Raw genomic sequence first — 114,760 nt, 5'->3', positions numbered from 1 at the left:
AGAGGACAGCACCTCGTCATGCTAGGGTGCCTGACTTCTTCCATCTGTGTCTTGAGAGCGCAGACAGACCTAAGACTGTCCCTTCATCCTCAGCTCCTCTGGGTGGAGAAGGGTAGGGCCCTTCCACCTGTGGGGGCAGCTCCAGCCTCCTCCTCGGTTGTCATAGTGATGGGGTAGTCTTCTTGTACCCTAAAACCTCCGCCCCGGTGCCATGTGACCTGGCTCTGGCTCTGACGGAGGAGAGAGGAGTGAGTGTGGGATCTGGGAGGTTGCTGCCCGTCACTGTAAAAACGCAGACAGAAAAGGAGCATCGAGTGATTTTAAGATGTAAACGTTGCTGGAGACGCGAGGCCACATGGGCTGCTGGGGCCTTGGTGTGGCTGCAGCTGTGTACACAGTGCCACAGACCTGTGCTACTAACACACCTGTGAGTTGGTATTTCTTAAACCTCATTTATAAAAGCTTCTAAAAAAAAAAAGCAGCTCGGTCTCTTCATTTCTCTCCTTCCTGTGTCGTGTCAGGCATGGCCCTAGGTTTGAAGTGCTGGACGGAGGTGAGGGTATTCGCTTAGGGGCAGCACTGTGACTGACTCCGTGCATGCGTGTCAACACACACGGGACCTGGGGGGTCATGATGACATCCACCCTCTCATCCAACCACCCCGTCACGTGCAGGACACGCAAACAGCAACCCTGTGCTTTTACTTCTGTAGAACTGGGATTAAGACGTGAACCAACCAAATTTCTTTCTGGTCATTCTTGGACAAAACACGCACATACAAGGGTTTTAAGGTTACCTGATGGCGCCAACAGAGGAACCTAAGGCCACTCTCCTGCGGGAACAGCCCTTAGCGGACTACGTGCATGTCATCAGCGCTGCTGTTGCTCCAGGTAAGGAACACAGAGGGTTTTCTTAAGCAGAGACTTGTAGTCTATGCTAAGATGTCTGCTGTGAGGAAAAAGACAGAGGCAGGGGCAGAGGACCTGGACGTTAAAGACAGATTGAGTCCTTTTTCCCTAACGGGGAAGATTTGGGTTCTTAAACACTTTATGTCAATTAAGTACCAATTAAAGCCCTGCGCTAAAAATACTCGAAGGCTGTACTCATACTTTTATTCATTTGAAAAAGCTTTAAAAGTCTGCAATTTATAAATAAGAATAGAAAAAATATTACAATCAAGATTTTGACATCAGATACGGGAAACTATGTACTTAGTATAAGGAACTGAAACCAGCTACCAAAAGCTTGACTATAGAAGAGAAAGTTCAGGACTGTGTTCTTTAAGGACCAGAACAGCGCTTATGAGAAGGGACTGGATATCTTCAAAGTTTTTTTAAATCACAAATCTCTCGGTTTATTGCACACAATTAGCACATGACACAGGTTGGCAGAAGTCGGGAAAAGAGGGTCACAAACCACGGTGGGGAGAAGCCAGGGAAGGAGGCCTTTCTGCAAGAGCAGGACCTCCAGTCCAGCAAGGGTCCCTGGAGAAGCAGAGTGGGAAGCCGCCCTCTGGCAGCCTCCTTCCATCTGGAGTAAAGTTACAGTATTAAATGCTTAAGGCATTTCTCTAGTATTTTACACTTTTTAACCAGGCATTTCATAAGGAGAAACTGAAAAGGTTGACCAACCACACAGGTGAAAAGCTGGGCGGCGCTGGACTCACAGGCGAGCCCTTTGCTCACAGTGGAAGCGTCTGGGGCCAGGGGCACAGTGGTCAGTTGGCTGTTTTCAGGGGGGCCTTGCGGCGTGACCTCCTGGGGGCTGCACTGTCCTTTCCTCTGGCGGGAGATGTCACGTTCCACTGCGGGGGCTGCGGGGGCCTGGGGGGAATAGGCGTGTCACCTGGGGTGGGACAGCCCCCCGCCTCCCAACGGGAACACCTCTGGGCGGGGGCCGGGGAACTTACGGCATGTCGGGCAGTGACAGACAAAGAACGTTGTCCCCGTGGCCCGGGGCCTCCGACACCCCCAGACTTCCTGGGGTGCCGGCACGGCTCGTGGACCTGGCCGGGGGGGAGTGGCCTCTGACGGGAAAGGGTGTCCGGGGTGAGCTGATGTAGCTGAGTCCCGCTCCAAACGTGACATTCTGGATGGTCCCTGGGTGGAGGGGAGAGTCAGTGGAGGGTTAGCGAAGGCCTTCAGGGAGAGAAACTGAGCAAGGTCAGATGCGGGTCTTGCTATGGGTCCACCCAGGCCCACGCGGTGCCCAAGCCCGGCCTCCATCATCGGGCCACCCTGCAGGACCAGACCGCTGGCCTGACCGCCCTCCGAGCACCGGCGCGCACAGCCTTGGCTTCTCAACAGCCACTTGTTGTGCCTGAGGCCCCACCCGCAGCTCAGATCCCCCTGCTCTTCCTGTCACTGCTCCAGAGTCCCCTGAAGATGCTGCCCTGCTCCCTCCCTCCCTCTGGTCACTGCAGCCCTGCTGCTACCCCGGATGTCCCCTCGCCTGCCACCTCCCCTCCCACCTTGGTCACACTTGGGCTCTGCATCCCACCAGTTGTGTGAGCTACTCTGGGAACCTCGAGTTTCTTAATCTCTAAAGGGGAAACACATGCACCTCCCTGAGAAGAACTGCCAGGTTTGAATGAGATCACTTGTGTTAAGTCCTTAACACAGTACTCGGTACAAGGTAAGTGCTGAAAACACTGAACCACGACTGTCGTTTACTACCTGGGTCCCCCCATCCCCAGAGGCAAATCTGCCCAGATCCGCGTGTGCACCCCAGTGGCTCCATGCTCAGGGGGCCCGGCCCCCACTGCCCCTGAGACGCCCCCACCCCGTACCCGGTAGGCACACTGTCACCGCACGCGCCAGGACGGCCAGGCTCTGGGCATCCCCTGCGCCGTGGCTGGCTAGCGTCAGTGCATCCCTGGTGCCGTGGGCCCAGGACCCTCTCGCGCCCCCTTAACAGGCAGCAGCAGGGTATGTTTCCACCGCTGCTGTCCAGACCCTGGGCCCCTGGGGGCTCTGAGCCCCCTCCCCGCATATCCTGGCACGTCCAGGCAGCAGCACCTTCGCCACTGACTTACAGCCTAAGAGGGACTTGCTACCCGCCGCCTCCCCCCATTTTCAGTTAAAATCTGGCTCTGAAAATCCCTCATTTCCACTCAGCAGGAATGCCATGTCCACACCGAGTGCAGCCGAGACCACTTCCCCATGGTCACCCCACCTGAGAAGTGGTGACAGAACCGGTACATAAACCAGAGAAGGCAGAACATGGGCTTCTTAAGTTATCTGGTAATTCTCAGAGGAGGGAGAGCTAGGAGGCAACCTTCCAGCATTTCTTTCTGGTTCAGTGTGAGGAGAGAGCCCCAGGAATTTTACATTCAAGAGACTCGAGAAGTAGTCTCACTTCCAGTGCAAATCCGAGTGGCAGCAGCCGGGCCTCCTGTGAGGGGCACGTGCGGCCAGGACAGAGCAGGGACCGGGGGACAAGCAGAGGACGGGAAATGCACTCCCTCCCACAGCATCTGGCACCAAACCGCCAGGACAGGAGCACAGAGCATACACCGCACTCTTCTGCTTGAAAAAGGGTGACTTTTTACATATATAACATTAGACCCCAATTACCCCTGCTCTTCATGACAAAAGCTGTCACGATTCAGGCATCATCTGGGGAGGGGTGGGGTAGGAGTTCTGTTCATCCATTAATCTCCCTTCACAGGACAACGGATGAAAATCATCTCTAACCCGTTAAGTATTCTAAGAGCTCACAGGTAACAGAACCACCAGGCAAGGCGCAAGAACACAGCAGGTGCCCAGTAAGTGCCCGCTGATGGAGCACGACTGCACGATGGCCCAATGCCCTGAGGCCTTGACACCACGGGGAACGGCGTGTTCCGCTCCTCCTGTAATAACGCCTAGGACCAGTGCCGAGAAAGCAGTGGGGCCGGAGAGAAGCACCCAAGTCCTTGCCCAGCTCGGCCACCACCTGACCTCTCGTCCCGCCGGCTCGCAGCCCTCGCCGTCCAGGCCCGGACAGCACCCCCAGACGTGGTGGAGAGCAAACAGTTACAAACCAAAGCCAGACGGACGGTGAAGGACTTGCAAGTGTGGTGCCAGGGGCACCTCATCCACTCTGAGGGTCAAACGGGGCTTCTTCTGGAAGTGAAGGGGTGATGGCTGGGGGAGGGGCCCCAGGATGCGGACGCCAGGAGAGCGGGGCTCCTGCACCCTTGGGAGGACTGCCCACACTGGGGTGCAGAGCCAGGGGCAGGTGGCGGGAGATGGGCAGAGGCCCATGGGCCACGCCAGGCGGGGCCTTGCAAACATACTACAGACTCTGGACAGGCAGAGTTTCTTCATACTGCAGTAATTTTCTCAATGGTTTTTATGGGTTTTGAGATAATAGGCTATATATAAAACGAGTGATAGGAATAAACACACTTCTAACTCACCTCTATTTTCAAACAGAAGGAAAGCACGGGACATTAGAAAAACCTCCCAGTGGGAGAGAGAGGACACAGGCTCTCCTCACGGCCGGCAGGGGAGGCCTCAGCCCACTCAGGCAGCCCGCAGTGTCGCGCGGTGCCGCGAGCGCTGACGCCTGGTCCCTGAAGCGGGTGGCCTGAGGTGCTGGCCACCTGAGGTGTTGGCCACCTGAGGAGTCACCAGGTGTAAAAGCACCTGGAAGAGGGCGGCGGTCAGCTGTGCCCAGTCTGACCTGATGCCCCACGACGTGGCTGAAGCAGCTCTGCTGCGACCCCCGCACACGCGGTACCTGCCACAGAGTCAGAACAGCTCGTCCCCGCGAACCACTTACGGTCAGGAGTGCTGATCGCCCGTTTAGTTATGAGGTCAAGAGCTCCGCTGGACTCCTGCTCCAAGCCCTGCGAGGACACTGGGATGAAATGGGAGAGCGTTACCTCTCCGAAAACCCAAACAGCCCCAGAGACAAAACATTCCAATGAGAAAAAACACTTGCAAACTACACAACACACTTATTGTCCCAAATAAAGTATTCTTTTAAAGAGGTAATTCAGAAAGATACAAATAAATGACAAACACGAGAAACAATGGCCTTTTCTCACTGGGATTCAAACAACTGGAAATGAAAATGAAAGTTTTGGGTCTATAAAGCTCAGCAGAGGGCTTCCCTGGTGGCGCAGTGGTTGAGAGTCCGCCTGCCGATGCAGGGGACACGGGTTTGTGCCCCGGTCCGGGAAGATCCCACATGCTGTGGAGCGGCTGGGCCCGTGAGCCATGGCCGCTGAGCCTGCGTGTCCGGAGCCTGTGCTCCGCAACGGGAGAGGCCACAGCAGTGAGAGGCCCGCGTACCGCAAAAAAAAAAAAAAAAAAAAAAAAAGCTCAGCAGAGGAAGTGGAAAATTATGAAACCAGTGTTTCTCTGTAGGACCTGGGCTCTCATGGGCCACGGCAGGGATGTCACTGAGGGGAACTGGAGTCGACAGTTTGACCATCAAAAGGTTAAGACGTTCAGGGGGGTTAATCCTAAAGATCACACACATACAAGACTGTATGTTCCAGGATGTTCTTTGTGATGTGATTTGTTTCAAAACGTTGAGAAAACCTACATTTCCAGGAATGGGCAGGTGAGCAACACGTCATGGCTGCCAAGGCACTGCAGAAGGGTGACGGGAAGCCCTCCCTCTGTTGCTGTGGTCGTGGGATTGTGTGCACGACAGTTACAAAGCCACGCAACCTCCACCACAACTGCATACACAAAACCACACACACACCTCACCGCTACGGCTGGGTCTCCACATCACCCCATTCTCCAGATCTTCCATCATAAACAGGATTGTTTTACTCCCTGTGACCCCAAGTCCCCAAAGTCCCTTGTTTAAAGACAACAAACAGAAATGCTTTGATGGGGAAGGAGAAGGGGGCCCGGGTCTCCGAGAGCCCTGGAGCCGCCCGGTGGACTCACCGCGCTCAGTGGGCTCGCCTGGGCCCTCGGGACACATGGTGAAGGGTGGCAGCCCCACGCTCCGGCCGCTCGACTCCACGGCCTTCTTGACGGAATTCAGGATGGCGATGGTGCTCGGCGACATGGGCCTGTTGTCGCAAAGACACCAGTGAAGCACAGAGGCGAGACGCGCCCTCATCCTCCCTCAGACCCAATCTGCGCCAACATGCGAACAATGCTCAGGGTGACCTGGGAGGTGCCTCTGGGGACGTGGTGACTTGGCCCTGCACACCTGGCTTTGGGCACCAGCCTCTTCAGTGGCCCAGTGTCCAGGGACAGAGGTGCAGGCGTGTGGGCAGCATGGGGCCTGGATGTGGACACCTGGCTGGTGGCGGTGCCCACGGTGCCATTTTCTCGGCCGGCAGGAGCTGGCATTTCCAAACTTGGAACAACCTGTCGCCGAAGAGAAATTAAGACTATGTATCTTCCAACACTTAACGTCAAGAAATGTTTACACCCTCTGAGCAGTTCCGTCTCAGACCCCCGCCCCCGGCAGCTGCCTAGCACGGCACTCACAGGGCTTTCAGGGATTCTGGGAGAGAAGCTCACCCCAAGGGGGCTGTGGGGGAGACCAGGTTCTCTGCCATCAAAGAGCAAGGACTCTCAGCAGGGTCCTCGCTCTCCAGGAACTTGCACGCTCCCCACACCGGGACTCAGGACTTTCCAGATGGGCGGGGGCGACAGAGAGAAGGCCCTTGGCGATGCTGTCCACGGGACACGGGAACACTGAGACACCCTCAGGCCTCCAGCCACCCCAGGACCTCGCTCAGACGACCGCGCTCACAAGTGCATGCTCGGACACGCTGGGGAGGCGGGTGGCAGGGAGCAGATCGAGAGGGGCCGCCCACTCACCTGCCCGGCCTGCGCCCCCTGGGCGCTCGCAGCTGCCCTGTCTGCATCGGCCTGCCTTGCCAGCTCCTGTTCCTGGGCCAGCTGCTCCTGGTACCGTTTCATGTCGTACTCGAGCTCTGAGGCCAGCTGCTTGTCAACCGCGAAGAAATCCTTGATTTCATCTCGGTAATCCTGCATCACCTCCTAAAACAGACCCAAGGCATCCATGAGCATTCTCTTGAATAAGTGAATGAGCTCTCCCACATGACATCATCAATAACAGGAACATGCCGAGACCAGGCGGTTCCCACTACATCGACCGACGAGTGAACCTGACGGTATCTCCCCAGGAAGTGCCGGCTGCACTGTACTGACCACACGAGCAGGGGCCTGAGCCCCTGGACGCTTCCCACATATCTGCCAGGTAACCCGGAATCCCACATTCTTAGCCTAAAGCAGCCCGTCACAGGGCACAGAACTGCCCTGACAGCTGGATGGGGGTGGAGGTGTATCTGGGCAGCCTGGCTCGGCTCTGGGTCACCACCAGTTCAAAGGGTCTTGTGGTGCCACGAGGCAACCCCTCAGGAATCCCAGCCAGAGGTTGGGGAGCGGGCAACACCCAGTGTCCTGGCTGGAGCCGGTCACGGGGGGCTGTCCACACTGGCTTTCTCAGGGGATGTAGCTGCGGCTCGGAGCCATCTGTACATCCTGACAGAGGCTATGAGCAAATCAGGGCGAGGATGCTCTCAGGTCTAAGGACAGATGCCAGGACCCAGCCTCTCTGCCTTAAGGAAGAAACCATTTTCCCTAACATGTTGGAGGGAGAAAAGATCTACTGTGGTCCCACATTAGGGGATGAGACCCGCCCAGTCCTCCAGCCGCCCCAGGGCTCCCAGGTGGAGGAGAGGACTGTGGGAGCTGCTCCGATGGGGTCCACACGAAGCCGTGCCACCCTCCTCGGTTAAAGCCGTGTGGCCATGCTCGGTGTGTGCTCAGAAACGGGAACTTCCTTTCCTCACGTGTTTAAGGAGTCTACCTAGGACCTAAGCTCTTTTTATTCCTCTGAGGTTTAGCAGGGCAAAAAAAACATGAGTGACCTGAAGTCCTCATTTTCTCCACAGTCAGCCTGTCTTTCCCACCTTCACTTCTGTAGGATAAAGAGATATTTGAAAAATCATTATTAAATCTAATTTTTTCAGCGCCCTTTTTGGAAAAAAATGCTTAGCATTTTTTGAGGAAGAAAATAGCCTAGTGTAAACAAAAAGGAAAAAAATGCTGCATTTCTAATTGAAAGATTCTGCAGAGAAGCCTGAGGCCTCATTTATGTCCGCTCTGCATGTATGCGTGCCCCACTGCGTAGACCAGGATCAGGACGCCCCGAAGCCACTGCTCTGGGCAGCATCTCCTGACTGGGAACCCAGAGAGTGAACTAAGACGAGGGCTCTGCTTGTAGCCGCAGCTGAGAAGCTTCAAAACTGAATGTAATTGTCAGTAAGGACACAAGACTCAACTGCCCGCAAAAGGCAGGACCAGCTTCTGAGGAACCTGCGGAGTCAATCTGTCTTCCCCCCAGTCAGAGGCCGGCCTGGGGCACAGCTCCGAGCGCGGATGCACCCACGGTAAGGACTGCAAGACACCCTGGGTAACCAACAGGGGCGTGGCACCAACCACAAATCCCAAGGCCAACTTTACCCTGAGATACTGCATGAGTTCCCGCAGAGCTGGGATCTTATTCTTCTCTAGTACAGACTTCAGGGAGATGATAATTGGAATAATATTTTCTATGAAATTCCTCTTCTGAACCTGTGGTAACACAAACAAAGACTGTTTGAGATGCACAAAGTTCTGAAAGACAAAGACTTTCCCTCAGCCTAGTTCTGCCTGCGTGGCCAATCTCATACACGACCTAAGTTTACTTTTTATTTTTGATATGATTCTGGGGATTGGAGAGGAATGCCACCTCAGCCGGGGAGACTGTAAAACCATTACCTCAAAACGCTCAGAGGGCTTTGTAAAGCAGGATGCAGACAAGTACTATTCTTATTTCTAAACAAGAAAAAGAAACTAGAATTACAGTTAACCCTTGAACAACCCCAGTCTGTAAGTTATAGAGATTTTCAACTACGTGGGAAGAGCGGGGTGTCGGTGCCCCAGCCCCTACACTGCTCAAGGGACAACTGAATGAAGAACTTGACACAAGCTCCAAACCTCCCCACAACCCACCACGGACCCCTGGCTCCTCGCCGGGCCCCTCCTTTCAACATCCTCCCTGGGACTGGGGACATCGCGTGCCTGCAGGTGGGAGGGCGATGCGGGGAGGGGCCGGGCCTGGAGACGGTTTGCGTGTCCCCCTCTGTAACTCTGCACACATTTAGAACATGCTGGGTATTTTACACAGTGCCTTCGCAGTCTTCACCAAGAACAATCACTAACCACAAAGGTCTGCACTAAATCTCTTAGAATTAAAAATAACTCATTACAGTAGCCCACATATGCAAGACTGTCATTCTGAATCTGAAAATTATTCTTTTCCTCATTTAAAGTCACTAGTATATGTTCCTTACTTGTAATCCACTCATTTCTAAAAAGTTTTATCAGAGTTCTTGAAACAGGAGGGCAAAGACTAAAGGAATAAATAATTTAATAAAGATGAGTCTGAGCAGAGGCTAAGAATAGGGACAGCCTTAAAAAATGGCTTAAATGCATTCACTCCACAAATATCATCCAACACTTTCTCTCTACCAGACACAAGGCTAACCTCCAGGGCTACAGAAATGAAGCCAAGAACTCTTGCCTTCAAGTTACTTCTAGGCCAGGCTGTGCGTTACAATGTGTGGCCAGGTGACGAGTGGCAGGTGTTAAGGGACTTTGAAAGAGGGATGCCTAAGAGGGAAGAAGCAGGGCGGGATGTGTATCAGGGAAAACCCTGGGGATGTGTAGGGATTGGGTGGCAGCAGGGGAGGACGGGGTGGGACAGGGCACCTTGGGCAGAAACGGCAGCACACAAAGGCACAGGGCAGGAGAGCACATCTCCACAGAGGCCAAGAGTCAGCGGACTGGAGGGATGGGAGTAGGCGTGGAAGGAAGGGCGTGCTGTGCATACAGGAGTTCTGTGTGCCTTGAAGAAGAATTGGGATTTTATCCAGAAGGTGACAGGAAGCCACCAACCCACTTATTAAAGATATCATTGATGAGGTGTAACTTACATACCACAACATTTGCCCGTGTTATGTGAACAGATGAACGAGTTTTGGCACAAGTATATGCTGAGTAACCAACACTGCATCTAGATAATCACCCACGATCCATGGCCCCAAAAGTGCCCTGCTCCCCCTCTCTGCCTCAGTCTATTTTAAGCAGGAGAATAAAAAGATCAAATCTGCACTTAAGAAAGATTACCCTGGCAGCAAGGCGGTGCACAGCCCAGAACAAAAAGAAACGAGATGGAAATGGTACAGGTTAAATAAATGCGGAGCTAGTGGGAACGTGAGACAGACAGATTTGTGGGATGAATGGACAGGACCTGGGGACACACTGGATGTGACCAAAGTCCACTCCTTTGGGCTCAGAAGGCTTCAGGGCTCAGGTGGCGATGCAGGCTCGGTACCAGAACCTGGGCCTGGTGAGCACCACAGCTGTTGTTCGAATCCCAATCCTCACAGGCACCGGCCAAGCAGCGCTCTGTGCCTAGCCTGCCAGACTCAGGCTCCCTTTAGGGTAACTTGGCAGATAAAGGTGGCCTTCTCCACAACAGAGCCCCCGGGAACCACGATGAGAGAGACACGTAGGAGGGAGAGATGACCAATTCTGCCTGAGATGCCCGCAGCACAGCCAGGCCACAGGCTCACAGGTCCAGGCTTGCGGGAGCCGCTGGAGCCACAGGCACAGGTGGAGAACAGCACCCCCCAGGTGAGCATTGAAGCCAATGGGAAGAATGAGGCGGGGCCTTGGCAGACACCCGGAACTCGGGGCGGGGGTCGCACAGGCCCCTTCAGGGAGTAGCACACTCACCTGGGAGATGAGCTTCTTCTGCGCCTCCTGCATGACCACATTGGCCAGGGCCAGGTCCTCCTCCTCCACGAGCTGGTCCTTGTCCGGTTTAGCCCTCATCGCCAGCAGCTTGATCTCCTTTGAGCTGAGCACCTCGAACGCGTCCGAAAGCAGCTCGCTGGCTTCCATGTCCAGGGGCAGGACGCCGTCGGCAAAGCACGCTGGAGGAAGCAGAGATGGGCTTCTGAGAGACGCTGCCGGGGGCAGGGCAAGGGGGGATGCACAGCCAGTGGTCCGTCGGCCTGCACGGCACAGCTGACGGCCAAGGACATAAGGGGCCCTGGCTGCAGGGGAGCTGGGTCCTTCACACATGTCTCACCCCCCACGCCGGCTGGTCCTACCCAAGATGCTCAGGCAGATTTTGGAAGTGATGTTGAACCGCTGCTCGTCTGTGAAGTGCTCCAGAAGGAACTTGTAGATTTTCATCCGCTTCTCCTTGTTTGTCTTCCCCTTCAGTGAGAACAGCCGCTTCTCTCTAGGGCAGAACAGGACCCTCTGAGCACTGCCCGTGGGCGAGGCCGAGAGGAATTCACTTCCAACAGCAGCTGGAGCCACCCGCACGCCCAGGAGGTGATGCTGCCCGTCTCCCCACACTCCGCCCCAGCGGCGCTGACCTCTCCGACTGGGGGAACCTGTTGTACTTCTCATGCTTCTCGTAGCTGCTGAAGTGGAAGATGCACTCGATGAAGTGCTGGAAAAACATGGCAGGGTTCCTCTTCAGCAGGAGGTGGGCCAGGCAGAACTTCCCAGTGCTGCGGAGAAGGGGACAGGGGACCGTGTGCTACCGGGAGACAGCCTCTAAGTCACACCAAGACCCTGCAACAGAGGGGACCGTGGAGAGGGTGGGCGACAGCTGCACTCCCGTCACTCGGCTCCTTGGCCCATCCTGCCCTGTGAACCCAGGTCTCACCACCAGCTCTCCCTGCAAAGCTCACAGGCCGCTGTCACTCAGCTACACCTCACATGTGGGACTCCCCCCGACCCCACCGCCAAAACCGCTCCTTCAGGCGGACCCGCTGGCCACGACCACCGCGAGTGAACCTCACCCTCCCACCCCAATTGAACTCTGAACCTTCTCGAGCACCGGGATTAAGCACAAGAGGTTAGTTTGGGTCAGCAGGACAAGGACCTGCCACAGGCGGCAGCCGCTCGACCCAGGCTGCAGAGGGACACATAGGGCCCAGCGCCCACAACCCCAAAGCAGGCACACGCGGACAGGCGAGCGAACGCCCAGGCCTGGCCTCCGCTCGGGGGTCAACCCGAGGCAGTGGAGGCTGGCTCTGATCCGGTCACACCAGCCAGACCAATCTGTTCAAGCTCAGTGGAACTTCCACCCGACAGGAGCCCCGCCGCTCCTGGGGGGAGGAGCAGCAACAAGTAGAGTCTGAGCACTTTGCTCTTGGCCTTGGGACGCGCAGGACCCCAGGAGAGCCCCTTCCCCCGATGCTCTCCTTCAAGCTAAGGATAAACTCAGTCTGTTCACAGCACACACACCCACTACGAGTCAGAGGAGGCAGGTCAGAGAGCTCGACAGTGACGTGACCTGCTGCCAACAGCAACCCTCCAACTGTTCACCCTGACACCCTGCAACCACAGAACAGAGAAAACTCTACCTACCAAAGGGAGTTCCCTGGGGAGGAGGCCTGAGCGCCGTTAAGCGCCCTCAGTCCACTCCACACAAACCTGCTCAGCCTCTGAAAGCAGGCTGGAGGCGGAGGCCACAGGGTCAGAGGAGGGGCTTTCCTGACAGGGTCACTCTGCTAAACCAGCAGAGACCACGAATGGAGAAAACCACTAAACAAGCAAAAACATCCCCAAGAAACAACCTGGCTTCACCCCTGAGGTATCCGATGACAGTTAACCCTTCAAGGGTTTTCGCAGCTGCCAGACTTGGAAGTCATTCCTATGAATACATACAACCAGACAGAATCCAGCGATGCTTCTGCGAGAAGACGGGCTGCTTTAGGCTTCCATTTGACGTCAAATGCTCATCTACTCACTTTAGGTCAAGAACATGTACAGGTGGTGACTGATGGGCAAGCACCCTGGTGAATAACCAGCTTAAACAACTGTACAAATAAATTCCACAGTTTAGGGACTTCGCTGGTGGCACAGTGGTTAAGAATCCACCTGCCAATGCAGGGGACACGGGTTCAAGCCCTGGTGTGGGCTTGAAGCCCTGGGCAGGCTGCTGGTGAGAAACCACATCCTCCACCAGGCTCACACAAGGCTCAGCCTTTCTTCTGGACGCTCCTGCCACGCGCCTGTTTTGACCACTCGGTAAGTACTTCCTGGTTTTCTCCATTCCAAACCCCAACATCGCTGCTATGGTCTGAATCCCAGTTTGTATCCCCCCGAATTCCTATGTTGGAAACCGAGCCCCCAAGGGGGTGGTATTAGGAGAAGGGCCTTTGGGAGGTGACTGGGTCACGAGGGCAGAGCTCTCACCGACGGGGTGAGCGTCTTATAAACGAAGCCCGAGTCCCTCCTTCCCTTCTGCCCCGTGAAGACACGGTGCCGTGAGGACAGGGTGAGAGGTCTGCTCTCTGGAAGCGCCTCACCTCACACTCTCCACCTCCAAATGCAGAGGGGCAGTTCCTGCTGTTTATCGGCTGCCCAGTCTGTGGGACTTGTTCTAACAGCCCAGAAGGCCTGGGACAATCTCTCAGAGCCCTTTCAGTATCCACACAGCCTCCTGGTCCCCCAGCTTCATCGACTCAGGGACCGCCCCCCACCAGGACTGTGTGTCACAACATCGGAGCCCCCACTTCTGAGGTCGGACAACCCACCCTCACCTGCCGACCCATGAAGCTTTCTGACTCCCTCATCCCCTCACATGTCCTGCAGGGAGCCCTCTGGATCCTCAATTCCTCCTTTTTCTCCCAAACCAAGCCATCTCTGCCTTACTTCCTTCTCTATCTCCATGGCCCGTCACCGTCTTGCCCTAAACCCCTCCGGCCCCTGCCTTCTTGCATGCCCAGAGCATCTGTCCAGCTCCCCTGAAACAGCCCACCAGCCACCTGGCCATCACCCAGACTGCTGTGCTACACGGGCACCACCTAGTGGACAGACGAGGAAACAGGTCATACAATTTTGTAGCCCTCATATTGGGGGTTTACAGGACCAATTAAAAATGTTGTGCAAGAAAACCATAATTCGAAAAGATACATGCACCCCAATGTTCACTGCAGCACTAGTCACAATAGCCAAGACATGGAAGCAACCCACATGTCCATGGACAGAGCAATGGACGAAGATGTGGTACATATATACAATAGAATATTACTCAGCCATGAAAAAGAATGAAATAACGCTATTTGCAGCAACATGGATGGACCTAGAGATTGTCATACTGACTGAAGTAAGCCAGACAGAGAAAGACAAATATCATGATATCACTTACAGGTGGAACCAAAAAAAAAAAATGGTACAAATGAATTTATTTACAAAACCAAAAGAGTCACAGATGTAGAAAACAAACTTATGGTTACCAAGGGGGAAAACGAGGGGAGGGGTAAACTGGGAGATTGGGCTTGACATACACATACTACTATATATAAAATAGATAACTATTAAGGATCTGTATAGCACAGGAACTCTACTCAATACTCTCTAATGACCTATAGGGGAAAAGAATCTAAAAAAGAGTGGATATACGTATATGTATAACTGATTCGCTTTGCTGTACAGCAGAAACTAACACAACATTGTAAATCAACTATACTCCAATAAAAATTAATTTTAAAAAACGTCATGCAATTTTGTTCATGCCAGAATTGCCAGGAAATCTACCACCTGGACCAAAAATAAATTCACAGGGCTCTGCCGCTATAGTCTCTTGGGAAGAGCTGTCTTAGCAGATACATATGGAAAAATTAAGGTGTTTAAAGTAAGCAGATAGGCCTGACCTTTGGCCTAAAAATAGAGGACAGATTTAGTTTTTCAAACCTTTTCAAATCATGCTCCACATTTTTACCATGGTTCAAACAAATCCAGATCGCAGGGATAAAATGGAAAGATTTAAGGGGGAGGGAGAAAATGTTACCAGAAGTACTGGTTTTCTCACTACAGTGGAGATGTCTGCCTGTCCTAGTTTCCTTCTGACTCATGCTCTCATCACCTGTGGAACAGGCCCTGCATGTGGTCCACGGAGCGAACTAGGCTGTAACATACACGTGGAGGAGCTGACGCAAGGGGAAGACACCAACGTGCAGGTTAAACACCCACCCTCCCCTCCCGGGTGTGTCCTCCCAAAGCCCCCCAGCACTGGTGCTCCTGCCTGCTCCTGGGCCGCACGTGGCACACGGGCTGCAGGGCCGGCCTGGGGCAGAGGGGGAAGGTGAGAGGGCACGGCATAGCTGCCCCATCTCTTTCCCAGTTATACACAGAAAAAGAAAGCATAGCAGCCTTAGCTTTTTCCTCTCTGACTCTAGACGTGCTAATTAGGATGTTAACCTTCTACCAGTTTACTATGTAAAATGTTTCTCCTTGGAAAAACATACCCAAAGGAAACCGAACAGAAATCCTTCCATGGGACTAGAATAAACCACTGGTGACCATATTTAGAACCAGAGGAACCCATTAATATATGCTATTTATAGTTAATGAATCTGTAAAGACCTCTTCCCAACTGTGGTAGCTTCTGCCATGCATTCAACATTCTATTTTCCAACTGCAGACTTGCTTTAAAAAGAATTACTCATGTAATATAATCAAGGTTAGCAAATTCTGTGAGATCATTTCTAAACCCCTTGAAAATAAATCTTTAATTATAGAAGGGGAAGAATTAACAGTGGCAAGGCAGTCCCCCTGCCTTCCAATTCTTGGGAAACACCCATTTCCAAGGAGCCTTGTAAACTATATGATTTCACACAGCAATTCTGTGTTAATCCCTAGAATTTCTTCCTTACAGTTTCTGCACTTAGAAGAAAGTCTGAACTCTTACTGTACTGGCCTAGAAGTCAACAGTTACTGGCTTCTGCTCTGACAGCTGACCACAACAGAGGCTCACACTGCTCTTCACTCCTCCGTTTGGAAGAACAAAGTGTCAGCAAATGTGGTCAGTGCTGGGATTATTCGATGGTCAATCTGGACAAGGGCTTCTTTGTTTTTTGTTTTTAAACTTATGTGAAAACTAAAGCTTTGTTACACAGCTTAGCATTTTAAAAATCGGCTAATTTTCCGGCAACTGCCGAAGGTTCACTAAATCCTAAATAACACAACTCTAAACCAGTTTTAAAGAAAAAGAGATCTTTTCCAGAAACTAGGCCAATCACTCGGCTGGCTGGCGTGAGGAAAAAGACTCACCTGGCGATGTCTGGGTGCGGGTCCACCAGCGTGCTGACGAACCGGAAGAACAGGGAGCCCTTCCACTTCACGAAGTCCTCCTGCTCGAGAGAACAAAGGCTCACGCTTACAGGGGCCTCAGCACACAGCCCTCTGTCCCTGGGGCCACGGGCGCTCACATGGGAGAGTGTGGGCAGGAGAGCCCGACCGTGACTCAGTGCCCCTGCAGGCGGGGAGGTGGCTGCACCCCGCACGAGACAGTGAGGGCATGGACGCATCAGAACAGACACACAACTCACTTAAAGATCAAATAGCATTTTCCCCTCACATCAGGCTACACACGCGCTCTTGAGCTCTGTCCACGCAGACGTGTCTCTGCAGGCTCTGGGAGCATGTCTGCAAGGTCACCCGGGCAAGCGCAAGGGCCCTCGTTGTACAAACGATGAACGTCCGTCTGGGAACACCGACCGTTCACAGAATCGGAACCAGACCTACTTGTCTATACGTGCTTTTCTCTACGTGCTGTTTACTTGTGAAAACAAACTTCACCCTGCACAACGGGATCTCTGGACAAACACTCAGAAAGAATATTAGGAAGTATCAATCTGTTTAAACGTCTGTCCGGAACGTCAGAAGAGTGGTATGTGAAACTGCACGTGAGCAAATACCTGTGCCTCTACTACGGTGCAGCCCGACGCCTACACTGCTCAGACCCCCGAACAGGAGCAGCCGGCCCGGCGAGCCCTCATGCGCACCTGCAGGAGGTTAGTGAGCAAGAAGAGGGTCTGCTTGCGGATGAAGGGGTCCGAGTCCTTCAGACACACAGAGATGTTGGGGATGTACTTGTCCACCATGACCGTGTACCGGACGCAGAGGTCGCACAGGACGATGACGACGTTGTTGCGGACGGCCACATCCCCGCACACCTCCAGCTCCCGCACCAGGGCCGGGATGCTCTTCTTTGCAAGATCCTCGTGCTGCAAGCACAGCTTCCCTGCCACCGAGAAAGAAAGACACCCTGACTCTATTCTCATTCTCTGCCTCACATTTTCTCCAGCTGTATCCTGCTATGGATTTTATTTAATCAAAGTGAAAACATCACATCAACAATCACAAACAAAAACTCTAAGGCAGACAGACCCATACTAAATATTAAGAAGCACCATATACCCCCGGGTTTCACAAGGCAGACACTCTGAGATATTCCCTCACTTCCTTTTAAAGTCAACATCTGAATTTTGGAGTTATCAACTTACCTGGAAAATGACGAATAAAATGTAACCGATGATACTTTTTACTTTTGATTATACACATAATTGATAGAAGCTGAAAAGTTTAATAATGAACTTGAAATCTGAGCTAGGTGAATAGATACTCGTGTCATTTATTTCACTTCTTGTTCATAGTTAGAAGAAGGAAGGCTGTTGTTGAGTTTTGTGTTTTTTTTTCTGGCCCGGGGAACATTTTGCTCTTATTTACACTTCTGAGATTTCTGAAAAATAACCATTATTACCAAAAATTCATAACTCGCGTTGAGTATACACAATCACAAAGAAAATTCAAATTTTTTTTGCGAATACTGACAGAAGTCGGTCTTCTTAAGATAAACAACAGTGTGAGGTCATGGAAAGTATGAAATAAACTGTCTCTTTTTGTGTGTCAGTGTGTTAGTTTCTGCTTTATAACAAAGTGAATCAGCTATACGTATACATATATCCCCACATCCCCTCCCTCTTGCGTTTCCCTCCCACCCTCCCTATCCCAACTCTCTAGGTCACCGCAAAGCACCAAGCTGATCTCCCTGTGCTATGTGGCTGCTTCCCACTAGCTGTCTGTTTTACCTTTGGTAGTATATATACGTCCATGCCACTCTCTCACTTCATCCCAGCTTCCCCTTCCCCCTCCCCGTGTCCTCAAGTCCATTCTCTATGCCTGTGTCTTTATCCCTGTCCTGCTCCTAGATTCTTCAGAACCATTTCTTTTTTTTTTTTTAGATTCCATATATATGTGTTAGCATACGCTATTTGTTTTTCTCTTTCTGACTTACTTCACTCTGTATGACGGACGCTAGGTCCATCCACCTCACTACAAATAACTCAGTTTCGTTTGTTTATGGCTGAGTAATATTCCATCGTATATACGTGCCACATCTTTATCCATTCATCTGTCGATGGACACTTAAGTTGCTTCCATGTCCTGGCTATTGTAAATAGAGCTGCAATGAACATTGAGGTGCATGTGTCTTTTTTTTTTTTTTTTTTGCAGTACACAGGCCTCTCACTGTTGTGGCCTCTCCGGTTGCGGAGCACAGGCTCCGGATACGCAGGCCCAGCGGCCATGGCTCACGGGCCCAGCTGCTCCGCGGCATGTGGGATCTTCCCAGACCGGGGCACGAACCCGTGTCCCCTGCATCGGCAAGCGGACTCTCAACCACTGCACCACCAGGGAAGCCTGCATGTGTCTTTTTGAATTATGGTTTTCTCAGGGTATATGCCCAGTAGTGGGATTGCTGTGTTGTATGGTAGTTCTATTTTTAGATTTTTAAGGAACCTCCGTACTGTTCTCCATAGTGGCTGTATCAATTTACATTCCCACCAACAGTGCAAGAGGGTTCCCTTTTCTCCACACCCTCTTCAGCATTTATTGTTTGTAGATTTTTTGATGATGGCCATTCTGACCGGTGTGAGGTGATACCTCATGGTAGTTTTGATTTGTATTTCTCTCATGATTAGTGGTGTTAAGCATCCTTTCATGTGTTTGTTGGCAATCTGTATATCTTCTTTGGAGAAATGTCTACTTAGGTCTTCTGCCCATTTTTGGATTTTGTTTGTTTGATATTGAGCTGCATGAGCTGCTTGTAAAGTTTAAAGATTAATCCTTTGTCAGTTGCTTCATTTGCAAATATTTTCTCCCATTCTGAGGGTTGTCTTTTCAGCTTGTTTATGGTTTCCTTTGCTGTGCAAAAGCTTTGAAGTTTCATTAGGTCCCATTTGTTTATTTTTGTTTTTATTTCCATTTCTCTAGAAGGTGGATCAAAAAGAATCTTACTGTGATTTATGTCATAGAGTGTTCTGCCTATGCTTTCCTCTAAGATAAACCATCTCTTTATGATGTGAACTGCAAACTTATTTCTTCATTCCCAGAACTCAGTGCAGTGCCTGGCATACAGCTCTTGAAGAACAGACTTCATGGTGCTACATTATGAGTATAAAAAAATCACAGGTTTGATGGTAATAAATTAAACAGGGAGTGTCCTGCAGAGCTGGGCGCTCCTACAGTTACCTCCCGAGCTTACAAGCTTATAAATCACAAAGCACACGTGGAGAGGCTGCCCCGTGTCTCCTTACTCACCCAAGGTGATGACGGCATGTGCTCTGATCACAGAGGGCATGACAGAGCCCTGGAACTGGGAGATGGGCTGGGAGGATGCGGCCTCACTGCTGCCTGGGTCCGACATGGTCACTACAGGAGGGAAGAGAAGGCAGGAGAGGTCTTGCTGCACTGCTACAAGGCAAACCCAGCCCCGAAGCAGCAGGCGTGGAAGGCACGCCAAGGGCCTTACAATGCTCCGTGCTGGCAGAAGCAGCCAGGATGGACTGCATCAGCAGGAAGGCTCTCTTGTCCACTCTGGCTGGACAAAGCTGGGCTACGTCTCCTAAGGTAAAAATGTACTTCACCTGTAAAGAGAATTGATTTTGCAGTAAGAATAAGTCAAAAGAAAAATGAACTCTAGCTAGGTTAAGGCCATGTCAGTGGAGTACTTTTTCTGTCCCCCAAATTAAATGGCTGGTTTTTTTCCCTGCAACAACACACAGCCATTGTAAAAATCCAGTCACTGCTTCAACTAGGGTGACTGTATAGGTTTATCATCTGTATCTAGATACTCCTGCAAGTCAAAGGGGTGCTATGACAACAGAGTGTACCCCGGTGCTTCTGGGTAAGTGGGGACACAGAACAGCTGACTTACAATCCTGCCACCCACAGACACCATCCTTGTTTTTCTGTATGACTTTCTTTTCAAAGTATTTTTATAGTCACAGGGCTTCCTGTTTGCTTTTCTCACACTTGCCAGTCACAGTAGGTTGAAGTTTGTGATTCTAAATTTCAGTATCAGGCATCCTTTCATGTCAATATATACGATCAATATGTTTAATGACTACATAAATATGTTAAAAACTCTGAATGTCATCAAGGTTGACCGCACTATTACTATACATTTATGTTGACATAATCCCTTCCTGTTTGCATCAGCTCTGATGGACACCTTTGCGTCCTGGGACAGTGTTCTGCCTCCTCAGAGGGGAAGTGCGGGGTGAGAGGGCATATAGCCTGTTGCACGCTTTAAACTCACTTCCAAACTGTCCTCCTGCTTAGCTTACTAGTAAGACTCCTACCAAAACTTGTGAGAATTTGCTTCCTCAAGCCACCACTACTGTGTCTTTATTAAGGACCTTCAGCTGAACAGTTAAGTAATACTTATTTTTTTAATCGTAAAAATACAAGGGTGATGCTAAATAAACAGTAAAATGTTGAATAAAGGCTTTTTAAGAGTAAAAAAGCTAATAATAAGGATGTGTGTGTTTAAAAAGAACTGAACACACTGTATCTCAGTGGATTAGCGGCACATTTGAATTATAGTTAAAGAAGACTGAAATAAACAATATATATAGGGCAAACTTCTCCATATATTTTGACCAAAGGGTAAATTTTGGTGACATATTTAACAGGGAAAAAAAAATCTTAGCGGGGAAAACTCACTGGTCATAATAAGCGTTTTTCTTTGACTGGGTAGGGAATCCCAGACAAATTAGCGGAGCAAGACCCTCCAGAGAAACCCTGGGTCGGGACCACTCTAAACATTGCGACCTCTGACCCAAAACATCTGGGATCTCGGTGATCAGGATATTTTTATTACTGAACTGGGTCCGTATTAATGCCTTGGCACAAAGGGTCTTCTCCTCCAACAAATCTAAACACGGCCATCAATCCCCAGGTCCAAGTGCGAGGGGCCAAAGCAGGAATTGAACACAGAAGGGAAGTGCTCTACTAATTTTCAAACAGACAAGGAAAATGACCAGTTTTGGCGAAATGATGGCCTAGTCTGAAGGGCATCAAAAAGCAGCTCATTTTTGTCCTTATGGGACAGTGTCAGATGCTGGAATCAGAATCACCACGTTTTGTTGACAGTCAGCTACTTGAACCAGAAAGCGGGCCCCGCGTTCACTGGCTCAAAGGCACCTCTTCACGGCACCATTTCTAAAGCAGGGTGCATGCCACACACTCTCACTGCTCCCAGGGCAGCAGCTTCTCCAGCTCTCAAATATTCCATTTGTTTTAGACATGACCTGGGAGCTGCTCTATAGTCTGATATTCAAACAGCTTGCCAGACACATTAGACAATTAAAAAAAAAAATCAAACCAACAAGCCAAAAGAACAAAGAGGATGCTCACTTTACTCTTTTCTCACCTTATTACTTCTGAGCTCACAACACACACTGTGTTTTCCCTGTTGGATCAGGAATCTCACACGACCCAACTGGGAGAAGGATTTACCATCATTTTCCCCCAGATGATAAGTATGGGAGAGAAAAATGAATAGGTCACCAATAAAAAATTCTAAAAAAACGAGTAAGCCCCAGGCTAGGAAAATCCTTTTCTTGCTAAGAGTATTGAAAACGCACCTCACAAAGCCGTCTACAGGCCCAGCCGACACAAGCAGGAGAGGAGGACGCTAAGAGCAGCAGCTACTCACCGCCAGGTCTTCGTTCATCCTCCCGGTCCCGTCCTCCTTCAGAACTATGTCAGAGAGGCAGCGCACACAGGCAGAGAGCACGTCCCCGCACGCCTGCACCAGTAGTCCCTGCGGCAAGTCAAAGGCCATCTCTGAAGGGCACTGCGTGTCCATCAGACTGCCCGCGACACACAACTTGCTCACAATAAACTCTATGGCCTTCAAATGCATAAACCGCAAGCCATGGAAACCCCAGCCATCATGCTTTTGCATCTTTGCTCTTTTAGCAATCTCGCAATGCAAACTGGCTAAGTAGAATTCACGAAGAACACTTATGTATGTTCTTTGTAATATGCTATATTTACTACAAACATATATATTTATGTATTATCTTTCTATTGTTACATTTGCCCTATAAGAGGGAAAGACATTTATTTAGGAAGATCTACTGCCCTAATTTATAAGAGATCTGTAATAGCAGTGCTCCTCCAATAGAGAAAAACATTGCAATTCTTCTGGCTTATGTAGATGATGAATTAACTACTGTAATAAAGAGTTTATTTTAAAAACACATAGAACAAAAAAGAACAGTTTTTACCCTCCTGAAATGTATTTATTAGAGAGAAGTTTTCAGAGTCTCTTATTAGTTAAAGTGACCTCAAGGGGGTCCCACCTCCGGCCCACACATCTCACCACGCTTATGGGCCAAGTGAGGAGCTCGGTCACACCCTATAACCCGGAAGCCACTTTTCCCAGGAGGCCGTCCCTACACACCCAGGCTGAGCTGAGTGGCTCCACCCCAGGACCGCCATGTTACCCGACACTCAGTTCTGTTTCAGGAATTATTCTAAGACGTTGGGATTACAGGTTAATGTGTAGGTCTCCCACACTATGCGGCAGGTGCCTTAGGAAGGGGCAGTGTGAACCACACCCCAGGGAGTGCCCAGCAGCAATACCACAAGACGGTACTCTAAGTTTGCCAAATTGCTGGCAAACCACCATCACGATCCAGACATTTGTAGTTTGACTCGGCCTAAAATGTGTCAAAGCTATTGTCTTTATTAACGTTTTACAAAATGACTGCACTTAAGATGTTAAGAGACGGCACAACCTGGAGCTTCTGAAATGCACGTGCTCTGTCCCAGCCTGGCTGAGTCCTTTAGGCCCAGCACCCGGCTGCTAGTGAGAGGAAGACCTCAGAGTCTGGGCGAGCTGCCAGCCAGCCCGCCCTGGGCTCTCTCCATGCAGGGGCTCCTGTCACGCTTCCAGTGTGACTCCCACTAACCAGAGAGACGTGTCCAGAGGCAAGTCTGTCCAGTCTAGGCAGACCTCAGTACAGTTTTTCTTCAGTTGGGCAAAATCTGTCTCCTTGCAATTTCCACCCACTGGTCGAAATCAGTGCTCTGTGACGCCAAATAAATCCAGTTCTCTGTCCTTTGGGTCCTTCATTCATGTGTATTAAGCCAGGCAGCCGGCCTCCCCACACTTCCTTCTCCAGCTAAACACGCCAGGCCCTCAGCGCTCCCAGCCAGCCTGCTCTGTCACCCTGCTGACTGCTCTCCTTGGATACATCCATCTGGTCTCATCCACGTTCTCTGAATGGCTGTCACTGAGACAGAATGGCAGTACGTGGCCTTAGAATCGAGTGTACAGACAGCAGGACGAGCACCTGTTCCAGACACGATCTCTACTCCCACAGTCCACACCTGCACCCACTTCTTCAACGACAGCCTCAGAATGCTATGAGCTCACACCAAGCTTGCAGAGAGCAACGATGCCCAAAGACCAAGCCTCTCACACGTGCTGCTGTTGAGCTACATCTGATGGTCTATTCTTTGGGTAACTTGTTTTTCTCCGTAAAATACAGGACATTCATTTACAGATAAAAGAAGCACAAGTACGTTTCTGGTCACTTGGATGTAAAGCATCCTGAGATTCTGGGAAGTCTCAGGGCCTTAGTCCACTGCCCACCACCAAGGGAGGTGGTCTTGGCAAAGCTAACACCCTGCTCTTCTAACGCAGCAGTGAGTTCCTCTCCCTTCTGGGTCTCAGTTTCTATGTTTGATGACAACTCAGCCTTCCCCACAGACTAACAATGACACAACTTACTGTTCTAATGACTGTGGCCGGTGGTGGGCAGACATTTAGTCTTTACGGCCCTGGCTCCCCGCAATGCAGACCCTCGCCAGCCAGTGCTGGGGAGCCACACAGCCCCAGGAAGCGGGGCCCGTGGTGCAGGCCTGGCTCTGCACTAACAAGCGACATGCCGCAGACACTTGGGGGACGGCGCCCTCACATTCTGCCACAGAACCTCCATTCTTTCCTACAGCGTTTGTTCCTCATCATCTTTTGTTTTGTTTTTACCTGTTTTCTGCTATTCAAATATGCTCCCTACTTAGGTAATGTTCCTTATTTAAAAGTTTTTCACACACTTTCTTCGATCAGAGATAAATAGAAAATCAAATAAAGCAAGTATCCTCTTCACCAAAAAGTGCCAAAAGGTTTATGCCAGGAAAACACCAGACACAGAAAGAGCTGGGCATTTTTAATTAACTAAATTTCAACCTGCTTTAAGTCCTAAGCAAAAAAGTTACAGTATATTGTCTTACTACAATGGTTAACTTATCAGGAAAGGACTTTTTAAAAAGAACTTATACAAGAAAATGAAGCTTAGGAAGGTGGCAAGTAGCTCAGACGAAGCAATAATGTTTTTATTCTGGGAGATTTAAATATATTTCAGCAATTATTTAATTTTTGACTTCTAAAATCATTATTAATAACCGCCAGTCCTAAAATTTTTCATTATGATTAGCACTGTCTAGGAGTATATTTCATGATAAAAACTGAATACATGGTAGTAAGATAATTTATCATTAGAGATACTTAAATGGATAGCTTTGGGGGAGTCAAACTAACCCTCTGTGTCACACAGAACGCTGGTTTGGAGTTGTGATGATGAATCCACAGAGAATGTCAGCAGGAGGCTCTGGGAACTCTGGGGACAAGAGATACTAGGGTGACAGGATGATGACTAATCAGAAATCTTCTGGTCTGGAGGGAAGCCGTGACTAGGAGGAAACCGCTTACACATCCTTGGAGTGAGGGAGAAGGGTCTAACAGGCTATTGTGAGCACCGAGGTTACGATGATTAAGACAACCTTGTAGATTCGATCCTGGAAACAGGTGTCCCGCCAGGTGTGCTTCCTAGAAGACACTGGTACTCAGAACCAAGGAGGTGACCTCCTAAAGGAGCTGTGTGTCTTCAGCAGCCAAGATCTTCTTGGGGACTGTCAACTGCTTGTCACGTAGGTGCTTCCTTGGAGAACTAACTGCTGGGGACCACCCACCCTTCCATGTTCTCCGCGGAGAACACGCCCCCAGCTTCAAGGCAGAGCTTTATGTCTACGTACAGACAAATGACAGACACACCCAGGAGAGTCTGTAGCGTACCTGCTCCTCCGCTGGCGTCTCTGCAGATGCTCTACAGAGTCTTTGCAAAGTATCAACAGCTGGGCTGATCAACTTTGGTGACCACCAGAATCCATTCAGCTTACTTTTGATAACATCTAAAAAAGAGAGTTAATTCCCTTGAAGTTTAACTCTTAAAAATATATATAAAGTGAGAGGCAAAGCCTTTTCACGATTCTCCGGTAGACACTCACCTGTCACCTTGTTCCGGGTGCTCTGAGGAAGATGCTTTGCAATATGCCCGATAACACAGAGGATGTGCCCTAAGGTGTCTGCATTGGGGTCCTGCTGCCTGTGGAAAGGGCAGAAGAAATATCAGTATAGAACCAAAGTAAAAATTGCTGCCAACAAAATACTTTTCTTCTGGATTATCAGTATTGGAGGAAGTAGGGTAACATGGTTTAGGAGTCGAGTTGGGGAGCATTAAGGCACTTAATGTACTTGGACAATCAAAGCCTAAAAGTGATTCTTTTTTTCATGTTTGTTTTTACGCCAGAATTTAAAGAAAAGATCTGTGTATATTAACAGCTATGAAAGAGCCCACTTCCTTAAGACATGAGCTTTGTTTCCAAGACTCTCTCGTGTCTGGTGGCAGCTAAATCACAAGCATGCGAACCTGCTTATTTTCTCCCAGGACTTTATGATTTGGGTGTAGTCCAGCGTGGGTGACGAGCCAGCAACCTTGGAGAGCAGCATCCAGGCCGGGGCAGAGTGCTCCTTGCCAGTGTGGGAGAGCACATTGTTTACAAAAGTGGAGGAGAACTTATCTTTCTTGGACCAGACATGAAAAGCCTTATCTAAATAGCGGCTGGAAAAAAAGATGAGAAAGCAGAATTGTAACTGTAAATACACAAAACTGTTCAGACCTGCCCGTCGGTGAAGGGTATCAACTTCTGCTCTAGGATTCTGGCACATAAAACATGTAAACAGAGGTTCCTGGCTAGTGGCTCATCTGATAGCAAACTAGGTATCTTTCTAATTATTATTACACTGAATAAGGTATATTTACCCCTCCCCTGCCCATAAAGTATTTATTTTTAAAGAAAATAATAACATTTCATAATTCACTTGAGACCCTCTAAAATTTCTATGCAAACATATGGGGTAAGTTACCAATAACAGGTACATCCAGAGTCTACAGGGTTTTAGTGACAAAAAAATGTAGACACTGTCCTTTTTTCAATGGAAGGATTGGAGAGAAATGACATCCTAGTATTTAAATATGGTGATATTAAATGAGCTCGACTTTGCTATGACCTGCCAATACCACTCAGAAATACATATATCAAACTTTTCTAAAATAAAAAATGCTTCTGATGTATTAAAGTGTTCGTGTGATGTCATTGCTATTTTTAAACCATTTCTTATTTTACTTTTTCCTATAGCACTGAATGACATCATATGACTCATGAGACAAATGCAGTATTATATATTTAAGTGGAGAGACAAATACATTCCTTCCCCCAATTAATTTCTTCTACTGCTAGGCACACACACACACTCAGATTAGCAAGCCTTTCTCATTAAATGAAATAAAGAATTCTCAAAGCACACAGAAGGCAACTATAAGAAAATAAACACATCTACACACAATAAGCATATGCATATAAATGAATGGTTTTATTAATAAATTAGCTTTTGGTTAAAAATCCATCTAGAGTTTTACTGCAAACGACTAACATAATTTATATGTGACTGCTATCCAAAAGCAAGATACATGAAATCAACAAATATTTAAAAGTTTATGTACAAGCATCACAGAGTATTAACTGAAGTTTACTGCAGGAAGCCCACAGAATGACAAAACATCCTCTGAACTTCCAGGTCTGAGACCTCAAATCTGGCTCCTCTCTGACCACGCACACCCTCCACATGGGCTGGGCCGTCCCCAAAGCCTCCCAACTGGACCCTCCATTAGCCACACTGCCCATCACAAGCAGGGGATGGCGCACCACTCAGAATGCGGTTCAGCAAACACCACCTGGTTTCCTGAAAAGCACTGCCGACGTCTATCCTAATATCAAACCAAAGCAACACCCCTCAGTGCCCATCTCAGCGCCCCCTGCTGGACAGAACTGACCACGCTCTCCCTTACACTCCAGTCGACTTGTTTGACCTTCTCACTAATTCCTTTTCTTCTAATCACACCAACTGCTGATTTTGAAGAGGTCTGTTCTTAGTCATCTTCTCTAACCTACAACCTAACTCTGGGCGATGTCCTCCATCACCAGGATCCTCACAAGCACACACTGAAAATGGGACTCCATCCCCAGCCCTCCCTCCACCCCCCGCCCTGCCCCACCTCTGCTTTCCGGGCCTTGTTCAACAGCAACCCCACCCAGAAGCCCTTTCAGTTAGGATTCCTGGAGCGGCAGGCCTCTAAGCCTTTGCGTTGCTATTTCCTGCCTGGAGACCCTCATCATTAGGCCTGCCTGGTTACTCTCAACTCTTTCCACCTCTAGGGATGATTGAGGTCACACCACCATCAAAAGGAAGCTACCCTAAACTTAAAAGCAAGAAGAAAAGGTAAAAACCCATACTGCTCCACGTGCTCCCTGCTGGCTGCCGTGACTCCCTTTCCACTGGACTGTGGGCAACCAGAGTGGAGGGTGCAGGGCGTCCTCAGCCCTCAGAGCCCGTGCCCCCTCCCTGGCTTCCCACCGCTGGACAGCTCCTCTTCAGCCAGCTGCTTCCCCTGGACCTGGGTCGCCATGCCTTGAGCTCGAGTCATTCACCGGTGGTCTCTCCTCAGACTCTGGTCACAGACACAGCCGATCCGTGACACCTCCTGTGCTATGAACTCCTGGGGCCCCTGCAGCACACACCACGCATGCGCCCGTGGCTCTGCACTGGCTGCGTCCTCCACAAGAGCACCTCCCGCCCCTTGTTAACCGCCAAGGTCCAAACTCGAAGCTCACCTGTTCTGTGAAGTCTCCTGTCCTGAGCAGATCCTGGAATCCTAGTTACTTTCTGTTTATTAAAGAACTTATCACAAGAGTTTATTTATAGAACTCTATTCCACTACCTACTGTTCTCAATCCTTTTTTAAAATTGATTCCCTTGTTCAGTGGCTCTCACACTTTTTCTGCTCAGGGCCCTTTTAAACTCTTAAAAATTACTGACTGCCTCGAAGACCTTTTTTGTTCATGTGGGTTATACCTATCAATATTTGCCATACTAGAAGTTAAAACAGAAATTTAAAAATACTTATCTATTAATTTGTCAGAAATAATAATAAGCCAATTACATGTTAACATAAATAATGCAATTCCTTCCCCCCAAAAACCTGGTATCTTTCTCAAAACAAAAAAAAACTTGGTAAGAACAGTGACATTGCTTTATACTTCTGTAAATCTCCTTATGGACTGGCTTAAACAAAAGACGTGCATTCTTACATCTGATTCTCCATTCAATTTATTTCAATATCATCACATGGCTTCTGGAAACTCTAGTACTGTCAAAGAGTAAAAGTGGCAATGGCACATGACATCTTAATATTACGATAAAGGCTGTCAACTAAAAACTGCCGCTTGCCATCTGCCTCTACAAGGATGAGGTCACTGGCCATTGCAGTCCCTTGACCTTCCACACCTCCTGAGAGGAGTTCTGGGCCAAGACCAGGAATGAGGCCCTCTGTGCTCTCGGAAAACTGGCAGAACAGGCCTTCAGATAGGTAGGTATTTTCAGGAAGATTTTATGAGCCCAATTTCTTGCATCTTCTCATACCTAGAAAAGCCCTAAAATCCATTAACAGACACATCTGCTCCTCGTGACCAGCAGCAACCTTCTACCAAGATGTGTGCTTGATTGCACGTACGCCCCTCACCAAAATCACATATATACTGACCCGCCACCCCCCACACCTCTTCAGAGCAGTTCCTCAGTTACAGAGAGGCTGTCTCCTGGACTACAGTCCTCAGTAAGCCCCAAATAAAACAACTCACAGCTCTCTGTGTATGTGTGTTTTTAAGAGGACAAGAAAGAGTCTAAGCTCCTGAATCCACCACACTTTGAGAACTGCTACCCCTAATTCTACCCTCTCCTTCCTAACTTCAGCAAATACATTGTTTTCTAAATTGTGGTAATGTACATAACAAACCTTATCTTTTTAACCATTTTAAAGTACAGAGATCAGTGGCATTAAGCCCATTCGCACTGTTGTGCAACCACCCACCTCCAGAGCTTTTTCTCACCCCACACTGAGACTCTGTACCCCTTAAGCAGTTCCTCCCCACCGCCCCTTTCTGCCTCCCAGAGTCCAACTATTCTAGGGACCTCACATAAGAGGAACCATCCAATATTTGTCCTTTCGTGTCTGGCTTATTTCACTTAGCATGTTTTCAAGGTTCATCCATGTTATAGCATCTGTCAGAATTTTGTGACTTCTTAAGGCTAATATTTCATTGTGTGTATAGACCACATCTTACTTATCTCTTCACCAGTGCACGGACACCTGGATCGTTTCCACCTTTTAGCTGTTGTGGATCGTGCTGCTGTGAACATGCTGTACTGGGCAAACACTGAGCATCGCTTTATGGAGAAGAAAAAGGCTAAAAGCTCTAGTGTTCATATTATGTCCTCTTTTGTGTTTCTCTCTCCCTGTTCTCTTTGTTTCCTTTTATTTCTGGAGCTCTCTCCTCCTACTTTATAAAGTGTATCCTTTCACATATTGTTTTTTTTTTTTCAGAAACTTTATCCCTTTCAATCATCCTCGATATTTTCTACATACTGGTTTTCTGACTTCAAATATGCACAGGTGTTTCCCCCATCTTAAAATGAAAACAGAGAGCCTATGAAGGAAGCTATGACACATCTTAAATGCAGGTAAGTTAAAGACCTAACTATAAAGGGGAAAGAAAAAAATCAAGCTTCTAGGACATTATATGGGAAAATATGTATATGATCCTGAGGTAGGAAAAGATTTCTTTAAAAATACATTAACCATAAAGAAAACCACTGACAAACTGAACTCATCAAAACACATCATTAAGAGAGTAAAGAGGCAAATCATGGGATAGGAGAGATATCCGTAATACATAAAACAATGCTTGTACATAAATATATAATGAACACTTTGGGGTGAACAAGCAAAAGAGTGACAGCCTAATTTAAAAAAAAAAAAAGGGCCAGAGACCTGGGCAGGTAATTCACAATATGAATATCTAAATGCTAATCCACCTATGAAAAGAGGCTCAACTGCATTAGTCAACATGGCAGTGCAAATTAAAACCACCAAGAAATACCAGTATTGGTCCAAAATGGACCAAAATGGCTAAAAAGGAAGACTGACAACAGGAAATGCAGGCCAAAATCTTGAGTAACTGGAACTCTCATTAAGTGCTGCAAGGAAATGTAACTTGGTCCCACCACTCTGGAAAGCTGTCTGGCAGTAACCATGAAAGATGAATAAAAGCATACTCAACAGCACTGCTCTTAGGTGTACACCCAAGAGAAATGTGTGCCAAAGATACACATGGGAATATTCACAACAGCATTATATCTCGTAATAAAAAACTGGAAACGACCCATAATCTATTAACAGTTGACTGGATAAATAAGCTGTAGCTTATTCACAAATATCATACACACAGCAATGAAAGTGAATGAGCTATAGCTGCACACAATAACTTGAATGAATCTTGTACTCCTTTGAGTAAAAGGAGTCGGACACACAAAGAATACATACCACATAATTCCACTTACATGAAGATGAAGAGTAGAGAAAACTCACACATGGTGTTAAAATCACAGTGGTCGTTCCCTTTGAGGAGGGAAGGAGAGGGATTGGAAGGAAGAGTTTTCTCAGGCCGAGCAATGTTCTATTTCTGGACCTGGTTGGTGGTTACATGGCTATATTTTTTTGATATTTATTGATCTTACAGTTTGTACGTTTTTCTATACGTTATATTTTAATATAAAAGTTAAAAAAAAGAAATGAAATAAACCTCCCAACAGTTTCTCATGAGCTAGTATACACTGGGTGTGCACAGTAAGATATCCCTAAGAAAAGCAAAAAAGTAGTTGATTCTACTGCTGGCTAAATTCCTCTCCCTTCCAGGAATTTCAGCAAGGCATATAGTTGGCAGTGATAAAATATTTAATGAGTGAATGCATTTTCAGTCAGATTTTTAACAACAAAAGGGACCTTAAGAGATCGTGTAGTGTAACCGACTCTTTTTACAAATGAGAAAACTAAGGCCCAGAGAGATGGGGTGATTTGCCAGGGCCACAGACGGTATGCTAAATCTATTATTATCTATCAGTATCTATTTTTTTTTTAGTTTTATTTTATATTGGAGCATGGTTAACAATTATTAGTACCTATTATGACACTAAATCTATTATTCTTTTCATTGGATGATAATTCCTCCATAAGTACATGTAAACAAGCAGGGAGGTGTTTCTTGTATGATAAATTTAGAAAAAAAGGAAAGAAAAAGACAGTCAAGGGAGCACAAACACAAACTAGCTGCAAGATTACTGCAGTAGAGATTAAAATTGATCAGTGCAGGTGCTAACTCTTCACCGCATTGCTCACTGAACAGTGAACACCCAGCATATGTTATCAAATGGAAAAAATGCTGCAGTGTGATTAAGTCAACCGACCCAATAAAATGTCAGAAAAAGTCTAACTTGTCATACCCAGGAAGTCATCTATCATAATAACGAGTATTGTGGAAAGTTAATGTTAACATAGCAAATCCATTAATGTTTTCTACTACATATTAAGACATCAATTCGAAGCTGGAAAACACTCAGAGAAAAGCAAAGGAAGGCTTCACAAAAACTGTCACCACAAAAATGCTAAGAGATTTGAACTAGGTCAAGGGAAAAAGATCAAGATTGAGTTTTCGCATATTAAGCAATTTGGAGAGCTGATTTTCCGAGATCGACACAGGAATTTATAACGAAAGCCCTCCCATAAGGACAACCAGTTGCACACAAACGTACCCCAGTTCCTGGCTCTCTGTGCTCAGCAGTGTCAGCAGCGTCCAGGCGAGCACCTGGCTGTTGTCCCCGTAGTGGAACTGACCATGATGCCTGATGTTCTGCAGCAAGAGCTGGTCCAGACACTCCAGGGCCTTGTCCTGCACGGTGTTCTCACTGTCCATCACGGCCGGGACAACCCCCCCCAGCCAGGCCTTCTGTACCTGGACACACTGAGGCTGTGCCTGAGGAGTTGAAAGTCAGGAAGTCATAAAGACGCCTACGCTATCACAGGTCTGAACACAAATCGGGGAAGCTGTGATCGATGTTTTAGGATATGTTACAAGTAGCTGCTCACATAATTACAAATAAAACATACAGTGGAAAAAAAAATCAACATTCCAAATATACGTGAAAAACAAATTCAAGCTCCAGTAACTGTATATCAGTAAATACTGAAATTTTAAATTTATTTATTTATTTTTGGCTGCATTGGGTCTTCGTTGCTGCACACGGGCTTCTCATTGCTGTGGCTTCTCTTGTTGCGCAGCATGGGCTCCAGAGCACAGGCCCAGTAGTTGTGACACACGGGCCTAGCTGCTCCGTTGCATGTGGGATCTTCCTGGACCAGGGATTGAACCCGTGTACCCTGCACTGGCAGGCAGATTCTTAACCACTGCGCCACCAGGGAAATCCCATACTGGAATTTTAGATTTACACAGTGATTATCTCATTATTGGTAGTGAAGCAGCACTTTTTCGTAATTCAAGATCAAGAGCAAAGATTAAATTTTTATCCGAAGGAGTAATTAGAATAGATGCTAACAGAGAAAGTCAAAACATGCATTGCTTAATGCCTTCTATCATGAAATAAAGAAAAAAACTCACTTTTAAAATTCTTCAAAAATTAATTATTTGGCAAAAGTAAATTATATATAGGATTAGTGGATCTGCTCTTTTGGCAATATCACCTATATAGGTTTTAATGGACAAAAATTAATCTAGGCCTCTTACCTAACCAAATTTTAAAATTCACATTTCTATATGAGATTTAACCTGAAGTCAACAGAAAGCTAACCATTAGCATTCTCTAGCATTAGTCATGTTATATTTAATATGAAATGCAATCTACCAGAGGTAATGGACAGATTCCCTTCTCTTACACTGTAGAATCCTACAGTGGACTTAGGAGAGTTTCTAACAGGTACTTCATCAAGCTCAATTATTTGTAATGTAAAATACCACCCATCAGACACACGATGGCTGCATCTCACCATAAGAAGCTCCGTGAGAGACTGCAAGGCCTGCTTGCGTACAGACACAGCAAGGTCCCGACACCGGTCCTGCAGGATTGACAGCTCTTCTTTCATACCCGAGACGTCACAGTGCTTCAAAATGCTCACTAAGACCTAGAAGGTCATGTGTAACATGAAGGGGTGACTTAGGCATAATGTCAATACAAAAAGCAAAACTGCAGACAAAACACTGCCTTTTAAGTTTGTGATTCTTTCATTTTTGAGATCACAGATCCATCCCTCCTCCCACCTTTTAGAATCTGATGAAATTTAACACCTTTCTGGAGAAAACCCGACATACATTTTATATAAACAAGTACTCTGAAACAATTTCAGGGGTTTCATGAACCCTATCAAAATCCATCCATGGTCCCCAGGTTAAGAATCCTTATTCTAAAAAATGAAATTAAGGATATAAAATTGTGATTCCTAAAAAGCCAGCAACCCAGTAGGAACACGTAAGAACAGATGATCCTTCAGTTCATCTATGTAATTTACATTTAACAGGAACAAGGTGAACTAACATTAAGGGAAAAGTGAGTAATGAATATGGCCGAAGGGTTTTTAAAATAGTCTCTTGTATCTTCAAGTTGGTAGTGCTTAAAAAGAGTACACGAAAAGAATGTCCAGAAAATCTCACACCTGGAGCGCAGACTTCCTGACGTTGGTCTTCTCATCTCCGACCCTGCTCCTCAGCATCATCATGAGACCCCTTCCTGTTGAGGAAACAGCACAGTCATTACAGCCTGAGCACACCACACAATCCTGAGAACATGCTGTAATCCCAGACTGACTCATTAGCTGGTTTTAAATCATAAGAAATCAGAGCATGAAATGACATAGAAAAAGAAGAAAATTCAAATAATTAGCTACTCACAATAATGAAAAAGGTAGAGTAGTAAAATTTTATAAGGGCATAAATTCTGGAAAATTTAATTTTAAATCCAGGCTGCTAAGTCTAAAATTCTGAATGAATTATTTAGATCTCTATTCTGTTTACTACAAATGGTAAGATCTAAACCATCAGGTTTTTTAAAGACTAAGTAAAACAATACATAACAGTAGCTTTAAAACCTTTCCATTAATGGTCCCTTTACACTATTATAAATTACTGAAGACTCCTAAGAGCTTTTTTAATGTGGATTATATCTTTTAATATGAATTAGAAATTTAAACTGAGAACTGTAAAAAGATTTAATAATTCATTTTAAAATAACAAGGCATTGTTATAAATGGTATATTTTTTAACTAAAAAATAACTATAGTCCAAAACAAAAAAAATTTAGTGAAAAGAATACCACTGATTTACATTTCTGCAAACTCTTTAATGTCTGGCTTAATAAAAGACAACTGGATACCCATCTCTGCTTCTATCTGCTTCTGCCTGTCTGGGACCTCTGCAATACTCCAAATTACACTTGTGAGAAAATCAGAGTGTAGAAGGTAAATAACATCTAAATATTATTACGAAAACTGTATTAACTTCAAGGACCCACTGAAGGAGGCTTAGGGACCCCAAACCACACTTAAAAACTGCTGAGGTACAAGAAAGAACATTAAAAAATGAAACAGAAAGCAATAAAGAAAATCAATGAAATCAAAGTAGGTTCCTTGAAAAATATCAACAAAATTAACAACATTTTCCTAGACTAAGAAAATAAGAAAGAAGTGTCAAATTGCTAAAATTAGGAATGAACGAGGGAACATTACTACTGACTTTACAGAAATAAAAAGGTTACGAACACTACGAACAATTTTATGCTAACAAATTAAGTAACCTAGATGAAATTTCTACAAAGATAAGAATTAGGGAAACTGACCTAAGAAGAAACAAAGACACACTACCCCCCATACACAAAGGGCCAGGACCAGACGGCTTTACTGGAAAAGCCTGCCAAATGTTAACAAAATCGCCAATTAACAAAAATTAATATCAACGCTTCATAAACTCTTTCAAAAAACATAATCTCTTCTGTTTCACTTTCCACCTCCCTCTGTGAAGCCAGTATTATCCTGAGAGCAAAACCAGACAAAACAGCTCAAGAGTACAACAGACCCAAATCCCTTCTGAATATAGACATAAAATCCTCAGCAAAATATTAGCAAATTAAACCTAGCAAGATACAAAAAGGATTATACGCCATGCTTGGGATTTATCCCAGGACATGGGAAAATCACTCACTGTGATATACCACCATAGAACAAAGGACAAAGGCCACGTGATCATCTCCATAGACACAGAAAAAGTATTTGCAAAATCCTACACCTATCCATGATAAAAACACTCAACAAACTCAGAACAGAAGGAAACTCCTGCACACCGATAAAGGCCATCCTGAAAAAACTCACAGCTAACCACTCAATGGTGAAAGACGAAAAGTTTTCCCTCTAAGAACAGAAGAAAGACAAGGACCTCTGCTTTACCCACTTCTTTTCAACACCACTAGAGGTCCTAGCCAGGGAAAATAGGAAAGAAAAAGAAATAAAGGCATTCAGGCTGGATAAAACAAATAACTCTACTCGCAGATGGCATGATCTGATATGTAGAAAATCCTAAGGAATCTCTCTCTCTCTCACACACACACACACACACACACACACACAACCTTTTAAGGCTAGTAACAAATTTAACAGTGTCACAGGACACAAGATCAATCATCAAAAATCAGTTGTAAAACCTAGCAATAAACAATTCAAAACTGAAATTAGGCAAGCAATTTCATTTACAATAGCATCAAAGAGAATAAAATACTTAGGAATATGTTTAAAGAGCAAGAGTTATACACTGAAAACTATAAAACATCATTGAAACAAATTAAAGGAGACCTAAATATAGAAAGGCACCCCTTGTTCATGGATTGGAAAACTCAGTATTTTTAAGATGGCAATACATCCCACATGGATTAAGAGGTCAATCCCTATCAAAACGCAAGCTGGCTTTTTTGCAGACGTTGACAGTTGAACCTAAAATTCATATGGAAATACAAGAGACACAGAATAGCCAAACCAAACCTGAAAAGCAAGAACAAGGATGCAGAGCCCACGCTTTCTGATTTCAAAATTACTGTAAAGCAACAGTAATCAACACAGAGTGGTACCGGCATACAGATGGACAATGAAATATCAATGGAATAGAATTGAGAGTACAGAAATAAGCGCATATGCCTATGGTCAACTAATTTTTGACAAGAGTGCCAAGAGCATTCAAAGGTGAAAAAATAGTCCTTTAAACAAAGGGTGCTCCATCAATTTGATATTCACATGTGAAAGCTGGACCCCTACCTCACACCATATGCAAAAATTAACTCAAAACTGAACCAAGACAAAAATGTAAAAGCTAAAACTATAAAACTCTTAGAACACCATCAAGAAAGTGAAAAGATAACCCACAAAATGAGAAAAAGATATGTGCACATTATAGCTGATGAGGAACTTGGATGCAGAATAGATCAAGAACTTTCACCTCAAAAAGATAAGTGGGGGGCTTCCCTGGTGGCACAGTGGTTGAGACTCCGCCTGCCAATGCAGAGGACACGGGTTCGTGCCCCAGTCCAGGAGGATCCTACATGCCGCGAAGCGGCTGGGCCCGTGAGCGATGGCCGCTGAGCCTGTGCTCCGCAACGGGAGAGGCCACAACAGTGAGAGGCCCGCGTGTCGCAAAAAAAAAAAGATAAGTGGACATTTGGGTTGTTTCCACCTTTTTGGTTATTATGAACAATGCTCTTATGAACATTCTTGTACCAGTTTTGGGTATGAATATATTTTCATTCCTTGAGGGTGCACACTCAGGAATCATATCAGATCACGCCATCTGTGAACTGCTGAGTCATGTGGTAACTCTATGTCTAACGTTCTGAGGAACTGCCAGACTGAATGAACACACAAAATGTGGTCTATCCATACAACGGACTATATGCAGCTGTAAAAAGGAACAGAGTACTAATACATGCTACAACACAGATGAACCCTGAAAACGAGTGGTGGATGAAAGAAGCTATCCACAGAAGGTCACATGTTGCGGGATTCCATTTATGTGGAATGTCCAAAATAGGTGAATCCACAGAGATAGAGGCAGGGGGGAGGGGAGAATGGAGAGTGACTGCTCACAGGTATGCGGTTTCTTTTTCAGCTAATGAAAAGTTTCTGGAAGTTGATTACACAATTTTATGAATATACTAAAAACCACTGAATTCAATACACTTTAAATGGTGAATTTTATGATATGTGAATTCTCTCTCAAAACAAAACCAAAAAACACCAACAAAGGTACTTATTAGCACAGTGACTGGCATGTAGTAACTATACAAATTTTTTAAAGTATAGTTAATACCAATAATATGTCACTTTAGGGACTTCCCTGGTGGCGCAGTAGTTAAGAATCCACCTGCGAATGCAGCGGACACGGGTACAATCCCTGGTCCAGGAAGATCTCACATGCCGCAGAGCAACTAAGCCCATGCACCACAACTACTGAGGCTGCGCTCTAGAGCCCACACACCACAACTATCGAGCCCACACGCCACAACTACTGAAGCCCGCACACTCTAGGGCCTGTGTGCCTAGAGCCTGTACTCTGCAACAAGAGAAGCCATTGAAACAAGAAGCCCGCGCACCGCAACGAAGAGTAGCCCCCGCTTGACACAACTAGAGAAAGCCAGCGTGCAGCAACGAAGACCCAACACAGCCCCACCCCCACCCCCCAAAAAAGTCACTTTAGTTTATCAAAAGTAAGATAGGGGACTTCCCTGGTGGCGCAGTGGTTAAGAATACACCTGCCAATGCAGGGGACACAGGCTCGAGCCCTGGTCTGGGAAGAGCCCACATGCTGTGGAACAACAAAGCCTGTGTGCCACAACTACTGAGCCTGCGCTCTAGAGCCCGCGAGCCACAACTACTGAAGCCCATGCACCTAGAGCCGATGCTTTGCAACAGGAGAAGCCACCGCAAAGAGAAGCCCGCGCACCGCAACGAAGAGTAGCCCCCACTCACTGCCACCTAGAGAAAGCCCGCATGCAGCAACGAAGACCCAATGCAGCCAAAAATAAATAAATAAAATAAATACATTTATTAAAAAAACAACAAACAGTAAGATGGGAACATGGTTGCTATACATCTGGCAAATTTTTATACTTTGGAAGCATCGTTAAATCAGTACAACTCAATAGTGTTCGCAAGTGTCTGTGCACGAGTGAATCTGTAACTTGCTCAGACTGGAATTAAACCAGACATTTTTCCAGATTAAATTTCTTTACATATTTTAGGGAATCTGTTTATACATAGAGTTATTGCTCTGAATTTGAGTAAAACATGCTAATATCTAGTCATTTAAACGTAATCTTCAATGATACGTAATCTGCAATGATAAGTAATGATCCTCATGGCACTTCACATGTGCTTCAGCATCCATCTCACAATATTACGATTTTACGTACACACATACCTGCCTCTCCCACTGCTCCTTAAGAGATGGAACTATGTTTTGTCACAGTCTGTACCTGCAATGCCTTGCACAGATTGGGAGGGACCACAAACATGTTTATCGAATAAACTAATAAATCTCATTATATCACTTATCCTCTGCAAATGTTCCCTCTTTTTTCTTTTGAAGTCACTTCTCTAAACATAATTTCTATAAACCTGACAACAGCCCTTTGTGAAAGACAGGGAAGGTGTTAGGATCAGAAGAGACAAGCAGGCAGGGAGTTCTGCTGACTCCCATGTCTTGGGTCATGCAGCTCTTTAGTAGCAGTGTTGGGATAAGAATTCAGATTGCCTCTCATTTCTAATGTAGTTTTCCCCCTACTGCATTACGCTATGTCGTAGTATAAGTGAAGGAAAAGCCCAGAAAAGTAAAGTGACTTTCTCAAGACCATACAGTTAGACAGAAACAGAATCTGAGAGTAGCTCCAGGTCTACCTACTACCTAGCCCAGGTGTGTTTCTTCCCTCCCGAATCACACTGACACTTTACCATCCCAGATTATTCTGGCTTCCATAAGTCACTGAAAGAGAACAGGCATCATTTGTGTTCAGAATCCCGTGCTGGGATCCACGGGAGAGAGCACCCTATAACCACTCCACACGATGTGTATGACCCATTAAAGAACAGTTCATACTGCTGGTGAAGAGAAATTATCTAAATTCTGAACTTTTTCAATGGAAGCTTGGGCTCACAGTTCCTACCACGTATTAAAAATGGATTCTGGGATGGCTTAATCAGAGTCAAGATGCCAGGTGGAAAAAGTAATAAGGAATAAAAAATAGACACAAGGGTGAGTACCATAGTACCGTTTATCTTTTCCCCTCTTCCGTGATGACTCTTCTCCAAACACAAATTTAATTTCTACTGCACCTTTCCTAGTAACTGGTCCTTTCTGGCCAGCAAGCCCAAGTGTTCAGAACAATGGACTTCACTAAGGAAATAAAATATTTGCTAACATTCTCTTAAGTGTGACAGAAATACTGGGTTTCGGTACACGACAAGGGAAATGTAGCTTATTCTTTATCTTAAAATGAAATATGGTATAGTGCAAAGACATCGATTAAAGATATAAAATAAAAATTATTCTACTTTTAAGGGAAAAAAAGTTCCAATTCTTGAGGGTGAATTAGTCAGAAAAACAGTCCAAGGTTTTGAGGCTCTACTTACAGTTGTCTGAAATCCAATAGTTATTACTCATCTGATAGGGATAAAATCTGACATACCCCTATATCCAGCTGTTTCACCACTGTTGTCGATATTGATCACCTCTGAGCCTCCAGAAGGGTTAAATGTCTGCCTCTGATAGGAAAAAGCTTAAAAATAAATTTTCAAAAAGCCCAGTCAGTACAGTAAAAACTTGTTATACCTTTAAGTAATATAAGCATGGCATATTCCACGTTTAAGTTACTACACATCATTACTGAAATGACTTTCAATTTGATGAAGAAAAAAAGTGCAGTATTAAAACAGGTAATATGGAGATAGAAAAAAACATTCAAATATTCAGCAAGTCCTTTAATTAAAAGGACAATTATTCAATATCTGACAATATATTGACCCATTTCATTACCTGATGAATTTTTCAGTGAAGTGTCATGGTGGCTCTCTATTCCTGAAACTGCAGGAGCTAAAAGTAAGCAAGTAGATAAGAGAGAAAAGTCTTAGTATCAAAAACCATACATAAATATTTACAGAGGAATCAAAACCCAGATAATTAGGCCTGAAGACAAGACAGAGTCTAAATGCTGACAGTTCAGTGTTCTCCTTGGCTGTGCATTAAACTGGTCATCAGACCCAATACAGCCAATACCAACGACGCAAAGGAATAGTGACAGCGGCCAACCACCTCAGCCTGAGGTCGAGAATACGTTAACTGCTTAGTAAGGCTCGTCTAAGAAGTCATTCGACAGTAAAACCTACTGAAAGGGTCTCTGAGGGTCCCAGTCTATCACAGCACATCTATTATTTCTGCCACCACAGCTTCTGGACCAGCAGGAGCCAGACCCGGCCTCATGGTGCTCGGCACACTCACTGTTCACCAGAAGTTCCAGGACGCTCTCTGACGCAGCTGTAGCAGAGAACTCCAGGCAGTGCGCAAAACTGGACAGTGCCTTGCTGCGCACAGTCGGAGCCTTGTCTACACAGCGGGCAAACATGATTTCCTGCACCAAGAACTTATGCTTCAGGAACTTCTGATGCTCTGGGGGCAGCGTGCCGTCCACCTCTCGTTCAGGCAGTTCCAGCAGAGCCAAGACAACATCAAGAGTGAACACCCGGTACGGAATCTGGTAAAGCAAAATCGCACGCATCTCCGTCAGAGATAAAGAAAACTAATCTTCAGAAACAGATCTTCAGATCTAGCCGTCACTAGAAGGTTGCAGAGCCAGGAGCCACAATTTCACGCAGATGTAGCTCCTACCTTGGCATTTCGTGAATATCCATAAAGCCAGGCCACGAAAGAAGCATATTCCGCACAAGGAAGCTTGCTGAGCAGCTGGACCAGGGACTGAGCTGCACTGGTCCGGTACTCGGATTTATCGACCACCTGAAACACAGACCCTGAGAAGCTGCCCAGCCAGTACCCAAAGCAGGACGACGGAGACGCATGTAGTAGTGCGATCGGACAATCGCTGAGTGAGCCTGGCTCGGCGACAGTGCCGAGCGTTTACATGTTACAGAAATGACTAACCAGTTCTAGGTCTCAGACCCCTTGGGAAACTAGCCTATAAGAAACCTGTACGCCCACTCCTCAGCGCCTAATTTCAAAGAGTTTACGGACCCCTAGGGTCCATAGAGTTCAGGTAAAGAATCATCTGTCCAAACTGTTATAAAAATTTATGAGACAATAGTAGAAATGTAAACACTGACTGGATACTGGACAATACTAAGGAATTACTGTGAATTTTTTAGGTGTGTTAATATTTTGTGGTTATGTTTTTAACGAGTTCTTATCCTTTAGAGAGACATGAAATATTTATGTCTGAAAGGATATGATGAAATCTGCTTCAAAAGAAAAATCCAACATGCGTATGTGCTGGCGGAGTTACAGCTTATACAAAATCACTGAAGACAGTGTTCGTCACACTATTCTATTTCTATTTGAAATTTTCCAAAATAAAAAGTTGTTTTCCCCCGAAAACCACACTAGAGGGGAACACCTAGTGAATATACTAAATAAAACAACGTTTAGTAATGATGTAGACTCATTTCCAAGAACACACATGCATGTTTACCTTCATGTGTATTTATACACCCTCATTAAAGCAAACAGTACCTTGACACAGATGTGCTGGAGTAAGACACGAAGGACTGGAAACATACTTTCTTTTAGTTCATCCACAAGTGAGCTATAAAAGGAAAGAAACACAGCCACGGTTTGTAATACACCTATAATGACAATAAAGTAGCAATTTTCCTTGAATCTGTTCTCAAAAATAGAGAAATTTCTACCTTTTCAAAATCCTAACTATTAAAAACAATCTACCCCTATACTGCAAGCATTGTGAGTGCATGGATTGTAAAGACAAAGTGTCACAACAGAACACCAGTCACCACGCCCCAGGTGCTCTCCGAGCTGCTGTGAGCAGTCAGCCAGTCAGGGAGGGGCAGGGGTGCAGTCCTCACAGGGCCCTTGGACTGCCGACGACGTTTCATATTAAGGCTGAAATATATCCTTTTGAGGTAGAGGATAGACTGAGACACAGTACCACCTAGTGGTAGCTCAGTGAAATGCATTTCTAACAGTACCTCTCCAAACTGTAACCCCAAAAGAAACTATTATAATGCCCAGATTGGACCCATTTTCAGTGTTAAGTTTCCTTGCACCATTATAGGAATATTACTGCAATTTGTGACATCATGAACTCATGGAAGAACTAAAATGAGTGTTTCTACTTAAAACATCTTAGTTATTTAATGTTTAAAAGTCCTTAACGAGACACTCGCTCAAGGATCAGACAGCAGCCTGCACCTGGACTGAAGCATCCACACCCCACGTCTGCAACCACAGCACGCACCGCGGCTGCTTCCAGGTATGTACACACTCTCACATACACATCTTCCCCTTCTTCCCACCACCTCCATGCTGCTGCCGAGTAGCCAGTTAACAGAAGAAAAGAAAAGCCGAGGACACGGCAAACATGTCTTCCCCAGTAAAGCCCAGACACAGGACTTCACAAGTGAAACTAAGTGACTCTTGAGGGGAGAATTAGTCTATCAATTATTGCTAAAGAAGTTAAAAAAAAAAAAAGTGGCAAGGAACAAAAAGATGGAGACTAAGAGGAGAGAGAAAAAGAAAAGGCGGAGGCAGACTTGGAGCGGCTAACACTAAGGCCGCTATCAGAACTCAGAGCTGACTTCACAGGCTGGCCCACAAACTGCAGACCCCTCATCCCCGCAACAACACCCCAGACCACACAAACCAGATGAGCTACCAAGTGCTTTATTTTGAACCCTGAACCACAAACAGCCCAGACATTTCTTAGTTTCTAGAGGTGTCAGAAATCCTGGTTAGTACAGGGCCCAGAAGACTGAGGGAGCGGGACAGAGGGTAAAGATCCGAGCTGTGTGTGTTTCACCTGACAAACTGGACTGCCTGGTTTTTACCACTGATGGCCGGAGAAGTGATGGCAAGGGGGGCGTGATGGGAGCCTTTGCCCACTTCTAACATTAATATTACATAGAGCATTCGATGGAAAACACATCTGATAACCTGGAAGAGAAAAGAAAATTCAGTTTAAGGCATGACAGAGAATTCCAGGGCCTTGGAGACCGTGATGCAGACCACAGTGAACCACTTCAAGGACCTGAAGTTAAATGAGGCTGACACAGGTTTTGCTTCAACACTAAGGATGCACTTCCTGGACGATGACCAGGTATCAATACGTGCACAACGCAGCAGTGTGAAAGTGCTGCGTACAGATAATGATAGGAACTCCCGCTGGCTTCTCTGCTCGGCCTCTCGCACTCCAGCCCAGAAGTTAGGGACTATAGAGAATTAGCTGTAACTTACGAAGGGCAAAGGATGCTACTGATTAGCCCTTACAGAAAAGAGGAAAGTGATGATTCTTTACACCTGTATTACACCTGAAGCTTACAGAGCACCTTCCAATATACCATCACACATCACTTACTCAGCTACTTAATTCATTCATCCAGTAGATAAAACAATTTACTGGAAACCAAATGTGTGACAGGTATTGCATTAAGCACGTCCACGTGTTACTAGATCTGACCACACTTTCTCTGAAACCTCTCAACTCCACGAGGTCAGCAAGGCTTTTCCATTTTGTTAATACTTTTACTATAATCTCTACTTTATACATAATAAAAGACTCCCAAGGTAAGTTGTCCGAAGTCAAGTAATTAAAGGTCAGGCCACAGCCAATGTCACCCAGCATCAGGGCAGCACTTTCACAATGAAGAACACCATGTCCTTAGAGACACTGTTGCCTGAAAGGATAATTTCCCAACCTCCTTATCTCCTAAAATGTTAAAAAGGGCTCAGGAATTATGTTTTACTGTGAATGCTATCACATCCATATTTCAAACAGAGAAGTGACAATGACATAATAACGAAATATGGGGCGTTTTCTAAACAGCAGGCATTGTACAGAGGCGTTCTTCCCTGTAATCCTCCTCAGAAATCCACGAGGAAGGGAAGCCTTTCACCCTCTTTGTCCAGATGAGGAAACCGAGGCCTCACAGGAGGACATAGAGGCAGTGAGGGGTGAGGCCCAAGTCTGGACAAAATGCAGAGCCCTGAGTGCCCAGGGCCTTCTCATTCACACATCGTTGCCCCTGGAAACTTGGTGTATCGCAGCCACCAAAAGCACAGGACCTTGGTCCGTCACGTTTTTTGCAAACTCCTGTTTCATTAACAACATCCAGGTTTAGTAACACCCTACTGCTTAAAAAGCCGTTAACTCCAGTGTCCAGAGCTGCAGGGCTTCGAAGGTCACTGGGGGCAAATCCATATATGAATGCTAACCAGAAGCGTGTTTGCACAATCATCCACTAAAACACAAACACTAACAGAAATACAGGGGCACACGGGAACTGCTGAGGGAAACTGGGAAGTCTGTGACTGTCTAACTCTTCTTCTCAGAAGAGTTTGGTAAATACTTCTGTAAAAGTAATGCTCAGGGGGCTTCCCTGGTGGTGCAGTCGTTAAGAATCCAGCTGCCAATGCAGGGAACACGGGTTCGAGCCCTGGTCCAGGAAGATCCCACATGCCACGGAGCAACTAAGCCCGTGAGCCACAACTACTGAGACTGCACTTTAGAGCTCGCGAGCCACAACTACCGAAGCCCGCGCGCCTGGAGCCCGTGCTCCACAACAAGAGAAGCCACACCATGAGAAGCCCGTGCACCACAACGAACAGTAGCCCCCGCTCACCGCAACTAGAGAAAGCCCGCGTGCAGCAACAGACCCAACACAACCAAAAATAATAAATAAAACAAATAAATTTATTTTAAAAAAAAAAAGTAATGCTCAGTAGCTTATCTTTTCCTCTACCCAGGTCACACTGGAACCATTCTTTATGCCTTAACCCAACAAGAACTTCCTGTGGCCACCAGGTACTTGGATATAAGCCTGGAATGAACAGTGGGCACCACGTAGTGATGGGGATGATTTTCATTATACAAACGTCCTCAAGTCATGACAATGACCTAGTGAGTTCACACGGCATCACATCAAAAGCTTCCAGCATCCCACGACCCGCATGCTTTCACTTCAACCAGTAACTCAGTGGGGTCCTGTCTCCCTTACCTTATCTCCTTCTCTGTGAATTGGGGAGCACAGCAAATACAATCCATGATAGGCCAGTTCTGGTATGTATTTTGCTTGGTTAAGGTTTCTAAAAAAAAAAAAAAAGCAAAAGATTAGTTAATGGATGTGATTTCACTTGGAATAGCTCCTAACCCTATAAGCTATATCTAAATGAATAAATTCTACCTGTGTGCCAATTAGGGTAAAATGGCATTAAGGCTTCTGATGGAGCAAAACTCATTGTACCATAATTAAATGTTAGCACTGGAAGATTTAATGGCTCACCTGGCTTGTGTAACATGAAATTCGTGAACTGGTTCAAAATTAGTCAATGCAACGAAGACCTGGAAAACAGAGACCAAGAAAAGGCCTGGTTTTTCCCACTCTTTAAGTATTAGCCCGTGTCCTCGCTCTTTGCACTTGCCCAAGGTTCCTGGAATTCTCACTTACCTCTACACAATTCTGTATACATTGTGGCTTTTCTTTCAGGGAAAACTTGAGCAGAAGCCTTAAAAAATTCTTCAAGACGTGAAAGATGGCATTTCGAATTTGACAAAGGTCTCGGGAAGAAAAAAAAATATTCTCTTCATCCTCTTGTTCTTCAATCACTTCATCCATCTAGATTATGAAGAAATGTACAGCTGACTGTGTAGTACTGCCTAACAGTTTGTCCCGACTGGTTTCAATGTACCCAGTCAAGGGTAGTGAAACTCCAGGTGGGCGCTGGGTCGCTGACCAGGTGCCTCGACTGCTTGGGGTCTCCACAGCCGCAGCTGGTAGCCACTGGACCAGATGGAAGCTACCACAGTTTCTAGTTCTATACTTACACGTCAGTGAGATTTCTTGGGTTTCGTAGAAGTTCTGGTGTCAATGAACCTCTACCACCCTACCTAGTCACATAAAAATTAGGAATTAATGTTATTCTATTATGTTCTATGGACGAAGAGTCCTCAGGATACTTCAACCACCATCTCTAATGACAATAAAATAATGTGGCAAACACACCTGTTGGCCTGTGGTGAGCACATCTGGGAACAAGGCGGGAGAGAGATGATGGGGAGGTTGGGAAGATGGTAAGGGGAACATACGCTCAGCGGTACATGAGGCGACTGCAAGTCCTACGGGAGGGACGGCGGACGGCACGCTAGGGCTTTGGTATAATCGTGACCCCTGAAACCCTACTTTAATATAAATTCTTAAGTAAATCAGATATGCTTCACGATTCCACTCCCTCTTACCTCCATCTCCTCTTTCCTGGGGGGCCTTCCTCTCTTCCTACTCTCCCGTGGGTTGGCCTGAGCATTCTTTGGTTGTTCTTTCTTTCTTTTCGGATTCAAGCTGGATTCCTGAGGCCAGCTCTTCTTTAGAATCTGAATACATTTGTCAAACATCACTGGGTGGAAAACTTGGTTGGCTATACTGCCTATTCAAAAAGAATAAAGAGGAAGCAGGGTAGGTTTAATTGTCTTGAAATACGTCTGTAACAACAACCAAAAATTAAAAAGCAAAACCAGACTTTTCCTTAACTTTGAATAACAGTGAACCTTTAGCAAAAAAGTTCCATTCAACTTCAGCCCTAGGCAGTGAGCAACAGGCCTCATCATAAATAAACAATGAGATTTCCGTAGCTGGCTCTAACGGAGTAAGTGGTTTTACACTTTTCCTCCTGCCATAAACAACTATACAACTGGACAGAAATTTACAAAGTGACCATCTAAGACCCAGAGCAAGAGGTAGCCTAGCCACACAATCCCCGAGAAAAGGGAAACCAGTGAGATAAACCCTAAAATTGACCCAATTCTGTGTCTGGAGGCAATGTCTGGACAACAGCAGAAAAATGATGAACCCAAGCACACTCTGATGGACTTACTAAGTCAGGAATACAAGGATCAGTGTCAGGAAGGCAGGGTGGCTGGAATGTATGGAGCAGAGCACTGGAAACGAGGAAGCCACATGAAGACAGTGCTGAGAAGTCTTCACAGGGCTGACCTTAGCTAGGATGCATGGGGCGAAATCCATGATGGTGGGCAAAGAAAACCTCCAAGCAGGTGGGAGATGGACAGTTTTCGGAATGCACACAGGGGAGAGATACGTCGGAGCCCCAGCCAGCCACAGTGACCTGGAACATTCACGACACACTCGGAGAGAAACACACCTTAACAGCAGGGCTAAACTAGCTCCAGAGTAAAGGCTACTTTACATCTGCCCCAACAAAGCTTTCAAACAAGCCTCAAAAGGACCAAGTTAATGCACCAATAGCTGCCTATCAAAACATACTTAAACACTACTTAAAGGAAAACAACAAAACCAAGACACTCAAAAACTTCACATTCAAAATGTCCAGCATCCAATAAAAAGGTACTGGGCGGGGCTTCCCTGGTGGCGCAGTGGTCGAGCGTCCGCCTGCCGATGCAGGGGACACGGGTTCGTGCCCTGGTCTGGGAAGATCCCACATGCCACGGAGCGGCTGGGCCCATGAGCCATGGCCGCTGAGCCTGCGCATCCGGAGCCTGTGCTCCGCAACGGGAGAGGCCACAGCAGTGAGAGGCCCGCGTACCAAAAGAAAAAATAAAAAACGTACTGGGCATCCAGAGAGAGGAAAACGTGCCCTGTGGTGAGAAGAGAATCGTCACTAGAAACAGTCCAAGAAATGACAGAGCAAGCAGAGAAGAACCGTAGGGCAGATATTATAAATAAGCTCAAGAATTAAACAGTAGCAAACAAAGCAAGAAATGAAAATATTTTAAAGAATCAAATGGAACTTCTGGATCTGAAAAAGAAAATGTCACTGGGTGATCTCAACAGCTGATGAGATGCTACAGGAACAAAGGCATGTGAACTTTAAGAAACAGAAGCACAGAAACAAAAAGAAATTAATAAAGGCCCTGGGACCCATGGGAGAATATCAAGCAATCTAACATACGAGTAATTGGAATCCCATAAAAAAGAGAGGGAAGAAAATACCTGAAGGAATAGTAACTGGAAAATTTCCAAATATGTTAAAAACTACAAATTCACAGACCCAAGAAGCTCAATGAACCAAACTATGATGAATACAAAGGAAATCCCACCAAAGGGTAGATAATCTAATCAAATCAAACCTAATAATCTAATCAAATCAAAACAAACTAATAGAGAAAATCGTCAAGGTAACCACGCCAAAAAAAAAAAAAAGACAAAAACACACAGAACAGCAATGATAAGAGTCATGCAGACTTCTCATCAGAAGTGAAGTAAACCAGAAGACAATGAAATAACACCCAAAAAGCACTGAAAGAAAAAAATCTATCAACCTAGAATTCTATATTCAGCAAAAACATTCTGGAAGGTGAAAGATACTTTCATGGAATCAAAATCCAAGACGGTCGATGGCTAACAGATGCACAGCATGAGAAGAGTCAAAGAGAGTTCTTCAGGCCAAAAGAAAATTACGTGAGATGAAATCTTTTAAAAAGAAAAGACATTTATTTTTTCATTTTCTAAAAAAATTATTTAAAAGATAATTCAGAGAAAAATGTTATGAATAAATTGTGTGGTTTACAACACAGAAATTCAATGTATAACTACAACAGCACAAACAGGAGGGGAGAAAGGAAAGCACACTGTCTTAAGGCTTTACATTATCTATAAATAAGTAGATTATCGGAAGACAGACTATTAAAGTACTTATCGTACACCCAAAGCAAGTACTTAAAACATACATACACAAATAAGTATAGTTAATAGGCCAAAAGGGGAGATAACATGGAATACTAAAAAAATACCCAATCGAAAAAGGGCAGGAAGAGGGGAAAATGGAACAAAAAACAGATGGAACAAACAGAAAATAAATACCAAGAGGGCAGGAACCCAACCATATTGATAATCAATTATCTAAATTGTCTAAATGTCCCATAAAAAGGCAAAGATTGTTGAGAGGATGAAACCCAGTGATGGGCAGTCTACAACACTGTTTAATTACAAATGTGAAGACATGTCACATGTAAATCATGAGAAAGGGTGTGCCAACCTAGGACAAGTCACATGATAACGAGAAAGGCCATTTTAAGATCAAAGTAGATTTCAGCACGATGAACACAACCAGACAAAGAGCGACATAACACCAAAGGGGACACACGCAATCACAAATATGTTTGTAACCAGCAGACTTTCAAAATACCTGCCTTTAAAATTGGCAGACTTGAAAGGAGAAACAGGTAAGTTAAAACTATACTTGGAGATTTCAATGCTCTTCTCAGTAACTGAGAGAACAAATAAACAGACTATCAGAAAGGATACAGAAGACCTGAACAACCGCAGCAACCTATTCAACTTTGACAGAAAAGAGGTCCCCCAAAGGCAGAATGCACATTCCGTTCAAGGGCAAACACAAGATTTACCAAGTCAGACCTTGTGCCGAGCCATTTAAAACAAAAACAAAAAGTCAGCAATTTAAAAGTACTGTAGTCATATAAAGTATGTGCTCTGATCTCAACATAAATAAAATAGAAAGCAATTACAACATTTCAGGAAATTCCTCAAATATTTGGAAATTAAACACACTACTAAATACCTCAGAGGTGTAAAAAGAAATCACAAGAAAAATCAGAAAACTGCTTTGGCCTGAATGGTAATGAACAGATTATCAAAATCTGTGGGATGCAGATAGAGCAGTATATATAGAAGGAAATTTACAATATTACGTATATTAGAAACAAAGAAAAGTGAGAATAAAGATCTTAAGAAGTTAGAATAAGAACAAATTAAACCCTAAATAAGAAGGCAATAAGAGATAAGACCAAAATCACTGAAATAGAAAAGGAACAATAGAGTATAATCAATAACAGCAAAAATGGGTTCTTTGAAATGATCAAATCAATCAATAAATCTCTATCTAAACTGATGAAGGAAAAAAAGAAATGCAGATTACCAACATCACGACTAAAAGAGGACATATCACTACAGATTCTACAAACAAAACACTTCTTTCAACGAAAACTCCAGGCCCAGATGGCTTCTCTAGTGAATTCCACCAAAAATGTGAGTAAGAAAAACAACCAATTCTTCACAAACTTCCAAAATACAGAGTAGGCAAGAACACTACCCAACTCATTCCATGAGACTGGTATTGCCCTGAAACCCAAACCAGATGAAGGCATCAAAAATAAATAAATAAATAAATAAATCCCTTATCAATACAGATGCAAAAATATTCAATAAAATATTATCTAACTGAATCTGGCAACAGATTAAACACTATGACCAAGGTCATGCAAAACTGGCTTAACATATGAAAAAAATCAATGAATATATCACTAGAATGAAGAACAAAAACCACATGATCACCTTACAGATGCACAAAAGCAAATGACAAAATCTAATACCCATTCATAGTAAAACACTCAACAAACTAGGAATAATAACCTGATAAAGGCCATCCTCAAAACACCCCCGGGGGCATCATACTTAAGGGCAAAAGACTGAAAGCTTTCCTCCTGAGATCGGGAAGAAGATGCCCAACTCCCCACTCCTATTCAACAGTGGACTGGAGCTGTTAGCCAGGGCAACGAGGCAAGAAAAAGAAATAAAAAGCACGCAGACAGGAAAGGAATAAGGAAAATTATGTCTATTCACAGATGACATGATCTTATATATAAAAAATCCTATTGGAACCAGTAAATGAGTTCTGCCAAGTTTCAGGGTGCAAGATCAATTATCAAAAATCATAGCCAAGGGACTTCCCTGGTGGTCCAGTGAGTAAGATGCCATGCTCCCAATGCAGGGGGCCTGGGTTGGGTGGGGGAGGGATGGATTGGGAGTTTGGGGTTAGGAAATGCAAACTGTTATATACAGGATGGATAAACAATGAGGTCCTAGTGTACAGCACAGAGAACTATATTCAATATCCTGTGATAAACCATAATGGAAAAGAAAATAAAAAAGAACGGGTGTGTGTGTGTGTATGTATATACATAAGACTAAATATAACATAAAATTGGAAATCAACTATACTTCAATAAAAAAGATAAACTGTACTTCTATACACCACCAGTAAACAACTGGAAAATTAAATTAAGAAAACAAGTTCATCTACTATAGCGCAGAAAAGAATAAAATACTTAGGAATAAATTTAACCAAGGACGTGCAAGAGTTTTGTACCCTAAAAACTACAAAACAGGGGCTTCCCTGGTGGCGCAGTGGTTGAGAGTCCGCCTGCCAATGCAGGGGACGCGGGTTCGTGCCCCGGTCTGGGAAGATCCTACATGCCACAGAGCCGCTGGGCCCGTGAGCCATGGCTGCTGAGCCTGCATGTCCGGAGCCTGTGCCCCGCAGCGGGAGAGGCCACAACAATGAGAGGCACGCGTACCGCAAAACAAACGAACAAACAAAAAACTACAAAACATCATCAAAACCAATGAAAGCCCTAAATAAATGGAAAGACGTCCACGTTCACGGATTGGAAGACTGAACACTGCTAAGACAGCAACACTCCCCACACTGATCTAGAGTCAATGCAACCCGTCAAAACCCCAGCTTTTTGGAAAGAAGTTGACGCACAAATCCTAAAATTCATATGGAAATGCAAGGGATCTTGAAAAAGAACAAACCATGATCAAATATTAAGTATCAACAGCACCCCAACCATAATCCAGAAACATTTAAACACAGAAGGTAACTGGCAGAAGTACGACTTGCTGGAAAGCTGCAAGTGGCCCTACGAGTAACAGCCAGCCCTCAGCTCTGGGCTGAATCTCAACCTTAAACGGAAGGCGCTGCGCCCAGCAAGGAAAAGAAGAGTGAAACTGGGTTTCCAAGGCCACCACTTTGCTAAGAGCCCAGTTACACCTGAGATACCGCTTAGTAAGTGAGTTCTTTGGGAGCTTATTATTTCAAGTCATGATGGGAGCATTAACAGTAAAACAAATCAGTGTTCCAGGCTTTACATATCTCTTCACTAATTCCCAAGTCATATGGAATAGGCCTTTAACATCTACTATGAACGCGCTGACATGAGCAACGTCGAGCTGCAAGGCGGCTGACCCTGATTCTCTTCCACGTGAACTCAAGGTCCCAAGCTGCAGCTCCCTCTGCGCCCCACCCTCTCCTGCCCTGGGCTGGGGTGAGTGGGGAGGAGGGACTCCTTCATGGCTCCCACCCGAAGGAAGCAGGGGGAGCATCACAGAGACACCCCTCCCCCGTGCTTCCTTCCTCAGCCTTACTAACTGTGCTCTGGCCTATTGGATGAGAACAGTCCCAACTACTGTCCACACCCACGCGGGGGAGACAACAGTTCCCTCTCCCCCGCCCCCAGCACTTTTCTCAGCCTGGACAGGGTGTCAGAAGGCAGGGCAGTATCGGAATGGCATGCTGGGTGGGGTGGGTCAGAGTGGAGCTCTGAAACACACCCTCCAGCCTTACCCCTCTCAGACTGCTTGTATTAGGTTACAAACCCAGCATAACAACATCAGAAAACATTTACAGTTAAACATTTACAGTTAAAACATTTACAGTTAAACAGGAGAGCTTTCTGGAACACCTGTAACATGCCACGTGCTTCACAGATTCCCTCTCACCTAGCCTCCCAGTGAGGAAACAAAGTACAAGTACAAAACAATGTAGACAAATTAAAAACTAAAAGCCCTGTCCTATCACACCAAACACACATACTGTACCTGGTACTTCCAGCAGCAGAAAATAAAGCCCAGCGGCATGAAGGCCAAATTCCCGCTGCTGGGCACTGACGTTTTTCTTAAGGACCATCTGAACGAAGTGATGGAACAAGGCCATCAGCGCGTTGTGGGAAATGCTGTTCTCCATGAAGAAGGTCCAAATGCTCTGGGGGAGGGGCGAACCATAAGAGCCAATAATTAGAGAAATGAGAAAATCTCCTATTATCTGATTTTTCTGAGTACTTTTAGTGCCCTATAAAAAAGGGAACAGACCATTCTGGCTCCTAATTGTAAATGTTTGTCATTTCACAGGGACTAAAACAAAATTTAAAAGTGTATTATTCAAAATTACAAGGGGAATTCCCTGGCGGTCCAGGTGTGACAACTCCACGCTTTCACTGCTGAGTGCCTGGGTTCGATCCCTGGTTGGGGAACTAAGATCCCACAAGCTGCATGGTGTGACCAAAACAAAACAAAAAAATTACAAAGATAAATAACTATAAAAGAAACTTAATTAACCTTTCAAAATAACTTTGGGTAAGTTTGAAGCACATATATTTCTGAAATTACTATACCTAAAAGCTACACCAAGACTATGGGGGCACCCTATATCAGTAATTATGCAAACAAGTTACTCTCCATGTATGTCAAATGTACCCCAATTCATTTATCACTCAAATTACTAACTGAAGAAATCAGAGCAACTTATTTAAATTGAAATGTTCTATGGGCAATGGGAGCAGGAGAGGAAATACCGTGAAGTGTCTCCCTCAAGAGATTTCAGAAATAGCCTAGGTAAGACAGGAAATAAACCCTAGAGCATAAACCACAATCTTATTAATTTTATCACTGTTCTATGCTTTCTCCTATTAAACATGTGAACAGGAAATAGGTTATTTGTATAAACCAAACATAGCAGGAACTAAATATGGTTTATTCTGGGCTACTTTAAAAAAACATAAGCTCACAAAAGTTCAAGAAATCAGACCTCGTATATACTGCTTCCCTGAAAAGACAGGGAAAACTCTCCTCTTTCCTTCACCACAAAGCTTCTGGAAGAAATGAGTTACATCCTCATCCCTAAGGCCATCTCAGCTCCACTCCACTCACCTGTAACTGTGACCCTGGGGGACCCAATCACCTCTGCAGCATTTCATACCTGATAAAAGCTAAGTTCACAAAACTCTATTAACTCCATCTGAAAAAAAGGCCCTAGTTGTTAGCCCTCCTCCCCAATTTCCACAACCGTAACTCCAGACCATGCCGTAACACACATTTAAAAAAACAGATGAGCAAAACACAATTGAACAGTTGGCTGTTGAACAACACAGGGCAAGTCCAAAGTCCTTGTGGAATTCATAGCCGGCCCTCTACAGACACAGTTCCTCCACATCCATGGTTCTGCATCCACAGACTCAAACAACTGGAATCGTGGAGTCCTGTAGTTACTACTGAAAAACTCTGCAGGTAAGTGGGCCTGTGCAGTTCAAACCCGTGTTGTTCAAGGGTCAGCTGTACTGTCCCCAGGGACCTCCCTGCGTGTAGCAATTCCCACTTCAGTCCATCTTCGGTCAAGAACATCCGTCTGAAACAGATCTCTTCAAGTCCCTTAGTCTACTGCTCACTAGAACCTCTTCCTCCGAGAGCTGGATGTGAGAATGAGTGGGTTAATCTATGTATGATGCTTAGACCTGAACCTTGTATACCACAAACACCTCACCCTCGAACCCCACTGTGGTCCCCACTTACAGCTCAGTCCTGTGTGCCCCGCCCTGCCCCCATCCCCTCGGCACCCGTTGCACATCCGCACTGTGATGATCCCTCCGTAGGCTGCCCTAGGACTCGCATTACTGCAGTCAACATTCTATCCATTTGTGAAGACTTGCCTCCAGCTAGCTACTTTCTTTCTGGGATCCACCCAATCTCACCACGCTCCCTTTTCTATGCCCCTATGAGATGGCATCTAACCTGTCCTAGAGCAGTTTTTACAATGCAGACTCTGGTGGCCTGGTGCTTCTCCATGCCTGCGGATGTGGTCGCTGGACATGCCTAGCCAGTGCAACGCAAGTGGGCCCCCCAAGAGCCAGTGCTTAATTCTCCCCTCTCCCCCAGGTAGGGGGAGGCTCTTTACCTTAACCATCATGTTACCTGCTGAGGTACTTCATGCAGTACTCAGCATTACGCTTAATGAATGTTTAACAGGATGATTTAATTTTTGAACAGCTACATGAAACCTCTAACTGAAATATTTTTGGTAATTTAGATCTTTCAGAGATGTTAATATCTAAGTATTCTTTGTTCTGCTTTAGAGTCCCTCAGTTTTTGAAAAGCAGTTAATGATCTAAACAGTAATAGGTAGAACTCAGTATTTAAAGGAACTCTTTTTTCCATTTTTAATTCAACTCATCCCTTTTCAGTTTTATATCCAGCTTTCCTAAACTTAAGGGATGCCCGAATTGTTATTGCATTGTCCTTGGCCAACTTTTCCTATTTGGTTTATCTGCTTTCCCTCCTTGCCTTGGCCTTTATTCTTTTCCTTTAATTTGCTGTTGTAAACAGTGGTCATGACTTGAAAAAGAATCACAGATTAATACCTTGAACCTCTGGAAGGAAAGCTATGAGGCTACCCCAATAAATGAACCACATTCTTTATGCCACTCTTTATCATACTCCTTCTGAACTATACACTAAAAAGACTAAGCTTTAGATGATAATAGGGCCTTTTATCTTCCACTTCTGACAACTAAATGGCTAGCTTGATTTTTTTTTTTTTTTTTTTACCTCTGTAGGTCCATGCTCCCCAGCAGCGAAAGTTAAAAGACTGTCATAGAGATTTGTGAATGCGCTCAGTCCGGTCTGCACGATCTCTGCTTCTATGGTGGGATCCAGAGGCTCAGTTTCCGTGAATTCCAGTTCCCATACTGTGCCCACCCATTCTAGTGGGAAAATGCAATGAAGTCAACAAATGTTCTATAGTAAGAAAGACCAATAAGCTTTAGAGGCTGAGTACATTCATGAAGAGAAAAGTTTACTAGTCACAACTCACATTTAACTATACCATACAGGTGAGGCAGAATTAGAAGGAAGCAGAAGAGGTTAGAACATCTTTTTTTAATCATTAACTGACAGCTGGCTATTAGGTTGGTCATCATCTAAAAATATCAAGAAGGAAAACACTTTTCAGATGTAACAGTTTGGGGGATGATCCAGCCTTCCCGTATGTTCAATCTGGAGAAGAGAAGGTTAATAAAAGGTTGCCTTAGCTATCCCTTTGTGAAAGTCTTACAATCAAGTTAATAAACCCAAATAAAGTGTAGAACACAAAGGGACAGCTGAGGCAAATGACTATTTAACATGCTTTAATTATTCATTCACTCTTCCCTAACTGATCTCCTAACAAATACAATCAGCTTCCTAAAAATGTTCTTGCATCTTTTCTTGCCTTTTTCTCTCATACATTCTCCCACTTATTTTCTATGCATATTTTTAAATGCACACCCATATTTCTGACCTCATTTCTGAATCGAAACTACGAAGTCCCAGTGATAAAAAATCTGGAATCAGAAAATCAATATATTCAACAAATGACAGCTATTATCACGTCTACAATGGATAGGTGTTAAAGCCGTAGTAGACAGTACAACAGTAGAGAGCAGATGGAGACTATTCCTGGGGGAGGCAGGGGGCAGAGGTGGGAAGGAAGACGATCCTTCAGCTGCTCCAACACGTGGGGGTTACCAGGGAAAGAGACACCGAGAAGGGCATCCCAGGCAGAGAGGACCCCATAACAAAGCACAAAAGGAAACAAAGTATCACCTGTTTAGAAACCAACACCATCGTAACAGCACTGAGCTCAGCTGTGAAGGGTGAGTTGCTATCAGCACTTACTCAGCAGGTAGTATAATGCGGCCGGTCCCTAGGGGCCTTCCCAGAACAGCCCCTCCCCCCATGCGCTCCGCCTGCCTTTGTCTGCAGAACAACTTGAGTCAAAGGATAAACTTAATGAGAAAACTGAGAAAATGCAGAGAGAAAATCAGTCAAGCAAAGCAAAATAATAATTAGCCAATAAACAAAGTCAAGGACCTTTAGTTCCTCCTCAAGGACTACAGATACTAGTCTGAGCCATGTCCTTTGAGCCGTTTTGCAGACACTGAAACACCCCCCCAACAGGTGGGAGAAGTCAACTGCTGCCCACAAGCGCGGTAGACGGGTTGGAACCAGGCTGATGCTGCTGACTCCTGACTACCTCACCACCAACCAACCAATCAGAAGAATATTCACCAGGTGATCACACACCCTTCAACTCTCCTCCCTCACCCTGTCTTTAAACTCTTCCCCTGAAAGCCTTTGGGGAGTTGGGGTCTTTTAACCACAAGCTGCCTGGACGCCTTGTCGGTTCCTGCAATGAAGGCTGCACTTTGCTTCACCACAACCGGGGGTCAGCAGATTGGCCTTGCCGCGCACGGGCCAAGTGGACCCAAGTTTGTTTTGTTAACAGCAGGTGCAGGTATTAAATCAATCTTCACGAACGCCCGCAAAGTAGATCTTAGAACCCCCATTTGACACAAGCGACCGAGGCCCGCGAGGCTCGGGTGCTCAGCGGCGGACCAAGGCACCGGCCCCAGGTCCGACTCCAGAGCTCAGCTCTGGAAAAAGAGCACCCGCAGGGACAGGTGAAGGCTCTCGCCGCAAACAGAGGCTGGGGTAACTCAGGAAGCCGAGGGAACCACTGAAGGGTCAGAGACCCGGCGGGTCACGCTGGCCTTTTCAAGGTGGTCCCGGAAGGGGTGTGGGGCCGGGTCGGGATGGAAGTGCTGGCGCCAGAAAGGGCAGGAGGTGCCCCAAGCGCCAAGACGGGCCACAGCGAGGGCGCGGGTTGGACCGCAGCCTCGGGAAGCGGCGGGCGAGGCTGGGACGAGGGGCCGCCGCCACCAGAGGCTGGAGGTGGGGGAGGGGGGCACCTCCTGCCCTTCAGGGAGGATGGGCGCCCGGGGACGCCAGCCGCACCCCTGGTCCTCAAGTTCAGGAAGTCGGCCCGGCCCAACAAACAGACGCGCTGCCGAAGCCTCGGCACCTGCGGGGCTGTCCGCGCAGAACCGGAGGCAAGGCCGAGAAGCAGGAGCACAGAGCGGAAGGAGCCCGCGGAGAAGCGCCAACGCCGCTGCCCGGCGCGACCCCTCCCCAGCACCCCCCGCAGCCCGCAGGCCCCGGCCGCGTCCTCACCTGGACTGAGGTCCAGCGGGCACCAGGGCTGCAGGGCGCTCGCCAGGTCCCGCCAAGCCGCCATGACCGCCGCTCGCCTCAACTTTCAAAGCTGCTCCGGCGCGCGCGCCGAGAAGACCCAGCGGGCTCAAGGGGACACGGGGTTCGCACCAACCAATTACCGCGCCCCGCCGGTCCGTCCGCTGGCCAATCAGCAGGGCCTTCCGCCGCATGCGCAAAGGGTGAGGCGGGCCCAAACCCACCCACGCAGCCGAGGTCGGGGGTCGTTTTCAGCTTTTCCTCAGAACTGGGGGTCAAGAGCTAAATCTAATGTTGTCCCGTCTCCCTAAAAGGGGACACTCTGAAGAGAATCTGAGGCAGTATACTTTTTTGTAATTGTCACCTCTTTCCCCTGTCAAGCGGCATTTCTTGTGCGTGTCAAAGGGCCGCGTTTACCCATCAGACAGCATCGAAGGTGTACACATTCGAGTGTGGGTGGCGGCCTACCGTTTACCGAACTAAATAAAGGAAAAGCAAAACAAGGCATTCAGAAAGGACATCTTTAGTTCTGAATTTTACGGGACATCTGGCCGGAGATCCGGAAGGAAGCCCTGGTCGCCATGTCAACTGCGGGAAAGCCGAGCGGCCCTCTCCCGGCGCGCATGCGCAGCGCGCACTCCGCCGGAGGCTCGGCGGCCTAGCAGGAGAGGCGGGGGCGTGCGCATGCGCGCGGCGAGTCCGGCGCGTCCGGCTGAGCGGCGGAAGCGGCGGGCGCTGCTCCCGGGCCGGGCGGCTGGCTGGCTGGTCGGCGCCGCAAGCACCGGCGGGCGGGTGCCTCGCGCCTGCTCTGCGCTGCCCCCGGAATCGCGCCGGCCCGGCGAGCGCGGGCGTCGGCGCCGCGTCCAGCCCTCCGGCCTTCCCAGGCCCGGCCGGCCCGGCGGGGACATGAGCTTCTTCGGCTTCGGGCAGAGCGTGGATGTGGACATCCTGCTGAACGATGCGGACAGCAGGAAGCGGGCCGAGCACAAGACGGAGGATGGGAAAAAGGACAAGTACTTCCTATTCTACGACGGGGAGACGGTGTCCGGGAAGGTGAGCCTGGCGCTCAAGAACCCCAACAAGCGGCTGGAGCACCAGGGCATCAAGGTCGAGTTCATCGGGCAGATTGGTGAGTGCAGGATCCACCCCACCCGGTCCCGCTCCTTGCCCCCGCCCCCGTGCCCCGGTCCCCGACCCTGTCCTCCACCCCAACCCTGACCCGACCCCTGATCCTTGACCCCTGACCTCGCCTCTGACCCCCCCCACTCCCGCTCACTAACCCCTGGTCCCTGACACGACCCCCGACCTTTGACCCTGCTCCCTAACCCTTGCTTCCTAACCCCCGCCCCCATTACTTCGACTCCGTATCCCCTTTCGCCGCCTCAGGCCGCGCAGCCTTGTTGCCCACCCGGGGTCCGGGCTCCTTTTTCCTGCCCGGCCTTCGGTGCTGCTGGGCCCGCCCGCAGGTCGTGGCCACCGAGTCCCGCGGCCAGTCCACCCCTTTCTAGTACCTGTGTCCCGCCTGCCTCTCACATCCCACCTTCACCGGGAGCTGTTTGAGAAAGCAGCCCCGCGGGCTCCAGCGTCAGCCCTCTGTCCAGCCAGCCGGCGTCCCTTAGACTTCTTGATTAGAACCTAGCCTTCAGCAGACTCATCTTCTTAAAGAAATGATGCTTCTAAGACCCAAATTAAGTGGTCACAATTTCTCAAGGCTCTAACACTCTTCCAACATGAGTGTTAGCAGTTACAACTAGACAATAAAAGGCAGTAGCTGTACCGAATATCTGAGAGCTGCCAGTCAGCACGGGGTTGTTTCCAGTTCTCTTTGGACTCTGTGTTTATTAAAACTCGCAGGTGCTTCTGAAATAAATTGTCATTGTCATTCGTTCAGGGGTAGATTCACAGTAAATACCCATGTGGCCTGAAAAGACCTCTGGCAGAGAATTCATACCCCATACCAGGCTCTGCACATCTGGCCCTGTTGGGGGGGGGATTTCCTGTGAAAGCTCGTTGAATGCTCACTGTCATTCCCTGAGAGCCCTGCACAGAATCTTGCTCCCCTTTTACAGAGGCAGGAAATACTGAAGCCTTGGGAAAAGGCCGTGCGGCCTGCCTCTGCAGCCCAGTGCTCAGCCTGGAGTATTGGCTTCTGGTGTTTGAGAAAAGGAAATCAGGTTGAAGGCTGGCTGATCCTATAGGAACCTGTTTGTTGTTACTTTAAACCCAGAATACGAGTGGCCTGAAAGGGAGCTGAAGAGTGAGTTTCAGACCCTCTGCTCTCTTGCTTCCAGCTTGGATAGGGTTTCTCAACAGCAGTGCTGTCGACATTGTGGGCCTGATCATTCTTTGTTGTGGGTGAGTGTTTAACAGCCTCCTCGGCCTCTACCCGCCAGATACTAGAACCACAGGAATGTCTTATATCCGTGTAAGGTAAACTCACTCCTAGCAAAGAGCCACTGGGTAGACAGGATGAACCCACAGCATTCTGTGCTAGGCGTAAGATGTAAGAAGTGGAGAAGTCCTTGCCTACTTAGAATTAGTATTTTTACGTCGTAGCTTTAAGGTTATTGCTGGATTCTTTGGTTCTGCAATGCGAGTGCAGACAGGCATGTCTAGCCAGTGTCTGTACCATCATTCCAGGGGGTGACACCTCACCAATACATGAAAGGTAACCAGAGTGTCCCCTGCCCCCCTGTGCCCCAGCAGTTGTGAAATGAGCTGTTCAGGGGGGACACTGGCAAGGCCTCCTTGCAGTCTGAATGAAAGGGAGTTGACAAGGTGCCGTCCCTGCCCTGCCTTCTTGTCTGTCTCCTGGCATCCCAGGACAGCAGCCCTGCTCAGATTTCTAAGAACCTTTTGTTGCTTCCATTGATAACTCTCCCTGGGCCCCTGAGCACTCTGGGCTGAGTCCACCCTTGGCTTTGGGGAAGCTGTACCCCTCTCTGAGCCTCAGCTTTCTCACATGTAAGACAAGGATAATAACAGAATCACCTTGTTGAGATGTGTAGGGACCAGGCTTTGTGCGGAGTGTGGTGTATTTGTCTCCTGTACCTGAGAGGCTCTGTGAACTGACCTCAGGGCACTGGAGCGAGGCTGGTGAGTAAGTTCCCCATGGTTGTGGTCGTGTGGTTTTCTCCTTCGTTGCTTTCTTGATGCTGGATGAAGTGGGTGGAACTTCGGTCGGGCTCTAAGGTCTGGCTGTACGGATGACGCACAGGATGGTCCTACAGCTGGACGGCGGTAAGAACGGCGATGTCACTGTGCTCTGGACACCTTCCTCGTCGGTTTCACTCAGAACTTTTCTTCTTACAAACCATAGTCTCTTGGATTTGCTTCTTTTTTCCTTCTTTCTTTTGTTCCTTCCCTGCTTCCTGGGAAGAGTTTCTGGGAAGAGTTCCACAGCTTGAAAATGAAGTGATTTATGTATTTAACATTCCTATCCTTATGATTAATTTCTTTTTCCTGCTGATGAAAGTGTATGTGTCCATGGGGCTTCCCTGGTGGCGCTGTGGTTGAGAGTCCGCCTGCCGATGCAGGGGACGCGGGTTCATGCCCCGGTCCGGGAAGATTCCACATGCCGCAGAGCGGCTGGGCCCGTGAGCCATGGCCGCTGAGCCTGCGCGTCCGGAGCCTGTGCTCCGCAACGGGAGAGGCCGCAGCAGTGAGAGGCCCGCGTACCACAAAAAAAAAAGAAAGTGTATGTGTCCTTCTGTAGAAGGACAGCCTGGTGCATGATTGAGGGTCAAGCAGAGGGTTACTTAGGTTAGATAAGGCTCCATTTATAAGGTACGGACTTTGCAAGGGTCTCGTGAGGACTACTAGAGATCATCAATGTACATGAAGTGCAGGGTTTGGCACTCATCGCAAATACTCATAACCCCTGTTAAGCTGGATCCATCCAGAAGTTTCCAGGGGCCGGACCTTTAAAACGTCAGCCCTGATTCCTCTGCCGACAGCCCACGGGACTCTTCACACCAGGCCAGCCTCCCTGCACTTCCTGCCCGGTGTGTTCTCCCAGCAGGCGCACTCGCCCGAGGGAAAACCTGTGGAAGGGTCTCCCCGGAGTCCAGGCAGAGACAGCTGTCTGGTGATCGTTGCATCGGTCCTCTTCAGACCCCATTCCTCACAGCGGCCCAGCCCCTGCTCAGAAAAGCTCCTGTCTCGGTCTTGGTTTGGGAGGTGGGCAGGAAGGGGGGCCCTTCTGTCTGCTGGCCCTTCTCACACTGTCAGCTACTCTGGCAACCTCATCCACACCCCTCATTGCAGTGTCCTCTTAGACTCCGATGACTCCCAATCCTTTGTCCTCACTGGAACTCTCCCCTGAGTTTCATGCTTGGGTTTCTAACCGTCTGCTAGAGTCCCCAGCTGGATACCCCTCAGGTCCCTCAAAGACACATCCAAACCAGAAACCTTTTTCTCTTCCTGCTCCAGCCCCAGCCCTGCTGCTTCTCCTGTTTTCTCCACTCTGGCCTGTCACCTGGGTCCATTCAGCCTCAGAAATCCGGGAGTCCTCGAGGCCCCTCCCTCCCCCTCCTACACGTCCAACTGGCATCTCAGTTTGGGTCCTCTCCAGTACCCAGTACCCAGATACTCTAGGGTATCTCGAGTCTGTGCTTCCTCTCCGCTCTCGATGCTGCTAACTTTGATGCTTCTGTGTGTAGCAGCCTGACTGGCCTTCCTGCCTTTGTTTGCCTTTTCTTTCAGTTCATCTTTTGTAAGAGTGGACTTTCTAAACGTCAGTGCTGACATGGTCAGTCACCTCCTTAAAATTCTTCTTGTTGACTCCCTGCCGGTTGAAGGGGAGAAGTCATCCAGCTCTTTCCCAAGCTGCCTCTGCCTTTCTCCGGCCGAGTCTCTGCGACCCTTCACTCCTGCCACGTGTGCTTTCCTCAAAGTATCATGTTCCTTTTAGAGGGGTCTTGGCCTCTTCCCTTTGTATGTAAACATCCTTCTGCAAAGAATGGCCTTCCACCCAAGCTCTCACTCATTCTTAAAGCCCAGCAGGCATGACACCCGTCAGAAAGCTTTCCCTGACCTCCCCTGGCTGACTGAAGCCCTTCTTCCACCGTTATTCTAGAGGCCTTGTGATTTCTCCCTTAACATAAGGAGTTAAGAGTTGTCAGGCCCCCATTCAGTTCTGCACCGACAGCTCAGGTGTTGCCCCTGATTCATCCACCTGTTGTGTGCATTTTTCTGTCCTCCTCCTGAAGTTTTTGAGCCATGTTGGGATTCTTCCTGTGTCTACTGTGCACTTCCCAGCGGTTTGGTCTGTGTTCCAACAACACCAGCAAATGTGTGGTGAGGGCACCCCCCATGTCACTCGATGGCCCATGTTTTTAGAAGAACACAGTGTGGCACGTAAGGAGTATTGAGGGAAGTTCTGTAATTAGAAGATGGAGAGACCATTTTTTAGGTGGAATCATTGGGGGAACACTCGTGGAGGGTGTCAGGCCACCTTGCAGATGGATGGGGTTAAATAAACCAAAGGTAATTCGACAGTCACACTTGCAGAGGAGGGAGGACCTGAATACCCCTGCACTCCAAAGCCAGAGAGAGAACTTCTGGATTTTTTTTTTTTTTTAAGTTTTTTAAAATAATGCCACTGGGTGAATCTAAACCCATCAGCCCCAGTCGAGCCTGTGCTGGTAAGACCCTGGAGGCCTTCTGTATTTTAATTCATGAAGCCATGAGTGCCAAGGGAGAGGCACACTGATTCTCACCTACTCACAGTCTGCTGCAGGGCCTGGAGCAGAGCGGCAGCTGGCTGGACACGGGCAGCCCAGAGACGTTACTGCTCCCGCAGGCTTACCAGGCCCAGGAGGTCCAAGTGGACGTGGCGAGCGTGAATCTTGACCAGGTGGCCAGTCAGCAGACAGCAGCTGGGAAGAGCAGGCTGTTTGAAAGAGGTGTTTTTGCCCTGGTTGGCTTAGGTTTCTTCCAAGACTAGCGTGAAGCCTAGCCCAGCAGCGAGTCTCAGGGCGCCTTTCACGGGATGACCCCGTGGGGCAGAGCTGGCTCACTTTCCTTCCAAAGTGACAAATTCACTCCTCAGCCATTGGTGGCAAGTTTCGGTGAAAACATCCTGACTACAGAAGTCATTTCCTCCTGTTGGATGGAGACTGGGAAGTTACCTTAAGAAAGAACCGGTCAGTTCCTCCTTCTGGCTTGAAATGGCTGGTCCCTGTGGGCTTTGGAGGCTGGGGAGAACTCGGGGTAACTTGGGAAGAAAGAGGCAGTTGACAGTCTCTTTAGGGCAGACCTCCTGCTAGAACAGTCTTGGGTTTTCTGTTTTAATTTATGCAAGAGGAAACCAGACTTTCTGGCACGCAGTGAAGTATGGCTGCTATTTCTGCCCCTTTGCCCCACAATGTTTCCAGAAGCCTTGCAAATGGCTTATAAAGTATGCATTAAAAAGCCCAGTCAAGCCCCACTCAGATTATGCACTGGCCACTCTTTAACGATGTCTGGGGGGAGGCGGGGAAGCCCTGGGAGGACATGCCGCCAGGCAGGAAGGCCCTGTCCCCCCGGGGGGTCCCAGCCCAGCTTCTCTGCTGGGACCCCTGGTGCCAGCGATCTGAGTGCTCTGTGAACACTGTGGATCCTTCTCTGGTTTGTTTCTCATGTTGCCTCTGAGGCTGTGTCAGCACATTTGTGTGTTTTTCCATCCTTCTCTTCCCATCTTTCTCTTGACTCCGGGATTTCCCACTTAAAGTTCACAGACGCTGGGGCTTTGTTCTGCCTGCTTCTGTCCCCTGAAACTATGGCAGAATCCAGTGCTTGGGAACGGAGGCACCACTTTCCCCAGTTAAGGGGTCAGTGCCCATCAACAGAGACTCCAGTAGCAAAGGACCAGCAAGAGTGAGTGGACGGGCCTTTGTCACAGGCTGGCCACTGGCTCTGTTCCTACCTGGTCACTGCACTTCCTTACCTTGGTTGGGGGCACAGTTGTTGGATTTCAAAACGAGGGATGGCTGTTCGCCTTTCCCCAGCACCCCCTGCCCGGAAGGTTTGAACTGCCCTCCCCCTTTGGCGGCTTTGTGGGTCATCACTCCCTACCCAGAGCGCTGCCTGCTGCTTGATTCCACTTGGTGTTTGGAAGAGAAGGTGGATTGTTTGTAACGTAAGGTGGATCCAAGCGTAACTAGGTAGGAAATGAGCACAAACTGTGCTCACAGGGTGCACTGGGTGTGCATACAGAAGCAGCAGCGCTGGCTGGGGACTGACCGCACTGCTGCTTCCTCTCGAGCTGGACACACCTTAGGAGCCCACTGCGCTTTCCGATGCCTCGCTGCCTGGGGAGAAGAGGCTCTGGGGGTGGCGCTGTCCGGGTCAGCGGATAGGGCAGCAAGGCCGAAAGCACCCCTGGAATCACGTTCCCCTCCCGAGCATCCCCATGGCAGGCCTGGACACTGTGTTGGCTCTGGGAGGCAAGAGCTCTGGTTTCTTGAGCCCAAGAAGGCTTTGATCCTGGGGGGCTCAGACCTTTGCTGTCTGGGGTCCTCCCTAGCCCCGGATGCTCTGAGAGAGCTGGAGCACTGTGCTCCAGAGAGGCGGGCCAGGCCTGGCGGGCGGTTGTCCCAGGCACGCCTCCCTGTGGCCCTGTCTCTCCCCAGGCAGCCAACAGCAGAAGCGACGAGAGTACACTGCCTGCTGCCTGTCCTGCTGCAGGGTGCCCACGGGTGGTCCCTTGACTGTAACGTGGCCACACAGGGTCACAGTCGGTATTAAGTGTCCCTGCTGCACAGCCAGGGACTGGGGGTGCCAGGAAGCTGGGGACATAGGCCTTATCTCTAACGACCACGCCTGGAGCAAAAGTTAACACATAGCAGAGTACAAACAGGCATATATAACCTAGGACAAATAGGTGGCATGACTCATAATAAACAGCAGAACTGTTTCCAGAGGAGGATGGGTGAAGAGCAGTGCTCCTCAGACTGTGGTCCCTGGACCAGCAGGAAGCATCTCTGGTAGTCTGTTAACAATGTCCATTTTCAGGCCCCACCCCAGACCCCCGGAATCAAAAACACTAGGGGTGGGGCCCAGCCGTCTGTGTGTTAACACAGCCCCCGGTGATTCTGATGTTCACAGAAGTCTGGGGACCCTGAACTTAGACGTGGGGCATTGTTACAGCCCCTCTGTCCCGTCGGCCGCATGGACTCCTCTCTGAAGGGCAAAGGCAGCTAATACTTCCGGAGCATTTGCCGTCTCTTAAGTACCACTCCAAGTCCTTTACCTGCATCGCCTCATCCCGTGCTCACAACACCTGGAGTGCGTTATGTCGCTACCCCCATTTTGCCAGGTCCTAGAAGTAGACGCGGTCCAGCGGGAGACCTGGGACCCTAGGCCAGTCACCGACCCCACTGTGCCTCAGTTTCCTTGTCGGTTAAATGGGTGATAGGGCTGTTCTAGCTATCTCACAAGGTGGTTATGAGGGTGATGTGACCGAATAACTATGAGTATGCTTTCCAAAGTTAGAAGTAGTTTTGAATGTGTTTTAGGAAATGTGGCGTTTTGATCGCGGTCCCCCTGCTGTGTCCCTCACGGGTGCTGCCCGGTGCCCTGGAGCCAGGAGTATGTCGGGTTCTGGCTGTGCTCCAGGGACAGGGTCTCTACGCAGGGTGTTTGGAAGGGGCGGGAGAGGGCACCCAGGGTTCTGGGCTGCAGTGCAGGGGCAGGGCAGGAAGCGAGGGAGCCATAAACCAGACTGGAGGCTCTGTGTGTTGGCGGGAGGCTCCTGTAGCTGGGAGCCCCCTCGCCGGGCCACATAGCTCAGGGTCTGGTAGAAGTGGTCAATGCTCTCCCTGCAGAACTCTACTACGACCGCGGGAACCACCACGAGTTCGTGTCCCTGGTGAAGGACCTGGCCCGGCCCGGAGAGGTCACCCAGTCACAGGCCTTCGACTTTGAGTTCACCCACGTGGAGAAGCCCTATGAGTCCTACACTGGGCAGAACGTGAAGCTGCGGTAAGTGGCGCCCCCAGGGTGCCCCGTGTGGACGGACCCTGACTGTGTCCCGTTTCTGAGGCTCTGTGTGGCTGTAGAGAAGGTGTACTGCGGGGGGGGGGGGTTGTGCAGTGGGCCTCCCTCCAGGAGGAGTGCTCCTGGCTTGTCTGTCCGTTTCTGGAGTGTCGGTATCCCCACCGTGGCCACTTTCGAGCCACTGACCCAGCGCCCCTGAGTGCAGAGTTGAGAGGTACGCACCTGCCCCTCGACAGCACACTGCTGCACAGGCACCAGACGCCACCACCACCACCCCCGGCCCAGGAGCAGAGAGGACTGTGACACACCAGAATAGCTAGGATATTACCTTTGTTCTTAATAGAATTCGAGTGCAGGTGTCTGTAATTTAATTTTAAATGTTGTGATTAACAGCTTATTCTGAAAGTTCCCGAAAGTTGGATACTCGGCTTTCACACACCCCTGGCTGGGCCTCAGGGCCACTGATCCTCGTCCAGCTCTGCACAAGATGGTGGCGGAGTCCTGAGCTCTGTCACTTGAGAAGCGGGTCATAGATTTGGGTTCTAATCCTAGACCCGTCCTCTCCATGTTTTGGGACAATGAGGGAGTAAAACGTAACACAGTAGGACAAGTTTTAAAACATTAATACACACCTTTTAAGTACATGGGATTGTTTTCCTTGTTCCAGTCTTGGAAACTCTGCAGGGGGAGACTGATTCCATGGCCTCCGGGGTATGTGATGTCACTCTGCATGCCTGGCTCCAGGTCTTGGGTGTCACCTGAGGCCTGCATGTGGCATGGTGTGGGCTACTGCAAGCTCTCCCCTCTCCCGTCAGAAGAGGGGCTGCAGGCTCTCCTTTCCAGCCTGTGCAGAGAGGTCTAAGCACGGGTGCTGCCCCACTTCAGCAGCGTTGCGTGACTGCACTCAGAAGGGCAGCAACAGTGAGGAGTATCTAGTCATCACTTAAGCTGGGCTTGGGGCCTATTGCTATTGAATTTGATGTTTTGCAGTGGACTTCTCATAAATGTTCTTATGTCAGAAAGAAAGGTGTTGAGAACAGTATGGTGCTTCTTCAAAATAGAATTACCATATGATTCATCAATTCCACTTCTGTGTATAATCTCAAAGAAGTGAAAGCAAGGACTCAAACAGATTTATGTATACTCACATTTGTAGCAGCATTATTCACAATAGCCAAAAAGTGGATACAACCCAAGTGTCTATGAGTAGATGCGTGGATGAACAACATGTGTATCCACACAGTGGAATAGTATTCAGCCTTGAAAAGGGGGAGATCCCGACACCTGCTACGGCATGGATGAGCCTTGAGAACATTGTTCTCAGTGACATAAGCCAGATACAAAGAGACAAATACTGATTCCACTTTTGTAAGCAGTTAGATAGTCAAAATCATAGAGGTAGAAAGTAGAATGGTGGTTGCCAGGGGCTGGGGAAAGGGGCTGGGGAGTTAGTGGTTGATAGGGCAGAGTTTCAGTTGGGGAAGGTGAACACGTGGAGATGGACAGTGGTGACCACTGCCCAGCACCTTGAGTGTACTTAATGCCACTGAACTGTGCACGTAAAAATGGTTACATTGTGTTATATATATTGGAGGGGAGGAAAAAACTTTTCCCTCCACCATGTCAGGTTCATTGGCAGGGGCTCTGCAAATCGGACGGATGGAAGACGGATTGGCCAGAGGCAAGCAAGCAGGTGTATTCCCGTGTTCATTGTGCTCCCACCTGAGCTCTGCCCGGTGACTGAGGGGCAGTTGAACTTGGGCTTATGCAGCATCTTAACAGAGAAGTGAAGAGGCAGAGAAGGGGCCCTGCGGCTCGAGCTGTGGGAAGCACGGGGAGAGGCTTGCTTTGGTGAGGAGCGCTCTGTGGGCAGCACCCCCAGCAGCTCCCAGGCTGCGCAGCCTCTCCTGGTGGAGAGGGCCCCGGAGTCTGTCTTGTGTGCACTGTTTCCCTGTTGCTTTCAACTCAATAGAACCCTTGTGCCAGAGTGGCATGTTTTGGGGTGCATGCTCTGCACCCTGTATTTTTTATTTTATCACAATGAAAGAAAAGTGTTACTGTCTAAATTAGACAAAGACTTCCGGATTCATGCTGAGAAAGGAGGTAAAATCGGGAACATTAGTTAATGGAAGATGTAAGTTCCAGATTAAGGGCTTGTGTCTTATTACAGGCAGAGGGGAAACATGAAAAGATTATTTTGGACTCCTTTTCCTTTGTTTTTAGGCAGGGCGGTGGTTCTGTTAGAAGATTGAAGTCACTATGTCATATTTGATGGGTGGGTGGAGTGTTGGGTCAAGGCTGTGGGAAGGTTTGTGTGAGGTCCTGAGTTTTCCTTTAGTGGACGCCATGGGAACAGGCAGAAAACAAGGAATTTAATAGATGCCAGCAGAATTGACCATTGAGTGGAGATGCAGACATAGGGCCATCAGGAGGAGGAGATGACCTGTGAGGCGATTCATCCAGTTCCAGGGAGGAGTTTGAAGCACTGGCAGAACAGACAATTGGAAATGCAAGCCTGTCGCTCAGGACAGAGGAATGCACTGTCGGAAATCACCTGCTCAGAGGTGGTAACTGATAGGTTTTTCCAGGAGGGGAGCTGTGGGAGAGGAGAGCCCGGGACCTACTGGGACTCTTGGGGACCCTACTGGGACTCTTGGGGATGGAGGAGGAGTGGGGTGATGCTTGAATGAGAAGGGAGTGTTTTACGCTCTAATGCAGAGCTGATGCCAAAAAAAAAAGCCCCTGGACTTGGCAGCTGTGAGCCCTGTGCTCCCTTTGGGAGGGCAGCTCCTGTTGGGTGGTAGAGACGGAAGCTGGGGCGAGGCGTAGGGCCTGGGGACGAAGCTGCAGGGTTAGAACAGGACCCCCGGACAGCTGTTTCTGAGGAAAGGTGGAGTGTGGGCCCTGGGGAGTGTCCTGGGGATTGATGGCTTTGGGACTTTTTATAAACTCAGGAAGAAGCTTTAGCTGGAGAGAGATTGGATGTGTTGAGAAAGTTGGGAAGTTGAAGCATCAGGATGCCAGACAGTAGTTCTCTACCAAGGGTCCTGTGTTAGAATCATTGTGGGGGGGGGGGCTTTAAAAAGTATAGATCCCCATGTCCCTCTCCAGAGCAATTATGTGGCAGACGCGCCCGGGGTGAGTCCCCTGCGCCTCCAGACTGCTGGCGCAGGGGAGGCGCTCGAGCAGCTGGAAGCTTTGTGGAGCCTTCCCTTCTACACTGCTGCCAGGCCCCGCTCCACAGGGCGTGGGGGCTTGAGGGCCTGAGCCGTAGGGCAGGCTGGAGCCACGTCTGGGGCTGTGTGGAGGGAGCAGGAAGGAGAGGGTGGCCGGGGAGTGGTGAGGCTGCAGAGGAGGGCCACCAAGGTCCCCACCAAGGCCTACCGTCCCAGCTTTGTTAGAGGGCCGCGCAGAGTTAAGTCAAGGGGACGAGGTGGGCGGGGGGCGCCACAATGAAGGGCTGGCTGGCGGTCAGGCATGGCTCACTGCCTTTCAGCGCTGTGTCTTTCCCTCTTTCTAACGTGTCCCAGGACCCTAGGCTTAGCCGGAGACCATCCTTGTTCAGACCTGGGGCTCTCCCACCTCTGTTGCTTTAGTTCTAAGGCCTGCTCCTCCTGAAGGCACCCCTCTCTCCTCACAGCACTTGATTCCTGCCTTTGAATGGACACTTTCCATGTGTTCTAATTTTTCTGTTGATTGGCCCATCTCCCCCAGGGGACGATGAGTCCCTGTGAGACTCCATCTTATCCGTCCTAGGCCCGGCAATAAATGTGCGCGATGCATCGCTGACCTGATTTCTCCATTATCTTATTCCTGTTGTTTAACTGTGAGGGACTTGAAAAATGCTCTTTGATCGAATATTGTTAAATAAACAGCATGCAAACATGAGTATGCGATCCCTGTGCCCAAAGAGCCGGGAGTTAGTTGAAGAAATAGAAGCTGTACACGGTGCCTGGCAGGTGGCAGCGAGGCTGCTCTTGAGGTGCAGAGAGAGGCGTCACCTCTTACCTCGGAGCTCAGGCTTAGAGGAGGGTTGGGGAAAGGACTTTGATCTCCCTGGAATTGTAATTGCAGGATTTTGTGTCTCAGTGCATTTTCCTGGGAAGGGGGTACCCAGCGGTGAATTCTCAGAGCAGTCAGAGCCCCAGGGGGTGACCTCTACCAGGGGTCCTCTGCGGGGTGGGCTCCGGAGGCTGGGAGTGGCCCTTCACCGCACGTCTGCGTCCCTCAGGTATTTCCTTCGCGCTACCATCAGCCGCCGCCTCAACGATGTTGTCAAGGAGATGGACATCGTGGTCCACACGCTGAGCACGTACCCGGAGCTGAACTCCTCCATCAAGATGGAGGTTGGGATCGAGGACTGTCTGCACATCGAGTTTGAGTACAACAAATCCAAGTGAGTGTCGGGCCCGGCTGGTTGGTGGTGACCTGCGGGGGCGGCCACAGAAATAACACGGTGGATGTGTGTGCAGGCCGGCCGAGGTCACGGGTCAGGAAAGAGCTACATCTCACTGCAGCTGAACTGTACTAACTTAAGAGGGCAAACTTCAGTTAAACATCCTATGAGGTCTTTCAAAGTCAAGCGAAACTAACTTTAAAGTATTTGTTTTGGATTCTAGGTACATCTGTTTCCTTCTACTGATGAGATTAACCTCAGAATACCATTCTATTATCATTCGTATCCTGTATACAGTGAGTCTTTAGAAACCAAAGTGAGGAAAGCCAAGTTGACTGCTTCCTCCTTGAATTAAAATGAATTGTAACAAAGAATATCTGATGCCTTTTTATAAAGGTCTTTAAGTAATTTTATTTTAACTGGCCATATATGTTTTAAACTGTGTCTGCTATTACAACATCCAAATACATAAGTGCTTGTAAATCACAAAACTTGCTGACAGTTCAAAAATGTACCGCAAGCAGCTCTCTTTTTAATATGATACATTCCTGAAAATGTTCGAGAATCAGATATGCAAAAGTAAACGTGTCTTCTATTCACAGAGAACTAACCCTCCCCCCAGCGAGTCTCTAATGAGGCTTCTCCCCGTGGGGAGGCCTCACCCCAGACCCGCTGGCCTCCAGAGGCTCGGAGGGTGGAGGCCTGAGCAGCGGCTCTCCTGTGAAGGGCTGGGAACACACGTGCTTCCCAGGACAGGGGGAGGGAAGGCCGTTTCCCGCCTGGCCTGGCCTGGCCTGGTGCTGAGCGTGGCCCCGATGGGCCCCTACAGGACAGGCAGGGCGAGTCTGGAGCAGGGCCCTGCGCTTCCTCCTCATGGTCTTGGGTCTCACGGGCCCTCCTGAGACAGAGCCCCCCAAAGTGCCTGCCCACCAGTGCCCCAGCCTCCTAGTGAAGGGGGTGCCACCTCGAAGGCGCTCAAGCAGCCGCAGCCAGCAGTGCAGTCAAGACCAAGGTGAGCGTGAGACAGGCGTGTCACAGGCTGGACGGGCTGGACCGGGTCCTGCCCTTGCAGAGCAGGCTGCCCTGTGAGTGCCAGGCCGTCTGAACAGACAGGAAGAGCCCGGACCTTAGGACAGCGTCCCGTTCTGCCACTAAGGACTTAGGCTCAGGTTAGCAGGTACTAAGACTTCTGTACCTAGGGTTTCTCATCTGAAAAATGAGGGGTTTGGTCAGGTCAGTGGAAAGGTGCCTTGAAGGAGGAGCGGGGCCCGGGTACCACACGCAGCTCCTTTGTGTTTCTTGTGTGTAAGATTTCATTTAGAACAAAGGAACGTTCAATCTTTAAACGTTTGAATGCCCAAAGAATCTGTGCTCTGAGCATTCCTTCTAACGCGCTGCAAGCAGCAGAGTTCTGCTCTCCTCAGTCCTTGTGCGTCCGCCATCTCCCCAGGCAGGCTGAAGGCAGAAAGGTGGCGTGAAGTGGTGGGGAGACCCCAGGCCTGCAGGTTGGGAACCTGGGTCCACACCCGCGTCTGCCCCTCCTCGGATCCCACCACGTCATCTGTCTTCTTTGCACTCCCTAGGGCTCCTCCCCTGTGATCCGGGAGCTCGAATCCTCAGGTCCCCCGTCCTGAGCTTCAGGTTGAAGGTTTGCTTTCTGCGGCCACACCTGGTACAGAGCAGCCCTGCTGCCGGCTGGCCCCGGGGGAAAAGCCCAGTTCCTGGAAGCGGGAGGAGGAGCTGGGACCTGGTCCCCACACTTGCGGGTCAGCCTCTCACACCAGAGCCTCTAAAACACATGCACTCGTTAAAGCGCTGAGCAGAGGGTGACGGAACCATGCTCTGAGGTGCAGGCGGGACAGCAGAGGGGAAGTGACGCAGGTTCAAGTGTAGAAGGTCGTTGGGACTCGCCCTGCGGGGCAGCGCCCTCTCCTGGAACCAGGAGGCCTGTCACGTGCGGGGGCCGCACCTCTCACCTTCCTCTCCGCAGGTACCACTTGAAAGATGTCATTGTGGGGAAGATCTACTTCCTGCTGGTGAGGATCAAGATCAAGCACATGGAGATAGACATCATCAAGCGGGAAACGACAGGCACGGGCCCCAATGTGTACCACGAGAACGACACCATTGCCAAGTACGAGATCATGGACGGCGCGCCCGTGAGAGGTGAGCTCCGGCCCCATGGCCTCGGCCCAGCCCCAGTGTTGGAGGGGCTTCAGGGATCATCCTGTCAAAGTTAGGGGGCCTGGTAGCCCGTAATTTCTTAATCTCTAACTGTGCACTGTGGGTCCCGAGAAGGAGGAGAAGGAGGCTGGGGGTGTGGAGCTCAGGCCCCACTCACCTTCACCCAGCAGACGTCCGAGTGGACCTCGTTTATAGACTGAGCTTGTACTGCAGTTTAAATCTCAAGAGTTATGTCTTAAAAAAAATCAAAAGACGTTTGAAAAGCACCAGTTTAGCAGATACAGTTTGAACACTCTGTTTACACTTTCCTATTGACATTCTGAATTTCTTTGCTGCGGGGGGGATGGGCAAGAGATTAAAGCAGAATCCTCATTTCTGTTACTTAGTTCCTGCTCAGGTAAAACGAGTCATGCTCTGAATTCATTCGCTAAGTCCACACACTCTGACCGACACTTCTAGTGCTGCACACAGTGCCGGCGTGACCTCTGGGATGAGGGGAGCTGAGAGCTGGGTGGGAAGTTGTGTGATTGTTAGGAGGAGCAGTCATGTACATTCTTTGTTGGCTCTGCAGCAGCTGATGATGAAGTGTTTTCACGTAGCAGTGCTTGGCGCTGCTGAGGTTTCATTCAGTTTTTTCCCAGTCTGCTCCACGTGGAAGGAGGGGTGTCATAGCTTTCTCAGGCCCTCAGGCGTCACGAGCGGGGTCCTCGGGGCAGGGCTGAGCCATCCTGCCTGCTTGTTCCATGTTTCCCCATCCGAGCAGCTGGGCTGAGCTCACCCTCCCAGTGGCACTGACAGGACACCGAGACGAGCACAGAACAGCGCGAAGTGAAACAGCGTTCGTGTTTGGCTTTAGGCTGCACTGTAGGTTTGGACTTTCTCAGCAGAATTCTGCCCTGATTTTGTTCCACTTATCTTAGGAGAGGCACAGTGTTAGAGCTGGAAGTGATCTAAAATATTATGTAGCCTGATATCATAATTTTCCCCATGAGAAAATGAAAGTCCACGGAAAGCACCAGACTTACTCAGAGTCATACCTCGGGTCAGTGGAGAGAACTGGGTCCAGAGAGAAGCTTTTCTATTTTCCAGACCACCACACCCTGCCAACTCGACTTAGAGGGGAGGCGTACGGGGTGGGGGCTATGCTAATTGGGGTGGAGGGAGGTGGCATCAGAATTACTGGGTGACATGGTGGGTTAGCTGGGGTTTGACAATGGCTCTTAAACCCAACAACTATACACACTAAATGAGTCAGAAGATGCTTACCTAGCATTCTTGTGCTGTTCACACTCACCAGGCAGCAGCAGGCGCCTCCCCGAAGGCAGAAGCGTTAGCCTGGGTGTCCAACCCCCCCCTTAGGCAGCCCCTCCACCGCGGTGTAAGGTGGGGCCCCCTGCCCTCACCCTGACTCCCGCCCGGCCCTTGCAGGAGAGTCCATCCCCATCCGCCTCTTCCTGGCGGGCTACGAGCTCACGCCCACCATGCGGGACATCAACAAGAAGTTCTCTGTGCGCTACTACCTCAACCTGGTGCTGATTGATGAGGAGGAGCGGCGCTACTTCAAGCAGCAGGTGAGCTGGCAGCCCCCAGAGCCCCGGCCGCCCAGACAAAATCAGAGGGCATCGTCCCCGCCCAGGGCAAGCAGACGGGATGGGGATGGGGGGTGAGCTGGTTAGTCTCTGTGCCACTTAGTTTACCCCGAGCCCCACAGCAAGGACGGGGGTTCCCAGTTGACGCCCAGAGTCTGCTTTCTCGGGCCCAGCCCCTGCGGCTGCTCTGCCCTCCCGGCCACACCGTCAGCAGGCACCTGGGGCCCAGAGGTGTGGACGGCTGCTGTCATTGGTGAGATATGAGCGGAGGCTTTTGCCTAAGATTCCCGGGAGAAGGCAGAGCCTCTGGGACCCTCCCCAGGCCTCCCTCTCACGTGTCGCCTGCCCCCCCCACCCCCGCCTGCCCATCCTGCAGGAAGTGGTGCTGTGGCGGAAGGGTGACATCGTTCGGAAGAGCATGTCCCACCAGGCAGCCATCGCCTCGCAGCGCTTCGAGGGCACGGCCCCCTTGGGGGAGGCGCGGAACCCTGGCCAGCTGTCCGACGGCAGCAGCAGACAGTAGGCCTGGGGCCAGGAAGCTGCTGGGCTCCCACCCCGGCTCCAGGCCCACAGGCACCAGCAGCCGGGGCAGCAAGATGCTCAGCTGACCCGCTACTCGCAACCTGAAAACAAATCATGTTCTTGATGTAAATTCTTTTTCCTGAAGAACCTAAGGGGTTGGGGTTGGGAGGGAGTGTCTCTGGGACGCTGTGGTTGATGGGAACGTAGGGAGAGGGAGCGTCCCAGGGAGAGCCGGCTGCGGGGCTGCCTGGGCCGCAGGAGCACAGCGCGGCCGGGCTCTGAGCTTCCCGGGACAGGAGCTGGGGGCTGGGGGTGCGTCCCACGGGTGGTCCTGTCTCACACTCCCCTCCCCCGTCCCTTAGCGAGTGGCAGAGGGTGTGGCGCCCGCCCCGCTCTAACTGGCGGTGAGGGTTCAAGACCAGGAAGCTGCCTCCTTGGGAGTCTCGGATGTGGTGCTTTGGAGCCTCCACAAGCCACCCTCCTTCTGGCTCTTCTCTCACCGCTGGGACCGGGCACCTCCCAGGGACTCTGGTCAGTCATGTCCTGGATGGAACGGGAGCTTGTGGTAGGGGCTTTGGCTGATGTCCCTGGGCACAAAGACATCTGTGTCACCCGTGGATGGCAACCGGGTGGACCTCGGCGGCTGTGCCTGGTGCGGGCAACCCTGAGGGCCAGAGGTCCTCAGCCCCGGGCCCTGAACGAGGACATCTTTCCCCCGAGGAGAGGTCCGGGAAGGGCCCGTTCTCTCCGCCTCCCCGGGAGTGGACCCTCTTGGCTCCCTGCTGCCCATCTCACTCCTGGGAACCGGCACTTGTTCTCACACGTAGCAGCTTTGTGCTCACCCTGCGAGCTGGGGGGAAGGGGAGGGCCTCCTGAGCCGCCATCCTCCCCACCAGCCGGCTGACCAGAGCTTAGAACCGTTGGTGTTCTGTGTATGTGGACGCTCTCATCATGCTAGAGAGGGTCTCCCGCTGTTGCACTGCACCGCGCCTGTCCTGTTAAGGGTGTGGATGTCCTTCCTGTCTCCTGTTGGCCTCTCTTCCCTTCTAGAAAGACCAAGCAGACCCCCATGGCCAGCAGGTACAATAGTTGGTCTGAGTTCTCTGTCATTTGGGAAGCAGAGGGGTTGGTTCTTGTGTCATCTTTCAGTTAGTGTGGAAAACGGGGACCCGTCTCTTCCTCGGAAATTGGTGCAGCGGTAGGCCTCGGACTGGGCAGGGCTCACGGATCAGAGCTGAGATGGGAGGGAAGGGCGTTTGGGGTGACGCTCGAGGTGGACTGGGGGCAGAAGAACCAAGCAAGGGAAAATGGTTCCCCCAGGCTGGACCCCGGGTTCAGGTGTGAAGGACAGTCCCCGTGGGGACAGGACCACCTGTGCGACTGCCCCTGGATTATCAGGGTTGGGGGCCTAAGCGTGGGAGAGGCAGCTCCTGTGTCCCTCGCCTTCTCCGGAGCATGAGCTGGGGCTCTGGCACATCCCACGACAGCTGGCCCCTTAACTACTAGGTACCCGCCGATCCCTCTGCCTTCCAGCCAACCACAGATTCACTTCCCAACCTTCCCGACACCTGAAGCCTGTCTCCTGAGAGAACTAGAGGTAGAATTTGCTTCTGTCCTCTCGGGAGCTTCTGTTCTTTCCCCTGCCCCATTTTCTGCCTCTTTGTGCGTCGGGGAAGGGGAGGCCCATCCCTGGGACCCTGGCAGAGCATAGGGACTGAACCAAGCAGTGCGGCCTGGGGTTGAGCAGCTGCGGTGTTTACAAGTTTCTCAACGTGTGTCTTTTCAATGGCTGTTTTAAACAAAGCAGTCTGTTTCAGCTGTCTCCCTGATTAAAGCAAGCCCCTGGGCTTGGAGGCATCATGCCCACGGTCCACCAGACTCTGTGGTCTCTTCTTACTGCCTTGCCACACACAAGGGGAGACGCCCCGCCCTGACCCACGACACCTGCCCTCCTGGTGTCTGTGCCCCCTGGTGAACAATGACACCCACTCTATTATTGCCTGTTTTAGACAAGCCCATGGCTGAGAAAGGAATTCTGGTTTTACTCCAGTCTGGCAACTTGTCCTGAAACTGCTGGTTTTACGCACTCTGGGACCAGATACTTCAGGGGTGGGTTAAGGAAGGCTGGTGTAGAGACAATCCATGTTAGTGGGTGTCAGCAGACTGGGCCCTGCATCTGGCCGAGGGGATGTAAAAACGTGCAGTGGAGTATTCTACCCCCAATGCTGATTTTAAAGAAACGCCTCCAACTCAAACATTCATTTTATTAAAAAGGACCCAAACCCGACGTCTACACACAACGCCAGGTGAACACAACCAGCATGTTCCCCACGCCTTCTTTTGTCTTGTGGAAGCTTGACTTTCAGGCAACATCTTGCCCACTTCAGCAGAGCTGTGTCTCCATTAACTCGGTTCCTTTTCCTCCAGGCTCAAAATAAAATCAAACTCCTCTGCCGAAAAGGGCAAGAAGAAGAGGAAGAATTAGGTCTGTGTCTCCTCCTGAACAGGGCAGTCATGGCAGGCATTTCTCAAGTCACGAGGCAGGTAGTCGTTCACTCAGAACCCTCAGGGGCGTTTCGACAGGTGCCGAGCACAGCTGCCCTGGGCAGCTCGAGGGGGCTCCTCCCTCGTGGGAGTTACAGGTGGGAAGACAGACTCAGACCTTAACCACCGTGCTTAGGGTTCACCAGCTAGTACATGTGAATTCACGGTCACTCTGGCATGTGATCAAAAGGCGAGAGCCGTTCTTACCTCGGGTCAGGGGCTGGACTGAGAGTCTCTGGCGGGTGAAGAGAGCCATGTTTTTTAAGGGACCGCCAGTGGCTCTGTGCGCTTGGTGGTGGGTTTTGAGCTCAGCCAGTGGGATGAAACGCTTCATCATCCGAACAAACTGTACGTCCACCTACATGGCAACAGTGTATGGGACAGAAAGGCACGTCCAGCTGGACTCTGCCTCCTGTGTTTTAGCTGCTTGCAGGAGGTCCCGTGGGCCTGGCTGCCGGTGTTTGTCCTTCTCTCCAAAGGCAGGGTAACCTCATCGGACTGAGCGGGGCTCTGTGCCCTGGTCTAAAGATACCCCAGACCTTCTTCCTCCCTCTCTGTCCATCCTTTCTCTTTTGTGAAATAGGAAGAATAGTAGTATCTTTACCATGGACCATTTGGGGTTGTCTTCTTTGCTGGATGGATCATAATGGGGATTGTTTTTCTCAAACTGTGTGTGGTCTGGGTATGCCTCCTTCACAATCTGAAATTAAAGCCGAGTCTCCAATCATTTGTCTGTCCAGTCAGCTCCATGGCCAGGCTTTAGTCCAAGTCCAACTGTCATTTCCTACCCTACATATTCTTACCCCATCTGTCTCGCTGTTGAGCCACTGAAGGCTCAAATATTTGGAAGTAATACACAGTCTAAGGTAAGCAGAGGAAATCAACCCTATTTTGACAAAAATCTTAAAAGTATGTTCTAAAACCAAACATTAAAGGTTATTATTGGTGCCACTGTTTCTCCACCGACAGTTAATTCTATCCTGGTAACTCCTGGCCTGGAAGAGCTACCATCAGGCCTGTTTTTGAGTGAAAGACCAAGGTGCAGAAATGGAGAGGTCTGTGCCAGCGGGGCCTGAAATGAAGGCCTGCCTTGCTGCAGTCCTGTCACATGTCCCTGAGACAGCAGGGATGGGGAGGAGGGTTACCTGCCTACGCTGTCTCCCTAACCTGCATGAAGGGAGATGGACTCAGACCTAAGCCTGTACAACCGACCTTCATAAGCCCCGCAATGCCTGGCTCTCTGCAGTTGCTGTGGTAGAAGAAGGCTTCTTCCTCCAGCTTCATGGCTCTCAGGAAGTTCCGGGCCTGTTCCAGCAGAGAAGAAACAAGAACTATCCTCCCACCAGCTAGAAGACACTAGCCCTGGAAATCAAGTCTGCTTTTATTTGATGAGATTTTGGTTTTCGCAGCTTCCCCCCACACCCTGCAGTTCAATTCTTGCCTTTTACCCAGAGCTGTATCAGGACACTGGCTGGAACACAGGCCATTTGAAAACTGCGTGCAGTCAAAGAAATCAAGGCATTTGTTAATATATTTTCAGGTTTGGGTTCTGGGAAAAAACAACCTTGGCCAAGAGATTTTGCTACTGAATAAGTCAGAAGGAAGCAGGCTTTTATCCCCTCCCGGGTCTCGAGGTCCTGTCTAACCCGCTTACCTGGTAGTTGCGAACACCATCCCAGCATGCTGTCTGCTTGGGCTGTGCTCTGAGATCCTCAATGCTGAACTGGGCAAGAAATAAGGTCATTCAGTAAACAATCCTGGGCCAATCGGTAAGAATATATGGAAGCAGACAAGTTCCTTCCCCTATAGGGTGTTGCCAGCTGGAATGGCATGTGAGCTTACTGGGAAGCTCTTCACAGAGCCACTCATACTGCGCAAGTAGAAGTTAGCTTTGTGTTACCTTGTTAGCCTTGCTCATTGAGAGGATTAGATGAGTGGATAATCTGGTAATTGCTGACTATCTGTATTTCATTTATTAAACTATTATATATGCCTTCTATAGTATCTCTAATTTTATTTTCTCCAGGCTACTATGAAATTTGATTTACATTCGCCTCCTGTGTACCAGCTATTGGCAGGGAGATACCTAGGAGCGTGGCAGGTGGCAAGAGAAAGGCAACGTAAGACTGAATGTTGCCCAGATCAGGGGTTGGAAAACTATAGCCTTCAGGCCAAATCTAGCCCATGCCTGATTTTGCTGACAGTTTTATTGGAACTCAGCCACACTATCTGTCTATGGCCACTTTCTTGTGATGCCAGCAGAGTTGCAACAGCACCACCTGGCCCTTTAGAGAAAATGTTTGCCAACCCCTGCCCTAAGTAGAACATTCACAAAACAGAGAGTGGATGGCAGTAAATCCTGCTGATTCTATTCTTTATCACCTTTTCCTACCCTTCGAAGGTAAGAAGTGGGTGATGGGAACCTGTGGTGTGCCCCGTGCACTCTGGAGACAGGTGCGGGACCTCACCTTCACATCTACCCCTTTCTCCAGTCGGCTTTCTGGCTCTGACTTCATCAGCCAGTAGCTGCTTAGGTTCTTCCCACAGTCTCTAGATGCTGAAGTCTCCTGGAGGCTGGAGTTCTCCACCTTAGCTGATGCCTCCCCTGGGTCCTCAGTTTTGGTACGTTTTCCGCCTGGCCCCTTCTTGTCTGCAATAGAAGAAAAAAGAAGAGAACTTTCTTGCTTGTTGAGAGAGAAAGTTCTGTTGCAGGAAAAGCACATGCTTTGGAGACAGAGCTGGACTCAAATTCTGGAGCTGTCAGTTACTAACAGTGGCAGCTTCATTGCTGAACTTGTTCCTCATCTATAAAAATGGGACCAGAACGCCTACCTTACAGGACATCTTCTGGGTTACCCATTCAGTGGGATAAGGATAACTCCCGTGGCATCTATTAAGCAGTCAGTGAATGTTTTCTTTTCCTCACCCTCTCCTCTGCCTTTGCTGGGGCTGTTCTCTCCAACGAGGCACCTACTCCACAGACTTGCTTTGATGATTAAATAAGATAATACAAACAATGGGCTGAAGCAGTGTCTGGCGTTACCATAAATGCTCAATAATATTAGCTATTAGGTCACCTCGACTTCTTCCTTCCTGCTCAGTATGCTCTGTGGCCTGCCTCCTTTCTACTCCTTGAAGGTGCCAAGAAAAGCTGGATAAAACAGCCACTTTGGACTCTGCAGACATGGTCAAGACTGGACTTTATTGTACAGAGTGAGGGAAATGTGCCTGGAGCAGAGTGGGTGCCCTGTAACTAACAGCTGTTAAATTCTTACCCTACGCCCTATGTGTTACCACCCTCACTGTAACTCAGTCTACACAATCAATGAGGTGTTCTGGCCATCTGTAAGATGTGTCCCAGATCACACATCAGGGCCTGCCACGCTGGTCTATCTGAATCCACTAAACGACCATCCTACGCAGCCTCTGAACCAAGTCCAAGCTCCTACGTATGCCATCATGATGGACGTCTAACACGTGGAACCTTCCTAGGGTCCTGGTGGTCCCCCTGGACTTGATCGGCACACTGTAAACACCGTGTGTGCTGTTAACAATGTGTTGTGGGCAACTCGGAACCCTCCCCAGTCTCGAAAAAGCAACTTTCTCTGTCGTGCATTGCTTTGCTGCTGCTCCTAGAATGCCACTCATCCTTGTGAACACAACGGGTTCCTACCCATTCTTTACGGCTAGACTCAAATCCCCTCCCTCTCAAGGCGTCCCCCCAACCCCCCCCTGCTCTCACAGCCCCAGTGACCCTTTCCTTCCTCGTCTGGCTCCCTGGGGAGCGGGAACTGTAAACGACCGGCCTCAGCGCCTGTCAGCCCGTGTCCCAGCTACTTTTCGTGCTTTCCAAACAGCTACCGCTCGGACGAGCAAGCAGCAGAGGGGCCCTGAGCATAAGCCTGGTGGGCGGCTCGGGACATCGGACCTCAAAACGACCCACTCGGGCCTTTCCCCACGCGCAGGGGCGGAAGGTGAGCGGCACTGAGCAGCCGGGCGCGGCTCACCTGGCCTCGCGGCCCCCGCCGGCCTCTTCCGGGATCGCGGCATGGCGTCCCCGCGCGCCGAGGATAGAGGGTCCCGCCGTCGCCCAGGGCGCCCGCGGAATCCTCCGCGTTACCCACACCCGTATGTCCGCCTAGCACAGACCGCCACTGAGCGCCCCCGGTGGTCTTCTCTCTCAATCGCAGCTACCCCGGCGGGTCCGCAGGCCTTCGAAGCACTACCCCAACCCACCTCCCCGCGCGCCGCAGGGCGCTGCACAGCGTCGCCGCAGGGCGCTGCACAGCGTCTCCGCGGCGCTTTCTAGTCTTGGCGCGCGCCCCGGGGAGCCTCTGGGAGTTGTAGTCCCGGCTCCTCGCGCAGGCGCCCCGAGTCCGCACGCGGGGCCACGGCGCGCACTACAGCTCCCAGCGTGCGGTGCGGCGCGGCCCTTGTGGCCGGCCGGTCGGGGTCACCGGCGCTCAGACCTCGGCCCGAGCAGAAAGGAGTGGAGCAGGCGGCGGCTATGTTGTGGGTCCCGTGGTGGCGTGTCGGGGCGCGGCTGCGCGGCTTGCGCGGCGGGCTCCAGGTCTCCGCCGAAAGCGGTCGGCGGGGCGTGGTCTCCTGCATCGATCGTAAGGCTCGCCCGGGGATAGGGGTCCGTCCACCTGGCCGGCCCGGCCGCCCTCCTGGCCGGCCTGGCCGCCCTCATTCACCGCGTCGGCCTGTCCGGGCGCCCCGGGCCTAGTGGTCTCCCCGGCTTAGACGTGGCGCGGCCCCGGGGGCGGGCGACCCTCGGCGGCTCAGCCCGGTGGCCGATGCTGGTCCGTCCTTGTACAGACCGCCCTTACCGTGCTTTGCGTTATGAACCTGGCGGTACGTTTCGCGAGGCCGCCCCTGCGACCTTTCCTCTCACAATTAGGAGCTACGTCGTTACCCATCTGCTTTCGGATAACGACGGGCTCCGCCGCGGAAGCTCGTGACTTTGTTTTTTTAAATCACAACCATCGGTTCTAAAGGCAGTAAGAATGTGAAAAGCCCGGGGCTGGTTGTGATTGGTGAACAAAATCTCCGGTGATACAAGGTTTGCTCCCATATATAAATTATGGAACAACACCTGTAACTACAAAACACTTCAACTGTTGAAATTTCTGCAGAAAATAACCTGTTGCAAATGGGAAACTACCAGAGCTTACAGATCTGAATGTCTCCTGGCACCAGGCAAATAATTTCGATGCCAGTAACGGAGTGGGGGGGACCTAGGCCGCCTAGGGGGTAACCAGACACTTTGTGACGTTGTCGGCCGCCTAACCACTTTTTTCTTATGAAGTCTTTCTTTCTTAAGATTTTTAATAAATGACAGTTTTGAAAACAGCAGAGTAGCTTCTGAGGGCCTTAGCTCGACATCCAGAGCTGTAAAGGACGCCAAGGTATAGGACAGTTTTCTTCTCAATGTTCTAAAACACCTTCACAGGGTGCCACCCTATCCTAGCCCTTAGAATTCGGTAAGCAAGGTCACCTTTGTTGATTGGCAACAAATTGGTTAAATGTAAGTATATCCGGTGGCTAGTGGTGTAACTTCGACCAGTTGAAGGTGCTTTTTAATGCTCTTTTAATTAGTAAAATGAGAGAAAACTGTCCTTTAGGTGTATCATTCTACATATTAGAATATCAAGTTAATGGAAGTGATCAACAAAGGTTTCTCATTGATTCATGGCATATTTTAATGTGAAAAGTAATTTTTAAGAGCGTTATGATTTTCATTATGTCTGATATATCATTTTACAGATGAGGAAACTTGCTCAGTGTCTAGTGCAGCCCCCTGGTTTTACAGCAGGGCACCTGAGGCTGAGGGAGGAGTCTGGAGGCCTGACTTCCTGAAAATTGTATAATTAATAGTTGCAGACCCAGATCTTGAACGCCTGGTTCCTTGTCCAGTGCTCCCTCATTGTGATTTGCTGCAGCTTCCCAAGCGTTCCTTGAGCTCCAGGATTCTCAGAACTGTTGAGTCTCTGGCTAGATTTGGCCTTTGGATGCATTCAAAGATTCTTTTCTTAATAAATTTATTTATTTATTTATTTTTGGCTGCATTGGGTCTTCGTTGTTGCACGCGGGCTTTCTTTAGTTGCAGCGAGCAGGACTACTCTTCGTTGTGGTGCGCAGGGTTCTCATTGCGGTGGCTTCTCGTTGTGGAGCACGGGGCTCTAGGCACGTGGGCTTCAGTAGTTGTGGCACAGCGGTCTCAGTAGTTGTGGCTCACGGGCTCAGTAGTTGTGGCTCGCGGGCTCTAGAGCCCAGGCTCAGAAGTTGTAGCGCACAGGCTTAGTTGCTCCGTGGCATGTGGGATCTTCCCGGACCAAGGGTTGAACCCGTGTCCCCTGCATTGGCAGGTGGATTCTTAACCACTGCACCACCAGGGAAGTTCCTGGTTTTCGTCTTGTTTTGTTTTCCAGTGCATGTTTTCTGAGAACTTAGGTATTTTTACTCAGTAACCATGCTTTCTTGTGTATAATTTACTTTTTAGCTTGCCATTTCCACTTTTTTTCTCCAAGCAGTGTTCTCCTTTTGTTAGCATTCCATTATCTAGAATTGATTATTATCTATCTTAAATAAATATGTAATTATGTTGTATTTATACAGGTGCACCTCAGAGATACTCCAGGTTTGGTTCCATACCACTGTAATGAAGCAGATACTGCAATAACGACTTTGTTGTTTTCCGGGTACTTGTAAAAGTTATGTTTACACTGCACTGTAGTCTATTAAGTGTGCAGTAGCATTGTGTCTAAGAAAACAATGTCCATACCTTAATTTAAAAATACTTCATTGCTAAAAAAGCCTAACCATCATTTGACAACACAGAGTTGCTACAGACCTTCAGTTTGTAAAAAACACAGATTCTGCAGAGAGAAATGAAGGGCAATGAAACAAGGTGTGCCTGTACATCTGATTTGTGTACACCCATTCCCTCTTATTTACTTTGTATGCAATTCAGATCTACTTCTTAGACCTTTTATACCCTGAACTACTTGTTTTACTCTGTCAAATACTAATAATAATATCTGTAGACACATTTTGAGCTCTTGCTGGGACGGAAGTTTTGTAGCCCGTGTACAGTCAGATGTTTGCTTTCTCACCACTTATGTCATCCTTTGGGTGAATGGACCATTTTCATCTTTGACACCCCAGCACTGCTCCATGGTAGACAGTCAGTATTCTTTTGTGAGTGGAAAATGACCCGACTCCCAGGCAAGGAACCATGAATTGTTTATCCCTAACCACATTTCCGAGAGCAACACCCAACGTAGTTTTCTGCTTTGGACTTCTCAAGGTAGCGTCATCTTTAATCCTCACAACTCTTCACTTCTCAGTTTCCCATTTTGGTGAGGGTCCTGTTACAGACAGACAGCTTTGTCCTGCTTCACACAGCAGCCACTCCTGAGGCCCAGGTCTACCCAGAGACACATGCTGCCACCTGCCCTTGTTCTCAGTGGGAAGGGCCGCGCAGGACAGTCGGGCACTGAAGGAAGTCGTGGTCGGGTGTGCTCTTTAGCATCACCCCAGGACCAAAAGGCTGAAACCTTAGAAAGCAGTGCAGAGCCCAGCACTTCATCTTCCCCTGATGTTTCCTCAGCCACCACTGTGCCTCCAGCTGCAGCAGACACTCCGTTCTCTCTTCCTGGCACATGTGAGGCAGGCGGTCCTTTCAAAACGGCAGTCCTAAGAAAACAAAAGAAAGATAACGTGAGCAGCGTAAGTCTGTCACCCTGTGCAGGTTGCTGACCCTTCTGCATGGTGGCTCCCAGGATTCATGGTCCTTTCATTTCTAGATTCTCTACACGGTTCCCAAAAGGTTGTGGTTTTTCACAGGAGCTTTGCTTAGGTTCTTCCCTTTTAGCTTCTGGCCTGTCTCTAGCTGAAAGTCTTATCACCTTGCAAAACGGGAAAGATATTTCAGGCCTACATGACCAGCTAGATGGCCTGTCGCTCTGCTTTCCAATTGAGTCCTACCTCATTCTTCACAGTGTTTGAAAAAAAACATAGAAAATAAATAGTGTTCGTGTCATTCGGGGAACTGGCTCTTTAAAGAAAAGTTGTAAAGTAATGACACTGTGAATTGAGTGGTCACTATTTCACGTAGGCTCATGCAGATATCTTTCTCCTAAAGAGTATCACCCTTGATGAAATACTGGAATAGTATAGTCTTTTACAAAATGTTTAAGGTTCTAGAGAAACTTGTCCACTACCTGTCTCTTGGTATTGCTCAGTCAGTTCATTTCCTTAGCTTTTAAGTAGCTTAGACCTGGAAGTGAAGGAGTTACCCAAAGTCACAGCATTAACAGTTAGGAAAGAAAATATTCTAAAAACTGTGAATCCATTAGGTGAAGACGGATTTAGGAAGGCCTTAGCCATGTTTTCAACACTGGAAGACTCGTTATCATTGTTATCAGTGACTGTCAAATGCACAGCTTTGTTACAGGATCTTTTCCTTAATTTGGAAGGTAAGCCAAAGTACACGTATCTTCCTTTCCTGACTGATGTTTTAAAATGAAACTGTTGTAGCTGGTAGACAAATACGCACAGATTCCAATACAGAAAATGCAGGACATCCTGAAGGAAAAATATGTTCATCATAATTTGGGGTCAGTGTGTTTATTACTCCTTTAATGTGGATTCGTGAGGAGGAAGAGATGAAGATGAGTATTGAAAGAATAAGTAACAAGGTAAATGAACTCAGCCAGTCTGTTTGGGAGTAAAGAAGGAAGGAGGCAGGTGATGCTACATCAAGACGCTGATTAACGGTGGGTGCTGGAGGTGGTGTGCCGTGTGGGAATGCTCTCGTAGGTCCACCGCCGGCCCGGGCTTCGTGGTGCTTCTTGCTTGCAGTACACTTCCCTGACCCCTGTCCTGGTTCTGAGTAAATGCCGCCTTGCCCACAGCTTCTACGGGACTAAACGAAGAGCAGAAAGAGTTCCAGAAAGTGGCGTTCAACTTTGCTGCCCGGGAGATGGCGCCAAACATGGCAGAATGGGACCAGAAGGTGCGGGTTTTCCTGTGCTGGATGTCCCCACAGACACCTCGTGCAGTGACCCTTATCTCCTCCTTATGATCCAGATTGTTTGGTATTTATTCTCCACTTAAAACTCTCACAGCGAATGCAAGTTCCAGGAGTGGTGTGATTCCTTTCCTGGAAAGCATCTTCCGCATCCTGTAGATATCATCTTTTTTAATTGCACAGAGATTTGGGCACTCTTAAACCAAGGCAATTCTATTGATGATAAAAAGAAACTTTGATGCCAGAAACCAGTCCTTATAGAATGCGTTTTAACTGGTTCCACTATATAGATGACAAAAGGCATGTTAAGAGACTCCCTACTCTCTCCCGAGTGCAAACGTCTTGATCCTTCCTTGTGCCCTCTAAAGGAAAGGCCGTTTGTGAATAACTTACTGATGACCCTGCGCTCTTCGTACGCAGGAGCTGTTCCCAGTGGATGTGATGCGGAAGGCAGCCCAGCTGGGCTTTGGGGGGATTTACGTACGAACAGATGTAGGAGGGTCTGGACTGTCACGGCTCGACACCTCTGTCATCTTTGAAGCCTTGGCCACAGGCTGCACCAGCACCACAGCCTACATAAGCATCCACAAGTGAGTGGCCAAGATCGGGAAGCACAGTGACGTGCTTGTGCGGGCTGGCTGGGAAATTTTATATAAACAGGGAAAAGGTTGCTCCTTTCAGGTTGGCTGTCCTTGAAGGACTAGACAGTTAAAAGTTCGCAGTTAAGTCTGCTGCTCCCTGTTGGACTTGAATCTGTCATCTTGTATGTTGCTTAGAGAATGCTGGCCTTCTCCCAAATTCCAGATTGACCTGGTACCAAACAGACTTCTCCAGTAGAGTGGTTGCGGCCTGTTCCCTTTTCCTCAGCCCAGAGATGAAGCCTCCACTAATTTGGGAAAGGACATGTGACTCCTTGATTTTTAGGGAGCTCAGTTAACCTAACTAGAAATAGCATGAACAGCATCCAGGTGGGAAATACCTTGGCCCTGGGTACGTCTGGGTAGTATGTGTTCCAGGAATATGTGTTAATCCAGTCCTTTGCTTTAAAGATGAATCTTCTCAATTGTGACTTTTCCCTCCCCACTCTGTTCTGCTTCACTCTACTTTGCTGCCTTTGTTCTCTTTCCCCGTTCCCCTCCCCCCTCAAATTTCCTTTTCTTTTCCCTCTCTATCTCTGTCAATGTCTCTTCTTGGTGTACCTGTCAGCATGTGTGCCTGGATGATTGATACCTTTGGAAGTGAGGAACAGAGGCACAGGTTTTGCCCTCCACTCTGTACCATGGAGAAGTTTGCTTCCTACTGCCTCACTGAACCAGGTGGGTTTGCCGTGCAGCAGGAGGTGTAGCTCATGGGAAATCACGGGGCGTGCCTTCTCAGCCCCGCACCTGTAGCCGTTGTTGACCAGGAGTGCCTGATGGCCGTGGCCTGATGTCACAGGCTAAGAGCTCTCTAGGGCAGAGTCTTTCCAGGCTGCAGACCAGAACCTCCTTGTAGGAGGCTCCTTGCAAGCTAGTGTGATGGGAGATGGAAAAGGGTCTGATTGCCGTATGCAGTTTTCACAAGTATAGAGAGCTTCTCAGCCATATGGATTTTAAAGTATCAAACTCTGAGGTGTTTTTTGTAAGGGAAGATTTCTCAGGTAGAGCCTTGCTGGGGCTTCCTTACCTTCCCAGGCTCTCTCCCACCTCTATGCTTCCCTCCTGTCCCTGCCATAGGCAGTGGGAGTGATGCCGCCTCCCTCTTGACCTCCGCCAAGCGACGAGGAGATCATTACGTGCTCAGTGGCTCCAAGGTACAAGCATGCCGTCCTCGGTCCTCCCCGGGCAGATCGGAGGCTGTCCCCCTCCTGCCTCCACAGCCTGGACCCCAGGTCCGCGAGTGAACGTTCCCGGGGGTGGTACGTGTGGGAGGGAACCTCAGGCCGACTTCCCGTGTTCACTGTCTCTGTTTCTCTTCGGGTCTCAGTCCACTTAGTTCCGTTCACTAGTGTCTGTCCTTTTTACAGCCTCAGTGCCGGCTCTTTGTAACCCTCCTTAGTTTCTCTGTGCCACCATATCTCTCACTGTCCCATCGTCGGAGGACCGCAGTGTTTTCCCCTCTCCAAACCCGCAGGCCTTCATCAGTGGTGGAGGCGAAGCAGACATCTATGTGGTCATGTGCCGAACAGGAGGACCAGGCCCCAAAGGCATCTCGTGCATAGTTGTTGAGAAGGGGACCCCTGGCCTCAGCTTTGGCAAGAAGGAGAGAAAGGTGAGTGTGGCTGGACAGGGAGAGTCAGGTCGTGAGCCTCTTGCTTCTGCCAGACCAGCCTCTGCTCTGTTTCGGGAAATGGGTTCCACACTGGCTCACTGACCTTCAGTTAAGGTTTCGACAGTGTATCAGCGGGATAGGGCGTCAGAGTGCGCTGGACCGCTGGTGAAGTGGCAGCATTTGCCAGGAAGTTCATCAACGGGAGGGGTTTCTCTGTCATCTCTCCTGCAGCCACTTTTGGCCTGTATCTCTTATCTACCTTCTTATCTTGATGCCCTCTTGTTCCCCCAGGAGGAAATGCTTGCAGAAGACTAGAGGTCTCAGGAATGAAAAGCATATGGGCCACTTTTCTTCTCTAAATAAAAATACAGTAAAACTCACTGGAAGTGATTGTGGGTCTTTCAGTAATGTAAGAAGAAGAGTGTTTCCATAGGCTTCGAGAAGACGTTTTTAGGGTTAAGAAGTAGCCAGGCCATGAACAGTAGACCTGTGGTTATGTAACTCACTGGTGATGAGGGTGGGATCTAGTCAGGTGGGCCAGGCCAGGTGACTGGCCTCCACCTCCAGCAGGTACTGTTAAGAGTTGGAGCTTTTGGAGAGAAGTCAGTAATGAAATGGCCCCTAATCTACCTCTCCTCTCCTGGCTCCCCAGTTCCCCATTCGTCCCTTCATGACCTTCCTGATCCTTTGTAGCTGCTAGGAGTTCAGAGGTTCAGTGCCCCTTCTCTTGTACAGGAAAGCAGGACCTGCTAGACACAGACTCTGCAAAGGCTTACACTCGCTCCTGGGGGTACAAGAATCACCACAGCTTGTCTGGGATTATAAGACATCGGCTTACCTTTATAAGCTATGTAAGCTGTGTACACGTGGTATATGAGATAGGTAGCTCTAAGACTTCTTAATCCTAGGAATGTCTGTTTGGGATTATAAGACAGACCGACATGGAGCCTGACATAATTTTACAGGACCAAGTCATACTGATTCTGGTGTTTGTGCTTATAAAGATAGTGATGATTATTTCAGCACATCAGTATTTCTGGTATCGGTTGATAGCATACCAAAGCTGACAAGGTTAGGGCCTGGAGAAAAACTGTAAGTAAATTCCATATACAAAAAGCGTCTCTTTACCTTTACTTTCTGTCTCCTCTCGCTTTTAAGCATATATATCGTATTTCTTTTTGCTTGTTTTCTTCTTAATTATTCGTCTTGCTTTACGTGTCCTATAATGTGTGGGGAATTTGGAAGGGCGTCTCATTCATTGAGCAGCTAGCAGGGGTCCACTGTACCGAGTGGTGGGACAGAGCAGGGGCCCGCACGGACGCGCCCTGTCCTGTAGAATTGGCCTGTTAGCAGCAGGGTGGAGGGTGGGCGCAGGAACCAACACGGTGCCTTCCATCAGCGCTCAGGGCAAGGGAGGAAGGCAGGCTGGAGGCTACGTCATGGACGGAGGAGAGCTTCTCAGGGTGGGGACAGACGACTCTCTGAAGATGAGGTGTCCTTTGAGATGTGGTCTGCAGCGTCACGGGAGCCGGCCGTGAGGACAGTTCTGGGCAGAGACGGCAGTGGGACAGAGGGCCCGAGGTGGGGGCAGGATGAGCCTGTTTGAAGAAGCCAGAGCCTCTCCGTGTGGCCGGGGGGTCGTGAGCAAAGGGAACGGTGTGGGATGAAGTTGGAGAGGCAGGCAGGGCTGCGCAGGCCGGGTGCAGGGTCACCCACTGATCGCCATGGCTGATTTGGCTGCCGTGATGGCCTGAGCAGCGGGTCTTTCTCTCCAGCTGCATGGCCGTCTTTCCTGCAGGCACATGCTTTGACTTGGCGTACTGAGCACATTTTGTAGCTGAGAGCTTTAAACAACCAGTTCTGCATTGGCTTTATGGGAAAGTGGTGTGAGGAATTGTTTTATGTTGGATTTAATTGTTAAAAGGTTTCGTACAGAAGAATGCGTTTTCCCGTAGGAGGGGTGGCAGTGGGAAGGCAGTCTGTGGAAGGAAAGACAGATGGACGGGACAGGGCTCCCCTGGTCCTGGGCGGCCGGGGCTGCCGGAGGGGCGGGGAGGAGGGTCTTCTTTCTGGCTGCAGCCTCCCAGGGGCTCTGGGGGTTGAGGAGCGGGGTTCTCTGCCCGGGGGAGAAGGGAGCTGCTTTCACAGGAAGGGGCTAGAAGGTAGCAGCTGTTTGTATGTGGTTCTCTTATGATTGGCTGTCGTTAAGGTCTGCCCGTCTGCCCCGTTCCAGGTGTGTATGTTCTGGATGGGAGGTAAGTTCCAGGGAGACCACACAGGCCAGTGTGGGAAGGTTTCAGACTTGGGGGCCTGAAAGACAGCGAGGTCAGTGCTGGCTCAGGCGACCGGAAGGGCCTCAGGAGGTTCCAGCGAAGCTCGACTTTGACGGAGGTTGGAGATGGGAGTGCTTCCGGGGAGGGAGAGGAGAAGCAGAAGTATGGTCAACAGGCCAGCCGCACAGGTCGCAGAACAGTTTGAGTGGAATCGAGGGTACAGGGTGACGGACAGAAGAGAAGGACTGAACCCTTCTCTTGGAAGAAAAACCTTAAATAAAAGGCTGTGGGTGGAGCGCCTCTTCCCACGGCAGGGAGCCCTGAACGAGGGCAGTGGGGCTCTCAGCTGTCGGGGAGCCGGGGGCTTTGTCTGGTCTTGTGCTCTTCAGGATCTGCCTCACTGAGCCTCAGCTCCCTGGGAAAAGCAGACACCAAGAAGCCCCTCATGTGCAGTGTTTGCCAGTTTCTGTGGTGGAAATACTCTCCCCGGACCGATTTCTGGCTTCCGGGGTGATGTCACCGGGATGATGTCACCAGGGTGACGTCACCGGCAGCCAAGCTGAGAGAAGGTGTGTGTGATTGGCTCCCACGCGCCAGTGCCCGCATCTCGCCGGGTCCGTGCAGCCGATGGCCAGCGTGGTGGACGTTACGGCACCACGTGCAACAACGCTGAGCTCTTCAAAGGACGAGGGTGGCTCTTGATCATTATGATCCTTCCGCTGTCCTTATAAAAGGACACATACTCCGAGTAATCCTTATACCGTCAATGTTTTTTATAGAAGAATATACTCATGGAGGTGCCACAAAGGAGGAGGGCTCTGCCCGATCCTGAAGGAAGCGGTGGGAAATGTTTGGGGACAGGTTGGTCTGGTGGAGTGGGCGCTAGGAAGTAGATGCTCGTAATGTGTTGAAAATGTTGAGCTGAAAGAGAAAAACCTGAGTTGACAGATATTTGTGTGACCTTTCTATTTTTCCTCACTGAAGTTCCCGAGGGACTAAGTCCAGGGATAGGAGAGCCTGGTGGACAGGACGCTGCCCTGAGCGGTCAACTTCTGGGCAGCCACACAGCCCCTGATTTTTGCCAGGTGGGGTGGAACTCACAGCCGACCCGAGCGGTGATCTTTGAAGACTGTGCTGTCCCTGTGGCCAACAGGATCGGGGACGAGGGCCAGGGCTTCCTCATTGCCATGAGAGGACTGAACGGGGGGAGGATCAATGTCGGTGAGGACCCCAGGGGGCAGGAGCGGCGGGCGGGCAGCACGGTCCCCTGGCTCACTTGACGTGTTGGTACCGTCCTTCCTAGCGTCCTGCTCTCTGGGCGCTGCTTATGCTTCGGTCATCCTCACCCGAGACCACCTCAAGGTCCGGAAGCAGTTTGGAGAGCCCCTGGCCAGTAACCAGGTAACTTCCCCGGTGTCCTAGCTTTTGCTTTTGTCTCTAGAACATTCTCTACAACTGTGGGGCCCTGATGTCTCTTGTGGGTTCTGCCCCCATTTCAGCCAGAACTTGTGCTCTATTTCTGTCAATAATTGTTTAATAATTTTTGCTTATAGTCGTGAAAAGATTCGTGATACATTGACTGGCAAGAAAAAGCACGACATTTTAGAGGAGTATGCTTCTGCTTTGTTTACAGAATACATGAATATGTATAAATTTTTTTAATTAATTTACTTGTCTGTCTTTGGCTGCTTTTGTTCTTCACTGCTGTGCACAGCTTTCTCTAGTTGCAGCGAGCAGGGGCTTCTCATTGCGGAGGCTTCTCTTGTTGTGGAGCACGGGCTCTAGGTGCACAGGCTTTGGTAGTTGTGGCTTGAAGGCTCTAGAGCACAGGCTCAGTAGTTGTGGCACATGGGGTTAGTTGCTCCGCAGCATGCGGGATCTTCCCAGACCAGGGCTCGAACCCGTGTCCCCTGCGTTGGTAGGCGGATTCTTAACCACTGCGCCACCAGGGAAGCCCTAAATTTCTTGTAAAAGATTTTTTTTTTTGATGTGGACCATTTTTTTTCTTAAGTCTTTATTGAATTATTGCAATATTGCTCTGTCTTATGTTTTGATTTTTTGGCAGCGAGGCAGGTGGGATGTTAGCTCCCTGACTGGGGATTGAACCCACACCCCCTGAATTGAAAGGTGAAGTCTTAACCACTGGACCACCAGGGAATAAATATTAATGAAACACTTTCAGGGATACATCTGAAAAATGCAAGAAGTAATTATTTCAGGGGGATGGGATTAGATGATTTATCTCTTTTTTCTTTTGCTTGTGTTCCAGTTTTTCTTTCTTTTTTCTTTATTGAGGTAATGCTGGTTTATAACATTATATGTTTCATGTATACATTTTTTTTTTTTTTTTTGCCTGTACCGTGTGGCATGTGGCATGTGGGATCTTAGTTCCCTGACCAGGAATCAAACCTGTGTCCCCTTCATTGGGAGTGTGGAGTCTTATCCACTGGACCACCAGGGAAGTCCCTCATGTATATATTATAATTGGATTTCTGTATACACTACAGTGAGCTCACCACTGAAAGTCTGATTTCCATCAATCAGCATAACACTTGATCTCCTTTACCCATTTCACCCTCCCCTCACCCCCTTCTTCTCTGGTAACCACCAGTCTGTTTTCTGTATCTATGTGATGTTGTTTTGTTTTGTGCATTCATTTATTGTGTGTGTTTTAGACTCTTCGTATGAGTGAAATCATATGGTATTTGTCTTTCTCTGTCTGACTTATTTCACTTAACATAATATCCTCTAGGTCCATCCATGTTGTCACAAAAGGCAAGATTCCATTCTTTTTTATGGCTGAGTAGTATTCCATTGTATACGTACACCCTGTCTTCTTTGTGCATTTATCTATTGATGGACACTTAGGTTGCTTCCATATCTTGGCTGTTGTAAATAGTGCTGCAGTGAACATAGAGGTGCATGTATCTTTTTGAATTAGTGTTTTCATATTCTTTGGAAAAATACCATAAGTGGAACGGCTGGATTGTAAGATAGTTCTGTTCCGCCCTTAGCCTAATGGGGTTCCTTTGTAGGTTATTGCCCTTTTTTTCTGACTGCCTTTAAAATTCTTTCTTTGTCATTGACTGTGGACAGTTTTAATATTATGTGTCTTGGAGAAGATCTTTTTGCATTGAGATAATTAGGTTTTCTCTTAGTTACACAGACTTGTGTATCCAGTTCCTTCCCCAGGTTTGGGACACTCTCAGCTATTACTTCTTTTTTTTTTTTAAGTTTATTTATTTTATTTTTGGCCGCATTGGGTCTTTGTTGCTGCCCACGGGCTTTTCTCTAGTTGCAGTGAGCGGGGGCTACTCTTCCTTGCGGTGTGCGGGCTTCTCATTGCGGTGGCTTCTCTTGTTGCAGAGCATGGGCTCTAGGTGCGCGGGCTTCAGTACTTGTGGCTCACAGGCTCTAGAGCGCAGGCTCAGTAGTTGTGGTGCATGGGCTTAGTTGCTCTGCAGCATGTGGGATCTTCCCAGACCAGGGTTTGAACCCGTGTCCCCCGCATTCGCAGGCGGATTCTTAACCACTGTGCCACCAGGGAAGCCCTCAGCTCTTACTTCTAAACAAGCTCTGTGCTCCCTTCCCCTGTCTTTTCCTTCTGGGATGCCCACTGTCCTTCTGTTGCTCTTCCTGATGGAGTGGGATAGCTCTCGTAGGATTCCGTGTTTTTAACCTTAGCGCTCTCTCCTCTCCTACCTGAATCATTTCTAGATTTCTGTCTTGGAGCTCACTAGTTCCCTCTTCCTTGTGGTCGGCTCGATCCCCATAGCTTTCTAATGCATTTTCCGTCTCATTTATTGAGTTCTTCAGCTCCAGAATTTTGGTTTCATTCTTTCTTAAGAGTCTCAGTCTCTTTGGTAAAGTAGTCCTTCTGCACATTAGTTTTATTCCTGAGCTCATTGAACTGCCCATCTGACTTTTCTCATAACTCATCGAGTTTCCTGATGCAGCTATTTTGAATTCTCCATCAGTTAGGTCCCAGTATTCCATGACTTTAAGTCTGGTTTCTGGAGAATTGCCGTCTTTCTGTGGTCCCACGTGTTACCGTGCTTCTGCATGGTGCTTGGTGAGTTGTTCCTCTGCTGGCCCATTTGAAGTAGCCAGTACCTTCTTGGGTAGAGCTTTTTTACTTGGTTCTAACTTTCCTTTGGTTTTCAGCAGGTGGCGCTGTAGTGTGGGCTTTGGTTTCTCTTGCCTCTGCCGCTGCTGCCAGAGGTGCTGCGCTGGGCGTGCTGGTGCTTGCTGTGCCTGGGGCTGTGCCTGTGGCTGATGTCGCCTCAAGGGGCACCGGACGGCGGGCACCTCTGCCACATTCGGGGTTGCCTGGGTCACAAGCACTGCCACCACAGCAGGTGGGGGGGCGGGGCCGGAGCTGGGGTCGCAGGCGCCCTGCTGTGTCTAGCTTGTTGGGTTCGGGGTGCTGCTATGGCCTGTGCTGCTGCTGCCGGGGCAGGGGTCTCGGGCACCACGTCCACTGCTTCCTGGCCCTGCCCGTGCTGGGTCCCAGCCCACCCCCCGTGAGGTGTGCAGGGGCTCGGGGCCCCAGGGCGTGCCGGGCAGAGCTGTGGGCGTTTTACTGGTTGTAGGTGGAAGGGACAGACGGAGGGAGCATCTTCCTAAGGAGGTGAGATGCTGAAGTGCAGGGAGTGCAGTGGACTTAGAACTTAACGAGGCACATTCTTTGTGGAGCCTGGGGCCCCTTAGAAGCGGCCCGGTTAGAGGTGGCTCTCTGAGCCTGTCTGTGTGTCTGGTTCTCTTCTCTCCTCTCACTGCAGTACCTGCAGTTCAAACTGGCAGATATGGTGGCCAGGCTGGTGGCCTCACGGCTGATGATCCGCAACGCAGCCGTGGCTCTGCAGGAGGAACGTGAGGATGCGGTGGCCCTGTGCTCCATGGCCAAGCTCTTCGCTACAGACGAATGCTTTGCGGTGAGTGGTGCTGCTGTCTGCCTCTCTTGGGTGACCGGCCTGTGGCGGGCCGCCCGGCTGCTCCTGGAATGCTGCGTAAGGCGTCAGTTACTCAGGAGAGGCCCACGTGGGCGCTCGGCCGGCACTTCACCTGCTCCACGCCGCCGCACATCAGGTTTTGTCTCTGCCCTTTGGCTGTGCGCTGGGTGAGATGCTGCCTTTGGAAGAAGGGTCAGACCACAGCCCTGTTTAAATGTCAGGGACAGAGCCATTTCCACAGCAAGGCTGCATCTGCCGCTCGCCAGAACTTCAGCTGGTGTGGGGCGGGCAGCCTCTCCCTGCAGACAGCAGGCGAGAAGGGCAGAGGCCTCTGAGTCCCTCGTGGGTGGGGACTGGCTCGCTCAGGAGGCAGACTTCCCTCGTTGTCCCTGTGCACACAGAACCGGAGACCCTCTGGCCTGGCTGGCACCTTCACCTTCCTCACGTTGGCTCAGGGCAGGCAGCCAGATCAGGGCTGGGGCGGAGGGAGGAGCCCCTGTTCCGGAGCCTTCTCAGAATCCGAGGTATCTAATCCCTGTGTCCCAGCAGATCTGCAACCAGGCCCTGCAGATGCACGGGGGCTACGGCTACCTGAAGGACTGCGCGGTCCAGCAGTACATGCGGGACTCCAGGGTCCATCAGATCCTCGAAGGTAAAAGTGGCCAAGGTGGTTCTCTCCCTTTCGGAGCCGTCACCCCTGCCGTCTGTCGCCGTGCTTCCTGTCTTCCTCCTCCCTCCTTGCTCCTGGCCCCCTCTGGAGGGGCCTGCTGTGCCGTCCTGACTTGGCCTGGGGGCCGGGAGGCCCTGCTCTGTCCCCGCGGAAGTCACCGAGTCACCCCCCTCCTGCTCTTTGCCTTTGTCATTTATAGAGACAGCGCAAACGAAGATAACATCCGAGAAAGCATTTTGAAAACTGCAGCAGCGGCTGTTCTTCACTGTTGTAAAATACTTGGTCCTCAGGGATCCCAGGACTTCTCCACAGTAACTTCCAGGGTAGATGTGAGCTAGTTTGATCTCCAGCCTCTACACTCTGATCATGACCATCAGTGTTGCTAATGGAGCTTTCAGTAAATTAATTGTCACACACGGGCATCTTCTTGCCGATCACAGGCCCACGGGCAGGAGATGGGTAAGCTGCTGGCGTCGGGCTCTGCAGGGCCTTCTCCACTCCACGCTGATTTGGAAGTCTTCAAATTACATGACTGTTGTTTAGCCAGTAGGCAGCTGAGGTGGTTACACTGTAGCAAAGGCAGCAGATGAGGCAAAGGCTTATGGAAGTGACTTTGAGTGAAGGAACCTGAAGGAAGCACCAGCCTCCCTGTGGCTTCTGAAGCATCCTTCTCAGACCCGACCAGCGTCAGGACCACTGGGAGGATTTGTGAGCACAGAGCTTCTGACTCCATGGGCCTTGGTGGGCCTGGGGATCTGCATCTCTAACGAGGGTTCAGGGAGGTTGCTCCTGCCTGTCTGGGAGCCGCACTGAGAGCCACCACGGGGTGTCACGTCCAAGTCACAGGCTTTAGTATCTGCTTTCTGCTGCAAACCTTGTCCCTAAAGCGTGTTTATGAGCAGGGTTGCTAGTGCGCAGGCCAAACCCGTCGCCTCATTCCTTCTGTGACTCCAGTCGTACGTGGCTGTTGCTTTCCAGCCTTGGTGAGTGCGGGAGACTTCCCTTCATTCTGACTCTTTCAACCCTGTTAGAATAACTGAGAAAAGCCAGATATGCTTATTTCAGGCCACACCATCATCCACTTGTAGGAAAATGTGCGCACTGGTCTTCGTCACTTGTTTCACCCCAGACTTTGTTATTGGATAGATAGGAAATTTCAGCTTTGATTTTATTCGAGATGTGTGATTAGTCATTCCTCATGGTGGTTAATATTTCTTTTTGCATTAAAAAGAGTGGAAATAAAAAAATAAACTAAAAAAAAAAGAGTGGAAAAATGAAGCAAGCAACTGACCCCCCCTCTTCTTTCAGGGAAAATGTTTTTGTTTTTTTAAAATTCAGTTTTCTGATTACCAGTGATGTTGGTATATTTATTGTTGAAGACTTACAAAATATAAGAAAAGTTAAAAAAGATCATTCATGTTTTGACATCAGAACTAATACTTTGGGCTCCTTTTATATTTAAGACCAAAAATATTTTCTTTTGGACCTTTTTCTGCGCTTGTATAGATACATTTTTTAAAGTTAATTTTTATTGGAGGATAGTTGCTTTACAATGTTGTATTAGTTTCTGCTGTACAGCAAAGTGAATCAGCTATACATATGCATGTATCCTCTCTTTTTTGGATTTCCTTCCCATTTAGGTCACCACAGAGCAATGAGTAGAGTTCCCTGTGCTATACAATAGGTTCTCATTAGTTATCTGTTTTATGCATAGTGTGTATATGTCAATCCCAATCTCCCAATTCATCCCACCCCCAATAGATACATTTTTTTGAAGTAGAGTCATATTATGTATACTATTGTATGTTCTGCTGTTTTATTTTGTTTGCTTTGACTATCAGGAGAGGTTACTTTTTTTTTTTTAACATCTTTATTGGAGTATAATTGCTTTACAGTGGTATGTTAGTTTCTGCTTTATAACAAAGTGAATCAGCTATACGTATACATGTATCCCCATATCTCCTCCCTCTTGTGTCTTCCTCCCACCCCCCCATCCCACCCCTCTAGGTGGTCACAGAGCACTGAGCTGATCTCCCTGTGCTATGTGGCTGCTTCCCACTAGCTATTTTACGTTTGGTAGTGTATATATGTCCATATATAGAGGTTTTTTTAAAAGTAAATTTTTTCCTCACTTCCTGACATCTTTCAAGATAAAAAGCGATGTTGCCGGGCTTCCCTGGTGGCGCAGTGGTTGAGAGTCCACCTGCCGATGCAGGGGACGTGGGTTCGTGCCCCGGTCCGGGAAGATCCCACGTGCCGCGGAGCGGCTGGGCCCGTGAGCCATGGCCGCTGAGCCTGCGCGTCCGGAGCCTGTGCTCTGCAACGGGAGAGGCCACAACAGTGAGAGGCCCGTGTACCGCAAAAAAAAAAAAAAAAAAAGCGACGTTGCCCTTTACATCCCTAGCCAGAGCTTTGCTGACTCTCAGGCCCGGCAGCTCCTAAGCCCCTCCATCCTCTCTCGCTCTTGCAGGCAGCAACGAAGTGATGCGGATACTGATCTCAAGAAGCCTGCTGCAGGAGTAGCCCCTGGACTGAGGCTCCGATGGGAGGATCAGTGTCGAGTGGTTCCATGTGGACGGCACTGTCACAGTGAGTCCAGGACGCGCTGGAGGGGCTGTGCTTGTCCAGGGCACCATCACAGCGTCAGCTGGAGGGCGGCACCTGGAGGGCGACACCTGGAGGACAGCAGGAGCTGCTCTGGCTGGAACGTTACAAGAAGACGTGCTGCCTTGTTTTCCTGACGCAGAGGGTGACCAGTGAACACTGACCACGAAACCACTGTCCTTTCCTGGATCCACAGTCTTGATTTGTCTGCATTTTGCTGGTTCACCAGATTCCTCTTCTGGGAATCTGGGTACTTCTGTTGAGGGTTTTTCCTGACTGTAAAGCAAAGGTGTGGGAAAGGAGAAATGGAGAGAAAGCGTCTTCCTGTCTTTTTCTGTTCTTTGTGCCTCGGCTGAAGATGCAGAAGGTTTCTGTGGGCTGCTCTTCCTTTGCAGCAACTCCTCCTCTGAATGTAAATCATGATGAAATGAGTGTCTGGAAATCCTTCTCCTAAGCTGAGATTTAGGGCGTATCTGCACTTCTGGACTATCTGAATATCAAGGGCTGAGATTATTTGGAACTGTGAATACTTGTTGTTTTAGAAGCATGTGGTCTGGGAATGGTATTCAAAGTTCCTGTGACATTTCCTTATAAGTGCTTTGAGTATACTTTTTTTCTGAGTTTTTGCTTTTTTGCTCCTCTTTTTAAATGTTTTTAATCACTACATTAATAAATCTACCCCTCTCTGTACCATTTTCAGGTCCACTGGTTTTTATTTTATCTTTCTAAATAAGCCTTCACGACTATTTTTTAAATTTCTATTACATTTAATTAAACATTTAACTAGACTTTGGGATAATAAACAAAAATCTCTCCTTGACCAAGTTGACTTTTTAAAAATAGGTTCCTTAAATTATTAACAGCCTTGTAAAGCAAGTAGTGTTTATGATTTATGAAAGTAGATTTAAAGTAATACCCAAAGATGTAGACTTTTTAGAGAACCCTGTTATAAATGATCACTGCATTATTTCATCTCATCTCTATAAAAGAAATATCCAAGGTATTTTTTTAACTATAAGTCAGTGTTTAGAGAGACCAACATATGTGCCCTTAGCTACGACAGGTGTTTTCTGTTTTGACCTCGAAGTCTAAGGCACTGTACTGGGTAGTGCAGGGGGACAGGCTGTGGGTCTACCGCGAAGCTGAAGTTAAATTTCCACCTTCAGAAGCCTAACTCCACAGCTGCAGTGCAAGATAATGATGGGTCTACGGAAGAGAGAATGATGCCGCACAAGTGTTGTAGGAAGGAATTCATGGAGAAAGTAGGAATTCAAATTAAGCCTTTATGATGATGTGTGGTATTTAAAGATAACCAAGAAAGTCAGCTTCAGACAGGAAAGAACCAGGAGCAGGAAAAGTGCAGGCTGTGAGTGGGAGCTGTTGACACTTTGCTTCTGCGGGGCGGTCCCGGGATGGAAAGATTTAAGTTCAATCTGGATGCAGCCTTACGAAGGCCGAGCACTGGAGAGCCACGGAAGGCTTTTAATGAGGAAGATGTGATGAGATTAATCCACTGAGAGGAACATTCTGGGATGCCTGTGGGGGAGGAATTTGAGTGGGGAAAGACAGAGCGTGAGGCCGGCCAGTCAGTAGGTTCTTGAAGCCGGCAAGATGAGACTGTTTGAGCCTGAACTTGCCAGGTAGCAGGAGAGTGGGTGTGGTGCTGCCTTGGGGCCTGGATGGCCTCCCGGTCCTCGGGATGCTTCCAGCACCCAGTTCTGACCCAAGGCCAGAGCAGGTATGCTGTTTGTACCCTTGAGAGCTCTGTGAGCCGCTGGGATTCTGCACACACGTGCTTCGCCTTTGGTTACTTATTAGAGCTCAGCTTCCCAGCAGCCTGAATTCGGGCCCTGTGGCAAGAACACAGTGAACTTGGAGCTCATCTCTGTCATCGACCATTCAGCTGGTCCATAAGTGAAACCAGCAGAAGCAGAGCAGACAGGTCCTGAGGAAATCCACTGCCAGGGGCCCTGGTGGGTGCAGGACGCGCACAGGTGACCAGATGCAGCCCAAAATGGCTGGATTTGACGGGCTGGAAGGGTGCTCGGGGTGTGGCATCGAGGACCAGGCCTGCAGAGTGCCCGGCCGGGGGTTGGGGCTCGGGGGTGGTGGGGGGCTTGAGCCAGGGACGCAGTGCCTCAGTTACAACTGCACCTCCAAGGGGTCTGAACTCTTCCAGGTCTCCTCGGGCTGCCTCTACTCTGACCCTGTCACGGGGGAGGGGAAATTAACCACTCCAGTATATGGATGTTTGAACAGAGGAGGATTTCGGTCATCTGTTAAAAACGTCTGTATCCCTTATAGATTTGAGAAATTAGAAGTCCTGTCTCTGCTCAGTTATTTTAAAAACAGTAGGACTTCTCCAAAACACTTCCCTGTAAACTATCTCCTAGTTTTCACAGGGGGGTCCTTGCACGAACAGACACCCAGGAGGTTACACCCAGGAGATGTTTGTTGTGTTAATTTATTGGAATTGAATTGCAGGACAGCCCTGCTGAAAACGTGCTGCCGTCCCCTTGAGCCTGGGCTCTGGAGTCAGACTCCCCCGACCTCTGATTCCCAGCTTTGCCACCAACTGCGGCTTAAAGCAAAATCGCTTAAATTCTGCCTGTTTCCTCCTGTAAATTGGAGAGAATACAAGTTCCTCTCTCATAGGCTAACTGGTGAATCAAGTGAGAGAATCCACAGAAAGGGCTCGGAATAGAGTGCAGTAAGCACTCTCATCCCACAGACGACGAGCACAGTGAACTGCAGGGAGGTTAAGTGTCTCGTTCAACTTGCACATCTCCTGACAGACTTTAAAATATTTAAATCATGACTCGTGGTAGTCAGTTAGTGCTGATTACCAGCTGTTCCCCGTCTGCCTCTTCCAGGTAAACGGCAGGATTGCATCTCCCTTTGCCAACATTACAGAAACACATAAGCACAAGAACAAGTCACTGAGGTTTCTCCCAGGATCCCAGAAGTCTCAGCTTCATCAGCTCCACAGTAAAGATCCTGTGGTCCATCCTCTGCTTTATCTGAACATTTCCATATATATTCTTCTCACCCAAAGTTTGTCGCCTCTTTGGCACTGGAAAGGCCTGTCATTCCTGGGAATTAAGATCAGCCAGACGCCGTGTGAGTGAATGCTGTCTATGTCAGGGGGACAGGGTCGGCTGCCACAGGGCCATGACAAAGTGTGCATCCCCACGTCACTCCCCAATACTACCTCCCCCTGGGAGGAGAGAGGAGGGGGCCACTGAGGCCAGGGTAGAGTGGGAGACCCAGTGGACAAGACTTTGCAGCTGGAAACCTAATCCTAGATGCTTAGTGACCTGTGGCAAGTAGTGGGTGAGCAGGGGAAGAGGGGACCAGGGCAGGGTCCCCGGGAGCCAAGGTCATCTCCGCCTCAGGTGTGTCCAACCTCACTATCTGTGAGCAAGGTGATGCCCCGCGTCCTCTGGTCCTTCCACTGTCTCCTGGCTGGTGTCTCGTCACCCAGCTCCGTGTCCACAGCCCAGGGGGGATTTCTAGGTGATGCCCTCCTGTCCTCACAAGCAGGGAAATTCATCCCCACAGGACAGGAGGAGCAGCTGCCCGTTCTCTCCAGGCCGGCAGAGGGCAGGGGAACCTCCAGCCGCCAGGCCTTGGCCGCGTGGGGCCTGCGGATCATTTCCGGTGCAGTTCCGCGCAGCTTAGATGCGGATCTTACTCCTCAACTTCACACCATTACAGCATCGTCACATTATCAGCATCACCATTTTCTCAGGCGTTGGTAAAGAGCTGTATACACAGTACAAACGTAAACAACACGCCTGGACAGTCCACTGGTTACCTTCCTCATCCCTCACCTGGATCATGGCCCTGAGCCCCTCACACTATTCTGGTCTTTCCACAGAAAATCTGGAATATCACTGTTTTCCATTTTGTCTATAAATCATCCTGTAGGTCTAATGGGTTGTAAATTCTTCCACAGGCTTTAAGCTTGTCAGAGTCAGAAATACACCTGATTCATCTCTCTCTCCTTGGTGTGTTCCTGGCATCAAGCAGGAACTCGATGTTTATTGAACAAATAGAGAACAACTGGAGAAAAGCTATCGTCACCCATGTGATACTGTAGCTGGCGGCCAGTCCCATGCAGGAACGGGCAAGACACATCACCCAAAGTCGGCTAGACACTAAGAACTCGGATGGACCCCCAGGGAAGCCAGGTGAGTGCAAAGGCAAGCTCGCAGGGCTGTGCACGTGCGACCGCTTCATAGAGCATTCCAGAAATGATGCTGCTACTGAGATGGAAGCCGGGATTAGACGGGGAAGGGGAGGAGAGGAGCCGCCATCAGGGGTGCAGGAGGCTGTGGGGATGGAGCAGCTCTGCACTGGGATCATGCTGGCGGCCACAGGGGCCACGGATGGGAGACAGTCGCGTGGAACTCTGCACACACTGGTGGCACCTGGACGAGCCCAGGTTGCGCCCGCGCATCTCACGCTGCTGATGCCGTGTGCGCCAGGAGCCAGTGTGGGGCACTGGGGATCCCACGAACGTCCACGTTACAGCTTCCTGTGAAGCTACACTTACTGCAGAATAAACACTGTTTCCAAGTCCGCTGGCCAGCAAAACCGCACTTCCCGGACCCAGCCTCCCGGTCCCCGCTGTCAGGGCAGCTGCGGTTTGGGGCCATGCAGGTGCCAACAGGACGCGGGAGGCCGGAGAACAGGGCACGGTGGGCGGGGGTCCTTGCGAGCGGGCTCAGGAACCCCCCACGGCCCCGGAGCTTTCTGGGGCAGGGGGAAGAGCAAGACCCCTGGGGCCGAAGGCTCGGAGACGGTCACTGTCCACCCTCCGCGCCCCATCCCCCAGCAGTGTTTCCCTGTACAGGTCTCGTGGGCCAAGGACTTGGCTTCTATTCTGTGACAATGGAGAGCATTGGATGGATGGGTGCTGAGCGGGGAGGACCTCAAAAGATCTGCTTTTCAGAAGCCATGTCTGGTAGAGGGGCGAGGCCGTCCTGAAGCTGGACGCCCCGTTCAATTGCTGCCTCTCCAGCCAGGAGGGGGACCATGGGGCCTGCCTACAAGGGGCGTGGGGAGATGCCAGCGAGCCTAAGACGGGGACCCCGAGAGACACAAAGTGGGTGTGGGTGACGGTGAGCGGGGAGCTGAGGAGGACTCCAGGGAGACAGGGGAGATGAGAGAGCAGCAGCAGAACAGCAGGTTGGTGGGGGAGGTGCCGAACTGCATCGTCAACAGGCCGAGAAGGTGCCCGCTGGAAACAGCCGTGTATCAGGGCCCTGGGGAAAGGCCGGCTCCAGCAAAAGGTCAGTCTGTCCAGTCCGGGGCTCCCTGCTGTCACCTCCCATGGAGCTTCCCATCAGCTCTCACGGCTCCTGGAGGGGTTGACAGTCCCCTGGGATCCAAGGATCTGTTCTCTCTGCCCTCTTTTCACAGACTCTCCACTCTTTCCCCCATTCATTGATGCTTTGCTGGTCTACATGTGAATGATTTTTTTTTAAGCAGAGGTCTTCTTAGAAGCCCGTATGATGTAAATTTATTTATTTATGGCTGTGTTGGGTCTTCGTTTCTGTGCGAGGGCCTTCTCTATTTGTGGCAAATGGGGGCCACACTTCATCGTGGTGCGCGGGCCTCTCACTATCGCGGCCTCTCTTGCTGCGGAGTGCAGGCTCAGTAATTGTGGCTCACGGGCCCAGTTGCTCCGCGACATGTGGGATCTTCCCAGACCAGGGCACAAACCCATGTCCCCTGCATTGGCAGGCAGATTCTCAACCACTGCGCCACCAGGGAAGCCCCCTCAGATACTTTTTGAACAGTGTGTTTAATAAGATGCTATGAGCAGAGCTCACAACCAAGAAAGTGCTGAAGACTCACTGTATTCAAGACCCGCCTTGTCTCACAGGTGGCCAGAGAGCAGCTCGTGTTGGCTGTCAGAGGACCTGCAACCTCTTCCATCAGAACCGTGGCCGCAGCACCGGGGGAGGTTTCGGGCACAGCTAGTGTGTTAGTGCCTCTCTGATCTTCTAAATATTTCATACTTTCATAATAGAAAAATTGTTTTCACTCCTCTTTTCTGACTTGACCTGGGTTTCTGGTCTTTCTCGAAACTCAAGCCACCTGTTCTGAGCTGGAACAATCCCAGCATCACCATATACGCTCTACTGCCGACCAGACCGGGACGAGGACCTCAGGCTCCCCTTTTTATGCAACCATATTGAAGAGATATCTCTGGGCAAAAATAAATTAGTCCTGCCTATCTCACCGTCACTTTTTTCTTAGAGCTCTGTACACTTTGATGGGTTTCCCTGGACAATTCTCTTACCATAAACCAAAACTTAGCCTCATCTGAGTTACAGATGTTATTATGGTCATGATTTACATGCACAGAGGATTTGACCATGTCAACTTCAGTCTCCAGATCCTTCATTTCCTTACACCACAGGTCAGAAATATGTACATAGACCTGTCTTCTGAAGCATCTAAGCCCTCAGTGCTTCGTGGTCTGATAACTGCTTTTATTACTCTCACCTTCCCTCAGTGAAATTAGCATGGACGACATCCTCAAGGGCAAAGTACCCGTACAAGAAGTTCCGGCAAAGCTGAATGCCGTTGCCATCACAATCCCACTAAAGCAGGCCTGCTTCTTTAGCCTAAGGGAAGATGAGTCATTTCACAAAGATCCAAGTTTATTTTTCTAAATGACCTCTTGTTTTGAGCCATTAAAGGTAGCCGCTGAGCCATTAAAGGTGGCCGCTGGCTGCTCACCGGTCCGCAAACTGCACCCCTGCTCCAGACCCTCCGGATTTTCTTCATCTTCATCACTGAGGCTGATGTTTCCCTTGATTCCGGAGGACTTCATCATGTGGTTCCCTAAATTATGTAGTCACTCAACAAACAACTACTGAGAGCCTGGCATAAAATAAAGTAAAATAAAATGTGTCTTTGTAAGAAAAAAAAACACAAGGATTTTTTAATATAGAATCCCCCTGACCTAACAATTACTTCATTAACAGCACTTATTTTCCTGGGATGGGGAAGTTGATTGAGAATAGAGTATTTTCCGTCACGTACAAACTGGTGTTTGGAGAGACTAACACTTGCGTTTTCAACTAAAACTAGTACTTGCTGATTGTTGAAGAAGTGCTGTGTGCACTTGTCAGGTGCGGGGCAAGAGGCTGCGTCAGGGACACAGATTTGCTTAAAATATGGTTCCCGCCAGGAAAGCACTTAGCAACACTTGTCCCCACTGAGGAGTAGCTCCTGGGGCTGGGGTCAGAGCCTTGGGTCCTGGGTGCCATGTGCTGCCCCTGCAGCCCGCCTGACCCAGTCCCCATAGCACCTCGTAGGCAGGAGAGCCCTGCGGTGACCTGGCAGAGTAGGAGGCCATGGGCTCCCATGGAGAATCTTCCCGGGGCTGAGATGTGCCCCCTCTCATCTGCCTGCCCCCCCCACCTGTCTGAGCTTCCAGCCCTTTCTGAATGGCAGCTGACATCCCACCTAGCACAAGCCCCCCGTTCCTGCTCCCATCCCGCAGGCTCTCAGAACCCATGTCAACCTCAGAGATCCCTGAGTCTGTTCCCTCTACAAATGGATGTAAGTTGTTTTAAGGTTTTGTGGCTCCTCTGTGGACAAATCAGATCCACCCCCGTCTTTCCCAATGTCACCCATTCTTTGGTGGCCCCTTGGTCCTACATCTAAGCCTGATGTCCATCCTATCAGTGTGGAGAGTCCCAGGTTATCAGACTCCACACTCCTGGGCCTGAGATCTCACTGTCCACCGACGGAGCAGCTGTTACCTCACATAGGTGCCTGCCGGCAGGGTCGCCAGGCGTGGGAGCTAAGCCCTCCTCAGTCTGATAGCCACTTTTATGTCCCAGTCCATTTCCCTGAGAAAAAGCTCGAGTAGCCACTGTTCTTCACAACGATGTTCCGAAGACAGAAGGCTACGCCGCATGGTTTACAACTGCCTGTGGTAACTTGTTGCCTTTCTTAAAAAATAATTTTTTTTCTTATCAAAGTTACATATGTAGGTCAGAACAGTGCTTTGGAATATAGTAAGTTCCCATTAAATATTTTTTAACTTAGTGAATAAATAAAAGTTAAAGTGTGGCATCGTCCAGAAAGGGAAACTCTAATTTTTTCAGGCCCCAGAAGAGAGATATTGAACAGTATTGAAATACCTTGTGTTTAAGTGGGATCTAATTATAACTTGAACTTGATGAAATGATTTTAAAATTTATCTGGAATAATACATGAATAAACAGGAAGCCTCCTTAAATAGAATAACAAAGTCATGGACTTGAGCTATGTAGTGTGCTGTGTTGTGTAAGAATATTCGAATCTATAGAAAACAAATAGAAAGGATAAAACTCATAAGATGTGTGAAGCATAGATAAATTAGTCACCTGTGGAACTTGTTAGATGATGTAGGTAGATCACATGTGTGTGAACACAGGAAGGGATAGAAGGACCAAGCATGGACTAAATATTTACGACGCTGAGAGTGAGGGCCTCCTTAACTTTCGCACCTTGTTTACCCATTCTAGTCCCAGCCCTGTACCATGGACATAGGCCTGACTGTCCACGGTACGCTAAGTGTGTATGAATCATACAAGGCCCGCAGTACTCATGAGGTCTAATTCCCTCATCCACTGGGGATACTCATTCTGTCCATAGGGTCCTTGACTGCAGAAACACAGAGACAACCCGTGGCTGTTCTGCAGACTAAATGGAGGACCATTTAGCTATTGGCCATCTCTCCTGTGGGATAAGTGGGTGACCTTGGCCCAGGCACCTTCCTTCTCATGGGGCCTCCTGGGTCCTCATAACCACACCATTAGCAGGACTCAGGCAGTGTCCTTCTGTCCACTGGCACTCTATCCTCAGAGTGCTAACCTACTCTGTCTCTTTCGCTTTTCACTATGTGTTTTTAATTTATTTATTAAACCATGTGATCTGAGTTAATTTGGTCTGTAAGCCTCTCTGTTCCTAGACCTTTGGGATAATTTGCTGGTAGTGTACCTAGAGGCCTACATTGCACTAAAGTAATTTCCCAAACAAAAGGCATTGAAATATTAAAGTATATACTACATGGCCCAGAGGTTAATAGCACAGGCTTTGGAACTCTGTCACCAGGGATTGAATCCTGGGTTTGCCACTAACTGCTGTGCCACCTTGGGCAGGTTACCTAAACTCACTCTGCCTCAGTTCCTTTTTTTTTTTTTTGGCTGCACTGCACGACTTGTGGGATCTTACTTCCCCAACCAGGGATTGAACCAGCGCCCTCAGCAGTCGAAACACGGAGTCTTAACCACTGGACTGCCAGGGAATTCCCTGCCTCGGTTCCTAAATCTGTGAAATAGGGATAAAAAGAGCAGTAGTTCATAAGGTTTTAAGGATGATAAATGAGTTCACAGGTAGTGAGTTTAGAACTGTGTCTGGCATAGTGTAAATTCTCTTTGCAAATTGGATCTGCTCAGAGAGATCCAGTGGAATAAATGGAATAAAATACAGAATCCAAAGCAGACACAAGTATATGATAATTTAGTGTATGATAAAGGTCTTTGCAAATTAATAAGGAAAGAATTACATTTAGGAGTAATCTGCTACCCATTTGGAAAAAAACGAAAGGTTCATCCACATTTCAAACTTATATTAAAATAAATTTTTGATGAACCAAAGATTTAAATGAAGAAACTGCAGAAACATTAGAATAAAACATAGGCACCATGGCGTAATCCACAGAATTACTGCCATAATAAGACGTTTAGATCTTAAATGACAGGACTGTAACGAGATCTACAATCAATGCCAAGTGAGTGAATAATTAATATATCCATACAAGCAGCAATACATGTTTTGCAGGAACACATACAACAAAGGACATACAGCCATCTTTCAGTATCTGGGGGGATTGATTCCAGAAACTCCTAAGATACCAAAATCCACTGGTGCTCAAGTCCCATCAGCCCTCCACATCCCCAGATATGGAACTTGTGGTACAGAGGACCAATTGTACAAAACAACACACTAGAGTGACTAACCATGGAAAGTAGAGGAAAATTAAAGTGGGGAATAGGGATGCTGAAAATTATCTAACAAAATTAAAAGGAAATACAAATAATAAATATAAAAGTGTTTAAATACAGCTGATATTTTAGGTTAATTTTTAACGATGTTTTAAAACTTTTTAAACTTTTAAAACTTTTTCAGCACTTTTATTTTTTTATTTTTTGCGGTACGCGGGCCTCTCCCTGCTGTGGCCTCTCCCGTTGCGGAAACGCGCAGGCTCAGCGGCCATGGCTCACGGGTGCAGCCGTTCCGCAGCATGTGGGATCTTCCCGGACCGGGGCACGAACCCGTGTCCCCTGCATCGGCAGGCGGACTGTCAATCACTGCGCCACCAGGGAAGCCCAATTTGTTTGTATTTTGTTGAGAATTTTTGCTTCCATGTTCATGAGAGATATTGATTGTTGGTTTTCATTTCTTGAAACATCTTTGTTTGATTTTGGAATTAGGGTCATGCTGGCCTCATACAATGAATTTGGAAAAACTCCCTCCTTGTCTATGTTCTGGAAGGGATTGTGTAGAATTGTTAGTATTTCTTACTTACTGTTTGGTAAAATCCACCATTGAAACCATCTGGACTGGGTGCTGACACCCTTCTTGGCTTGTTGGAATTCATCCACAGGCAGTTTTTCAGGAGGAAGGTTTACATCAAGAATATCAAATACAGTGTTGCCTACAATAGCAAAAATGTGAAAAGACCCTAAAAAGTCAACAGAGAAATTGTTATGTATATTATAGTAAATCCATATGATGCGATTTTAGGCTTTAAAAAGTCTCCAAAATCTTCAGTGACTGATTTGCCAGTTAGATGCTTAACATTTAGCAAGCTTTATTTTCTACACAAATGTGCTTTTAGACAGACATGAATAAAATAAACACATTTTATTTCTGCCTCCCCATACTCAGTTGGAAAGGAGGCATCTTTGGCCAAAGAGAGGGTAAGGAGAGAGGGTGTTGTATATGCTGTCTGCAGATTCCTGGTGTGTGTGTGTGTGTGTGTGTGTGTGTGTGTGTGTGTGTGTAGTGGGGGAGATGGCAGTGAGCAATGTCTTCACGCTTTTCCCTGCAGTCTGTGTGTCTCTGAGGTGATCTGCTGGGTCACATCCAATCAGAGAAGGAACAGCAGTTTGGTTGTTGGTTCTGGTGTGTGTGTGACAGCAGAACCTGGCATGGAGTGTCTGTGTCTTATCACTCCTGAGCCCTCTGGGTGTAGTCAAAGCTCTTACTGGTAGTGGATGGATATTGGTGAGAGAAGCCACATAGGCACGAATACTGCAACCAACTTTCTCAAATGACATCACTGGAAAACAATCACATACAGTCATTCCTCCGTGTCCAAGGGGGGCTGGTTCCAGAACCCCCTGTGGATGCCAAAATCCACAGATGCTCAAGTCCCTTACATAAAATGGCATACATACTATTTGCATGTAACTTACACAATCCTCCTATATACTGCACTTTAAATCCTATCTAGATTACTTATACTACCTAATACAATGTAAATGCTATGTAAATAGTTGCTGGCCTGGGACAAATTTAAGTTTTGCTTTTGGGAACTTTCTGGAATTTTTTTCCTGAGTATTTTTTCTTTTTTTTAAAGTTTTGGCTGCATTGGGTCTTTGTTGCTGTGTGCGGGCTTTCTCTAGTTGCAGCTGAACAACGACTGACAATAGCAAGGTAAGAACTGTTTTGAGAAACTTCTCATTTAGACTCTGTAAACTCAGCTATAAGAAATTGTCTTAAAGGACCATGAGAAGCCGTCCTTTTGCAGTTTGTTCAGTGAGAAGAAAATGTGCCTGCTTTTTGTTTAACACTTGCATCTATTTTTCATATATTTATTCTGTCTGGATCGAAGACGATTCCTCACAGATGCAGCTGCACGTCACCTTGGAACTCTTTCTCCTCATGAAATTTCAAGGTAGTAAGAATTCCCAGAGAAGATCTTTTCTCCCAAGACCCACAGCTAGAATGAAATTAAGTAATTAAATCCAGTTTATAAGAAGCATGTTGTTTAATGATAGGAATGGTATACATCAAACAGTTCAACGATGATAAAAACTGGTAAAACAATCTTTTAAAATATACCTTATTATCAATATCTTAAATTTTATATATTATATAAATATGTCTATGTATTTTACATTTAAAAATTATCTATTTCATATACATTTAGCTATATCTATTTCATATATCTATTCTTTGTTCAAAGAGGATATTATAGTCTTCCTACCCTTATAAAGCTAGTGTACTCTCTTAATATTCTTATTAGCTGTCAGTGTATTTCCCCATGTGCTTAATTTAAGTATTTGAAAGTTCTTAATAATTGTTTTAGTAGCTTATATTGATAGTTTTCATAATAATCGTTAATCATTGCTTTATTTTACTTCAACTTAATACAATTTTATTTTATTTTTTAATTAATTAATTAATTTTATTTTTGGCTGCATTGGGTCTTCATTGCTGCACGTGAGCCTTCTCTAGTTGTGGAGAGCGGGGGCTACTCTTTGTTGTAGTATGCGGGCTTCTCATTGCAGTGGCTTCTCTTACTGTGGAGCACGGGCTCTAGGCATGTGGGCTTCAGTAGTTGTGGCACACAGGCTCAGTAGTTGTGGTGCACGGGTTAGTTGCTCTGAGGCATGTGGAATCTTCCCAGACCAGGGCTTGAACCCGTGTCCCCTGAATCAGCAGGCGGATTCTTAACCACTGCGCCACCAGAGAAACCCCAATACAATTTTAATGTTTCACTTTACGTTACATCTCAAATGCATACATTCAGATATTAACAACAAATTCAAATGACAAGGCTAGTTCTCATTTCTGATTAGTGTCACACTGTTTATATTTGAAATCTGTCTGTCGCGGAGAAAGCATGATGTCTTGAGTGACCCTGTCAGCTCACCCCAGAGCCTGCCCTTCACAGGCCACTAACCTGTCCACGGCACCTACTCAGATGTAGCTCCAGGAATTCCCCCACTGTCTCTCCTGCTTCAGTGATTTTTCACTCTCTTTGATCACGATCATGTCAGTGTACCATGCTGTGGTTTCTCCCACCTGGAAATGAAAACAGGGCATTACCCTCGACTCAGGGTCATGAGCCACCAGCTACATTCCCATTTATTTATTCCTTCTTCCAGCAAATATCCATGAACGAGACTCATCTGTGTCCACCGAGATTCCTCCACCTCCTCTAACCCGTTCCAGTCTCCCCAAACCCGCCCCCCCCCACCTGCCTGCATCACAGTCACCAAAGTCTTATGTGGTGTCTCCACCTGCACGTCTCCTTGATGGCTCAACACCCCCCAGACTGAGCTGGGCTTCTGGGACTCCAACACGGAAGAGCAAAATAGGACTCCATGTTGGATCTGTTTCTTTGACGTTAACCTTGGCTTTTCGGTGCTTTTGTTATTTTAATCATACACAATGGCCTGCCTCAGGGAACCCTGCCCGGCTGCCTGAATGTTAAACTGAAGTGCCTTTGTTCAGCTCACAGGGAGACAATCTGACCCTGCCCACCTGTGAATGGCTGCAGAAAAGAAGAAATTAACACATCCCCTCCGGGAGGCTGGCCAAGCCAGGCAAAACAAGTGGCCTTTTTACTTTACTTCCTCACCTCCTCCCCCTCTCTGTTCTATAAAAGAAACTGGCATCCCAACGTGATGGAGTCGTTCTTGAATCCTCTTGATTTCTCTCACCCCACAAACGACCCAGGAATCCAGACTCGTCTCCACGCCAGCTGCCACTTGTCTGAACAGCAGCACCTGGCACGCGACCCCTGCGGTAGCCCCCGGCCTGGTCTCCTGTTTTCGACTGCTGCCAGCCCCTGGCACCTGAGTGACCTTTTAAAGCGTAATGGATGCCACGCCCAGAGCCTGCCCCGGTTCCATTTGTTTGAGTCAAAGATCTGCCCCCGAAGGCCTGGTTCCTCTGCCTCCCCCCACCCCCTGCAGTCCTGGAATGCCGGGCGTCACCCCTGCCCGAGGCCTTCGCACTCGAGGTCCTCTCTGCTTGGCTGGCGGCCCCTTCCTCGGCACCTGCGTG

The 114,760-nt window shown here is 48.6% G+C and overlaps 4 protein-coding genes across 5 annotated transcripts; 2 read left to right on the top strand and 2 right to left on the bottom strand.

Moving 5' to 3' along the window:
- Window positions 1-1,717: 1,717 nt before the first annotated feature.
- NCAPD3 (non-SMC condensin II complex subunit D3) lies at window positions 1,718-58,709 on the bottom strand (the record flags this gene model as incomplete). The annotated part of the gene is made up of 34 exons (XM_082844452.1): window positions 1,718-1,823; window positions 1,910-2,099; window positions 4,768-4,845; window positions 5,895-6,022; window positions 6,166-6,326; window positions 6,786-6,968; window positions 8,457-8,567; window positions 10,776-10,975; window positions 11,156-11,289; window positions 11,429-11,566; window positions 16,122-16,201; window positions 16,856-17,094; window positions 19,452-19,562; window positions 19,663-19,777; window positions 21,853-22,050; window positions 25,282-25,397; window positions 25,494-25,591; window positions 25,916-26,107; window positions 32,251-32,471; window positions 33,500-33,634; window positions 34,163-34,236; window positions 40,225-40,314; window positions 40,572-40,628; window positions 41,034-41,286; window positions 41,421-41,546; window positions 42,276-42,348; window positions 43,579-43,712; window positions 45,773-45,860; window positions 46,058-46,116; window positions 46,223-46,390; window positions 47,011-47,195; window positions 53,426-53,588; window positions 56,204-56,358; window positions 58,646-58,709. The coding sequence occupies 34 exons, from the start codon at window positions 58,707-58,709 to the stop codon at window positions 1,718-1,720; spliced, it is 4,623 nt and encodes a 1,540-aa protein (XP_082700578.1).
- A 682-nt stretch (window positions 58,710-59,391) lies between these two features.
- On the top strand, window positions 59,392-76,473 carry VPS26B (VPS26 retromer complex component B). The gene is made up of 6 exons (XM_082845105.1): window positions 59,392-59,792; window positions 67,471-67,627; window positions 71,874-72,038; window positions 74,029-74,204; window positions 75,651-75,793; window positions 76,188-76,473. The coding sequence occupies exons 1-6, from the start codon at window positions 59,570-59,572 to the stop codon at window positions 76,332-76,334; spliced, it is 1,011 nt and encodes a 336-aa protein (XP_082701231.1). The 5' UTR covers window positions 59,392-59,569; the 3' UTR covers window positions 76,335-76,473.
- A 93-nt stretch (window positions 76,474-76,566) lies between these two features.
- On the bottom strand, window positions 76,567-83,120 carry THYN1 (thymocyte nuclear protein 1). 2 transcript variants are annotated; one of them, XM_082845107.1, is made up of 7 exons: window positions 82,885-83,120; window positions 81,346-81,527; window positions 80,532-80,600; window positions 80,090-80,182; window positions 79,482-79,577; window positions 79,085-79,235; window positions 76,567-78,783 (listed from the first exon to the last, which is right to left on the bottom strand). In XM_082845107.1, the coding sequence occupies exons 1-7, from the start codon at window positions 82,925-82,927 to the stop codon at window positions 78,737-78,739; spliced, it is 681 nt and encodes a 226-aa protein (XP_082701233.1). In that variant the 5' UTR covers window positions 82,928-83,120; the 3' UTR covers window positions 76,567-78,736. The 2 variants fall into 2 exon arrangements, with proteins under 2 accessions (XP_082701233.1, XP_082701232.1); XM_082845106.1 differs by lacking the exon at window positions 76,567-78,783 and having other exon boundaries at window positions 78,794-79,235.
- Window positions 83,121-83,362: 242 nt separating this feature from the next.
- ACAD8 (acyl-CoA dehydrogenase family member 8) lies at window positions 83,363-100,727 on the top strand. Its single transcript, XM_082843774.1, has 11 exons — window positions 83,363-83,493; window positions 87,799-87,899; window positions 88,335-88,504; window positions 89,121-89,230; window positions 89,630-89,706; window positions 90,027-90,164; window positions 93,523-93,658; window positions 93,741-93,838; window positions 97,219-97,371; window positions 97,939-98,041; window positions 100,530-100,727. Exons 1-11 carry the CDS (start codon window positions 83,385-83,387, stop codon window positions 100,580-100,582), a joined length of 1,248 nt encoding a protein of 415 aa, XP_082699900.1. The 5' UTR covers window positions 83,363-83,384; the 3' UTR covers window positions 100,583-100,727.
- Window positions 100,728-114,760: the final 14,033 nt, after the last annotated feature.

Source organism: Leucopleurus acutus (genome assembly GCF_964270905.1).
Source record: "Leucopleurus acutus genome assembly, chromosome: 8".
Lineage (NCBI taxonomy): Eukaryota > Metazoa > Chordata > Mammalia > Artiodactyla > Delphinidae > Leucopleurus > Leucopleurus acutus.
This window is presented reverse-complemented; position numbering and strand designations above follow the sequence as displayed.

What these genes read in the sequence shown, in the direction of transcription:
- ACAD8 (XM_082843774.1), top strand. Translation starts at nt 83,385, where the DNA reads ATGTTGTGGGTCCCGTGGTGGCGTGTCGGGGCGCGGCTGCGCGGCTTG. An exon ending in ACGTGCTCAGTGGCTCCAAG is followed by an intron (nt 89,707 to 90,026) that starts GTACAAGCATGC and finishes CCAAACCCGCAG; the next exon opens with GCCTTCATCAGTGGTGGAGG. An exon ending in CGGGGGGAGGATCAATGTCG is followed by an intron (nt 93,659 to 93,740) that starts GTGAGGACCCCA and finishes CGTCCTTCCTAG; the next exon opens with CGTCCTGCTCTCTGGGCGCT.
- VPS26B (XM_082845105.1), top strand. Translation starts at nt 59,570, where the DNA reads ATGAGCTTCTTCGGCTTCGGGCAGAGCGTGGATGTGGACATCCTGCTG. An exon ending in CGAGTTCATCGGGCAGATTG is followed by an intron (nt 59,793 to 67,470) that starts GTGAGTGCAGGA and finishes CTCTCCCTGCAG; the next exon opens with AACTCTACTACGACCGCGGG. An exon ending in GGACGGCGCGCCCGTGAGAG is followed by an intron (nt 74,205 to 75,650) that starts GTGAGCTCCGGC and finishes CGGCCCTTGCAG; the next exon opens with GAGAGTCCATCCCCATCCGC.
- THYN1 (XM_082845106.1), bottom strand. Translation starts at nt 82,927, where the DNA reads ATGCCGCGATCCCGGAAGAGGCCGGCGGGGGCCGCGAGGCCAG. An exon ending in GGCGGGGGCCGCGAGGCCAG is followed by an intron (nt 81,528 to 82,884) that starts GTGAGCCGCGCC and finishes CTTCTATTGCAG; the next exon opens with ACAAGAAGGGGCCAGGCGGA. An exon ending in ATGGTGTTCGCAACTACCAG is followed by an intron (nt 80,183 to 80,531) that starts GTAAGCGGGTTA and finishes CTGCTGGAACAG; the next exon opens with GCCCGGAACTTCCTGAGAGC.